This window comes from Aphelocoma coerulescens, chromosome 10 (assembly GCF_041296385.1).
Source record: "Aphelocoma coerulescens isolate FSJ_1873_10779 chromosome 10, UR_Acoe_1.0, whole genome shotgun sequence".
Lineage (NCBI taxonomy): Eukaryota > Metazoa > Chordata > Aves > Passeriformes > Corvidae > Aphelocoma > Aphelocoma coerulescens.
Window position 1 is genome coordinate 1,255,760 of NC_091024.1, and position 111,851 is coordinate 1,367,610.

At 44.2% G+C, this 111,851-nt stretch overlaps 4 protein-coding genes across 8 annotated transcripts in view; 2 read left to right on the top strand and 2 right to left on the bottom strand.

The window, feature by feature from the left end:
• Positions 1-13,408: 13,408 nt before the first annotated feature.
• On the bottom strand, positions 13,409-23,793 carry LEO1 (LEO1 homolog, Paf1/RNA polymerase II complex component). Of its 3 annotated transcripts, none has more exons than XM_069025614.1 (12): positions 23,713-23,793; positions 22,208-22,933; positions 21,862-21,966; positions 21,243-21,337; positions 20,430-20,575; positions 18,936-19,020; positions 18,512-18,606; positions 18,107-18,241; positions 17,289-17,424; positions 16,794-16,980; positions 16,421-16,518; positions 13,409-13,689 (listed from the first exon to the last, which is right to left on the bottom strand). In XM_069025614.1, exons 1-12 carry the CDS (start codon positions 23,768-23,770, stop codon positions 13,621-13,623), a joined length of 1,935 nt encoding a protein of 644 aa, XP_068881715.1. In that variant the 5' UTR covers positions 23,771-23,793; the 3' UTR covers positions 13,409-13,620. The 3 variants fall into 3 exon arrangements, with proteins under 3 accessions (XP_068881715.1, XP_068881713.1, XP_068881714.1); XM_069025612.1 differs by having other exon boundaries at positions 13,409-13,693; XM_069025613.1 differs by lacking the exon at positions 16,794-16,980 and having other exon boundaries at positions 13,409-13,693.
• Positions 23,794-24,239: 446 nt separating this feature from the next.
• LOC138116713 (tropomodulin-3) lies at positions 24,240-49,468 on the bottom strand. The gene is made up of 10 exons (XM_069026332.1): positions 49,385-49,468; positions 42,929-43,126; positions 41,378-41,534; positions 33,869-33,991; positions 33,179-33,268; positions 32,533-32,663; positions 31,483-31,590; positions 29,916-30,059; positions 29,420-29,564; positions 24,240-27,259 (listed from the first exon to the last, which is right to left on the bottom strand). The coding sequence occupies exons 2-10, from the start codon at positions 43,052-43,054 to the stop codon at positions 27,228-27,230; spliced, it is 1,056 nt and encodes a 351-aa protein (XP_068882433.1). The 5' UTR covers positions 43,055-43,126; positions 49,385-49,468; the 3' UTR covers positions 24,240-27,227.
• A 5,606-nt stretch (positions 49,469-55,074) lies between these two features.
• On the top strand, positions 55,075-90,193 carry LOC138116468 (tropomodulin-2). Of its 3 annotated transcripts, none has more exons than XM_069025824.1 (10): positions 55,075-55,139; positions 65,432-65,640; positions 67,384-67,540; positions 78,977-79,099; positions 80,175-80,261; positions 82,921-83,051; positions 83,640-83,747; positions 84,019-84,162; positions 84,478-84,622; positions 86,744-90,193. In XM_069025824.1, exons 2-10 carry the CDS (start codon positions 65,515-65,517, stop codon positions 86,776-86,778), a joined length of 1,056 nt encoding a protein of 351 aa, XP_068881925.1. In that variant the 5' UTR covers positions 55,075-55,139; positions 65,432-65,514; the 3' UTR covers positions 86,779-90,193. The 3 variants fall into 3 exon arrangements, with proteins under 3 accessions (XP_068881925.1, XP_068881924.1, XP_068881926.1); XM_069025823.1 differs by lacking the exon at positions 55,075-55,139 and adding an exon at positions 55,463-55,529; XM_069025825.1 differs by lacking the exon at positions 55,075-55,139 and adding an exon at positions 61,415-61,681.
• A 20,159-nt stretch (positions 90,194-110,352) lies between these two features.
• The window catches only part of LYSMD2 (LysM domain containing 2), a 10,869-nt gene continuing 9,370 nt past the window's right edge, over positions 110,353-111,851 (top strand). Inside the window, exon 1 of the mRNA XM_069025804.1 lies at positions 110,353-110,625. Within this exon, the coding sequence (XP_068881905.1) occupies positions 110,428-110,625 (198 nt within the window). The 5' untranslated portion in view covers positions 110,353-110,427. The remainder of the gene's footprint in view (positions 110,626-111,851) is intronic.

Sequence of the window (111,851 nt, forward strand, 5' to 3'; positions counted from 1 at the left end):
GGTTTCAGGGTGGAGACAGATTCCTCAGACACACACTTGCAAGGCCAGTGCTGTCTCTACTGCTTTACAAGTTTATCAGATGCTGAGGGTCCAAGCAGCTCACAAATGAAGGAGCTTAGTTCAGGAACAATTTTTCTCTGTTTAAAAGGATATTTTCTTAAACTTTGATAATTTCAGTACTCCCACCTACACTGTGGCCCCACAGGTAGGTCAGTGGCCAGAGGAGAAGCTCAGGCTGTCGGAGCAGGAATAGTTTTCTCAAGTGGCTTTGGCTTGTTTCGTCAGGAGGCTTTGTTGCTAAAGAAAACGTGGCACTGAGCTGCACCTCGAGTCACGTTTTGGTACACGAAATACTCCCACAGGCTGCAGTTCCCACTTGCTCTCCCTACACAGGCCAGTGCACGGAGAGCTGGCTGACTCCCACTCCGCCAGAGCCGGGAGGTGCGTGAGGGGTGGCGACTGCAGGCACTGAGGTGGCTTAGGAGACATTTGGCTTTTGTGATTTTAAATCCTTCCCTCTCCAGACAATTTGCTGAATTCTCAGTGCTCAAGGTGCTATGAGCAGCACAAATTGCCACAGGAACTCTCACTGTGAGTTCCACCTACCCTAGGGACGGTTGTTCTCCAAGGTGAAGTCCTGCCTGGTTCTGCAGCGAGGTGTGGTTAACCCCACCTGGGCAGCAGACGTGACTGGCACCTCCTTCTCACCTCACAGCTGGTGCTCCTTGAGCTGCCAGTCACTTTTTGTGGGGCTTCACTAACTCAGGAACAGATCTATGCCTTAAAATTAGTAATAAAAGCAAGTCACATAAAATCAGCCTTGTGTTTCCTTTAGAGGCAGACCTGCAGAGTCCCCGTGTGCACTTGTGTCACCACAAGGGGAGGTTCCCTCAGTGCCAGAACCCAGGACGAGAAGCCAAGGGTGGAGTGGGGGATATTGTCACCAAAGTTCCCACACAGTGAAACTGCAGCCACACCACCCCTCTGCCAGAAGAGCCCTGTCCCACGCTCCCACAGGCTCCGTGAAGCTGCACCGTGGCAGCAGCAGCAGCGCTGAGCAGGTGGGCAGGGAGGGAAGCAGAGCCCTCAGACCTCAGCACATCCCACTCCCCTTCAAGGCAGGGCCCCTCTCTCTCCCCCGTTGTTCCATGTGGGAAGGAGCAGCACTGCAGAGGTGATGCTGTGGATGGTGCCCCCGATCTCCGCACACCCACAGCATCCTGGAGTGCAGCCAGGATCACAGCTCCACAGGCTGCTTGCCACAACTTCCATGCATCTAAGGGGACCCACATCTCCTTAAGGGCTGTTTCAAACAGGACACAAGAGTGGATTTATCTAAAATACCACAGAAAACAACATTTCCACAAGGCACTATGTGAGAGGCATCTCAGCACCGAGGGAAGGGTGCTGGGCTGGCAGGGCAGGGGTTAATTGGCCGCTTTGGCCACTCATCACCCCAAAAAGCCCTGGGTTAAAATGCTGCAGAGGCTGCTGGAGAAGCCGCTTGAGGGACCAGGTAGTGCCCAACAGACGGGGATGGGTGTGGGATGCCTGCGGAGAACAGCCTGCCTTCCAGCCCCTGGCTTGTGAGGAAACCACATCTGCAATGCAAATGGACCATGCACGGGCAAGTTACAGCCCCAGGCAGGCTTGCAGGCCTGATCTTCTCTCACTTCTGAAAGGGAAACCGGGATTCTCACCGTTGATGTTCGTACTGTAAATGCACTGCCAAGGCTGAGGTAGAGGAGGGATCAGCCAACCATTTCAAACACAATTCAAAAATTTAAAAAAAAAAAAAATTAAAACCCCAAGATCTTGGGGGTCCCCATGCCACTCCCAACCTACCTGCCAACACCCTAAGAAGATAGTTTGATGCTGCATATCCACAGTAAGTAGACTCCAGCACTGTGGATGGGAAAAGGCTGCTCCTGTGGTGAGACCCAGTCAAATCAGGAACGTGACAGGGACAACCACAGGTGGAAGGTAGCAAAGGATCCTTCTTAGGTGCAGTTTTACACAGTGCCCTCAGCACTCGATACCTAAACCACGTATCTGTATCCTAGAAGGTTTACTCTCGTGTAACTAACCTAAGCATGAAGTGACTAACACACCTGGTCCAGAAAACAAAAAAATAACCAAACCCCACAATCCTGATATGAATATAAATGTGTCACATCAGACAGCAATGGCACTTTCTGTAGAAAAACACAGGACACGATCTCTCGAACCAAACAAAAAGACCTTAAAGCTGTTTGCTGCTGGCAGAGCTGTGTGCAGCCCCAACACCCAGTCCCTGAGCAGTCAGTGCCCTGCTGGCCTCTGCTGCAGGTTACCTGCCTCTCCCACAGCCCCAGCAGCCCCAAAGGTAGTGCAAGCCCAGCTCTGGGCACAGACAGCTGGGTTACCTGAGGTCACCACCCAGGGCACGTTCAATTATCCCTTTTTCTGACATAACTGTGGCAGTGTTGAACTCTGGGGCAGACATGAAGGATAACATCTTTAGCTCACAGAGTCAGCAGCTCTCAGAGGCTCTATCTGGCCTTGCTCCAACTGGGGAGTTGTTTGAAGAAGACTTCAAGCCTTTACCAGACCTTCCAGACTCTCACCTCCCTTCTTGTATCGCCCACAAGGAGCACAGGAAACCTTTGTACCTGCACCAGGGGTGAGTGAAGCAGAAAAGCCCCCTCAGCAAGCCTGTGCACCGGAGCACACCAACCTGCAAGTGGTCAAACACATTATGTGATAAGAAACACCAACAGCCGCTGAATGATTTACGTGATAAACGATTTCTGGAGCATTTCATCAGCTCTACTGGCTACCATTACTTTTGCTGAATCAACAGCCCCCACCAGAGCATATGCTCCCACGAAAACAAGCAGCTCTGTGGCAGGTTAGCAGAGACATTTGCTAAATGAAACGCTCGCTCCGCTGAGCCGGAGCGCGGCGCAGCCGTGGGGATCCAGGCGGCTGAACGCACACGCAGCCTGTCCCTGCAAGGCTCTCCATTAACGTAACCACGTGGGGAGCTATAAATCAAAATGAAGGAGAGCAGAGCAGGCTGGCAGAAGAGCAACAGAAAGAAAACACTTGCAGGCCATTTTGCAAAAGGTGGCGATTGACTATTGTCAGCTAAAAGCAGCTGCAGAGAGAACAACTCTGCGCCTCGGCGGCCTGGGGGAGTGGAAGGAGGCTGGGGAGAAACGAGGTGTTCAGTTGCTCTTGAAAATGGAAACAAACATGACAACAGTATTTTTTAAAGATACTAAAACCGTTGCTAAATACACAGTTCATTTCAGAATTTAGCACAAGCAGAATGAAGATACCAGTACTGAGTCCCACAGAGGAGTCAGAGGGCCAAAAGCGAAGGGGGGAATGCAGTAAGGAAGCACAGAAAGGACCCTGGGAAGAGGCCACTCTGCACAGCTGCCCTGGTACCTCCCTGAGGCCACTCAAAGAGCTGCTGTGGCACGAGGGCTGCCCACATCCACACAGGGTGGAATTTCCATGAGCCACCCCTCCACTTCAGGAAGTAGTGCCTGGGATTTGCTGACGGCAGAATGGTCAGGTTTTTACTACAAACATTCCCCAGGGACACCCCTGACTCCTACAAAATCTGAAATCCTTTCCTGCCACCACCTTTCTCTCCATGGCAGCTGGGAACCACCCTTCTGGTTGTAGAGTTGGCAGATTTTCAGAAAGAGAAACAGCCGTGAAGTGCTGCCCTTGGGCAGGTGACAACCTGATCAGCACTGGGGTTATGGGGCTTCTCCTGCAGGTGGAAGAGCACACGTGGCACACAAGCCCCCGTGCTTGCCCCCAGCTCCGTGGAAGCACCTGTGGCATCACCTCGGTAGATCTGGCAAGGAACAGCCACTGCTTGTTCCCCCAAAGGTGCGTGGCTTCGGAGCAGAGGACTCCCCGGTGTGCTGGGACCTGCAGCTCAGAGTGCCAATCCCCTTCAGAGCCGGTGTTAGCAATGCCCAGCACCGCAGAAGGGAACCTCCTTGTCTCCCCTTGGTCACGCTGAGACGCACGGGGCTCGCAAGAACACCCTGGCCCAGCAGGTTATTTTGGGGCGGTGAATCAGGCCAGGAGCGCCTGCCAGCGCGCATGACGAGGCAGGAGAGCTGCCAGCTGCCCTTCAGCTGCCGGAGCAGCTCCTCTCTGCACAAACACACTGGCACAACACCCACTCTCGACCTGGCAACAGTAGGTTTGACACTGCTCAGCGCTGTTAAGTGCAGGAATCATTTCAGAGCACAACAACAAAGTCACACGTAACAGGTTTAACCCAAGCTGCGTATTTTCCTGCTATGGAAACCGATCACAAGAACCAAAACGCTGCCCAATGACAAGAATTCTGTGTGCTGCTCTCTCCTAATCTGTCCTGTTCCCTTCTGAACCCCTAAAACTGACGAACAGCAACAGGAACTAGTTACAGCTGGCCCAAAGCAGCAATCTCAGCTTTTCACATCAAAGCTCTGCCAATGCATTATCAAGGTCAGACCAAAGCGCAAGGATAGTTCATCTCCCACCTCCAAATGACCTCATATCCATGAAGTCTTGCTTCATCTTCACAAAACAGACTCCCCACATACAAACAGACAACAGAACTTTCAGCTGCAAGGCCTAAAGGCACTTTTTTTGTTTTCCAGAAGCAGGAATAATCCAGGGGTCTGAGCAAATGGGAGCTGACAAGCGCTTGGTGTGAGTGAGAGAGATGCCACCACATCTCGGAATAGGCTCAAAAAGCAGCTGTGTAAATTGCAGCCCTCCCTTGTTTACAGAAAGCAGAAAATGTACTGACTGCAGCTGTAAGAAAAGGTGAGCTGAGACTCAGAAAACCTTTGGGAAACTGGAGACAGCTAAGCAGCACAATCAGCACTGTGAAATTACAGGTTAAAATCTGCCAGAAAGGCTTACATCAAGTTTATCCTGTCTCAGAGCACAGAGGTCCATGTGCAAACCTATTTTTCTATGAACTTAAACCCACTGGTGTTTCATGCCAAGCAACCCAAGGACCAAGGCACTCAGTACTCTGTACTGCAGAGTTTTGGCTTCAGGGATTTGCTACTCTCTACATCTCAGCAAACATTTTCCTGCTTTCCAAACCTTTAAAGGGTCTGTAAGCCATGCTGCCACGTAACACCAGTCCTGCCATGCCACACCACAGCCCCAAACTCACCACCTGAGCCTCAGAGAGGCTTCACACACAGGCTAAACCCCAGAACTGTTCACAGCTCACAGGGCCCTTCCCATAATCTCTCTTGGAGCAGAATAAAATTACACCTTGCCTGAGAAACACTGAACACACCATAACTCAGGCAACAGCCAAACACTTTGTACTGCAAACGCAGCCCTGCCGTGCAAGAGCAGCAGCACAGGGCGAGCACACTGCCTCGGGTGGCAGGATAAACCAGGGAGGGATGGCAGGATAAACCAGTGGGTGATGGCAGGATAAACCAGGGAGGGATGGCAGGATAAACCAGTGGGTGATGGCAGGATAAACCAGGGAGGGATGGCAGGATAAACCAGGGAGGGATGGCAGGATAAACCAGGGAGGGATGGCAGGATAAACCAGGGAGGGATGGCAGGGTAAACCAGGGAGGGATGGCAGGATAAACCAGGGAGGGATGGCAGGACAGACACGTGCTGGAGCTGCACGGGCCGGGCTCGGGAGCTCCTGGCCCACCCCGGGCTCCAGCCCCAGGGCTGCACCGCTCCCTGCGCTCCCCGAGCTGCCAGGGCACGGCACCAGGGCTGCGGGGATGGGCAAACAGCTCACGCCTTCGCTGCTGAATGCAGATTTTTTTTTCTTTTTCAGCCTAAATTGCATTAGTATGTTTTGGGGGTTTGTTTGTTGGTGGGGTTGTTGTTTTTTTGTTGTTGTTGTTGTTGGTTTTTTTGTGTGTGTGTGTGTGTGTTTTTGTTTTGTTTTGTTTTGGGGTTTTTTTTGGTTGTTGTTTTTGTTCGGTTTGGGTTTTGGGTTTTTGCTTTGTTTTTGTTTTTGTTTTTGTTTTTTTTTTTAAATGCAACTTTTCAGTTCATTTTACAGCCTTCTTCGTTGCCAGTTTTAAAACACATACATTTATATGGCTGGGAAAGAACCATCTGGAGCAACGATTTGGAAAACACATCCTTCTGGCAGACGACTTGTGTACTTCGGAGTAATTAGTGCGTTTATAGAAAGCCGGGGCATGCCGGGGTTGGTTTTTTTTTTTTTGTTTGTGAGCCCACTTTTCATTAATCGCCACATTTCCCGAAGAGCAAGAAACAGCGCTGTGCCTCCCGGAGCGCCCCGTGTGCGGGGCCGGGATGCAGCGCACAGGCAGGGACAGAGCCCGGGGCAGGGACAGAGCCCGGGGCAGGGACAGGGGCAGGGGCAGAGCCCGGGGCAGAGCCCGGGGCAGGGGCAGGGGCAGAGCCCGGGGCAGAGCCCGGGGCAGGGGCAGAGCCCGGGGCAGAGCCCGGGGCAGGGGCAGAGCCCGGGGCAGGGGCAGGGGCAGGGGCAGAGCCCGGGGCAGGGGCAGGGGCAGGGGCAGGGGCAGGGGCAGGGGCAGGGGCAGAGCCCGGGGCAGGGGCAGAGCCCGGGGCAGAGCCCGGGGCAGGAGCAGAGCCCGGGGCGGGGGCAGGGGCAGGGGCAGAGCCCGGGGCAGGAGCAGGGGCAGAGCCCGGGGCAGGGGCAGGGGCAGAGCCCGGGGCAGGAGCAGGGGCAGAGCCCGGGGCAGGGGCAGGGGCAGAGCCCGGGGCAGGGGCAGGGGCAGAGCCCGGGGCAGGAGCAGAGCCCGGGGCAGGGGCAGGGGCAGAGCCCGGGGCAGGGGCAGGGGCAGAGCCCGGGGCAGGGGCAGAGCCCGGGGCAGGAGCAGAGCCCGGGGCAGGGGCAGAGCCCGGGGCAGGGGCAGGGGCAGGGGCAGAGCCCGGAGCAGGGGCAGAGCCCGGGGCAGGAGCAGGGGCAGAGCCCGGGGCAGGGGCAGGGGCAGGGGCAGAGCCCGGGGCAGGGGCAGAGCCCGGGGCGGGGGCAGAGCCCGGGGCGGGGGCAGAGCCCGGGGCAGGGGCAGGGGCAGGGGCAGAGCCCGGGGCAGGAGCAGGGGCAGAGCCCGGGGCAGGGGCAGGGCCCGGGGCGGGGGCAGAGCCCGGGGCAGAGCCCGGGGCAGGGGCAGGGCCCGGGGCAGGAGCAGGGGCAGAGCCCGGGGCAGGGGCAGGGCCCGGGGCAGGAGCAGGGGCAGAGCCCGGGGCAGGGGCAGGGCCCGGGGCGGGGGCAGAGCCCGGGGCAGAGCCCGGGGCAGGGGCAGGGCCCGGGGCAGGGGCAGAGCCCGGGGCAGGAGCAGGGGCAGAGCCCGGGGCAGGGGCAGAGCCCGGGGCGGGGGCAGAGCCCGGGGCAGGGGCAGGGGCAGGGGCAGAGCCCGGGGCAGGGGCAGAGCCCGGGGCAGGGGCAGGGGCAGAGCCCGGGGCGGGGGCAGAGCCCGGGGCAGGGGCAGGGGCAGAGCCCGGGGCAGAGCCCGGGGCAGGGGCAGGGGCGGGGGCAGAGCCCGGGGCAGAGCCCGGGGCAGGAGCAGAGCCCGGGGCAGAGCCCGGGGCAGGGGCAGAGCCCGGGGCAGGGCCCGGGGCAGGGCCCGGGGCAGGGCCCGGGGCAGAGCCCGGGGCAGGAGCAGAGCCCGGGGCAGCTGCGCGCTCACACAGACCCGGCTCCGTCCAGAGAAGCCCCTCTGAGAGATCCAGCACCTGCCAGGGCTTCTGCCCCTCCCCTGCTCCCGAAACAACGAGACTTCCCCCCTCCGTTTAATTTCAGATTTCCTTTAATCTTAAAGCTTTTCAGGTTTTGGAAGCAACGCGGTGTAAGAAAAACCTAAAAGCAGGACTCGTTCAAGATCAAAGCCCTTCGAAAAGCCAATCTGCCTCAAATCTCTAACTTTGGAAAGGCTGTGTACTTTAAAAGAATTTTACAGTCACAATCTGCTGAAAAAAAGAAGTTTGCTCAGAGTTCAGCCCCACAGCACGCAGGACACCAGTCCTAAACCACCCCAGAGATCCCCTCACCAGCTCAAACGTGACACCTCCTTAGCTGTGTCAAAAAGCTGGAGATCTCATTTCTAGATCCCTGGCAATAGAGCTGATCTGCCAGCACACCTTGGATGATGATGTGTAACAACAGCAACCTGTTTGGCCCAGGAAAGTCTGAAGAGATTTAATAAATTGTGAAAGGAAGGCAAAAAGAAAAACAAAAACAGGGATAAAGAGAGGCTCAAGAGGAGTCCATGGAACTCAAAATAATTTCTTTCCCTAAAAAAGTTTCCTTCCACCTTACTGGGAATTGTTTTTCTGTGCAGGAAAGTGAGTGTTAGATGTAAACTGCTGTCATATCCAGTGCTGCATCCAAGCTATGAACTGTCCCAAGCATCCAGGTCAGCACTCTCAGCCTTTTCCAACCCCCAGGCTCCATTCTTAACACTAGCATGAGCTCCTCTGCAGATCTGACTGTTCCCAGCCTTCCAGCTCCTCTTAGTTACATGGCGTGGGCCTCTGGCAAGTAAGACAGAGACAGAAATCAGACTTAAAAGTGCTGCTCTGCACCGTGTGTGACTTACACAGAGGTGTCAGTATTTCTGAGGAGCACACTGCAATCACAGTGCTTTGCACATTTATGTAATTCCCATCATGTAAATCCAGAATGCCCTTAATAAATGTCACTGCACATGTATTAAGGACATTTAAAAGGCTTGAAAAATCTCAGATAATCCAGCTTACCCAAAAACTTTGCTGGGTAACTGAAGGGAAAGTTGTCCCAAGGAAAAACAGGGGCAGAGGCAGTAAATAGCTGAGGAGAACAGCAGCCCTGCAGTCCAGCAAAGTGCCAAATTACAAAGTGACTCAAGTCTTCAGACTGGCAGTGCAGCATTCAGAGATTTATTTTCCCCAGTATCTACCAACGTCGTGCTGTGGCAGGACTAAATCTTAGACAGACAACCACACACGTGGTGCTGCCTGCTACATGCCAGCAGCTACTCAAGTTCAGTGTTTGAGAAAGTCTGAGAGCCAGAATAATCCTATTTAGTTCCGAGAGATCAAACAGGAGCTGCAAAAGGGTAACATATCCACAGATTAGCAAAATGTTCTCAGTTTAAATGTGCTCACTTTGCAGTCGTGTCCAGTAAGTACTTTCATCATTTAAGGGAAATTTTTGACCATGAGAGACATGAGAATTACATGGAAAATATGCATTCATATATATGGATATACGTGAGAAAAACCTGGGAGTGGTACTCATAAAACACCAATCCCTCCTTATCTACCCCTGATTAATTTTGACTCACTCATACAGGAAGGTTCTTCCACTCTCAGCAAAGGGAACACACCAACAGAGCACAGCATCTGCTTAGCCCAGAAAGAGTCAACATTCTCTAGTAATTGACTTTTCTAAACAAGGGTTTCTTTGGAACTTCAGGATGCTATCAAAACAGCACTTGTTCAGAAAGTCCATTCTGGTATTATCTACAATTAATTCATAATGAATCTAAACTGATGCCCAGATGCAAGGGCCCCACAGCCAGCACAGCCGTGGAAGGCAGCCCCCATGGCAGCCTACAACTGCCTCGAGGGACAGAGGGGCTGATCTCTGGTGACCAGAGGAAACGGGGACAAGCTGTGTCAGGGAAGCTCAGCTTGGACATTAGGAAAAGGTTCTTCACCCAGAGGGTGTTTGGGCACTGGAACAGGCTCCCCAGGGAAGTGGGCACAGCACCAAGCCGGGCAGAGTTCAAGAAGTGTTTGAATGCTCTTAGTCCTATGGTTTAGTTTCAAGCAGCCTTGTGAGGAGCAGCGAGTTGGACTTGACAATCCCTGTGGCTCCCTTCCAGCCTGAGATACCCTGTGATTCCATGTGCCAAACCATACCTGCAGCTCACTGCTGACAAGGCTCCTAACAAGAGCTTAGGTGTGAAACCTCCACATCTTTTGCTCTTAATTCTTTGTGTGCTGACATTACTGAGAAGACAGCAGTATCAGTCACTCAGCCCACAACAGGAAAGCCTTCACCCAAGGCAACTGTGAACCCACTGCTTCCAAAAGAAAATGCAGCCCCCTCAGATCATGGGAAAATGCAGGGCAGTGCTGAGCTGTTTGCAGCATCAAACCCCTGACATGAACTGAAGGGCAGGAAGGAACCCTTCTGAAGGAGCTCTCTACAACACTCTTATTCCAAAAGCAAAGCCCAGCCATTTGCCAGTGGAGATCCTGGGAAAACATTACCTAACCTGTCAGAGCAGACACAAACCTAATTATCAACAGACAAGCACCATAAATAACCTAAATAGATGCACAGATGTTACCTCTCTGATAAGAACAGGGGCAGTAGGAGCTGCAGAAAACTCTGGAGCTCATTCAGTCACTACAGGACAACTCCTGCTATCTTTGAATATTCATTCCCCTGCCCTATAATTTTTTCATCCCACTGGAATGAAGGATATCTAAAATCAGATGTGGATATTTGAATACCCATCAAACACTTTTATTCACAGCAACATCCTATCCAGCATGTTTACAGTAAGGGCAGCCAGATCAAATTAGCTGCCTGTCAAGATAAAAGTCAATATATTCCCTACGCATTCCCACTATCCATGGCTGCAAGAGGAGGAAGTGCCCTTGGGTTTAGCTGAAGCTGTAATTCCATAATGGAATCCCTCGGGTCAGTGGGCAGCAATGCCCTCAGGGTGCTGTGCTCAGCCAGGCTGCTCTTCCCTGACCTGAAGGCTACACAAGCTCCCAGAACGTCCCGGGGCTCGCTCCCTGTGACATTCCTCACCCTGGGCTCTGACAGGCCCTATTCAAACCTGCCCCTGTGGCAGCTGTATCGCTGCTTCCTGGCTTGTTTGGAACCTTTTTGGAAAGGTTTCAGCTCAGACCTGAAATGAGCAGTGACAGCGAGCAGGCACAGCCTGTAACCCTGCACCGAGTGCTGACATGAAGACCAGCTTGTCCTGCTAACTTTAGAGAACATCCAGTAATAAACTCCTGTACTTTCCACTGAATGCTCCATTTGCACATCCTACTTAGGAAGAAGAAAACTTATTTCCTCAGGGAACCTGACCCCCCTCCTACCTGAAACAAGTGTTTTGCTTTCGCAGCAATGCCCACTCAGGCAGTGAGAGGTCAGGGCTGAGCTCTCTTGGCACTGTGCAACACACCTGAATCTTCTACCAGCCTCACCAGGCACTAGAACAGGCTTTAAACACCCTCATTCCATCAACAGACAGACTGGGAGGCTGGGAAAAGGGAGAGCAAAAACTGTCTTCAAGTTAAATAAAACCATACATTAGACCCACAACTAAAAAAATACCAGGGATAAGGCTAAGTTCATTCAAGTGACTTTAATTACAAGATGATTGTTTAACCAATTTAACAGAAAACACTTTCTAAAAGTCCACATTTAAATAAGTCTTTAAAAGAGCAATTTACAAAAGACGACAGTGTAAAAAATGACTTCTTTTCATCTTTGTAATCCACAAAAAGCCTCATTTTTGGAAGCTAAAGTGGACCACTTACTTAGTAAAGGCTTAGTCAGCATCAAACTTACGAAAGTGATTAGAACATTTTCACTCTTAGGAGTGTAGTAAAAATAAAAATAGCCAACATTTTCATTAAACTGATACAAAAGTGAACACATTACCAGTGAAATGGTGCTGTTTCCATATGCCAAATTTGTTGTTTGAGAGGTATCTGTGAGGCTTTTATGTGAAAGTACAGCATGTTACATCAATACAGAATGAGTCCCTGCCTAAACAGCTGGCTTCTTCCTGAGAAGGTTACCAGTGGAGGGCAGGTAACCTCATGTAAGGAACCCAGCAGAAGTCTAGACTAAGAGGATTACAGGGTCAAAATTCCAGCAGCTGGAGGACTTTATCTGCACATTAAAGAGGCACAGAAACTCTTAGATAACAATTTAATGATGAAAAAAAAGGAACAGTTTCTCAGGCCCTCAGACTTCCAAGCTGAAATCTTTCACTTTGTTTTCTTACTTGCACAGTCTCCACTGCAGTCAGCTGCTCAGCAGAATATATTAACACATGCAGAGCTCTGTGCTCTGCAGCCAGAACGCTCCCCATGCCTTCCAGGCAGGAGAAATGGAGGTAGAGCAGTGTGGCAAACACCTCTCCTAATTACAGATGACAAAAGCACCATGTCCAGGTTGAGAGCTCTAACTCAAAGAGCCAGGGAATATCACAAGCAGAACGCTCACTATGGGGCACTTTCCCCCTTCTGCTTTAGAAAAAAGCCAAATTCAGATGGGCAGGAGAGAGATGGGGACCAGTCCCCCTTCAGTAACTGCCAGCTAATTCCAGTTCATGTAACACAAATCCACATCCTAAACTCTGCACAGCATCACTCAGTGGTTTTGTTTAAAGGGGAGTTCAGCTACTTCTGCTTTCTCAACTTCAAGTCACATTCAGGCTCTGCAGGACCGTGTGAGAAGTCAGCCAAAAAAGCAGCACAGGTAACATAAGAATGCTCTCTCACCAGGGAGAGAGGCTGCACATGGGCATTTCCTCTCTGAAACAAAGTGTGGAAAAGTTCAGGTATTTCTTCTACTCCTTGACAGCTGGCATTGCATTGTCAAAGGTGTTTACAAGAAGTATAAACACAGCAACAGCTCTGTGCAGAACATTCTCCTCCAGTGACGTCCCAGCTCCACAAAGCCATTTATAAAACCTACCAGAAACAAAAGGAAATGGCACCATAAGAATTACATGAGATTCTGAGACACTGTTGTCATGTTGTATTTTTTGCACTGTGATTCATTTCACCTTTTAAAGGAGACTTTCAGCTCTGCTGGAAGAAATGTCTCCGTTTTGTTGAAGTAAGTGCTTTTACTCTGACATTGACATCACTAGCATGTGACTATATTATTATTATTATTATTATTATTATTATTATTATTATTACTGCTCAGGCAAGATGCACATATTCATTCTGGGCTTCAATGCATGAACAATAAATGCCTTATGTGATCAGTTAACTGTGAAGTTCATACAGTTAAAAGGATTTACTCAAACATGGCAAGAAATATTTCTAGTCAGCAAAATATACCAGCATAGTAATGTGCTGTCCAGTAAACAGGAAATTGGGAATATCTGGGGAAAAAGCAGAGTTGTACTGTACCACTACATTTTCCTCCAGCCCCCCCACACGGACAGCAAGCTCTGCCACCATACCCTTGTCAGGCAAACTCCTCATTTGAGCATTCCACAGGGATTAGCAGGGCTTCCCCATATGAACTCAGTAAAAGTTACTGACCAATTCACTTGGTAACCAGCTACTGCAGTTCTCAAAACTGAAATACACTGTGCAAGGTAAAAATCAGCATTGTGATGATCCCTGGTGCAACATTCGCTGCAACGAGACAAAACTCTTGGAGTCAAAGGAAGTCAAAAAAACTTTATTCACACCAGAAACGCAGACTTAGGAATTTTCCTTTATCAAAATAAGCCCCTTATGGTTACTTACATCTGTGCTCTAACAGAACTGTACAATATATATAAACATATATATAGAAAAAACAACAACAGAAAGACCCAACTGCTGCGCTTCCTTAATATTAATCATCATCTTCTTCCTCTTCATCACTGATCACATACTTCTTAGGCTTCTTACTTGCTTTGTCATCATCATCTGCTTTTCTCTTTCCAGAAGGTTCACCTTCCTAAAGGCAAAAAAAGGACAAAAATAAACCCCCATACTTCAAGCTAAAACAGGAAAAACACAGAACAACAACAAAAAGACCTCAAAGCCGTTCTTGTAAGAAAAGCAGAATTACTGGTTCTAGTTTTTCCATTCTGTGCTGCTGTGCAGCTGGACTGCTCCTGTGCCAGTCCTTAACCTCAGAGTGGCTGCAGTGCTTCAGTCACTGCTGCCAGTGCCACACCCCAGAGCAGGGGGGTCCATGCATCACCTCGCTGGCCCTGCACCCACATCTGCTCTGCCTGAGCACGGCGTGCTCAGAGGCTGCGTTATCTGCACCTGCAGCGTGTGCAGGGGCACTCTCACCCAGTCTCAGGAGCATGGATAACTCCTGGCATCTGCAGTGAATTCTCCAGCATGCAGGCACATTCCCTTCAGGCAGCCACTGCAGCTTTGCTAAGTTTTCAGACTCTTTATACCTGCATGCCCTGAATCAGAGCTCCTGAAGCAAAGAAGAAATTCAGGGAGTGGGTATTTTGTTCATTAGAAAAACAAAACTAAACTAACCACTCTCGGGCATAAAGAAAAAAAATGAGGAGAAACCACTGGCACTCAGAATCAACAGCAGTTTACAGCCCAAGAAATATAACATTTTATAGTTTATGAGGCTTCAAAGATCTCGTCAAAGGAACACAAATCACTGAGTTAATTACCTGCTTACAAGCAACACCATAATGACTTTTATAGGGTGGATGTTCAGTCTTTAGTTCATGAATATGGAGTCAACAGGTTGATTTTTGCTCCATGTACATTTCCACCAGTTCAGTTTGAATCATCCTTCCAAACAGCATTTTAGATCACGAGCTGTTCATGCAAAACTCATCAACTATGACATGAGGAACAAGCAGTAACTCAACTATTGTTGAAAAAGAAGAGTATCTTTTAAAATACTCTCAGGTCCAAGAAACCTCATCCCTTTTTCCACTTGTTGGTTTTGGAATGTGGGTTTGGGGTTTTTTTGTTTTTTGTTTTTTTTTTTCAAAGCAACTTGCTTGGATTTTAAGGAGGAAAGATTGGGTTCCAGAACTTTGGAGTTTCAGAACTCTGAATAATAATTATTTATCCAAAAGCATTTGCTTCTATATTAATGTATTCAGTAAGTACCGGGAGAATTTCAGTTAGGAAGGAATTTTAAGCATGGAAAACAGAAATTAGCAGGGGTGGGAATCTCAGTGATAGCTTCTTCCTCAGAACAAACATTCTCTTGTAATCTAGCTGGGCTATTGTTCAGTGAGTCACTTTCCTGTTCAGCAGAATATCCCCATTAACTGCAGCAACAGTGGAACGACTTGCTGTGTGGTGATTAATAACAGACTGACATTGCCAGTGATGGTAACAAACTGCTATCAGGACACAGATTTGTGCTGTGCTGTTGACTGACAGCAGGTGAAAGCAAGTGAGTGTACAAGAAGCCAGAGTCCCACATATGTGGGCATGCATTGAACACCACACCCCCCTGTGGGCACTGAGCACAAGAACTGGAGCCCCACTGGGGTTTTCTGTGACACTGCAGCACCACTCCATGGCCCTGAGAGGAGCCTCCCAGCCACTCCGTTTAAAATGGAGGCTGCTGCTCCTCAAGCAGCAGAGAAATGCTGCTGATTAGACCTTTTCTTCTGAGAGAAGGGAACTGCCAAGTCCTCACATTGCTGTATCGTGAGCTAACACACCTAACAGGGTCTTAAAAATAAACAATTCTGTTTCTACTAACAAACACAGGGCTCACAAAATTACAGTTTTGTCTACCTGACTCACTGTGGCTGTTACATTTTCTGAAATATTAAATTTTCCTAATGTATAATATAAAGCCACAATCTATGTCTTCAGAAGACAAAACTAATTTTTACTTCCACTTCACATTACAACGCCTGTTAGTGCAAATAACTCAGCTGACTCTGTAAGAGCACCAAGAACCTGCATTGAGCACACAGAAAACACCCAAGGGGCTGGGGAGTGAGGCCTCCCAGGGACTTTGCAGGAAACACAGCATAGAAATGAAAGTGAGAGCAGCTTACTCCTTGTGTAACACTGCAGTGCTGTACCAGCAGTGACATGACTTGAACTAAACCACAAATGCAATATTCACAAAGACTCATTTAATAATACCCAGCAGTCATAAATTTCAAACCAATAAAACACCATTTTAGATGAGGAAACAGCACCACTGCTGTAGCTAACAGTTAATTTGATCAGGGACCAATGTCTCAGATGATACTGGGGTGATGGAAAATGTATGTTTAGCAATGGACAGGAAGTCTTTTTAACTCACTTTTTAAACTCTTCTATTTAAAAAGAGCAGAAATATTATGTGAAAATGCTTCCACTGTTTCCATAAAAACAGGAGAGGACCATGTAACTTAGGTAACACTGCATTAGCATTCCAATATTAAGTCTTCTTATTCCTTGCCTAATTTTGGTAAAGTCATTTTACATAACTCTGCATAAATTTTTCCATCTTTAAATCAGCAATAACAATAGTGTCCTCCTTTGGGAAACACTCAGGTCTATGAACTAATGCAGTGCATAAGAAATTGGTGATTAATTACCACGGAAAGCATGCCAAGTCAAATAACACACTCACCACGGCATAAATGAAACCACAGAAGTCCCAGGTTTAAACACTAGGATTTAGTGAAGGAAATGTTCCTCATTAAAAATTAGCAGCTTAAGAACAAAGTCCTTTTCTTACCTCATCACTATTAAGTTTCTTTGCCTTGAGTAGTCTTTGGGTTTTATCTTCATCTGAGCCTTCATCACTGTCAGAAGAGTAGATTCTAGCACGTTCCTCTGCACATTCCAGAAAAAAATAAAGAGACAAATATTTATGTTTATCTGAAACTGGCAAGGAAGTGAGGACAGTAAAAATGTCTTACATCCAGCGCCACAAAACGTTTGCAGAATCTAAGTCCAGAGTAAACAAAATAAACTTACACAAACTGAATTAATGTCTCTTCGTGCATCAAATGAGCCGCCAAAATCCTATCCTACCAGGACCCTCCTGCGAAATGACCCTATCTGATTCACACAGGCCTTAATGGCACGCTGTTAAGGTTCCTGGTTACCTCTGATGCCCCCTTTGTATCTGTTTTTGATAGCTGCCAGACTGATGGCATCGTCCCCCTCATCCTCCTCGTCGTAGCGGTCGGGCTCCAGGTAACTGGCGCTCAGCCCCCGCTGGTGCTGCTTCTCCCGCATGCGGCGCTGCTGCGACTCCCTGCGAATGGAGGCCCTCAGCCTCTCCTCTTCTTTCTGCCCAAAGACACGAGCAACATGCAACATGCTCAGGGATAAAAACACCCCAAAGCATCTCAAGGGCACCTCGTGTTCCACGGCAGCTTTTGAGATCATTTCACAGCGCTGTAAAGGCTGCAAATATTCTCCTCGTTTTGTCATCTGCCAGGTTAAGCAAACCACACCCATGGCTTGTAAATCTCGCTTAAAACTCCAAAACATTACTGTTTTTCATAAATCACAGAATGTTCAAAAATGTCCAGCTATGTTACAGTTGTGATATCTTAGATTAAACCAGCAGATCAGAGAGTTCCATGCCACAATACCTTAATCATTTCTGTGCGCTGAGACTCTGGATCACGGCCTGCCATTGGCAAAATACGAATTTTCTGGGTCTTTGAACATCTGTCTGCCAGAGACAGGGTCATCTTCCTGTGGGTGGCACTGTCTGTAGAGTGTGGCCTGGTAAAAAATTGCTAGGGGTTAAGAACTTCTTTAAGGAACATCTCCATTTTCAAAAGACAATGGTAGGGCCAGCATACTTGAGATTTCAGAGACTTCATCTGCACAAAAGTAAAAGCATCAGCCCTTTCTACCAAGTATTTATGTGCAGTGTAACAGCTACTGGAGACATCAAGTCTCCTGTCACTAAAACCACCAGTCCAGCCTTTAACAGTTGGCCTCAAAGATCTCTGAGGGTTTTTCAACCTTAATGATTCTACAATCCTACAACCTTTGACCCTTATCAACCTAAACATCTATCCTCACAGTTCACATCAATATCTCAAGAAGCAGTTGCCATCTTGACAGCAACTGTGCATCAGACAAAAGATTAATTTCAGGGAACAGTGATATTTTTTCTGATTCAAATGAGGACTTGCATGTAAAAATGCGAATTAAAACATATACACAAGAAATCTATTTGTAGCCTACATAATGCAGGAAATGGCACATTAACCTTCTCAACTCAGACACCTAACGTAGCAAAAATCTTACTGAAAAACTGAGTTTGGAAAACAGCACATTCTTACTAACCAGTGAAGCTCTGATGCTTTACAGACTGCTGTACCCAATCTTTATATACTAGTTCCAACACCTAATTGCACAAATAGTATCAACATTTGATACAGAACAGCAGGTTTACCTGAAGGTTAACTTGGTCTTGAACACAGCCTGTCCTTGCAGACCTGTCCCTTGTCTGATGAACAAATGGTTGTGATCTCCTTGTAGCGGCGCCTTGTACACGTCAAAGACCTCATTCCCCAAGTGGAGGGACATGCTTAAAAGAGATTCCCACATCAGTTATTTGATAAAGCCACTGCAGTCTATTTTTTTTTACCTCATTTCTAAATGAAGAAAGCCTTCGTTTCCTTTTTATATCTAGCCAATAATTATATTTCAATCCAAACTAAGCAGAGCATAAACCTTTCAAAGCACTGAGACTAAAATAATCTGTACTGTGATGTCAAAGTTCGCTGACCTTCCAGTTTTGCATGTCACTGCAAGAACAACAACTGCACGACTTCAATAGCAAAGAGTCCACACTGACCTTCCATCTGACCATTTAACTATCCGGGCATTGCTTTCTCTGATCTCGTTCCCCTCCTCATCTCGTCGCATCCGCCACCGTATTGTGTTTTCTACCTGTGGGGAAAAGAAACAAACCAGCTTTTCTAGCTCACAGTAAGGAATGCTGTGGTAAAATATGCTCTATATAGGTCGAAAATTGCAGTTAGAAAGGCTTGATAATTTGTGGCATGATGCAAAGAAATAAAGGTGAACACTACTGCTTTTATTGGTGAAATGCAGCTGTCAAGCTTTTAAAAAATTATTGCTAAAATGGATCAACGTTCCTCAGTGCCCACACTTCCATAATCTGAAAACTCAAAACACCATTCCAAAAGACCTGAAATAGACTTTGAAGAAAAGTGCCTAGGTGAGTGTAAAAGACAGAAGGAAAATTAGTATTATACCTTGAGTTTTAACCTAGTTCTACCCTCTTCATCAAGCATCTCCTCATCTTCAAATTCATCTTCATAATACTGGGGATCAAAAGGTCTGCAACAAATTTTACAATACATTCTTTATTCTTCCAAGAAAATTAATCCAGATTATTCCAGAGTTGTGCAAGTTAACAGGAGTTTGAGAGGTTTAAATTATTCCCTGCCCACAACAGCAGGCACTGCAGTGTGGGACAGCCCCTTCTGCAGCCAGGAAATTCACTGCACTAATTCCACCCCGGGGCCGACCCAAGTGTCCTCTCTACCATCAGTTACAGGGTAACATTCACACCCTCTGAATGGTTCCAGCTGAAGAAAGCAAGTCTGCCTCAGAAAATACTGTTTCCTTAGTATCAGCATGATGAGGTCAGGGTTAAGAGCAGAACAGAAAATATACAAGATGGTACAGAGGAAATAAAACGAAAGAAATCTCTTATAAATGAGGTGAATTGGGGATTTTCTAAGAGCACAATCTTTGTTGGGTTTTTTTGTTTGTTTGTTTATATTTCAATCTCAAAACCAACCAAAGAGAAAGGAAGATGAGATGGTTTTTCCTCTTCCTTCAAAAATCCGATGAGTGTGATGGGAGTGAGTGGGGGGAACCCTTTCCCTAACCTCCTTCCTAATAGCTCCCAGGCTGCTGGAAGGGGAAAGTGATGAACAGACTCTGCTACTGTACAATTCTATTTTCAGTCCTGTCTGACCCCAGACATCACCAGGACTTCTCTCTGGTAGCAGCCACTACCCAGATTTTGAACAGTTCTCCCCTGAAACAGCCTGGAGCCCCAAGCCAGGGAGAACGACTGGGCTGAGGTGTGACACAGACAAGGCTGTGCTGCCAGCTGGGAGTGACCTTGGCAACAGTGCAAGAAAGTTGCTTAGCAAAACACTCAGATTTAACAGCATTGTGCTGCAAGTGCTGAAGGAGGCCTTTAGGGCCAAACCTAACATCACAAACAACTCCAATAATTTATTTTGCTGCTCCTTATGCATTCCAGTAAATGACTTCAGTTTGGGTTAGGTGAATAGGAAAAGAAGTAACCAGCCTCTTCATGGTTAAATAGTACATGCAACACACACAAATAAAACTGGCCTTATTCTGAAATTCAAAATGTTGTTTTTAATAGCTGGAAAATGCACAAAGGTCCTGTGCATTTGCCTTTCACATCTCTGAGAGCCTGAACTTATGCTTAAATTCAACTGATAGCATGTGCTTTCAATTAAATTGCACTTTTGTCTGGTTTTTACAGAAAATAAGTTATTAAATCAAGCTGAAACACAACTTCATAATAAAATTATCTGATTAGAAAACAACAGCCATTACTATTGACTAATCACAACCAAAAATATGCCTCTTAATGTCAACAACTTTAAATAGGCCAAACACATTTAACTGCATTACTAAACAAAAGCAACACAGGTAAACACTAAAATACCCTATCAATCCTGTATTTAACATGCAATTACCTGGGCTCCACACTGAGGAAGTTGGGCAGCTTCACAAAATACAAATCATTACCCAAGTCTGTGTTTACTTTTGGTATTTCTACCTCTATTCTGGTCTCTGGGATAGGCTCTTCTTCCTGCTGTTCTTGACTCAGTCCATTCTCATCCTAATGAAAACAAAGAATAGGAGTGCAAGTGAAAAGAGTCTATCTGGCTACTGCTGCTCTTATAATTACATTTTGCTTAAAGTCACCCACAGGCACAGACAGATCAGGAAGATTTGGGTAAAAGAATTCAGACATTTTCATTAAAAGCAATTCAATTCAGCATTTTTATGTGCCACTTAAAGTGATTTTAAACTCGGTGCAAACTCAAGAGATCAAAGACAGTAAAGAACAGCAAAGGAGCCAAGAGAGTTTTCAGCTGAGCACTGGAGACTCTGTGGGAGACACCTTCTACAAGATTAAAGAAGGTATTTTTCTCTATTATCAACAAAAGATGAAAAACTATCATCAAAATGAAAATATTTCTCAAACAGCTGCAATAAGGTACCAAAGACAGCTGTGGCTTTGTATTTTATTGGTAGCAATTGATATTATTCTTCCTATTTCTTCCAAGTACAAAAAGCGGAGCAGGGATGGGGGAAGGCAGATAAATGAATCCATCTGATATTGTTATGTACAAAACTTTCATAATTCTTTCAGCTGGGGTAAAATTATCTGTAGTGCTACTTAATGCCACTACTCTTTTTTCTCACTAAAATATTACCCAACTCAATTGTTCTGCATTTCAGAGTGGAATGGAGTGTTTATCTCAGAAGTCAGGTCCACTTACAATGGGCTGTCCTGGGGTTGGTGGCTTGTCTTCTCCATCGCTCCCTGAGGAAATGTCATCAGCACCTCCAAACAGATCCATGACATCTGCATGCTCTTTAGCAGAAAAATTACAATTTTAAACCACACATATATATGCACACACAGCCCTAACGCAAGATTTATTTATCAAATAAGGAAATCAAGTTGAGAAATGGCAACAGAAGAGTGTAAGATAATCTTTATTCAAGTAACTGAATAGAAGTAAAGAAATTTCATTGCACATTTTGGAGGTTTTACTTCTCAGAAAACAAACACCTCTTTCTCAGCCAGCTAAACCATCATAAAACACAGTACAGGTTCCCTGGGCTGCTCTGATTAAAGGAGCCCTTTTTTAACATCTTTCAGTAAAACGGCATGGGAGAACATCTGCAGGAGAGAAAACCTGACCGAGCTAACTGGAGAGGATCAGCAGGAACAGAGCGTGTGCCTCCCACACAGAACTCCTGATGGCTGTTCTGTTATTTCCATGGCACCCTACAGCAAACTCTACCCATTCTACCAAGCCCTGTAACTGATGAATGGCACACTAAGAAGAGGATTAAAGGAACCAAGACCCCACAAACCCCCCCACCATTTACCTTTCTGCCCTTCTGTGTCACTCTCTGCTTCCGAATCCGATGCAATTGGTTTCTTTCGCTTCATTCGCAGAACCTCATCCTCGCTATCGCTGCCCCTTGCAGACTCTAATAAGGAGCATAATTATTCTCAGAAATTAAAAATTTTGGTCCACAAATTTTAAAATTCCTCTGTATTAATAAGCTCTAAAAGCGCTGCATAAAAAAAAAATTACAAAGATGACTATAGTTAAAAGCTATGTAATTAATGCCTTTACATTGAAGTTTCAATCTTTTCAGGCCAATGTAAACAAAACAATAAAGAGAGACCAAACCAGCACCAAATCATTATTTCTGTATTGAGTCCTACCAGATTTGTGCTCTTGCTCCTCCTCATCAGAGTGCTGGGCCCTTTCCTCATCATCAGAGTTCTGAATCTTCTCCTCATCAGACCGCTGGGCCCTTTCATCATCATCAGAGTTCTGCATCTTCTCCTCATCCGAGGCCTGTGGCCTTTCCTCATCATCAGAGTTCTGCATTTTCTCTTCATCCGAGTTCTGGAGTCTTTCCTCATCATCAGACACCTGTGGCCTTTCATCTTCATCCGAGTTCTGCACCTTCTCCTCATCGTCAGAGTTCTGCTGTCTCTCCTCATCGTCAGAGTTCTGCTGCCTCTCCTCATCATCTGACTGATCACTTTTGTCCTCCTTGCCCCACTTCTCGTCCTCTGAGTGCGCCTTCTCAGAACCATCTCCCTCTGAGTGATGGCTGCCTTCATCTGAGCCGTGCTCGCGGTCGTCCTCGTCGTCGTCGTGGGCAGCCTCGGACGCGCTGTGCTGCTCCCCGTCCGACTGCTCGTTGTCCTCGTGCTCCGAGTGCCCCGAAGCCTCCGAGCGATTGTAGGATCGCTCAGAGTGGTTGTCGCTCCCCGAGCGATGGGATGCCCCCTCATCCTCGCTGTCATCTCCAAATAACTCCTTGTTACTGGGTTTTATTGCCTCCCTGTCATCGTCCTGGTCGCTGTCGCTCCCAGAAGCATTGCTCCCAGAGCCGGCGTTTTCCTGCTCGGAATCTGAATCAGATCCGGAATCGGAATCTGCAAAACAAGCACCGCCCTTTCAAGAGTCAGGATGCCCCGACGAGGATGCACATGACATGATGTGCATTGCTTTAACAAAAACCCCGGAAACACAACCCAACCCCCAGGGAGAACCTACAGAGAACTGTAAGCAGGACCAACAAAAGTTACTGAGAACAGTAAAATAAAATATCTGCTAATAACGGCACAGCCAAAGAAAGGCACAATGAGAAATGATGGATGCTACATAAAGTTTCAAACCACAAGATGCGATCTAAGATTCTTAAAACTGTAAAGAATAAGGAATAACACAAACGAAGATAACAATTGAAATAGCGAGGGCTTAAACAAGTAACTATATAGACGTGGCTTATAAGATCCTACAAATCGGAAACTGTCACTCTGTATTTAATCCAGGCCATCTACCCAGGGAGGTTTATGACAATGGAGCTACTCCTCAGTGCCGACGCTGGTGAATGCGGCTTCCAACCGGAAAATAAAAGAACACCTGCCTCGAAAACTGATTTACAGGAACGCAGAAAAGAATTTTGAAAACGCCAGGGACTGAAACCAGAAGGTGTTCCACCGTTTCCAGAACTCGGCTGCAGCCGAACAACCTCCCCTGCAGGCACCGACCCCCGGGACCGCGGCTCCGCGCCGCCCGTCCCGCTCCCTCCCTCCCTGCCGCCCGCGCCCGGGGACCGCGGCAGAGGCGGGGCGGGGCGGGCGGCGCGGTCCGCGGTGGGGACACCGCGGGCGAAGAGAGGCAGAGAGAGAGAGAGAGAAGCCGCGCAGACCTTTGTGCTCGGGCTCCGAGTCCGCGTCGCTGCCGAACAGATCCGCCATATCGGCCATGGCGGCAGCGCGGCCCCGCCGGCGCCGCGCAGTGACGTCACGCGGAGCGCCGGTAGCGCGAGGCGCGCGGCGGGGGCCGCGCTGAGAGGGGGCACAGCCTCTTAAAGGGGCCGCGGCCGTGACGGGACATGGCCCCGGCGGGAGCGGGACCGGGACCGAGACCGGGACCGGGACCGGGACCGGGACCGGGACCGAGACCGGGACCCAGAGCGGGGCCAGGGCCGCGGGTGCTCGGCTGCACCTCCGCACCCTCCCGGCGTGGCTGCCGCCCTCCGGTGGCGCTGCGCCCGCGCTCTGGCGCCCCTGAGCTGAGGGAAAGCCGCGCACAGCGCCGGCCCCGCGGCCCCTCAGCGCCAGCCGGGCCCTCGCTTCCCCACCGGAGAAGGAAAGGTGTGCTTCGGTATAAACACAAGGGTTTCAAGCAAGTCAGCGCACTGTTAAAAAAAGCAAACAAACGAAACCCCGAAGGCACAAGAAGAATACAGTACTTTAATCATCCAAAACTTAGTAACTGTTTTACAATCTGACAGCATATAGTGCTGATATGCTAAAATACTCAATACACGTTTCCCCAATGGAAATTTAAATTGAACACTTGCTCGTTTGTAGCTTACAAACGCAGGATTACTCAAGCTGTAGAGAGAACGAGGCTATTTCTTTAAAATACAAGAGTAAATAGGTAATTGCTCTGAAATACGGGTTATGTTTCCATGCTTAGCTTGGAACCAACAGAATCAACATACGTGGTCATCTGATTTCTGCATTAAGCCAGAAAAAGTATCAGTAAGAAAACAGCATCTCTTTTGGAAAGAAGCCCTTGTGTTTATGGTAAGTGGTTATCGAAGTGATAGCACTCCTGCAGTCACACAGGATCGCACCACACTCCATGGCAGTACAGCAGTGTTACTCTGTTGAGTGCTGAAGATTCCTGGCTACAGACTGAATGTCTTCACTTACTCCAGAAAGGATACGCACTGCAGGCACAAAAGTGATGCTGTTAACTGTCCCATCCACCAATGCCAAAGGTCTTGCAACAATTTGGATGATTAAAACCTTCTGATTGAAAAAAATAGTTTTCCATGCCCAGCCTGTCAGGAATCTGTCCTGAAAGTCAACAAGCAGTCAAAATTTTAGCTGCTGTCTACAGAGCTAAACCATTTATTAGGGTCCAATACTATAACCTGTGACAGGACACCTGTGAGCTGCAACTTAAAAGGCCCTGCCTTTGATTGGAATATAAATAATTAAGCCACCAAACTTGATTTAGTAAAAGTAAGAAAGAGATTTGGGCTATCATTTCCATAATCCAGCCTTTCCCTTTTCTCCTTCATTTTCAAGTAGGAGGTAACTGCCTAATCTTGTTAGGTAGTGATAAAATAACTCATCGTAGACTTCCCAATATGTGAACAGATTCTGTGAACATGCAGCCCTTCAACAAATGAAGGAAGACATTACAGCCTGGTTTTTTGACACAAAATGATTATGGTGCCTAGCAAATAGAAAGTAAAGTACAGCTTTAGGCAACTCAGCACAGGACATGCTTTGGCCATGTTTATACAAAAGACACTTAATTTGTGACTGTATGCATGTTGTATTAGAACTATTTTAAAGTTTATTTAAAAATCTAAAAAGTTCTTGAAAATTTACAAAAACCCAAACAAAAAAGCCCTTTTTTTTACTCATCAGAACACTTCTAGTGTTGTTTCGAGACTATGGTAAGCGTAGTCTTTGGTTTTAACTGAATTAATTCCAACTTGGTTTTCAGAGCACATATTTATTTGTAATTCTAATAAAAGGCCGATTTAGAAATAGGGGAAAGAATGTTCTTCCACAAGTATAAACCAGTTATATACATCCTCACTGAAGGCACTGTAGTTCAAAATTCTCTGTACAGTTGCAGTAAAATTTGAACCCACCTCTGGAATAGAGTCTGCCTTTAAAGATCCAAAACAAGATTTGCAGCAAATTACAATGTGGGCACAGTGCCAGAGGCTTGCTCTGTTAAGTTTTTATAGCATATACAACCTGATGCAAAAATCTCAGTCCAGTATGTTTTCTATACATAAATGCTCACCACATGATGATCTTTGGATGAAAACAGTTGTCAGTTGAATTCTCTGGTGCTGTAAATACAGCCAAGCAGGCCCGTAGAACATTTTTGTGATCTCAAAGCAAACCAGTACAAGAACAGTCCAAACAGACCTACACCAAAAAGCCTCTAGATTTTCATATTTCAAAGTGTACTGTGATTATGTGCAGAAGTTGAAGTGATTCTTGTTGCCTTATTAGTTTGTTTATAGAACTTTAAACACTTCCATGATGACTATGCCCTAGAGATTTGACACTACATATTGGTTAGTTTTTGCATGTCTTAGGTAGTGTTTCAACATCAAGACAGATATAGAATGGAAAAACCCTTTCTTAGAAGTATTACTTCATTATTAAAAACGGTTAGATTTGTATGAAGTACAAATAGCTTAATGTAATGCAACTTAGGTCAGTGGTCTTAGAGCTAAGGCTGCTTTTTTCTGTACAGTTATGCAGAATTTTAAACACAAATGTCACTACTTCTAGAGAAATTGATACTTATGAATGTAGACAGAATTTTTAAACAGAGAATATAAACTAAATAATGGTGATGAACATATGAAATCAGTCTAAAAACGTATCCAGTTTAGATACAGAGCAAGATACAATTATGGGATCTTTTGCAAAAGACTTTTAAGGAGTTAGGTGTAACAGAAAAACTCTCATTTTGCAAGGCTCCTAATTTCTTTTTTTCTTTTTTTTTTTGCAAGGCTTCCACTTTTGTATCAGTTCCTCTAATCTCTTGGGAGAAGTTCTTAACCAATTTATTTTTGTTTGGCTTAAAAGGATGTCTTTGAACTTGATCACAGTATCAAGAACTAATAAAAAATAAAACAGTAGAATTACAAATAACATTGCTGTGAAAGACTTCTCTTCAGTGCATATGAACAAAGCTGAACAGATCTACACAACGAATCCAGCTGTGGGGTGAAGAATCCCTTATCACTACGGCATTGTTTTCAGGAGCATACACACCCTCCACGTAAATACACACTCCACATTTTCTCACAAACATTTCAGTTGGGTCAGTATCTGCCCAAGGATCTTAGATGTCCCATTCTTTGACTGCAGACAATTATACCATTGATTTGCAATTACATTTTTAGTAGAAAGCACAGCCAAAGTCTTGAAATACAAAAAAAGTTCTTAAAAAAACCCCAGTCAAAAACTATGGTACAGAGACTGGCGCAGTTACTGTGTCTCCATCCATCCAAACTCCGTGCTGCATACCAGCAGATGATTATATTGCTTTGCTTTAAAAGGAATGAAGCTTCCAGTCTTTTCCCTTCTAACCCAGTCAATGTAGTCCAAGATTGCCAAAGCCCACGGTGCTGCCCGTGCTGACTCCACAGCTTTGCCATCAGCTTTGCTAATTGTCTCCTTCAACCCTTCTCTTGCGAACTGCAACGAGAGAGACAAAAAAAGAGATGTTTTGCTATATTAGCATTTTAACTATTTTTTTTATTTCTGTAACATGAACAGTTTTGCCACATGAACTACCACAAATTAAGGTAGCTAACACTTAGTACTAGATAGCATTTTAAGCAAATAAGCCAAGTTTATCGCCTTATCCACCAACAGTTGCAAATATTTGCAAGGAAGGACTTGTGGGAAACATTAATCATCTTATGTCTCGTAAGCAGATTTAGCCAGTATTCTTTTTTTACAGTTTTTTAGTGGTGAATTTAATTTACATGGCTTCAAAAGAAACACTGCAAGAGTTTCACAGTGTATCTAACACAATTTATACACACACAGAAGATGTCACAATCAACAGCCTAAAACCTTCCATTTATTAATAAAAACATTCAATTGTCAGAAAATGCAAGAGCAATAACAATTTGTGAATAAAATAACTAAAAGCTCACATGCTATTTAGACTTGAGAATATGTGAGATTGACTGAATGACTGGAGTTTTCCTCAACATTTGTATTCTTTTTGATGTTTTCTTATCACACTATCAAATTATGTCTTTTCTGTGCAGATAAAACAAATGACACTACAGATTTTAGAAATTTTATAAGGCATCTCCATTTTGTTTAAAAGAGTCAAGCAAGCACATCTATATAAGAAGAAAGCGATTTTGTTCTCAAATCCACTCAGTGGAAAGTAGGTGGCAAAAGTTACTCATACCTGCTTTCATCAAGCTGCAAGAACAGATGAAAAGAATTTCCAGCCCTAACTTCTCCAATCATGCAGTTAAAAGCAACATATACACAGACAAAGAACAGGGAAGTGGCACCACGCAGTGTGAGCAAGGAAAAAGGAGATGTGGACTGTTTTAGGAGACACGTACGAAGAGAGAAATGAGAGACTTCGAACATCTCGGTTTCAGTGCTCAGTACCCAAGAGGGCATTCAGAGTAACCTTCTCTGTAGCTTCAGGGCTGGAGAGATGAAAAGGTATTTGCAGAAACTTTTACTTGCATATTCCAGACTAAGAAAGCAAAGGAAAAAAGGCAAGATATGAATAGAAGCATAGATTTCCAACAGTCAAGCACTAAAAAGAGAACTAGTGAGAGGAGAAACCTTAGAAAGCCGTGAGACACCTGAAGCATTATGACAGAAAACCCAACTGGTTTAGAATCTATTTTGAGAAACAGATATGCAGTGCCTGAGTGCCTTTCTGATCTCTCTGTGCTCTATTCTAGTTACTCATCCATATCTTTCAGAGCTGTTCTCCTCCACTTTAACCTTTATTCAGAGGGGAGTCAGATCTTTAAACCAAATTCCATTTTCCTATGTCATTCCCTCTAATATATTCCCTAACTACTGCTACTACTGCGAAATAGCCTGGCCCATTTTCACACTGATGAGAGTCACCACAAAGCATATAAAACCAGAAGATTTAATTAAACAGAGTTTTAAAATGCAGTTCTATTTAAATAGATGAATATTATTTTGTAACTGAGTGCTTCAAGTACTTGACATTATTATACAAATGATTTCCTTTCATGTGCTATGTTATTAACCAGTTTTCTGCTGACCCACTTAATAAGGATTCTGACTGACGAGCTCCAACAAACCTGACTGCAGCAAATGAAGAAGCTGCTGCTATCAGCTACCTGCAAGAGGTACAGATGGCACTTGTGCATGAACAGAACCACCAGGGGAGAGATTACCCAGTCCCAGCCTCTGGAGGTGACAGTATGTTCAGTTTCCGTGCTCAAGCAATCCCAGTGACATTGGGATACTGGCACTGAGCAGGGCATCCTACACTGTTAATTTCAAGTACTGCTTTTAAAGAAGAAATGAATCTTATTTGAATACAACTGAATTATCAAAACTATTGTTTTCACTCCCTTTGCCACAACTCACATGAAATTGGAATGCTCTTGTTCTAGACTATGTTAAAACTCCTCAGCTCATGCACCTGAACACCCTGCAACAAAATAGGGAGTATCAAGCAGCAACAAAAAAGGAAGAGTAAAGCACAGGAGAAACCTGGAACTGATCTACTAACCTTGTGCTATCCTGATTTTGTCAAGGGAGAAGGAGAATAACCAGACACCTTTAAAGCCTGTGCCACACAGACATTCAGTTAATAATGACAAGTCTTACCCAGATCATTGTTTTTTGTGATAGCTGCAGCTGCCCTGGCTCGAGGTCCCTGTTGTGTGAAATGGTATCCAAATTTGAGGATCTTGGTGTTTTCTTCAAGCATCTTGGCAATTTCTACTTCTGCAGCTGTGCCCAGTTGCTGCCTCTGTTAAAATAAAAATTACACAAAGACAACAGAGCTTACGTGTGTTCACCCTGAAAGAGACCAGAACACCTTCCCCAGATGAGTCAATGAACACTCGGCTGCATTCTGGTTAATCGAATAGGCAGAAGGTCATTAAATATGTTTGTATATTTTAAAGCACAAGGAAGCACAGAATTGAGCAGGAATCAACCTCAGCTGGATGCCTCTGACAATCTTAAGGGCCATTATTGCTGGTGGTAAGATAATTAAACATAAAATATTTGAAGAGTTTATCACAAGCTGTCTTCTACAAATATCCAGGCAACTAGGATTGGCTGGGTTTAGCTGTGGTATCACCACCACCTCACTTACCTGATTATCAATTTTGATCTCTGTCAACGTTTTGTTGTCTTTCAGTGCATCAACCAGTGCCAGAATTCCAACTCCAGTGATGAAGTTTGATTCTATGTTTAAACTTTTTAATTTTGTGTTTACTCTCAGCATATCTGCAAGAGCCTTTGAATATAAGAAAGCATCATTAAACTTCTGGATTTTGAGGTAGTGCCTCATAGGACACAGCAATAACCACTTCCACTAACTAGTTCCATAGAAGCAGCAAGTTCAGAGATGCAAGGTGTAACTCTGCAAGCTTTCACTTACTGAGACTGAGTCTTCAGCCAGCCATTATCTACATTCCCTTTCTAAACAGCATTCAGTCAAGGGAAGGCCTGTCTTTCTCTTGTTACAAACTAAAAAGCTACACTGAATATAAATTGTCTGAAATTAGCATATTGGACCAATTCCACTTTCTAAGCCTTCACAGCCCACAATGAGTAATGCAGGCTGTAAGCAAAGGCCAAAGAAAGGGCGTTAGTCAACCGAGAGGAGAATTAGATATGGTTAATTTGTAAACAGATCTGACTTTCAAAGTGCTTTTGTCTACAGATTTGGTAGGAAGAGGTAAAATTCGAAGCTCTAACCACAGTACCAGCATGTAGCTAAAAGCACTTTTATACCTGATGTTATTTCTGAGAAAGGAAGAAAACAGGAATAGCTCACTGCTGAGTTTGTTGTCAGAAAAATCATACCCTTTGAATTTTTTTCTATCAGGTCACGATACAAAAAAACCTAACAAAACCATGCCTGAGAAAAGAAGCCACTACAGATTTTTAGTACACGTTTAATCCTGCTGAAAAGAAACTTTTTAATTGGCCCAAACCCAAAGTTTTCAAATGCTCATTTGTTTATTTAAAGGAGTCTTTCAAACTAGTTACTTTTTTTCTAATTTGAAATTAAAACAAGTGCAAAGGATTGTCCTGGCAACAATTACTTTTGTTTTCTTACCTCTTTATTTACAATTAAATAAGGTACTGCTTTAGTTCAATATAGAAAAAAATAAGACCTGACAATAAATTAGTTTCAATTGTATCAAGCTTTGACTAATATTATGCTTTATATACCAATGTTTTAAACCAATCTTTGGTAGCAGGGAGATAGAGAAACAGGTATTTTACAACTTCAACTAAAACTCTATTTAGTTGGAAAATATTATGGGTGTTTTTAAGTCCTCAAATGTACTTCTTGTAAATTAATTTTGAATAAACCACTGGCTACTGGAATGAACACCAGGAACTAAACAATTTGGAAAGAAAGAGAAAAAGGAAGGAAGCTAGCAAACTGAAAAATCAGGGAAAGGGACTGGAATAAAGAATTCTCACTCACATTTGAGGCACTGCTGCATATTAAGTTACTAGCAATCATTTACCAACTTTGATACAACAAAGGTTTATTCAAGAAAACCCACTTTAGAGTGTAGCGGAATGGAATAATTTTCATCCCTGAGTATTTAAACTGGATTAAATTCAATCCCTTACCATTGCCTTTCCATCCTAACTTCCCTTTAAGCACCCCACTTAAAGCCCTTATCACGAGTACTTACCACAGCAACAGGATCATTGCTTCGGGTGGCAGCCAGGCTAAAATTCTTCACATGTGTGTTGGTTTCTAAGGCTTTTGCAAATTCTTTCAGCGTTGGAATTGGTATGTTCTTGAATTAAAAATAGCATTTCACTCTCTTGAGATGCACAAGTTTGTCCCCTCCCCCCAACTTCTCCCATTATCTCTCTTTACAGCAAAATGCCCCACAACATTAACCACCACCGGTCTCCAGCGCTCTCACGGTGACGACCTACCCTAAGATGTGATGGCTATAGGAACCACCAATTCCATAAAGCAATCATTTTTACAGTGTAGTAGCAACCAAGTTTAAAAGGAATAATTTTAGGGAATTAATTAGGGTAGCAAATTTCTCAGTTTACTGTATCAGAAACTTTGATCTGTTGCCTTTTTAGGCAGTTATTTTGGCCAGCATTTACCTGTTATACGGTATTCTTAAACTATGGATTTTATTTTCCCCCTTTCCTAAGGGGAACAAGTAGCCTTGGCTGCTGGCAAGGCTGTCACTGCTCTCTGCACTGCAAGTCAGGGGTGCTGCAGTTCTGGTTTCTTTCAAGCAAATACACAAAAGCTTGTCACGTGTAAAAACACAACTGTTGCACTTAGGAGCAGACGCTGCCCTAACTTCCAACAGCCCTTTTGTTCAAGAATCAGAAGGATGTCAGGCACAAATATCCCTTTGCAAACTGAGAAACTGAGAGCCCATTGCTTCATCAAGGACAAAGGATTCAACACAGTAGTTGACTCCATGATAATGAACTGCTGGAACTGCTGCCAACTTGGCAGCAACTGAAATCTGGGCTGGCAGTGAGAAAGGCTAAGACTTTTTAAATACACATTTGGCAAAAGAAACCAAGATGGCTTATCAGTTTAGCTGCAGGTTCTGAGCTTATACACTCTACAGCATTTAACAGAAAGATTGCTGTACTTAGAATTAGAATAAGCCTGTTGTGATCTCTTAGAGAGTTCTGCAGCTTGGAGTGTCTTCTACTGAGAAAAAGCAGCATGTTTACAGCAGCCTTCAGGTAATTACCTTAATGTTATTTAGATTAACTTCAACGAGACGAGAATCATTATCTTTAATCCTTTGCAGTGTCTCCTCCACATTTGTGGGATTTGGTGGTTCATCAAAAACAGGCAACATTTTTTCACCTTTTACTATATCTGAAAAGTAAGGCATTTTAAATGTAATCAAACAGGTTGCATGCATACATTCATTGTGAATAAATGATACACATACTAAATATGTACAGTATTTAAAGATCATTTCATCAGTCTTTACATCTCTCTCCCACCAAAAAAGCAGAACATCCTCTCCTGACCGTATTTTCATAAAGCTCAGCTCAATTCTTCAAAAGTCCTCACAGCCTTTCTGCTTTATTTCAGAAAGAACATAGGAGTTACAAACACAAACAGAAAACCTAAAAACCAACACACACAATGCATGCTTATCCCTGCTTTTGTCACCAAAGTGACTTAACTGCAGAGGACATTTTAGTGTACATGTATTTTAATTCCATTCTTGCCAGAACTCACTTGGCAATGTTACAGGCATACACGTTTCCAGACTAAGACTTAAGAGTCTAAAAGGATGTTGGTGTAACAGAAGATAGTTAATGCTGCAGGAACTGTGTGCAGTAGAGAGAATTGATTTTTCTAGCACTTGAGTACACACTTACTTGAGAAGCTGTCTTTGTCAACCCCATTACTGCTTCCTACTACATCACAGAACTGATTGTTTGTTATCAAGTTGGACATTCCCAGTATTGCTGTAAAAGGAAAAAAAGAAAAAGCAAAAAATCATTTTTACTGTTCCTGACTAATTCAGCTCAGATGCAGGGTTCCTTTAAACAACAAAACCAGTTTGTACAACATCCCGTTATCAGTACAAAAGGCCATTCAGTACCTTAGTCAATTGAAAAAAGTAGAAAAAATAATTAATTATTGACATTTTAGTTTACTTTCACATCTTAGAAACTTCTGACCTCACGAGATTCAAGCATCAAGGTTAAAAAGTGCAGCTTAATCACAAAATGAAGCTTTAGGAATGCAGGCACATACCAACATATTGTTATACACAAGAAAAAGCAGTCAAATGCACATCAAAAACCAGCCAGTCTGAGGAATGGATTTAAAGGTTTTGAGCTGGAAAATCAGGTATCTTTTGCAGGCCAAAATAATCAACTTCCTCACACATTATCACAAATCAACAAAGGTGAAATGCTTCAAGCCAACTGGCAAACAACATAATCTAGTTTCTATCACAACTACAACATCCTGCAGTCAGATCAATACACTACCACATTAATTATAGATCTTTCTTGTCTAAATATGTAGCAGCCCACTCATACTTTTAAAAAAAAACTCACCTGCAAGGTCACCTAATTCTGTGTCTGTGGCACTGGTCAAGGCTTCCTCCAGTTCTGGATCAAGAGAGAATTTTTCTTCTGTGAAAGACTGTACAGGCTTTTGCTTGGGGATAAATATTTTCCCTGGAGTAAACAGAATAGAAAGTCTGATGTTACTTTGTCTTACATAGCAACTGATCTTTAAAATACTGTGTACTCAAAGAATACATATTGCATTTAGTGAATACCAGGAGAACCACAGACAACATAAAGGTTTCTTCTGTTGTTGCAAGTCAGAGATGAGGAAAGAGCATAAACAGGAATAAATTTTCAGGAGTCTGGATCATTATTCCAATCTTATTTGTTTCTCCTAATGATTAAAAGTAACATATAAACCTCCATTATACATTTTAAACAGTCTAGAAAGACTGTAAGAAAGATTTAGTATCACTAGAGAATGATGAGTTTCCTCTCAAGGGAGAAAGGGACCCAGGCAAAACTGTAATCTGAATGTCAGAGAGAGAAAAATCCCAGAATGATCTGAAATCACACACCTGACAATTCACTGCAGTTTTTACACCATACACAATATTTCTGATTTCAGATGTGCACCTCAGTTCTGAAGCAAAAAAACCAAAGCTGCTTGAAAAAACCATGTTTTGTGAACAGCACAAAACATGGTAACAGATTTCTCTGCCAGTGACACTGTTTGCTAAAATGGTCCTTAGAAAGGTCATTGAAGATTCAATGGCAAAAGAAGCAAGAATAATATTACATTCTGCACCAACTTTTTAGTTATTACAGGCAGGAAATAGGAAAACTTACTTTAGAACACATGCATTATAGGTAGAGGTCTGTGTAGGTACCAGAATTCCTGTATACACCTTCAGCTGGAAAGTTAGGGGAGGAAATCAGAATATGAGAAAGCCTTTCTAGCAGTCAGCTGTGAATGGGGTAGAACTGGCCCTTCAGAACAAGGAAGTCTTCCATTGGGTAAGAGCCAGGACAGGTAAGGGGTGCTTAGGTTCAGGACAAATTAACAGGGCAACCAAAAGCTCTTGTACTGTTGCATCCCAGAGAAACCATTCGCAACTGGGAATCAAATCTTAACAGCTATTTAAGGTGCCAGTTTTTCAAACTTTCCAAGTTGCCTGAGCTATCAGCAGAGCGAGCTATGGGAAAGGGGTTTCAACTTCCTTTTGTTATTTCCTGGGGTAGGAAATGGTGGTGATAATTGTCCTATGAAGTCTCAGTCCTAATTCAGGACCCCACCCTCTGCCATATCCATAGATACAAGAAGTATTTCCCCACAGGAATCATCCTCATCCCAATGTCCCAGTTACAGAGACAGTAGGTGGAGTCTAGCATTAGAGGTGACCCAAAACCATGTATTCCATATCTTCCCTAGATTACAGTAGTTTGTGGTTCACTTTCCTTCTAAAGCAAGTTAATGCATTCCCACTAGCACAGATTACTGAGAAGCACATCAGGTTTTCCTCTGACAACCCAGTCTGATGACCAAGATCTGTTGCTAGCAACACGGTATTTTTGTTCCTGGGTTGCTATCTCTTTGGAAACTTGTATAAATGGTCATTATCCATATTTAGAAGCAGAAAATAAACGTCCTTACATAACTGTATTGATTCCAAACAGTAGTTAAGTGAGCTGACATGCATTACCACCCATACCTCAGCTTTGGGCAAAAAAACTGTTGGTGGTGATTCAGGATTAAAAGAAAACCTTCATAAATTGAAGGGTTATGTAGCAAATGTTTCAGGTTGTTTTGATATAATTGATGCAGTATATGTTTCTATCAGTTTATTTTACCAGCATCACCTGCTGGGGAGAGATTAACCTTCAACTTAACCTGTAGTTTTTAGAAGAGATGCAAGAATGTTTGACAAGGTTTTCATTAATCCATGAAACACTCTGAGCAGCATGCACATGATCTAAAGCCTTTCAGCAGCTATGTTTGTGTTATTGTCCCTCAGTAATATGGTCTAGTAAAAAGGCGAGGATTTTGGAGTACAAGGAAGGAGGACAGTGGGATGTGAGCACCTGAGCCTTCATTCAGCTATCCTATTTGCAGCATCAGTGCAGCAGGAAGAGAACAGGAGAAAGAAATCAATCTCAATTAAAACCAACTTGGCAAAAAAGTATTTTAACCTAGTTCAGCCTTCTGTCTGGTTCATCCCACAGTGCTCACAAAAAAAGGACTACTTTTCCTGATGTTATTTTCAGTAATTCTTAAATTCATAGGTTGGAAACAGCTGGTTCAAATGTTTGCTTCCTAAGAGTAATACTAAACTTATCCATATGTGCCTGACTCTTTAGAAAACCTAGAGAGAGTGAAAAGTATATTCAGTTTTTAATAAAGCAAAAATGTTAAAAACCACTGCCCTACAGAAATGTTCGCTGCAGTCACATGAGCTGGGTCAGCAGCAGTCTTTGTTATAAAACAGGTCACACCCTTGTGTGCATAATTTCTCATTCATTGGCTTCATCTCATCCTAGACCAGAATTCAGAGGTTTACAATGCACGTACAAAAGCAGGTCCTTCCCCACTCCCCACTTCTAGTGATGAATTTACTTCCAGAAGGATAAGACCCCTGTGTCTCTGGGGACAATGATCTAACTCAAGGCCTGCTGCCAATACAGTTCAGCAAGTCCCTTCCCCCTTACTAATGCAAGCTTTAAATAAAACCAAAAACCACCACACATCTGTGCAGCCCACGAGATGTGCAGCTTGCCTGGCCTGCAAGTGGAACATTTCCAAACAGCAGGGATTTGATTACATGAAAGAACATGACATCTCCTTTTCAGCCAGCCAGGATTCTGCAAAGATTAAGCAATACAACATGAAGAGGCAAACTTCAGGGATGTTCACATCATTTTTATAATAATTATATAGGCACATGTTCCATGCCTTTAAGCTAACATGTTGGATGATGCACATCCAGGATTAAGTCACAGACCTCCTCTGCTAAAGAATGAACTTTCAGCTCCAAGTTCCACCCAATTGTATTGCTCCAAAGGCAGGAACACTGGCTGGTGTTTACTGAAGAGCCCTGGACATTTCCTACACAGATGCACAGTATTTCAGGTGGGACTCAGTATCCTGCAGAAACCAGGTCTGTTCAGTGAGGCCATGCAGTGCACATTGCTGGTACTATTCTCACATACCCACTCTAACAGGCAGCCACAATTTGCACAGCAGAAGAACGTCTAAAATCCACTTTGGGGTACTCCATTTCATTTAGGGAAGCAAATCAAGTGCTACCTGAGGACAAGTGAATACAAGCTTTTCCCATCAGTAATTTCATGAAGAAAAGTGAGCAACATCTCATGTATTCCTTAAATCTTCTGTTCCTTAAACCTTCCTTAGTTCAGAAATTTATATAATTCACACTTCATCAATCTCCAGTTCTTACCATGTAACAGACTTAGGTTCATCAATTCACTTGTAAGCACAATTTAATACTAATGTTTGTAATTCAACTTACGAGTTCCTCAATGTCTTAGTGCAGAAACAGAGCTGTTATCTGCTATCTGATTACAGGCCACGTAGCAGTGAATGAGAACACTGTTTTACATTAAGGCTGGAGTATCACACGTTATTTTGTTCTAGTGCTCTTGTATGGAGAATATCAATTTGACAAACTGTTTCTGCAAGGCTCCTACAGGATATTAGCTTCACTTCACAACATGTAACACACTTCCTTTAAAGACTTTAAAGTGATTCAATGGCAGAGAGCACAGCATCCCAAATCCTGCTGCAACAGAAGGCAGTGGTGATCTAGAGCAACAGCTGAGCAGGGTGCCAACAAAAGAGCTTCAGCCAGGTGGCTACAGTTCTAGTCTGTTTTCTGGGTGACAGAGAAGGGGAAAAACCAAACCAAACCAAGCCTAAAGCAGAAGTTTCATGAACTGCAAATCTACATAGAACAAACACACCCTGGCAGGAATGCAAAGGGAAGAGAACACCACAATTAGGAGAGGGCAAAGGCTGGAAATGCAAAGCTTCGTTTACCCAATACTTTGCTAATGCCTTGCACTATACAGCACAAGGTACATTACTATCAGATATGCTTTTATCTCAGCTGCAATAATTCTCTTCTTTTGCTGTTCCAAGAGAAGGGAAAAGGCAGAGGAGCATCAGTCAGATGAGTGGAACACACTTGAGGGCAACAGCCTTCAGTGCTGAAGCCTTGCTTTACTGTTTGGATGAGAGATCCTTCCCCTTGCAGTATGCCCTGTAAAATCTTTATGACATACTTCCATACACAGATTGAGACAAAGCTAGTTTTGTTGCAATTATTACCACATTGGTCTCATGAATCTCTTAACAATGGTCTACTGTATGGTTCAACACTTAATTGGAACAGAATGTGACTTAAATCATTAAATCATGTTTTAAAGCAAAGTAAGTTTTTAGGGATGCTTTTGGAAACAAAATCAAGGCACTGGGAAAATGGAATAGAGCATAATTTAGGGATTGTTAAACTCCACATTTCTTTAGCACTGTTCACTTCACTACAGCAGGACACTACATTATTTCAGATCTTCCATATGTTATAGACAAAACAAAGAAGAGGTTCCAAAGACCTGGAGAAATTACATCATCTATCACTGAATGAGAAGCAACATTGTTTTAATAACATGTTACCCCAAAATTAGGTACTTGGGACATCTGGAAGAGAGTATTTTCCTTTACACTCTAGCACAAAAACAAGGTTACCAGAATCAGTAGCAAGACAGGATATTTAAAATTAACCCAGGGTAAGCTTCTTTGATAAATCTGCAGACCAAATCGCCATGCAGGACTTCAGTTCTACTAAAATAGAAAAAGGAAAGAGAAGGATAGATTTTCCTCTTCTTGCTCCATTAAATGAATAATTGGAACAAGTTAGAGCAACGAGACCAGCCAGGGACACAGAAATATTTTAGCAAATTCTGACCCAAAAAAAGGCACCAAGAAAACAGCTGCAGCTCCAATCCATCTCTCTCCTCCCAAAACCTCTGGAACTGAAGGTTATATTTGCCACTTTTCTCCTGAATTAACAGGAGAATCAAGAAAGATTTTCACCTACCCTTATTCCACAACTTGCTGGTGTTTCTCCATAATACATTTTTTTAGATGAAGTGAAAAATCATAACCCTGCTTAGTTGTCTGTTGGTCTGTTTTAATATTAATGAAAAGCACATTAGGATACAAGCCCCCTCTAGATAAAAAACATCCTACACAAGTACTGAGTTGTGCCCCATGCCTTTTCCGAGTTCTACATCTAGATAAATACCATGATTTCTTGATTTAAAAGATTAAGTTATGTACATTTGCCATTTTTATGCAAAATGGCAACAAATGTGGCAGCAAGTCAAAGCTGAACCATAATATTTTCATAAGGGAAAAAGAAAAGGTTATCCTTCACCTACTACAACATGAGTTTGACCTTCTTGCCTCCTGCCCATTTAACAAAGCATCAATTTGGATACTAAACATTTGTTTGCACATTTTTAGTTTTAATGGAAGTAATCTACATTTCATTTTTCGTATTATTTTCTTTTCTCCTAGGGCATTAAAATAAATGATAGAAGAAGTTACTAGATAGTAGCTTTCTTTTTTTAAGAGATACAGGAAATTTTACTAACTACACTGGCATGACTCATTGCAACATGCAGACAGACTATTTAGTAATAGTTTATTACATAAAGGAAATGACATTTGATCTTTCTTAACCAAGCTCTGCGTTACAGCTGGACCCTTCTGTTTTTCTACATGATTCTCACAGATTTTATCTCCCCAAACAAATACTTGTGCTGTGTGCATGTAGACATAAGCTGACTTCAGAGAACCATCTATGTGAAAGAAGCCCTAGCACTCAGTAGAAAATGCAGTTTTAGAGCACATGCTGCCTGCCCAGCACCCCCTGACGGAGCAGTGCGTGGGATGCAAGGGACTCCCCGGTCACCTATGACCCCAAAGATGCTGAACTCAGTCACACTTAACCACCCACCTGCCTCCAACACACACTGGCAAACGTGCCAGGCGAGCAGCAGGAGGAGGGCACAGCCAGACACGGTGAGAACAGGCACTTGCCAGCAGCAGAGGTACCATGCAGGAACTGTGGCTGTGGGTACCTCTGCCTCCTACAGCCAATGCACTGCACTGTCCTTAACTTGCTTACTCCTACAGGTTCAGCCACCAAACCCCTGCTCTCCTGCCAGCAAAGGAGTGTCACAGTTCTCTCTCAACTCAAGTGCTGTTGAATTACACAATGAAACAAAAAACGCTCTCTGAAGGAAGTCCATCATACACAGTGCAGCACATTGTAAAGTCATGATCTCTCTATCACTTCAAGAAAAAAAGGGAGACACCAGCATTGTCAGGTAAAGCTATCTGGCACAGGCAGAGAAAATGCAAATACCCCCAACTAAATTTTCACCAAATAGACCCCACAATCATATACACAAACTCAGCAGATGAATGAAGACTCAATTCTGAAATAAGCAATAATTCACATCAGAGAATTAAGTAGAATTAAAGGGTGTCAAGCCCTTAAGAAAAGAGGAGCCTGTTCATCTTGAGCAGCTGGAATACAACTTAGCAAAACAATTTACTGAACTTTTAGTGCAGCAGATCTGTCCTGCTGCTGGGGAAGGTTCACATGAGCCAGGACTCACAAGCAGTGCTCAAACACCGTGGCAACAGCTAAAAGCCTGCTCCTATGCACAGGTGCCCTGCACAGGTCTGGGAGTTTCTGTGCCTACCAGCAGTGCTTTGTAAGGCACAACAGACTTGGGAACTCCTGGTTTTGGGGAAAAAAATAAAGTTATTCTTACAATATTTAAGAAGCACATTCTTTTAAAATTTTCTTCTGAGAAAAAAAAAAGCTTCCCATCAAGTCACTGAGAATACTAGAGCCAAAGCAAAAATTTAAAATCCCAGGCTTTAATAATGCATCCATGGTTTTCAGACCACAAACCACTGCCAGATTTCAAAACTTGTGATGTTAACTAATGTAATCTTATTAAACCTTTCAGTAGGATACTAGAAGAACACCATGACTGCATACACCACTTGTCTGGCCTTGTCAGCCTACATCATCTTTGAACATTACTGTCTGCCACAACATCATTCAACTGCTATTTTGCTAACCCAACACAGTGTTACAAGGTTGCTGTCTGTATTCAGCACAAGGCATAAGCCACAGGCACAGTGACAGCGTTTATTATTGACACAAATCAGAGTTAGCTCTTGAGGATTCCGTGCCCATCAGAATTTCGCAATCTATGATAAAATCTCTGAGTCTTATTTCCTTCCTGTGCTACACACAAAGAGCACACCAGCCCCAGGGGCACAAATGCCTGAACAGGAAGCCTCCTGGCCCTGCACAGTAGCAGCCATTTGGAAACACTGCAAGTTAAAAACATTACAGGTGCCAGTGCTTCAATCAAATTTGCTTCACGGTAGTTCTGGCTCGTCCACTTTAGAGATTTCATAAGCACTTCCACTGGAAAGGGTGGTGTTACCTTTCTTTTCTCTTGTAAAAGGCACATAGTCCTCCCTGTCCTTGTACTCCAGCGCCTGCTTCTCTAAATAGGCCAGGAGCCGCTCCCTGTCGAAGGGACCCGAGGCCTTCTTGGCAGTCTGGTCCTTCTGCCGGAAGCCCGCAGGCAGCAGCGCGTTCTGCAAAACAAGTGGAGCAAAGGAGAGCAGCTTAGGAAGTCTGGGTGAGCACCTGCTTAGTTTCATTTCCCTCTTCCTTCTCCCTCTCTGCAAGGTTCAGCCCTGATACATCTCTTCTGTAGGCAATCTTTGATCCCCTGCCAACTTCCTTTTTTTGGGGTAGGGAAGGACACAAAGTAATCTAGAAATGGAGAATATAATGAAAATATAGCACACTGTGCTCTCAGTAGGATTGAAGCAATTCTTTTAGTACAATAGCTCCCAGCACTCAATTTGCGTGTTACTTTGCATTTCTTTGCTAGAATCAGCACTGTTTAAATGAGCAGTAGTAAATAAAACTCAGCTATTTACAGTTTAGACATTCAGCAAGAGACTGCTTCCTCTGTCACTTACATCCATGTGTTTCTAAGTCTTTAAGACGACTGACTCGACTGTTATCTGGCATTTAACACAGAGTATTTATATTTTTGACCTGACTCAAGGTGGGTTGTTTCTTTGATATCATCAACATATTTCAATTAAAGAGAAAAATAAAAAGGATATTAGTACAGAAAGACCAGATGTATGGGAATTCCAACTGCCATGAAAGAGAACCACTCCCTTTTGCCAGTTCTCTGTTGAAATGTCCATAAAGTCAAAGGCATTTAAAATATCAGTAATATCTTGCAGTGCAACAAAATAGGTGATCATAATATTCTGAACCAATCCCTGAACATCAAGATTAAACTAATCCTGGTACTATTAAAGCAAAAACAGAGAACCACGAGGTGAAAACACAAGTCTTGGAGTCTGACATTAGCTCCAATATCTGTAGAGGACAACTCAGCTCTTTGTAGCAGAAAGCTGTAACATTCCTTATTCAGTACCCCATGCTGACATAATCATTCAAGAGTTTAGTAATTATTTGCCTTCCCTTTATGAAGTCAGCATGAGGACAGGAATAGATACAAGCTACCAGATACAGGACCAGGAATCATTAGAAGAGGTTGGTACCCTCCCACTCCCATCAAACTCCAACAGCAGAAATAATAAAACAAACATGGATGCAAAAGGGCTGTTTACCAGACAGCACTGGAAACAGGAAAGTTAAACAGGAAAGTTAAACAGGCCTTTCCAAATAAACTTTCTTTTCAAAACATGAACAACAGCAATGCTTATTTATAAATAAATCCCAGAAAGCTCCTCCCAACTATCCCTTCTTATGTTCTCCTTTACTGCAGTTGTGCCCACCTTGCAAACAGGAAATAAATGTTATATACACATCTATATCTGTGAGATCATCAGCAGTTGAGACAAAAACTCTGTTCAAAAGTATATTGTACAAAGTCTCAACTTATTTTAGACTAGTAATGGAACAAATGGAAAAAATAAAACTTCTCTTGGCTAATGCCTACCTCAGGGTCAAGATCATCCAAAACAGTTTCCAGTTGTTTCAGTTCTTCTTCCGAAAGTTTGCCAAGAATTTCATCCTCATCGAGATCTTTGTACTTGTCCAAGTCCTTTCGAAACGGGAGCGTCATGACTTGGCCAGTAGCAAGTTGCTCAAACACTTCAAAACCCAAGTCTTAATTCTTATCCAGATCTTTGAAAAGCTTTTGAAAAGAAATAAGCAGAGTTAAGGTAAATATCCCAACTACAAAGCACCTTCAACCTCCACATACATGTGTGAAAGGAAAGCTTTGTCACCCAGTACTGGTATCTGTTATTCTACAGCTCACAAAGAGCACCTGGAAGCTGTTTCTTCACTGATGACAATTCTGTCCCACCATGCCCTCTTCCATCAGTAATTAAGCTATATCTAATTAAGCTATATCTATTTTCAGATCAAAAATAGTCAGATCAAAAACCCAGTCTTGACAAGAACTCCAAGGCCATAATTCCCACAGAGCAGGGCAGGTTGTAGGGCAGGAGGGAGGAGATACCAACTCTACCTATTATCTATGAGTTCAGTTAACACCATTGTTTTTTACACATAATGCAGCCAGAAGAAGAGTTAAGATGCTCAACATTTATTGTTGTTACAGCAGTTCAAGGGCACAAGGATAACTCACTATAAATAAGGTAATTGGTTAATACTGACTCATATCCCTGCATATTACCTACAGAGGAAACAAAGGAAGTTTGCCTCCAAGTTAATTATAGCACTACCATTGAAGCAACATTCTGTTCTGTCCAAGGAAAATTACAATGCCTTGATGAAAAGCATAGGAAATACAGCTCCTAAGTGGCAGCACTCCAGTCAATCCTACTACCATTAAAAAAAAAAAAAAAAAATATATATATAAATTAAAAATAAAAAATGAACGATGTGGCTGCTCACTAAATATTATATTTAGAGGAAACCAGGGTCCTTCAAAAAATGTACAGTCTATATAGCACTGCTTACAGACAAAGACAGTGCAGGGAACCTTATTTCTAACACCCACAATTTTTGAGCATTTGTCTTGGAAAAAACAGTTAATCACAGCAGTGTTCCAGCAGACAAGTTATTTCCTCTCATTTTTCTGAAAGAAGTTCTACGATTCTCCTTTTGTTCAGCCAAATTCTTGCTTCAAGTTGACTACACAGACAAAAAAAAGGTAATTTTGATGACTCTCTGTAAGTAAGCAAGAGAGTCCATAAGGTATTTGGGGAGCAAAAGCTAAACATACACATTCCTGTTCATTACTCTCCCTAAATCCTTTCTTGGCTCTACAGAAATACTCAACACAGACCAGACACCCAGCAGAAGTCACTTTTTCTCCAGTAGCCCCTATTCAAGGACAGATGCTCACACCATAAATACAACTGCATTACTTCAAATCCACACTTACACTGTCCTTCAGAACCAGATCAATTTAGTCACTGCCTCTTAAGAAGCAGGAAAAGGCTGGCTGTGCACACATACAGGCTATACCATGGAATCCTGCACACAGGATTCCTCCACCTCAGCTGTTTACATCCAGAAACGTCTCCCTGGCTGCCACAGTTACATACAGCAACATTTTAATTCAGGGACACTAAACAGACATGAGCACACAGAGGTTCATCCACACCATTCAGTCACGTGTACCTGTGAAACTGATCTGGTTTGAACAATTGCCTTTGCAAGAACGGCATTTCTGTGTCCTACCAACATCCACACCTGAATGAGGAATGTATTTACAGCTGTTTTCAGGATGTCTGCTTTTAAAACAGTATTGCTGATATAAATATCAGAGCTTTATTGTGAACTACAGTTGACATTGATGGGACCAAAGCTGACCTTTGGGAAGTTCTCTGAAACATAAGGAGGAACTCTCACTTGGCTGGTAAGTTACATCAAAAGAACACTGTCTGTCTTCCTCTGAACTAAACCCAATCGTGCTGGAAGAGCCTGGACCTTTTGCAAGAGGCTACAGAGCTAGCAACATCCAAGTAATTGGCTGCAGAAAATGCAGAGGGTAGCACACCTATGTTTTCCTAAGTTCCAAAAGTAATTAAAGGAGTGACTCTGTGGCCTAGAGAGCCACCTCCCACAGTTTTCATAGTCTGGTACTATTTGTTTCTCCAGGTGCAAGCAGCTGATGGACAATTAGCTGATGCCACACAATCTGCATGTGAACTTCTCATTCTTGGAGCCTTAATGTTCTGCCCTTCCTTGCAGTTCAAGCCATTACACAGTATCACAAAACATTTCCTGCAGCTGCTTACACAGCGTTGTTTGTGACCAGGCTGAGCCCTACATCAAGACACTGCTACTTACCACATTTCTGCATGTCCATTTGCATTCAAATATTAAAAGGTGTAGTTTTAGCAGGTAATTATAAGGAGCAGAATGGTTAGCAAGCTGCAGAATAATGCTGCCCTTACTCTGAAAGAGAGTAGCACTGCATAACCATACATTACCTTCACATAAGGTGTATTTCCTCTCCATTAATTGCCACAAAATGCTGTCATCCAGAATTAATTACCTTTTATTTACTGCATTGGGGTGTTTCATATTGGTAAACTACTCACCCTTTGTAACACATTAATTAATTTTCAGGCCACAGCCCTTAGTCTCACTTCTTTGTGTAGGACCAAAGTAGTCATGTCAAATACCCAGGTACAGTGTTCACACACACACACACACACACACAAAAGTGAAAAATAAAGCAGCAGAACAAAAAAAACCTCCAGTTTCTGTAACTGAGGCTTTGCTTCAGCAAGAAGAGAATCATATATGGCCTGGCAAATACATATTTAAAGAGTTTTGGACTCATTTTTTAATACCTATCAAAGGTATTTTTTTAAAAATATGAAAGCATCCTTAATGTGAGACCCCTTTAAAATGCAGGATGGTAGCACTGGTTAGCACGTCTGCAGTACACCAAGATTGCTTGGCAACGACTCTTAGAAACATTCCCTACAAAAGAAAACACAGCATATACAACACTTGCACACAACATGCTAAAAATCAGGTTTTAAAACATGGTGTCATGAATTCTCATTGCCTAAAAAGGGCATAAAGGCCAGCTGGAGCCCTAATCTAATCAAACAAGCCCCTCACCTCCCATTAAACACACTTAGTACTCTATTTGCTTTCCATCACTGCTGTAGCAGTTCAGCATAGAGACACATGCATCACAAACTACAAGCTCTCAGCAGGAGCAGTTACTTGGCCTGTGAATATTTGCAGCACGTTATATTTTTATACATATGTATGTGTGATCTTACTGCAAAATCATAGGCAAAACTGTAACCATCAATTTTGGCTTTGCAAATACTTCGCCCTTTTTTCATGAGCAGAGCTAGTTTACTTCTAAGTATCCTTCTTAACTTTACCATGAAAACATTACATAGAAGTCTAAAGAGCTAGTATTCTTTTTCAGACATATGACTATAAGGTAAAGTTCTTCACTCCAGCAACTTCATAGTCACATAAACATTTAGAGAAATGGAAAGAAAGCCATCACTTTCAGTCCATCAAATGTCAATTCTCTGTTTGCTAAGCAGAAGAGAGGCTGAAAAATCAGAAATGAAGGAATTCTGCTGGACATCACAGAGAAGAAAATCCTGCCATTATTCCCTCACCTGGGAAATCAATGAAGAACTAAAGAAATGAGAAAACAGCAGTAACTTTATGCCATTTTATAATTACCTGCATCATCTCTTGAAAGACTGTCCAGCAACTTTCACACACCTCTTATCCACAAGTCAAAATATTTTCTCCCCTCCTCTCTGAAAGTATATTTTTAAAAACCAAAAGAGTCTAAAAATAGCAAGCTTCCAATTTTCTCTCAAGAACTCCACCCGTTGTCCCCCCCCCAAATTTCTCTTATACTTAAGAACACTGTTTCTTGGGACCCTAACAGGAGAAGCTCTTTAGATATAACTTGCCCACAGGAAACTACAGTGTTGTTAAAGTCCACTGTAAATGGCTTCCGTGACTTGGATTTTAAAATAGAAGCGACATCACGAAAAACAAACTGAGCTGGGTTTGGCCAGCACATTCGCAGAGTTCACTTTAATCTCATTTGTTCCTCGTGAGCCTCCTTCCCCCCAGCCTCTGGGTGAACCCGACCCGAGCAGGGGGGTCTGGAGCAGGGGGGTCTGCAGGGCTGTCAGCATTCCTGCACCACTCGGGGCCCCAGACCGTCCCAGCTGCTTGGAGGAGCCTAATCTGAGCATTTCCCCAGGGAACCCCTACGATGGCAACAATTCTATTTTCCAGTGTGCAACATTATACAGAACTGTTTATGAAGAATGTACTGCACTTGAAAGAGCTATCTTTACTTACCAAAGCAAGGAGAAAAATGAGTAAATATAAATATTACCATAATCCCAGCAGGTTCCTTAGGATATTTTTGTAACGCCTTATAAGTCTGCTGAACAGCCCAATGCTGCCTTTCTCAGCAGAAGGCTTATAGAAACCCACCTGAGCCTTCCAAACCCCCAGCCTGGGGTAGGGCACAGGATCCGGGCTGTCCTGCCCCGGGAACGAGCAGACATCCCCCAGCCCAGAGCCTTATGGAGCCAGCAGGTGGCAGCTCGTCTTTGCCTACACTTCTCGTCAGGGTAAATTGTCTTTTCAAGGCAGGAAGACACAAACAACTATTCTGGGCTATTTTCCTAGAAAAGCAAGCCCAAGGCTTCATTCTGTTCAAAGAGACAATTCACTAAGCTTTACACACTGCAAACTGAGCTTCCCTAACTTCACATTTATCCACACAGTGACCCAGGGAGTGGAGGGGGACAGGCAGCTACTGCAGAGTAACCACACAGACCATGAAGATGCTTCCATAATGAAGGAAATCTGAACACATCTGCGTTTCCAGTTCCTGCCAGCTCCTCCTCTGTATCAGAGGGCACCTGCACCCAAAGCCCATTTTGCTCTCTTATAAATCCTGTATACAACGACACAGAACTGGGACGCAGCTCTCCTGCACACACGGTGCTCCAAGTGATGGCTAAGCTGCCAAGCTGGCATTATCCCATAAAAGCTTACTCCTGAGTGCCTGTCCCTGAAGGCTAGTCACCACATCGCAGGGCTAAATGGACATGCCCAGCCAGCCCAGGCAATGGCAGGGGTGACAGGGCCAGGAGCCCCAGAGCCAGTACTTGGCAAGCTGCAGGGGCATGGAAGTGGCAGCAGTTCAGCACACCCATGGCACTTCCAGGCATGCTCACCAAACTTGCTGCAGGGCAGGTGTTATGATCCTAAATAAATACAAGGCTGAGATAAGATAAAAATCCCAGGTGCCCTGAGAAGTTCTTTGGTCAGAAATCACCACTCCAGCTGCCCATTCCCTCTCCCAACATGCAGGGCAGGGAGTTACTGCCTGGCCAGGATGAGGGATGTTTAGGCATCATTTTTTTCAGACAATACCGGGATGTTCTTCAATAGAGACCTGCTTGCTACCCATTAACACACAGTATCTGCTGTTAGAGGAACTGCCTTCTGGTGGTTTAGTCAAAAAGAAACGTCAGATGCAAGCTACCTGAACATTTACTGAAACATTCAGTTACATTTTTATCCATCGCGGAAAAGCGGCAAAACTTACAAGCCTTGAACAGGACAGCAGAAGAAATTTACTTCATTCCCATTCCATTACTTCAGGAAAACTCCTGAGTAGGAGCCAGTTTCAGGTCCTCCCTTACATCCCTGGCTGCCTTTCAAGCTCTCTACACCTGACATCATAGCCAAACCTCAGTTGTGAGGATTAATCCAACACATTACAGCAAATTTAAAGCACACGGCAGCCTCCCTAGAACATCGTTTATCTCAACACAACTTGCGGCTACCCACAGAGCCCAGGCTCTCAGAACAGGCCCGGGAAAGCTGCGGGGACAAGCCCTGTGCAGGGGCGAACGGGAGCTGCGGGAGCTCCCGGTGCGCGGAGCGCACCCCGCCCCAGAAAGGCATCCCTCCGTCACTGACTGCGGGGACCCGAGTGCTGGGTGAGCCGTGGAAAACACATGGAGCAAACTCAAAGAACTACGGGCACCAGCTCTACAGGCGAAGTTTCCCAAGTCTCCGTTTTCGGCATCCACAGCAGCGCGGGGCGCCGGCTGAACACCCAACGCAGCCCCGCAGCTGGGCGCGCTCCGCAGCCCCGGCACGGCCCCTGAGCCCCGCGCGCACCGCACGGGGGGCTGCCAGGGCAGGACCCCCAGCCCGACCTCCCCCTGCCCCGCACCAGCGGGCTCCGGGCCGCCCCGCGAGCCGCCGGGGTCCGGCCGGGCGGGCGCCAACCCAGCCCCGTCTTCCTCCTTCCGCCCCTCCCGCCGCGCCGTGGCAGCGGGCGGAGAGCCGTGCCCGCCCTAGCCCGGCCCGGCGCGGCTCCCCACGGCACAGCACAGCCCGGCCCCCGGTCCCGGCCCGGCGCCCCGCAGCCGCTCCCCCTCACCCGGGCGGCCGCCGGTCCCCGCTCGCCCAGCCCGACCAGCAGCGCCGCGCCTGCGCCTGCGCCCCGCGCACGCCGGGAGGACGCACCCGCCCGGGCGCAGGCGCGGACGCGGGCGGCGGCCCTGGGAGCGGCGGGGCCTGGGCGGGCGGGGGCTGGGCCCGGGACCGATCCCCGTCCGTGGGCTCCTGCCCCGGCCGTGGAGGTGCTCAAGGCCAGGTTGGACGGGGCTCTGAGCAGCCTGGGCTGTGCGAGGTGCCCCTGGCAGGGCGTTGGATCGGTCCGTCTGACCCTGCCTGAGGGGGCTGTGGCAGCCCCTCCCTGCGGGCGCACCGCGCCTGCTGCCGGCGCCGGCGCCGCCCAGCTCATGGGTGCCAGTTCGGCGCTCCACGGCCTTGCAGATCTCTCTTGTAGCTTCTTCCTTCCTTTGGCCCCTTCAGCCTCCTCGTCTTCACCGGTGCCCACATTTTGTTTCTTCTCTGTTGAGAACATGCAGCTTCCCCCTCTGGGCTGCCAGGCAGGCCACCGCGCAGGGGAGTCCAATGCCCTGTCACTCTCTGACACACAAGGGGGGCAATTTCAGGGACACGGCGGCTTCTCCTGGGAAGCTCTGGGCCAGAGCTCCTTCAGCGCTTCTGTTGGCACGCAGCAGGTGGAATCCAAGCACCAACGCGCCCTATGTGCTGGTGTGTGCTTAACCAACGTGATTTTTTGGGACGTTTCAGCTGCCTACTAAACACCACATGTCAGCGAACAATATTCTGTATACAATTTTTTTAAGGTTTATAATGTGAACAGAAGACCTGGACAGCAGTGGAAGTCCCACTGGTGCTGAAACAATGTGCATGCACAGCAAGAGCAGATGCAGCCTGGAGCTCCTCGCTGCTGGTCACTGAGCTGAGCACAGCAGGAAAGGAGCGTCCACAGCCTCCGACATAATCCTAAACTGATTAAAACAATTTATTTACTCTCTACAGTGCTGATGTGGTAAAAACAAAGAATGTTGGTTCAAAGTATATGGCTTGAGACAGAAATATCTTCCTGTCTGGGGAATTCACACAGGATATAGAAAGGAAGGATATTGTCAGTAAAGTAGATGGTGACAAAAAGTGATGCCTGACCCTCTATCCCATATTTTTTTTTTCTTTTTTTATGAGAGTGGCCAAATTCAGATTGAAACAAATTATGAGTAAGGAAATCGTATTTCCTCCCGTGGCAGCAAAGAGGGACATGGTTCAGTCCTGGTTCTTTTGAGACACAACACTAACAGTTTGAGAACTTTATGTTCTGATGCAAAGGGTTAAGCACATTCCCATGAGCTTACACAGCCTTTGGTAGGAGGCCACGGGGGTAGCTACCTACACGTGTTTGGGAATTTTTCCCTTTCCTTGTGGATGGCTGCCCTGCGGCCAGCCCAGGGCCCGCCTGCCGAGGCGTGTCTGGAGCCAAGTTCAAGCACCAACCATCACTCGCAGCGCTCTCAGCCCCATCGGCAGGAGCCCACACTGTCTGACATGCTCTGCCCAGCATCCAGGACCACCCCTCACAGGGCTTTGTTTCTCAAGTAGATCATTAGGACAGTTTAGACATATCCCAAACGACACAATTTCCTGGAAACTGGCTGTACGGAAGAAAAAAGTGGTACGAGAAACATGCCCAGTGCATACTGGTCAGCTCCAAAAGGCCTTTGTCTGGCCCTGGACCTCAGACTCTTTGGATAAAGAGAGAAATTCAATGCTGAAGAAGTTGTCCTGCGGATCCATTCATTGAGAAGGAAGTGGAACAGAAAGGTCCTCACCATTAGCAGACCCTGTAACGAGAGGAGCACAGTATCTCTTGGCTCCTGCTCCCATCTGAGGAGAAAACCACTTTAAATGTGACAACGTAAAAAAGGTGGGGATTTGGCCAAAGTCTTCTCATTCTCATCCCAAAACAGAGGGCAGAGCTGGGGCAGGTGGAGGAGGAGCCCCATCTCTGTGCATGGAGCAGAGTCATGTTGCCTTTACTCCAGGGAAGTGTGAACCAACCTAAGGTGCTTCTGAGCAGGCTTCCTGGAGCAGAGCAGGGGTGCAGAGCTCTGTAAGGGGGCACAGAGGATGGTGAGGTGCTGGGGTCTGGCCCCAGGGTCAGCAGTGGTCGTCTTGTGTCCTGTGGGCAATCCCTTCCACCTTTCAGCCTTCAGCCTGTTCCTGTCCCCAGTGGCAGGCCTGCCAAGTGAGCCCCAGACTTCAAATAGCCATCTGTTCTGTGCCTCACTTTCCACGCCTGCAAAGTGAAAATTGTGGTTCAATTTGAGATCTACTGCTGCGAATTAACTGGTACAGATAAGATATTTATTATTAGTGTTACTACCATGGCAAATACAGCATCTAAATCTAAATCGATTTCTTCAGGATTTAGAGTGCTGAGGATGTAGAAGGGTTCACAGGAATCAAGTTTGAGTGAAATAACAGAGGACTTGACATTAGTGTTATTTAATGCATTACTGTACTTCGTCTTAGAAAACAGTCCAAGAAAATCCTATTATCTGTCAAAACAATGCAATTTAAAAAATTCCAGTCTACATATAGTTGGGGATTGACCAGCTGAAATGCTGCTGGCCAACATTTTAAGGCCTGAACCATCAAGGTCTTATGAACTGAGGCTGATTACATGGATTGGTTTTCTTTCAAGGCCATTTCAGAATTATCTCCCCAATTCAGTAATTTTACATGTGAGCAAGTGTCGAATTTTTTCTCTACCTTAGGTCTGAAATTTGCTGATCAGGCATTGAACCAGGGGGTTTTATTTACCGGTCACTGAATTTGATCAACAGCTGGTCTTTAAGGGAAGAGATCAAAACATGCACAACACAGTAATCAAGTCCAGATGTTGTCTAAAAGACAAGCTCCAGTTCTAGCAGGAATTAATTAAGCCAAGTCTTACAAGCTGTGTCATAAGGAAACCAGATAAAAACAACAGTCCTTCCGCTTTTTTTATTTAAAAAAATGCAACAACATTTTGAAACAACTGACCACATTTTGGCTACAAATAGCTCCATGAAATAAAACTTGCTTTTGGGTGCCCCAGTTAATGATTTACTGGTACAACCTGCTGGCAGTAAGCCCAGCTTAGACATGTTGAAAAAATGCCAAACCTCTACACTGCATTCACCATAGAGCCTCTGAAACAAACTGTCACTGGGTGTAGGGAAGGCTGAGCCAGGAAATACATTGTTTTGGGATCCACAGGACCCCAGCTCTCAAAGGCATCCTGCAGAGTGGAGTGAATTTTTTTCTAGAGTAGTTGTCCCCTTATATGTTGTATCCTTAGGGTGTTTACTCTGCCACTGTGCTTCTTTCAACAGGTCAAACACGTAAATAAAAATAAAATTAAAAGCCTAGATGGGCAAAATGTTATGCAAAGGTTCTGCCAGGGAAAAAAAAAGGACTGCTTGGGAGCCTTAGCCTGCCCTCTCAGATGTGCCTTCAGGGTGCTAGCCTGGGAAATCCCACACATGGGAAGTACGGTCAGTGCAGGTGGCCACAGACATTTGATGTAAATGTATCACAGCAGGCATAGCCCATAAATGGGATTGTGTGTAGCCCAGAGACGGGATATAGCTCAGATTCGTGAATTGAATACATTTGTGGTTTTATGTTGCAGTTTGGGAAGAATGGAAGATTATCCAGTACATCTGCATTTAATCTATTTACCATGTATGTTTTTGTCAGTATGTCTCATGAATACAGGTGACCTCCACCTTTTCTTAAACAGAGACGGATCACATTTCTAATTTTTCGATTGCAAATTCCACGCATGAGGCATAAAGAAGAAAGGAACATGAAACCACAGCCAAAGAAGAGCAGAATCCTGCCTTCAGCTGAACTCTACACTCCTTGCACAGGATAGTTACATTTTTAACAGAAAGTAATATGAAGCAAATTTGTATCAGATATAAGGCATGCAGATGGGAAAGTCAGCATGGGAGGATTTCTTTCCTTTCATATCAGCTGAGAAAGAGTTTCAATTTAATAAATACATTTTAAGGCGTGACCAGAAAATTGGAGTGAAAAAACTTGCAGGGGTTTATCAGAAAACAAACACCCAAAGCTAACTTTCACTCTGTGTAGATAGCATACATTTCCCTTTCCCAGTATTTGTAGAATTACGAGTGACTCATTCAAGCCCTGCTCCTACAGACCAAGATTAAATCCCAAAAGAGGGTTTAATTCATGTCAATAATTAAATCCACATTTCTGTCTCATGGCTGAATGAGACCTGTTTGCAGGGAAGCTTCAACCCCACCACCAAACCAACAAATTGCTCTTCAGCCTGAGCCACCAAGTTACAGAGCAAGAAGATTTCCAAGCAGTTTGGTTCAGCTTCCCTGATGCTTCTGGGACCGAACAAACAAAACCACAGATGCAAACCCTGTTTTCTTTGAATGCTTCAAGGCAGGGAAGGAAAGGGAAAGGCGGTGGAATAAATGGATCTGATTATTTTCCAGTTCTGTTGATCTGAAAACATTTTAGATGTTTGGCAAAAGAATTGTTAACTTAAGGCAGGATATCCCATTTTATAAGAAGTTTGAGGCAAGGAGGTTCCAAGCAGGTAACTGCAGCTTTGGAGCAGTGGCCAAACAGCCATGGTAGCCTGTCGCTGTTGTACCAAGAACAGCGAAGACGACACGTGCCCAGTTTCAGGGTAAGTGGCTAAAAGGCCCGTATGTAATTATAGAAATCAGTTTATATAGCTTTGTTCACAAGGGTGGCATGGCCCCATTGGTCACTTGACCATCCGCCTCTCAGGGTGATTGGCGGAGGCTCTGACACCCATTTCAAAATATCTTCTTCAGTGTACCAAAACAAGACCAGCATAACAAGTTTGCACCTGTGAGATAAAGCCTTGGTTTACAAAAACCTCAAACTGTTTCTCAGCTAGCTTGCATGAGAAAGAAAAACTTCACAGGATGCTGCAGCAGCTGGAAAATTCCTCTGCTCCTAGCTTTTTAGTACCCACAGTAACCCTTCAGCCCCTCGTAGTAGTCTGAGATTTCTGCTGTAAGTCTTGCTACAAAGGCCTGAGGTGTTTGGCAGGGTAAGGCGTTTCCTAGTTGTATTTTTTTTCCATAGGAAAATTCAACTTAGTGCAGCATCTGCTTCTTAACAAGGCAATGTCATCTTTTCCTGCCAACGTGAAATGAAACGTAAAGATGTTCCAATCATTGGAACAGCTTTTCTGCTGCTTGTGACTCATCACTTAGTGCTCAGAACCAAGGGCCTCTGTTCAACTAAATCACAGCACTCAGTGAAAGCATTCAGATAAATTAAATTGCAGGTATGCTTAATTACAAGGGGTGCACTCAAATAATAGTACATGTAATTTCAACCAGTGGTTAACCTTACTATGGAATAATGGAACAAATATAAATTGAATTGCCAACATTATTTAACAGAAGAAAGGAAAAACATCGAAATGGTCTCAGAGGCCAGCACTCTCCACTCCAGATTTGGCTCCCTGCGGTGACACATCTTAGTTCAGGGTGAGGGCCGGCAGGTTTCTGCTGCAGGACCTGTTTGGCTGGCTCAGCTTGCAGCGGGTGTTGAGAGGAGCAAACCATGTTCTTTGGGATCAGCTGCCGACACGTGTGCCCAGAGCTGACCAGCACGGCTGCCGAGGAGCCCGGGCAGCACATGCGAGGAGTGCGGGCAGAGCTGTGCGTGGGGCCGGGGCGGTGCACAAACCACGGCGCAGTCTGTTCTCATGAGCCACACAGGTGAGGGAAGGCTGGGGCTGCATCACGGCAAGCCAAGGGCGCCGGCAGCGTGCGGGTTAGGCGGGACCTCACCTGCCGGCTTGGGGCAGACAGAAGCAGAGGGGGCTGAGGGGCAGCGGCACCGGGCGGGTGGCGCGGCCGGGGGCGGGAGGGCCGCTGCTGTCGGACCGGTGCCGGTGCCGGTGCCGGTGCCCGCGGCGGCCGCTGGCGGCTGCCGGACTACGAGTCCCAGCGTGCCCGGCAGGGCCGGGGCCGCGCTGCGCAGCCGCCGCGCCGGGCACCCACCTGCAGCCGCCGGGCTCGGGGCGCGGAGGGGCGCGCAGGCGGCGCCGGGCTCGGGGCGCGGAGCGGCGCGCAGGCGGCGGCGGCCAGGCCCGGCCCCGCGGCGGGGTAAGGGGCGGCCGGGCCGGGCGGGACGCGGGGCAGCATCGCCCGGGGGGGCTCGGCGGGGCTGCGCGCACCGCGGGGCGGGCGGTGCGGGGGCGCGGCGGGTGCGGCGGAGCATCCCCGCGCGGGGCGCGGACGCGGGGCGGCCCCGATCCGACCGCAGCCGCGCCCCGGGGTCGCCGGCAGGGACCGTGCGGGGCTCGGCCGGGCGGCCCCGCCACGCCCGGGCTCGGCGGAGAGCGCAGCGCCCGCCCCGGCCCCTCCGCGGCTCGGACAAGCGAGTGCGTGCGCGTTTATTGCGGAGCGCTCGCACCCGCCGGGTCACGCGTGGGAGGACAGAAATTAGATGGGGCAGTCTAATCAAATACGAAAAGAAGGTGTTGGTGTCAATGAAGATGAGCTGCCCCTCCTTGGAGATCTCCTGCCTTTTGTATGTCACAGATAGGGCAGGACCTGCGGAGGGTGGTTCTGCTCCGCCGCCGGGCAGCGGGTCAGAACAAACGAACCTATGACAGGTTCAGGAACAGAACCGATTTAGGAAATTTAGGAACGTTTCCAAGGTCTTGAGGAGCGAAGTGTGCCCTCAAAACCTGCACATTGGCATTAGATGTGACATACTCTCTGTTCTGTCATCTTCTAATTAAAAATTTATCGGGGTGCCCTAATTCAAGGGGATTTGCTTTGATGGAAACTTTGGGGGAATTTCTTCTGCCAGAGTAAAAATCCACAGTTGATCAATGACGAACATGTAGAGATAACTGAGGACTATAAACATCAAAAAATAAATGACAACTGGTTAGATTAACATAACCATCCTGAGCTTAGCAGTGACATAAACTTCTGAAAAAAATTCTAACATCAATACTAATGAGACAAATTCAGAAATTTATCAATATCAAATATCAATTTAAAAATAATTGGAAGAAGTAATTATATTTTTATACCATGAATGATACATTGTGTAGATCTATGCTTTTGAGAGCGTTCAGTAGAGGAAATCTTCAGCAAGCTGAGTTGCCTATTTGTAGTAAATAGATGCAGTCTTTCAATTTCTTATCATATACAAGCTTTTCTTTAACTGATTATTCTCAGAAATTGTCCTAGAACAACTTCTGTTCTGCCCTTCGCTCTTGGAGAGAGGAACATGTCATGGGAAAGAAACACCTGGGACCAGCTGGCCTAGTACTGTCAGCATCACATCCTCTAATTCTTTGCAAGGGACACAGTTACTAGAAAACTGAACTCAAACTCGGGGGTGCACAGTGATGTCTCACTGAATTATACTGACAATATTGCAGTCCTTTCCATGCTGTTCTGCACTCATTTGCTGTCTAACAGCCTGCCTGCCTTTGTGCTGGTGCCTATGCCGTGCACATCTGAACTGTCCATAGTCCACTATGGATATATTTAACTCTTTACCACTGTGTAAGAAAAAGGAAGACAGTTATGTGACTTGTTTTAGTGACTTCACCAACCTAAATTCATAATGTGTCTTTTTCCCCATTTATCCAGCTTGGTTGTATGTCTGAACTTAGCCAGTAACCTCTCTCATCTTGATAATCTAAATAATTTTGTTCAAAATGGTGTGCTTTGCTCTCTCATCACATATGTTTTCCTCTTCCCCACATTATTATTATTTCCAGTATTTCACAACTTCTGGCAAGCAATGTTTATGCATTTCTGCTGTTAGTAATCTGTTCTACAGAGTTTTTTTGGTAGCATTCCTAATTATTGAGCCTACTACTTTGATGGCTTCCTGTGATTGAGAGTCCTTTTGACTGAGGCTGAGGTGGCTGTGCAGGTTCTTGCACTGAAAGGGCCCAGGTAGCATCCTGTAGCCACAGGTATTTGCATGTGGTGGGTTAAGAGTGGGGTGAATGCCTGTGTTCTGTTTACTGACCGCAGCAGACGAGTGTAGTGGTGGCTTCTGTTTAACAAAGGGGTTTGGCCATCCTTATTTGGTGCCACAGAAATCTGTAAACTTAGTTTTAAAATCCTTCTTTCAAAGAGCAGCTGGGACTGAGTGTCCAGCTGCTGTGCTAAAATAGGGAAATCTGAGAACAGTGATGACAAAAAACTAGCACTTGATTCGTTATCTGTTGGCAGCACAGGTGGAACAGTGCTCGAGTCGATGTTACCCAGTGTCCCTTTTTCCTATTGATGTTTCCAACATGTGGAAAACAAACACTGTTGTTGTTGTTTCCAGGGCTGGTCTGATCTATTTCGTTGTAAAAATAAAAAGTCAATTTCCAGGTAATTCCTTCTCCTGTTTGTTGTTTCAGCTGTGGGGATGTGCACATCATGCATGGTTTCTGGCTTTGGTTTACAGATGAAATGCAAAAAATGTTGGTAGTTATGACTGCTCCTTACATTGAAAGGAGAAAAAGCAGCTTAGGAAAGATGCAAAAAGAGGCTTATTTAGAAGGTGGTCATTATTAAGGATCTCGGTTCTGCAGTCATTAGTACATGCTTGTACCCGGCCTTTGGGTCTCTCTGCTGTGTTTTCACTTGGTGTGTGTTGTTCATTTAAAAGATCCACTCAAATGTACAAGATGTCCATGGAAGAAGGGACCCACAGCCAAAGGAAAAGCTGTCCAATGCTTGACACTGGGAAGATGGTTCAATTCCTTATCTTGCCACAGACTTCCCATTTGACCTCGAGCAAGGCATTTCTTTCTCCTGGCAGAGGGTCTCATGTGGCTGATGGTGTTTAGGGCTCCACAGCAGTTGGTTCCCTGTAGATGTGATCAGTCAAGGAGGATACCAGAACCTGGCCTTTGGCTTCCCAAGTTTGCCTCTGTGCAGAGCTGCAGGTCCTTCACACCCAGAGTGTGCTTTGCTGTGTGCTCACGGTAGATGTGCTGATCGCAGGGACTACAGCACAACACAAAAGCTGGGACCCTGAGCTGGGTGAAGACACCCTGTAAACATCACAGCTGTACCTGTAATGTGCATGATCTGTGTTCTCTGGAGGCCACAGAGCCATGGGCTGCTGTGTCACAGGACTGGGAGATGTCAGCTCTGGGACAGTGCTGACCAGGGGGTACAGCTCTTTACCTGTTCCCAGTAAGTCAGCACCTGTCTGCTGCAAACCTGCATTCTGGTAGTTATCAAAGGAGGTTAAAATATCATTGGTGCCCCACAGAAGATAATGAAGCCATTTTCTTCTACTTGCCATCAAATGGGCACTTATGGTCTCATCCAAGGGACCATCAGTCAGCCACCACCGGTACAGCCCAGCAGCAGGGCGTTTCTGTTCATGTCACAGTGAATCTTACAGATGACAAATCGTGGGTGGAGCTGCCACCTCATAGTCTATTTTGCCTGTATAAAAAGACTCTGTCCTCCAGGATTCTCAGCCATGCACTTCACACCGCCCTCAGTTTCAGACAGTGACTGTTATGTTTTTATCTTAGAGAAGCTAATTAACATTGCACAGATTTTCAAATCATCACTAAGTTCTATAAAGGGAAGAACCCTATCTTCCAGTTCTACAAGGTTACCAGTTGCAATGAGCAGAAAGATTGTTCCACTCTTTTATAACTAAGCTTTACCCCTCTAAAAGCAAGGGGAGTGGTCATCTGCAGGGGACACAACAGACAAACAGGTCTCTGGTCTTCTTTTCCATTCCCTATACTTGATGCATCACTGAAATCTCACACCACCATAAGCAATTCCACCAATGTCTGCGGGGCTTAGGTTTGTTCTGTCATCCTCTTCTTGGAGGTAGGAATTGAGCGATTTAAAGGTTGGGTTTTTAAAATAAGACTTAAATCATTATATGGTCACTGTATAATTAGTCATCATATGTTTGTCTGGAAACAATCCTAATGGTTATGATCTAAAAATATCATGATACCCAGAAACAAGCTATAAATTCGTAAGGCATTGTAAAGAAATACTTCCTTTCCAGGACTCTGTTTCATGTCTTGAATGCTTATGAGTAATACCACTAATGTTATTTTAGAAACAATTAGAAATTGGTCATTATGTAACATTATTCTGCATCAGTGGGAGAAGCGTCAATGTTTCATCTTTCTTGAATCACCAGGGAAAAATCTTTCATGTTATCTGAATCAGAGGGAGTACATCCCTTTATGTCTTCTATAAATAACAGTGCTTTCATATGGATAATTTTGCAATATACATGGTGGTTATTTTTTTATAAAGGGCAAGACCAAAGTCCCATTACAGTGAATTAATGTCTCACATTTTATTTGCATGGAACTTATCAATCTCCATTTAAGCAGCCAAGTGTGATGTAAACTACAGAGTGTCATAAACATTACCAAGGTTCAGAATGCCACAACCAATTAGGAAGCGGAGTTTCTCATCATTGGATGATTATCCTAAAATTTCAGGCCTAGTCTAATATTAGGACAACATAATTGTTAATTATTCACTGCTCTCTATACAGGACTAAACCAGTTGCTGGGAACAGAACATGACGTAACCCTACATTAGCTCTGGAGAAAAACAGCATTTTAGATATACAGGGATTTTGAGGATTCTTTGCTGCAGTATGACAAAGGATGGCAGCTGGCCTGGGAGTAGAAGAGTCTGGCCACACTGTGACTGTCCCAGAGCCAGCCCTGAGGCAGTGCCAAGTGCAGCTGAGCTCTCGCCCCTGCCAGCCCCAGAGACACCCTCTGAAGGACCCAGCTCCACAGGGCCTCAAACAGGTGATTTGCTCTGCTCCACAAAGTGACCATGCTGTGTATGAAAGGAAAAGGGTTAGAAAAGGTGACTAAATTGGAGCAGTTCAGTACTCCTTATGTTCTGAAGTTCTTCTGAAGTATTTTTGGGGAAACAGGCAGAATGTTGGGGATTCTAGAAGAGGAAATACTTTTCTACAGATCTCTCTTCCATTTTCTACCTATGTGAATCCCTTTGACATGTCTGCTGCATCTACATCAGGACCTGTAGCTAGTATTATTCTCATCACACACACACAAATCCCAGTTTCATAATGCTGTGTTCCTACCACACTTGTGTTCTGTGCTGGCCCTAATGCATTCCTTCTAACTTTTCTGGGATTTCCGAACCTCCCACTGCAAAACATGATCTCCAGTATACATCCCCCATATGTTCATGGTTAGAAAGTACATTGGTACATTTGTCTTGCCTTTTAAGTATAAAAATTAAAAAGGAACCTTATTTATATGTCAGACAATGGAGTATTTCTAATTTTTTTTTTTTTTAAGTTTGAGCTTTAACCAGCTCAGCCTTATTTTTCATAGCCATTCCCAGACAGCAGAGATGTTCCTTGTCTGGCACTGGATTCAGTGTGTTGGTGGGGGCACTCCCTTGCCTGGACAGCATGGGACAATCATTCTCCTTCTACTGAGCATCTGCTTGTGTTGCACAAATACGGCTCTTAATCATAATGGCCCCAATCCTATTTATTTGGTCCAGTATCAGTTTAACTTGGGATTAATTCCACCTGTTTTTTATTTTCATGTTTAGCTACATGAGTCTATTTAAAGAAAGGGAAGATTTTTTTTCCATATTTACGGATTGGTTTCACAACTGTTTTTCAAAACACAAATATCCACCACTGTGGATACAGAGAGAGTTTAAAATAGGTCATGCATCAGGGTTTCCTTTCTAAAGACCACTTTCCATTATTTGCAAAAATAAGAACAATTTCTCAAACCCAATTATAAAAAAACCTTTTTTCCCCAATAAGAATGCAAAGAGCTCTATTCGATTATTTCCTGTTTGTCACGTTTCTCTGTACTTCATAATGCACATTGCCATGCAGCTTCATTCTTAGCTTGTACAGACTATCAAACCTGGAAATTCACATCCTCTATTCTCATCTCTACAGCAGATGTTTCTCCAAGTGTGTATCTGTGTTTTAGACAGCAGGAGTGACCTGAGGTGCCTTTGGAGCTGCTGGTCCATAGGAGATTCTACAGTTCAGGTTGTCCCAACACTTCCTAAGGGATCCAAGTGAATGTGAGTGAGACCCCTGTGACATTCAACACTAATTCAGCAGAGGAGAGATTCACTCTCAGAAAGAAACATCTGTATCAGCAGTAGAAGATTACCCCAGTGTTATGGGATCAGCAGAAACCACAGCTTGGCTCCTCTAGAAAGCCCTTTCAGAAGTGTGTGAGCGTAACAAACACGGACTCGTGGAACATGGCAAGGTATAGAGGGGTTGTATCACAGCAGCTGTTAACCATGCAGAGCAATAATGATTTTATGCAGGCTGACTAATGACACCCTTTTTCTCTTTGAAAACATATTTTGAATCCTGATGTTGACAGGAATAGGCGAAAAGCTGCCCCAAATAAAACCGTATGTATTTCTTTCTTTAGAAGGAATCAGAAATACAAATATAGCAAGGGGTTCTTTGAAGCTCACTGTGAAACCTCTGAGCTCCACAAAGGTTTAAAAGTAGCATGTGGGTAGCAGAAATGCCTCTTACAGTTCTGCCCCATCCAGAACGAGCACAGATCTCACCTGTTGGGCTTTGCTGATTATCAGTGGGGGCTTAGGCCCATGAGAAACTAAGATGCTTCATACTGAAACTCAGTGGAGAAAAACAAATGAGATATGTGCTCCCCCATTCCTTAATCTCTTTCACTCTTCCCTGTAAGTTTGAAGGGAAACTTCATCCATGGTCCCTCATCCTGCTTCCCTCAGTGTAATGCAGTGTAACATTCAGGAGTGTGTTGCCTCTGTGGTTAGATTGGACATCTTCCTTCTGCTGTGTGACACCTGATCTGCTTTGATGTGCTCAAAATAACAGCAGCAGGGAGCTCTTGGCTAGGACTGCTTTTTTAACTAATTAAAGTTTTCATACAGTAATTACAACAAAGCAAATCCAGTGGATGTAGTGTGCAAGAAGTAAATAGTTGTGCACACTCAGGAAGGGCGCAGTAAGGAGCTGCACAGAAAGCATATGGCTCTGTTTACATACACAAAATTAACAGTATGAAACCCAATTAGGAAGGTGGAGATCGTAATCATCACATTAGACAGCGGTTTCCAGAGTGTGTGAATCCAGAGTTCAGCCCTTCCTTCCCAGACTGCCTGATGCTGAGCTGGTGGATTTCTCTCCCTTGGTTTCTGCCGTGGTGCCTCTGGTGAAAGGTCGACAGAGAGCACAAACCCAGGCCCTGAGCAATGGGCGTTCCAGCCCAGCCTGTGCAGCACAGGGAAAGCTCCAGAAAAGCTTTACTGCTTGCAGGCATTGTGGACAAAGACATTCCCTAAGCGGTGTCTTCTGCCTTTGTTCAGCCACAAAAGAGTAGGATTCTGTTGTGAAAGGGAAAATATCAAGGGAATTTTTGTTGCAAATGTGCACAGGCAAGAAAAGCACAATTTCAGACTCTTCCATGCATTATCAATGTAATAAAGCTTATTCAACACAGTACTTCATGCCATGAGAGAAGTTAGGCTGATACATCTGTAGTATCTGGGTTTACATTTCTCTTTGGGATATCCCTGCTGCACATGGCCAAACGCCTTCTCTTCTTAATAATTAAAAGTTACAATATTGAGAGCTGTCACCTGTTCAGTGTCTCCTGGCACATCTTCCCTTTATGGCTGAGCACTTGGGCAATCCACAAGGAAATGGGGAGTGTCTGGTGCACAGATCATACCCAGCAGTGCCTCCCCAGAAGCACCCGGGCTCAGCTTTGCAGACCTCACAGAAGCTCTCAGATCCATGGCCTTGCTGGTCCCAGTGAAACAATTCCTCTCTGTACTCCTGCAGTGCTGTACATCCGAGGGAGAGCTCCTGGGACCAGGTGTCCTGCACAACTGGACTGCTGACCCTCAGCCAGGGAAACTGTCTTGGACTCTTACGAGTTGCTTTTCCTACAATATTTAATTACCCTAACCTTGGGATTACATTTCTGCCTTTTCCAGGGATGTGATTAAACTCTTAATAAAATAACCATTTAAACTTAAATAGTTTTAAAAAGCTGTAATCCCCTCAAAGAAATTTTTTAGCTCAGTTAATGACTGCTAGCTGAAATGTTATATTTGTAATGAGTTTATCCAAAGGAACTTAGAGAAGGCACCTGATGCCTTAGTGCAGAGTGTTGTACTGCAGCTCAAATTTTACAGTTTAAACAAATGTACTTACCATTTTTAAATAAAATGCTTTCATCATTTAACAAGTAATTTTGATAAAAAATTGCATGGATTAAACACATATCAAACTCATGTTCTTAATGAACAAGTACGCAAGAACGTTAGCTCTTTTGTCCTGTTTTTGGCCAAAATATCCCCCACACTCATCACATATGATGGAATTTTGGTATTGTAAGAAAATTTCACACCAGCTGTAACTTTGTGAAACATCAGATGCTGACTACCTTCCTGAAACAAACTCACAATTTAAAGAATGGTTGAATTCTGTCATGATGTTTGGAATGGCTTGATGATGATGTGCCAGGAAAACAGCAGCAACAAACACAGCAGGAATAAGGAATAGAGTTTGTAGGAAAAATAATGATTTTTCTTGGACTAGGATGTTTAAGTGCTTCAGGTCAAGGCTTATGGAGCCTTGCAGTAGTCATAGAATTCCAGATATTTCAAATTTGTAAATCCACTGATTATTCACTTCCCTTTCTATAGGTTGCTGAATTCTAGTCTTTTTGATAAATAGAAAAATGAGATATGTTTTAATATTTAGCATTTAAACAGTGAAACTCCTAATATTTTCATTTTGATTTGGAATAAAAGAAAAAAAAAAATCAGGCTTCCAGCTCACATGACAAGCAACAGAACCCACATGGATTTTATCAGCTTATGGCAACTAAAGACCTGGCCAAAGGAAATTAGAGTTGGGGTTGATACATAAGTCAGTGGTAGGTGCCAGTTGGCTGTTTTCCATATCAACCATAACTCTGAAATTTGTGGCTGCAAAAACTCAGCTGTAAAACTGCACAGCTAACTTTGTAATTTGGAGCAGCTGGTGCTGCTGTGGGAAACTGGGCAGACTTGGGAGGGCCTGGAGCACACTGAAAGTCCCCAGCTAATGCTGTTTCTGATCAGAAGTTAATTCTCTTTCACTCCATCCCTTAACAGGCTGTTTCTGGTTCTAGAATTTGTTCTGGACAAGAAAAAAAAGAGCAAGTAAAGACAGAGAGTCCTTTGTCATATTGTCATGTGACAGATAACATGACAATGACTGTTGTGGTCATGCAAATGAGATCTTGTTGCTGGTCAGTTGGGATCATCTAACAAGGAATCATATTCAACTTTTAAAACAAAATGCGTTTGTGAAATACTAAGTCCATTTTTTTTCCATGACTGTTTGAACTTCTGCAGATCCCCCATGTAGCAGACTGAATCACAGATAATATTTTGAGCTATAACTAGCATATCCTCATTCCAGTTTTAGTGATAAGTGCTATCATTTGTATCCAAACACACTGAAGTAAGGCTAACAACCAGTGTACCTGAGAGATGCCTAGGTAACCAGAACATGCCATAAAGTCAGCCAAGATGGTGTGGGTTAGCTTTCAGCCACCAGCAAAGCTGGGATAAGATAGAATACCTCAAGGCATAACATTCTGGTTTTTGTTTGTCAGTGCTGGACTGTTGTCTGTGACTACCACTTTCCTTTGCTTTTGGCCAAAAGAGCAAGCAGATGCTGTTTCCAAGAAAATGAAATAAACCAGCTATAATTCTATGAAAGAGGAAAAGTTGCTAATATTTTCCTTCTCTGTGTCTCGAAGCCTCTGTTTGCTGCTGTCCCCAAGTACACTGAACCCGTCCTTGCTATTCCTTGGCTGCCCAGGACGTCCCAAACCCCCTGTGCTGTGCCAGGACATCTTGCTGCTTTGTTTTCATTAATAAGTGTCAATGTGACCCTCAGCACGTGGGTTTCCCAGGACTCTCAGCTAATGGAGATCCTCATAATGCTTTATTGTTGACAGTGAGCGAGGCTGCGAGGAGCTCAGTGCCCCTGAATGGTTGAGATCTTGAGCAGCAGCAGCAGTGGAGCAGTGCAGCAGGAGCCATGTCTCTGCCCTTCCGAAAAGAGCTGGAGAAGTACAAGAATATCAATGAAGATGAAATACTCAGCAAGCTCTCAGAGGATGAACTGAAACAGCTAGAGCATGTTCTCGATGACCTTGATCCTGAGGTTAGTGATGGTAATTCCAGTGCTCCTGTTAGGAATGCCACACACTGCAGCATTTTACAGTTGTGTTCTGTTACAGCAGAGACAGCATACCCCAGAGTATGAGCAGCTCAGCTACAGACATTTTGGTTGTATTCCTGCTGTGATGTGCTGCTTGCTTTTGTACAAGTCACTGTGCTCTTTGTCTATCCCATGCCTATTTAGACCTGAGCTTGTCTGCAATCTAAATCTTTACTCATGTTGGCACACTGCAACACAATGAGAAGCTTTTTATGGCTGCTATTTCTGAGCACAGCAATAAACAAACATAACCTATGTTTATGGAGATCAGGTCTTTTGAACTTCTGAAATCTGCTGACCATGTCATTCAGCACATATTTTTTTTTTGCTGAAGAGAACATATTTGGGCATGATTAAGAAAAATAGGCTTCGGCTTCACAACTGTCATTTTCTAGAGAGTAAGGATAAATTGGATGTTTGAAGACATTCTCACAAAGAATTTAAAGATCTCTGGTCTGAGAACCACTTGGTCCTACAATAACGAGGTTACAGTCACAAGCATGCTGGGAATTCTGACTGTACCTACCCCAAACCATTCAAACTGATGTAGGAATTTGCAAACTGGCAGGTAAACTGGCAGATAAAATCTGTTCAGTCTGGAGGCAAAATGAATTTGGAGAAACACAGTAGATTTACAGCTTCTAGTTCTACAGCAATTTGCCTGGAAATTAAGGGGGGGGCTTTGCTGTTCTCTCCCTCCATGTTGCCACTTGCCACACTATTGCCACTTCTACATTTTCTGGTATTTTCAAGTATCTGGCATCTCAAACGGAGACACAGAAAAACATTAAAAAACAACACCAACCAACCAAATAAATCAGGCCACAGTGCATTTGTAGTCATGCTACATATGTGCAGTGAATTTGGAGCACTCTGGGCACATTTGTGCATGGATAGGTAGAATGACTAGTGACTTGAGTTCACTGGATGTGCTCAGAATTCCCTGGGTATTTGCCATGGGTCAGATTTACTGTGCATGTTCCGGCCAGTGATGAAGAGTTTCTGAAGTACTCTGGGGCACCTTCAACACGTTGGCTTTACTGCACGTGCACTGCAAGGTCCACCTACCTGTATTCCTGTCTGGGATTCCTGGACTGAAGCGTGGGGGCCCCATGCATATCCCTCTGTTACAGGATGCAGATGAAATCACATGATCCCCCAGCTACGTGTTGAAAGTGGGAATTATCTGCTTGCTTCCTCATACCCTGAATAGCTGAAATCTACCTCATTCATCCACCAGTCTCTTTGGTGCATGCCATTCATTTCTGAAGTCTGAGAGACATCTTCTTTAGAATGAAAGGAATCTTTTTTAAATGAGAGAGACAAAAATGGTGAGGAAAAAGAGTAAAGGAATAGAAGGAAATGCACAGAAAATGTATCCTGGTCTATATACCTGGACTGCAAACTCTGGTTATAATATGTGTTACAAAGGACTCTGACTGTACTTAGTTGTTTGGTGCTGTGATTGTAAATGTGGTTAATACAAATATTAATGGGTAGTAAAAGAAGAACACTGAATGATATACTGGGTCTTGTGGTTACATTTGGGCAATGTGTGTCACTGCTGTCACTGAAGAGCATTATGCAAAGAATGATTTCACTTAAAAACCAACAACACTGAGATGAGATTTGGAGCACTGTGTGAAGCTGCCTCCTCTCCTTTCTGTGCCCCCCTCTCTCTCACAGAACGCCCTGCTTCCAGCGGGATTTCGGCAAAAGGACCAGACCACTAAACCTGCCACGGGCCCCTTCGACAGAGAGCGCCTGCTCTCCTACCTGGAGAAGCAAGCGCTGGAGCACAAGGACAGAGAAGACTTCGTGCCATTTACAGGGGAGAAGAAAGGTACTGTCCCTCCTCGTGTTGGCATTGGGTAATGGACTGCCTGGATGTGGGCATCCACTGCTCCTGGCCTTCTGTGGAATACACTGGGACACAAGAAGTGTTGGCATTGGGTAATGGACTGCCTGGATGTGGGCATCCACTGCTCCTGGCCTTCTGTGGAATACACTGGGACACAAGAAGTGAGGGCTCTTACAGTGCAGGGTGAGGCTCAGGACTCAGATGCAGAGCTGCTGGAGCAGAAGATGAAGGGCTGGTTTATCTGCTGCTGTGTGTGTCTCGCTGCTCTGCAGTCCCAGTGGCAGCTCCGTGGCCTGTTGAGGGGTACAGGAACTCAGGAGCACCAGCCCAGCAAAGGGCTCAGTCAGCAGCTCCCTGGCCAGTGCCTCTGGGTGCACTCAAGTGCAAAGGTGCCCTCGCCAGCCCCACGGGGACTGTTCCCTGTTAGGCATTAGGCAGGGGAATTGCAGTGGGGGAGGCGTTCAGGAGGAAACACATAAATGCCTTTCTGAGTAAATCTTGCCTATGACTGCTGTAAGGGACAGCTCAGGGAATGCAGTTACAAAACATAAGTATTTTCCCACTTGTTTACTAGCACATCTGGCAATGCTGTTCACGCAGACAGTTTCCCTGCTACCCTTGTCCTACAGCTACAGGAAAAAAAGGGGGAAAACAGGAAAACCTAATTCTAATAATTTAAACACTGGTAGGATAACCTTAGGGCATGAACAGTCATAATTTAAGCAAACAATATTCCTCTAGCACCACCATCTCCTTTTCCTTGTTTATAAAAAGTGGACGAAAGGCCGGCCTCAGGCAACCCCTTCATTCAAGAAGAACTTCCTATGTCTGGGTCCATTTCTGGCCACGTAATGGATTTGCCATTATTTCAATGGGATCTGCTTAAGGGGAAGCAGATACTTCAAGAAAGTCAAGGGCAGCATTTTTTACATTTTTTACAATTACCAAAGATGTAAAATGTTATTTACATAACATTTCATAGGCCAGGAATTGTTACTACCATTACATTGTGTTCTCAGGATTTGAAACAATGATTTCAGACAAATGAGACATGTTTCAGCTAGATTGGATCGATGTGTTCTGTTACCACCCAGTTACCATGTTCTTTAACCTACTTTTCCCCCATCAAAGCGTCTGCATGCTGCTCTTCCCAGGGCTGATTCTGACCCACTGGCACATGGGGACAGGGCAGAGATCCTGCCAGTAGCAGGAGTGGTCAGGCACATACTGTGCAGGAAGGAAAGCACTTCAGTGAAGGATGGATTTATTACCAATTCTTTCCAGTCTCCTACATGCTGCTGTGTCAGAGCAGTACAAGTTACCACTTGCAGGTCTCTACGTTTTTACAGCAACACCTTCAATGAAGTCTCACCTTACTGATATTTACAGACTTAAGATTTTGCCTTTTTCACTGTAGTTATATCTGAGATCTCCAAATAAGCTTGAAACATAAATGCACAAACCCCAGCAGTGAGTGGAATTGCATAAACCCATAGGACTGGCCCAAAACAAGTCCCTGCATTGTCCCTGACAGTGATACTGTATGGACTGGCCTGTTTATTGCCTTTCAGTTTTCTTTTGATGAAGCTAAAGCAATATTATTCCTACATTTGCTTCCAGATGCCCTTTAAGTGCTTATTAGTGCTTCTTATTACTTCCTGATGTCTCTGGTGTGGAAATATCACTGCTTTGCAAACACAACCAACCACACATTTTGCTCCTCCCTGAGCACAGAGTGAATGCAGCCTCCTAGCATTTAAAGCTCTTCTTAATTTGGCTTTTGATTCACTGTGTTCATTTACTTCAAAATTACAATTTCAAGAATTATTACAATTATGAGGTAATGACAGCATTTTAGGCTAAAGGAATTATTCCCTTAATTTCCTCTGTTCTTTGTACAATGCAAATTCATGACAAAATCCTCAGTATCATCTTTAGCAGATTAAATCAAATGAAAACAGCCATGTGTTCTGTGATTTCTGCAGTCATTTTACCATTATAAACTAAACACACAGAATTATACTACATTTTCTTTCAAGTCAGGGGCCAAACACTATGAAAATACCCTTTGTTTCTTTGTTGGTCAGAAATAACTGAATTAATCCGAGATCTGATGAGGTCCAGTACCTTGACAATTGAGCACTGCTGGGCTGCACAGTGTCATTTTTGTGCTGCTTTAAGGGAACTGGCTTTGAGAACAAAGGTGTTTATTTTGAGCTTGGCGTATCCTGAATTGGTACTGGAGTGTCAGTGCTGCTGCCCCTCTGTGGCTTGGCAGAGGTGTCCTACAGAAACACCACCAGACTTCCAGCTCTGGCCCTCGCTGCCTCCTTGTCTTGTTCTCCTTCCCCCTTGCTCTGCCCTGCACAGACTTCCTGCAGAAGCTGAGCCTTATAAAACACACAACTGAAATCTCCCCATGGACTGTATGATAATCCTGCTAATTGGTTGAATCTGCTGCAACATGATGAATGTGTTACAAAGTCCACGTGTGGCTATTCCTGGATCTTGGAATCCACGCTTGTAACTGCAGTGTTACTTATTTTGACACTCAATTGAAAAAAAAACCACAACAGGATGGTTGTATTGAAATATAAATTACTTGATTTATATTTATGAGAAGATGTTTCTCATACAGGAAACAAAGCAATCCTGCAAAGACATTTTCAAGATCTGATACTACATGTTAGATTTAAAGTCGCTTTAATTAGAGAATAATTAGTATTCTTCTGAAGCTCAGTAAATAGTTCAGGATAAATAATTTAAATTTCTAAGATGTGTCCTCAGAAGAATCTAAAGACGGATATCTCTTAAAGGAAAATCTTATTTCTCACCTTCTGCACACTGATGGTCTCTAAGGTGTATTTAGAGATTGGTAAATATTTATATGATTGTATTTTATAGATTTCTGTTAAATTATTCCTTTACACTATGGGAGCACTGTAATGTAGCCATTCTGTAAATAACCCCAAATTAATTTGACACTATTTCTGCTTGTTAAAAATTAAATTCTCAAGCAGCTCTAAAATGCATCCAGTTGTGTATATTTGGGAGGTGTAGATGCCAATGTGCCATTTGGCACTATTTATGTGTCAGTAGGATTAGAGTATGTCAAGTGTTGTTTGAACTTTTGTCAGTGTTTTGTACTATGATATTTGTCTGCCACTGGGATCGTATTTATTTTTTCAAGTTTGGGAAGTGGGGTGCTTCTACTAAATGTTAAGTGACATTTCTACCAATTCCTACAGTTACCATGCAAAGCTAAAACTTGGAAATTCACTGTTGAGCTGAAAAGAAGGTGGCATTTAAAATATCCTCCTTCCAGAAGAGTCTGTGATACATTATGATTTCTTACCTACTGTGACTGCCTCTCTTTTTTTTTGTTGTTAATTAGAGAGTTAGATTAGACTGGTCAAGATTAGAGAGTTCTTGACCAGGAAGCAATACCAAGCAGCTGCTGAAGGACAAAACTCAGTTGCCTATGTTGGTCTCTTATATGCTGGGCAACCATAAGGTTTTGATTGTCCTAGAAAACAAGCCAAAACAAATTCCAGGGCTGAAAGGGATATCCAGAATGGTTAAAACACAGGAAGTGTTAAATATGAGCCCAAGACGGGGGGGGCTGGTTATGCAGGGAATTGCCTTGTTTTTGATTGTAATTGTGGTTTCAGGAGGTTGGAGGCATTTGGCAAAAACAATCAAACGTGTGGAATGCATTAGGGTTTTGGCCCTCTGCCATACTGCAGCTTGGTAACTTCAGTAACTGCTGTACAAAAAGCATTTAAGCCTGTATGGGAGAGATCTCAGATTTCAATTGAGACCCCGGGTTTGCCTGAACTGGGCCTGAAATGGTCACAGGTACACACCCAAAACTGGCCATTGAGAAATGTTTTCAGGCTGCTTTACCCACATCCTCCCTAACACAAGTCAGGGCTGGGTAGGTCATTTGAATGCCCCTTTGTGTGGTTTGAAATGATCTGGTGGCTTTCAGGAACAGATGTCTCTTAGTAATGAGCAGTGGAGGTGAAGAGTGAGGGCTGATAACTGGGGCCATGGAGATGGGCAGTTTGTAAGTGTTTATTTTGTGTATTTTGGATTTGTTCCTGCTTAGGATAGATGTGCTAGAAATCCTTACATAGAATCTGATGGTCTGTGGAAGTTACTTAGACCGACCCACTGCTGGTTATCAGACTTCCATCACTTCCATGGGAAGTGTCACTTTCAAGTTCATGAATGACCCAGGAGTAAAAAGAAAAGGAGCAGTGCAGGCACAAAGTGTGCCAGAGCACTGCCAGTGCTGCGTTTTCTGTGCAGTCCATACATCCGACCTCGGGTAAGAGCTGAGTCCTGCTGTGAAACAGGCACGGACTGGTAACAGCAGCTCTGTTTCTGCTTTGTTGCAGGGGTCTCTGAACTGTATGGTACTAGTGAAACATAATTCAAAAGGCTTCTTCTGTTGTGAAATGTCATTGGCTATGAAAGGTTGCTTTAAGGATTGCTGTTTCAACCCTTCACCACTGTCCCTGTTTTCTACAAGGTCTTCTGCCAAACCATTTCATTCTGGATCCGATCCAGTTCTCATCAAAGTCGTGGAAAAACTCCAGTGGATCGGGCTATTATTATTTGTGGCTGGAAAGGGAAGGGGAACATGCTTGTATGTGATTAAATACTAACCTTTTCAGCTGATTGATAAAAGGGAAAGGGAAGGAAGTACCAGAGAACTTCTGGCCAAACCCATGTTTTCAGTTGCTCTGTCAGAGACCATCTACGTTGCATGTGGTGCTGTGCCAAGGAGAGTATCAATACACAGCACCAGTAATAAGGACAGGCATTTTCAGAAGGTCAGAGTACTGGAGTAGATGCTAATGAGTTCCAATTCCACTGTGTCTAACAGGCTGCTTTCAAAAGTCAGGGTTTAGTATAGAGACACAGTACCTTTCCTGGATTGACGTGGCCGTTGTTTCACCCCCAGTGCTTAAATGGTTTGTTTAAATTTCTGCCACCTTTTTCCTATTCTTTAGGGCTTAAATTTAGAACTGATGTTTGTCTCTTAAGGCATTGGAAGTGTTGCAGTTGCTGACAGTAATGCCTCTAGCCAGTGCCTTTCACTGCTTGCTTTTTTAAGACTCTCTTTTAGTTCTTCATGACTTTGCCAAACTTGCACAGTTCACAGAGAAATTTCCCATGCTGAGAAGCTGCCTCGAGTTGAATTTTTGGAAAGTGTCAGCAAAAAGGACTTAGCTGCTTCCAAGAACAAGATTAGGAGAAAACACATTGTTTTATCCATCTAGAGAAAATTTTTCCAGCTGTTTTTTTTCATGACGTGCAGTGCCTCCATGCTTTGAAGAGAGGACTTGAAATGTATGCCCTTTGGAATCCCCAGGGAAATATACTCAAGTCTGGCATCTTCAAAATATTGTGCTTTCTTGTACATCCAGTTGATTACAGCGTTCTCCAGATGCTCCCTGTGCAGTGAGTGTCAGCCAGAGCTCCTGCCTGCCCGTGGCAGCACATGTGACAGCACAGCAGTGCCCAGAGGGACCCGGCGGGCTCCCGGCATGGTCCTAAAATTGCTCCTCTGGGAGGCCACTGTCACACCAGGACCAAGGGCAGGGAGACTCCCTCCTGCTCTGACCAGAGCTCCCCTGCCTTTGTGAGGGCACTGTAAAGGAAAAAAAAAAGAGTAAACAGCCAGCAGAGAGGCTGGGGCAGAGAGGTGGGGTGGGGGGGTTGAGGAGCTGTATGAATATTCCAGGATGAAGGACTAGATGTGGCAGCTCTAGGGAAAGGAGCAGTAGAGGACAGCAGTGGCAAGGAAAGGAGGGCAGAAGGAAAGGAGGTGGTGGGAAGGGTCAGGATTCAAAGATTTTTTTAAAACCAGGAGACACAGGGGATGGGGAAGGCACAGGGGGCCTTCCTGAGGAATGGAAAGAAGAGAAGAATGTGTTGGATGGAAGAGGCCAGAAAGGAACATAGCTAGTGTTGCATTCCACTCTGCCCGTGTTTCAAGGGTCTTTGATGTCCAGGAGGACCTGAAGTGCAGTGGCACAGTTTGAGTTTCTTCCTCCTCTGGCACCATTCCACACCAGATAGAAGAGCTTTCTGCTCGCTTGGTGGAGCAGATAATCCAGGAGGGAATCCAGGAGGGAATCCAGGAGGGAATTCAGGAGGGAATCCAGAGGACTGCCCTGCATCCTAACTTGTGATACTCCATGTGAGGGTCTGAAGAAATTCTGGGCTTCCTTCTGTTTTAAAAAATACAGTTTGGCCTTTGTTTATTTTTGTCTGAGCAAGCATGCTTTCCAGGAGAGCTCTTTGAAGGTGTTGCTGCAGTGGCAGAGTCACAGCATGCTGATCAAAGTCAAGGATACTGGTGCAACTTCAGTTCACTTTTTCTGTTTGTGCACAATAGATTTAGTAACTTTTGAATGCTTATCTTTGCAACCTTCCTATTCCATTGTCATAATTTTTAAAGCATAGAATATGCTGACACTAATCCAAGAGCAACAGAACAGCAGCAATTACAATACTGCATTTTTATTAGTACTGGCTTTCAGCTTCATGCTTACTCGAACTTGGCCTGTTTTCTTCTTCATAATACAAATTTGTCCTTGGTAAGAACTAATTTAGCTCCATTTTTATAGAATATTTGTAGGGAGGGGTCTAAGTAAGCCTCAACAGAAAAGAACAGTGTAAAATGGAAAAAGTGAATCAAGTGCCTGTGATTTATGCAAGGCAGATTTCCAGGATTATTGAATTTCACTCCCAAGGTCAGTGTAGCATTCTGTAATTGAGAACAAACAGGCACTCACTGTAGTCAGTGATTCATTGAGAAGTCAGCAGTAGTAAGTGTAACCAGGTATTTTCTTGAAAGTACAATAATCTGAGCTACAGTTTATAGGAAAAGAAAGTACATTACTGTTTTACAATTATGGCAGAAAATGCATTTATATTATAAAATTAAGTAAATATCCTTAAAAAAATTGATGTTAAATAAAAGGAGATTTTTTTACAGCTAATATAAATGGCCTTATTTCCTATTGCTCTGAGTTTTACTGAGTTTTGGCTTGTACAGTTTTGACTTGTACAAGATGGGAGTAAACACCAAGTATATACTAAATATAAATAAATACTAAAATAAAAATGGTGGCAATTTATATTCATTCATAAAAGTCTAATGACAGAAGAAGGAAGGAATAGAGGAGACATATCAGAAATGATGCTCCAAATGCTGCAAACTATGAACAAAGGTGAAACCCCCAAAATGTTTTTAGATTGGACTTGCTACTAAAATCCTACCAACTGCACTCTCCAAATTCCTTTTTCTCCCTCTCCTTATATAACAATAAATAAAAACCTCACTTCAGGAAAGTCCACTTGAAGTGGTTCCCTGCTCAGTTAATCAATCTGCCTACAGATGTGCATATGGCAGTTCACTGCTGCTGTGTAAGGGAGGGATCTCATTTCCTTGCATTACTCTGACAGTGCTTTAATGGGGGCGTTTGCATGATGCAGGAAAAGAGACCTGGCTGAACCAAGTGCCAGAATTACACCTGTGATTCATGACTGTTCCCAGTGAATTTCTTTTTTCATAGAGAATTTGCTTTCCTTTTACCTTGGTCCACATTTCTCTATCTCTCTGTAGTGCCTTTCTCTGAATCCTTCTTCCCTCTGCTTGTCAATGGATTTTGTTTCCCCAAGCCTCTTCTGAGGAAAACATGAACCATATCATATTTCAGTTTCAATGGAAGTTTTGTTTTTGCAGTGGGTGAACAGGAGTAGGTCTGCAGTTAAACTGAGCCAGGACAAAACTCTGCTCACTGCACTCACAGTCAGAAAGCCCTGGTTTGTAATAAGCTGCCTCAGTCATCATCCAGGTCACCCCAGACACTTAGCCCAGTTTGGCCAAAAGGAGGGGAGAATTGCAGTGATGCACACTTAAAATTTCACATTGAAAGAAAGCACTTGAGATTCCACACACTTTGGGTTTCTATGCTTGTGTAAAAACAAAATTGTATTTTACTGCAATTGAATTTTGGTCTGCAGTTAAACAAAGAATACATTATTTTTATACAGAAGTGTGGTTATTTTTGTCCTGTTAACACCAAAGCAGCTCAAGTTGTGTATAAACAGAACTTCTGTCACGTGTTTTTCATTGGTAGAAAGTTAAGGTATGGCTGTTAAGACTTAGCACAGAACATTAGCATATTCTGGAGGCAAAAGATGACACAGCCAATGTTAATTATACCACACAGAATAAGGTAATAATAAAGTACCTTCTAAAACACAGTGTGAGTATAAAGAACACCAAGAGCAGGAGCCTTTCTTCATAAATCTCACTTTAAAATAATAAAATGTCACTATTCCTCCAAGGCTTCTTCCAAATAATAAGTTTTAAGTTGGACCATTGAATCAAGGAAGCCATAATCCATATTTTATTTTGTCAGTGAATTCCATGATGCACTGGATAATGAATTTACAATGTACAGATGTGGGACTAGGAGAGACCTCCTGAATCTTCAAACTCTGTCCTTAAATAATGAAAGAAAGCTGTTTGACAGCTGTCTATAAACAGACACACAGTTTTGCAGTTGGTGAACAGGTAATAAATTCCTAATAACACACTAAAACATAAGCCTTTCTAGCCTCCATCTGCTGTGCTACAGAATCTCTTCACAGTGGAATGTTCTTGTCTAGATAGCAGTAAAAAGAATATTTTTAAAACACCACTGGATGCCAGCAAGGCCCACATACATTAAAGATATATATTACTATCTTTGACGTGACCTTGCCCCTTTAAATATTTCATATAACCAATAATAGAATTTTTTTCTAAAACATTTGCCAAGAATGCATTGAATGAAACTATCACTGGGAATCATATGCACATTTAACGAGAGCCAGGCTGTCAGCCAACAATTACGTATGCCTGAAACAAATGTTTGAAATGGTATTCCTATATATGTGAACTGCACAGAAAAGGTATGAGCCTCTACTGGTTTCCATTACCCCTTGATTTCTTGCTGTGCAAGGTACTTGGCCTGCACACATCCAAACTCCTTAGAGAAAGACCAACTATACCACATATGGTGTCCAGTTTAGTCCAAACTCAGGGTCCTGTGTCCCCTTACAGTGTTATGTGTGAAAGTACAGGCTGGCATCTGTGTTTGTTAAAAGTGGGGCTGGGGTTCAGCCCTGGGAAGGATCACCTACTGCCTGCTGGAGATGCTGTGTCTCCACACGCTGTGGCTGTGTGGAGATTGCTGTCACAGAACAGTATTACCAGGCAGGATAAGGATCAGCAGGACTCCCTCAGTGTCTCAAACAACCTACTGGGTACTTGAAACTCCTGTGGATCCACCAGTGATCTGAAAGGAGAACACCTTATGGACACTATTCCTCACTATTGATTGTTTACTCAGATATTCTGATTGATTTTGGTTTTCTAGCTTCCAGCACAGTAATGAATTTTTTTCCTTGTCAAGCTGGCATCAAGTTAAGTCTTGGTCAGTGGTGTCTGGAAAGTGTTATCCAACACTTCAGATTAGGTGGTAGCACAGAGGGAGTCTGAAGTCTTACCACCTGTGCTGCTATTAAATCTGGAGAGCATGACTGACCTGTCTTTGCAGAGTATTTCTCTCCTCAGATTTCCACTTGACTTTTGTTTGATGCTGCTGGGATGGCTGTCCCTGACTGCTGTGACCTAATGCAGTCACAGTTAAAGTGGTTCTTACCTTTCACCCACCAAAGGCTTTTATCTTCTTGAAGCCTTTTCTCAAAAGATTACTTACTTAAGGTATCACATGAAAAATAAATCATACCATGATACTACTTTGTCTTTCTACATAACTTTCTGTCCAGTTTTGTACTCAGAAGTTGTTTAGCCTTGGTAGAAATATCTCCAAGGTAAATAATTTGAATCGTGTATCAATAAACCTTACCGGAGTTTCAGGAATTTCCTTTAAATTTTTTTTCTGAGCTTATTCAGTGACTTGAGTCATGGAACTGACAGCAAAAAAAAGGCTGTAGACAAACTTGTATAAAAGATATAAATGAATTGGAAATTACTACATGAAAATGATACTTTGGAACATAATGGGGAAAAATGAAGCCACAAAAGGATGACAGTGTTGCAAAACCAGAGACAAAGCATTTGTAGTTCAACACTAAATACCAGAATTACCTTTATGAATGGTAACAATATCACTAATACAGTTAAACTACTTTAGAGACATTTCAAGAAGTCATGGGATATGCTTCAAGCATTACATCTGGAGTGTACAAAGCTGCACAAAAAGAAAATTTAAAGCTGACAGTAGGCCACAGCCACCTGCACCAAAGATCATCACAGCTTCATTACAACAGGATTAATTAAAGACTGCTTGAGAAGTAGCTGTTAGGGACCAGGTGAGGGGAACTATCCCACGGTGGACAGTAGCCCTTGGAATTCACCTCCTTACTGGAGCAGTGGCACTGTGTGTTGCATGTGGCATCATCCAGTGTGTCAGTGACTGCAGGGCTGTGGTCAGGAGGGTGCAGTGGAAGTGATGCCATGATGATGGCCCAGCAGTGCTGCTGACTCAAGTGCAGCTCCAGCTCTGATTTAAAGGGCCTCGCTCCAAGCATTCCCGGTTGCATCATCACACTGCTGAGGTTAACCATCATAGCAGCCCACAGCAGTAGTGGAACTTGTTGTGTTGCTCCTGGAGTTATCCTGCAGTTTCCTCATTTCAGCAGACAGGCCAATGACCTCAGTCTTGGGGGAATATTGCATGGAAACACATATCTGCTCACCCAAAGGTATCAGCAGGATACAGAGAGAGACAAATACATCAGGAGTCTTTCTTGGGCTACATGTGGTTCAGTTCAGACTGCTCAGGCCTGCACAAATGATCAGGATAAGGCTATTTATGTGAATGATCATCAGGAGACACAGAGGGGAAATACTCTGGAGGGACTGGGTATCAAACTGAGTTACTGGAAGAGAACAGGTTTGCTGAGCTTTCAGGATCGTGTATGGAAGTTCATGAACTGAAAGATTCTTGCAGTAGGATGGTTTTAACTGCTCCTTGTGCCTCATTTAAATAGAAGGATGAAATTTCTGCAAGCTTTTTGTATAGACCTGATTCTGCCTATTTAAGGACACAGGACCTTCAGAAAAATCCCAGCTGGGACTGTTCCTGAGAGCACATTCCCTCTAATAACAGTCAACAACACAGAGCAGAAATCTGCACCTTTTATTTTTAGATTTGCTAAGATTCTGGTGTGGAGGATAACATCAAGTAAGAAAGAGAAAAACATGCATGAGATAATATTTCCAAGCAGTTCCACTGTCACAGACCTATTCCCCTGCTGCCAGGAGGCAAAGCAGTTGTTCCAATAATTCATTGCTCACTCTGGTTTTTTTTATTCTCTTAGGAAAAATATTTATCCCTAAAGAAAAGCCTGTAGAAACCCGCACAGAAGAGAAAGTGACCCTGGATCCAGAACTAGAAGAGGCCCTGGCCAGTGCTTCAGATACTGAGCTCTATGACCTTGCAGGTTAGATAATATATAGATATGATCCTCCCAAATGTCCAGCTCTTCTCTGCCCAGACCTGCCACCAGCAGTGTCTCTGATGACCCCTCAGGCCCCTGGTGCTGGTCTGACAGGTGGCCAAGCTGTGGGCCACTCATTGCCCAGGATGACTGAAGTGTGACTCGACAGCTGCTGCGTTTCAGACTCCTCTACTTACAACTCATGTTGTAGGGGGGAAGATGAACCAGCTCATGGGATTTCGGGAAGGGAAGGGTGCACAGTGGACTGCAGGCTGGGGTGCTGGCACTCTAATGGGAGTGACTGACCTTACTGTGCTCACATTGTTTGTAGTGTACTGTTGCTACCTCCTCTCAACTCTGACATCCAAATAGCAGGATAAACTTGTCACAGAATGCCGTGGATAAAGATCCTGAATCCATGAGGAAATTTGGAATCTAACCCATTGAATGAGAAAATTGGTTGCCAGGTGATTAGACCTGGGTGTCTTCACCACTTCTTATTGTTTCCCAAGCATGTTAATATTGATGTGCTTCCATAAGAAGCCCTGGTGGGAATGCCAATGCATTAAGCTCATCACACGTACAGTGACATTTTCAAGTACACCAAACAATAGAACATAAGAGTAATAAGAAGTTCAGGTTTTATGTTAGGGAAGAAAAGTGATTAGGAGTGTGGCACTGAAACAAATTACCCAAAGAGATGGTGGGATTTCCATCCCTGGGTGTTTTCAGACTGCAGCTAGACAAAGCCATGGCTGACCTCATTAATGCTGGCAACACTCCTGCCTGCAGGAGAGGCTGGACAAGATGACCCTCAGTGGTTCCTTCCAGCTGGCACTTCTGTGATATGCATTCTACATTGACTCAATTGTTCAAAAATCTATATTGAAATGCCTGTATCTCCAGAATTTGGAGCCCAAAAGACTCTCCCTACAAGCAGGCATGATGCAGACAGTTAACATTCTGTAAAGGGGGTTTTGTTTGGGGAGCTAAAGTACAATTTGTAGCAGATCCTTTCCTGCAATCTGTGTTCCTGCCATTAACATTGTATCCTCTTGCTGGTATTTACACATTTCAGCTGTTCTTGGAGTGCACAACATGGTCAACAACCCAAAATTTGATGAAGCAGGGGCCCGCAGTAAAGATGGAAAAGGAATCGTGAGAAGTAAGTAAGCAGATTTCTCTTGTGGGCTGCATGTCATCTTTTGGCACTTCTATAGGTGGGCTCTATTGGTCTAATTTAGTGTAATGTGGCTGGGCCTAACTTTGATTGATCTAATTAATCATGAGAGGTGACTTTTTAAAAGTAAAAACAATCTTAAAATGCACGATAATGACAACAGTAGTATACAAACAGAACATTCCTAAGGAAATTTGTTTTCCTAGAAAGCAGTATCTGGCTCTGCAGAGGTGCTTGAGAGAGTGGGAGTATTTAAGAGGCAAAGACATACAAAGTTCCATTCCACTTCAGTTTAGATTTGCTAAGGCAGAAAACAGAGTCAGCTGCAGCTAAGAGCTCGCCACAGTTCAGGCCAGGCCATCTTGTCCCAAGTACCTACATTTACACAACCAAAAAATTACTTGTAACCACTGGGCTCAAATGTGGCAGAATCCCTGTCCTAGGCACATCTGTGACCAGAGTCACCTCAAGCTGCATCCATAGGGAGGCAGAGACTGCATGGATGCTCCTGCCCCAGCTCCTCCCTCTGATCCACCATGTCCTCCTGGCTCCCGTGGCAGTGTGTGTAAACTGTGCCTGTTCTGTGGTTCCCTAGGGACACAGGAAACAGCATTGTTCCAGAAATCCCCCAAGAGAAACAGCTGTAGAGACTAGGAACAAATCCAGAAATGTTTGCACTAAATAGACGGACCTTTGGTGAATCAGGTCTTAGCTCAGCAACCCACAGGAGGCTGGATGGAGGGAGAAATGGGTGCATCTGAATTCCAAGCTTTTCTTGAGAGCTGCCAAGCCTTGATCCAGAGCTTGTCACATCCAGGCCCTGGGATATCAAGTGGGCTAAACTTTGCTTTTTAAGACAAAACTGTGGAATGCCCTTTCCTGGGGAAACAGTACTAAAAAAATGTTTTCTTCTTCTAAGGCCATGAGAACAGCATCTGTCTTTAGCAAGGGCTTTCCTTTCCATCTTCCATTACTAAAGGGGAGGTGGGAAAGTAGACAGGACACCGTGTCACTTCATTTTTCTCAGGATTAAGCTGCTCTGCAAGCCTTCCCAGTGGGACCCTGTGTGAGCTGCCATCTATCTCATAACAGGCAACTGCATGCATTACTAATCCTCATAGATTTCAGAATATTTTTGTTGTACTGAGTCAAAAAGTCAGCTATGTGAGTCAGCTAAACTATGCTCCAATCATAGACCTACGAACCAGAAAATCTCTGTCACATCACTGTGTTCTTTGGTCCAAAAGCAATACCTTCCCTTAGCCAAGTGAAATGCTTCAGTAAAAATTTGCTCATCGATGTGGCAAAACAGCACCATGATTAAAGAAACAAGAAGAACTCATGGGAGGCAACAAGAAGTGGAAAATGGAAGTTGCTCCTAACTGTAGGCTGAGTACACTGTGCTGTCTAACCTGAGGACAGGGTGCTTGTGTCTCCCTGCTCCCAGTCTGGCCGGGTGTTGCCACAAGTGCAACAAATGCTTTGCTTTTTTTGTTTACTTTCTATCCTTGCATCCAAGGTGAATTCTCTAAATGTAGTTTTCAATTCCCAGCTCCCTAGGAAGGCTGAAGTGTTATTCAGGTATATGTGAGGTCTCTCAGGGAATTAGTAAAAAAAAAGTTTGGCATCAAAGAGAGCAGAGTGAAAGCCAGCTCAAGGTTTGTGTATGACCATCTCTACTATGAGTTCTAAAAAAAGATGTGGCTTTCTTTTGGCCCATGACATGGCATGAACTTTTACCCTTTGCAATGAACAGCAATGTGTGCTACACTGAGACTTGAGCACAAGTCTTCAAAATCTCTCCCTGTCCGCAGCATAAAATAAAAACATTTAAACATACTTGTGGTCAGCAACATATTCCTTTCTTGCTTCTAGTGGCTTGGGTGGTCAGGGTTAATAAATTAATCTCCACAACTATATGCATGGGAATTAGAAGTACTAATTGTGTTCTAAGTTATGATTTTTATGCATGTCTGAGAATATTTATAGCTCATAGCTTCCAGCACTAAATACCATAGTTCTTTGGAACATGACTACTCAAAGATTTCATAAATCTTGGTGCTGGCAGACAGACTTACTTTTCATGCTTTGATAGTTTTATTATTTAGAAAGTGCAGATGTTGCAATTTTACAAGAGCTAATTGAATTTATAGTAGGGCTGATAGTATCAGCTGAGAGGAGGAAACTGAGGGGCCTCCTCTCGTGTTGCTTTATGTGGCACAGTCTATTCATAGGTGCAGGGACATTTTCTTACGAATCTAACGGGCAAGTTCTGAGCACACCTTTCTTTACAGATATTAGACACAGTACAAAGCAGCCCTTGCAGTATATCACATCCCAAACAATAGTCTTCAAAGCTGCTTTGGCTCAAATTAGTTGTCCAGGGATTTTGTATATAAAGGAGGAATTTGCCCGTGACGATGCTGCCCAGCCTCCGTGACCACAGCCTCCAGTGACAGCTCTGGGTGCACAGTACGTGCAAAGGGCATGGCAGGGATAATGGGGATAATACTCCTGCTTGCAGGTTTTGTGGTTCTCATAAACCCTTCCTGGACTGCTGCAGTACAAACCTAAATGGGAGTTGAACAGCCAGAGTGATGATGCCTGTTCCTCGGTTGACATTTCGTGAGATCTTGTGTTGCAGATGTGGTGAAAGGTGAAAAGGTCAAGCCCATCTTTGAGGAGCCACCTAATCCAACCAATGTGGAAGCAAGTTTACAAAGGATAAAAGCAAATGATCCTAGTCTCACAGAAATTAATCTCAACAACATAAAGGTAGGTGCTGTGGTCTTGTTTATGCCATCATAGGAGGATTTATTCAAGTCTTTCCAAAGCCTGGGCCTTTTGTCTTCAAATTTTGTCTCTCTTTACTGTTCAGAAAAAGCAGGACACTCAGGGAAGGGATGGGGAAAGCTCAAGGCTCCAAGGTCATCAATTCCTGATACAGAATTAAATGCCAATTAACAGCCCAAGGGGTGACTCCCTTTGGCTGCCTTTCTTCAGCAGATGGTAAAGGAAGATATCTCATGGGTACTGTGTAATCATCACTGGCCAAATTCAATTAGCCCTCGTGGAGAGTGAACAGCTGGCAGCAGAAGAGGAAAGTAGCTCAGCCATGGCCACGTGCTGGCCTTGGCCTGGCCCAGTTCTGGGCAGCGCTGACATCGCAGCCTGGCACAGGCCCCACGAGCCTATGGGGGCCACTGCACCCACAGGGTGCTCTGTCCATGCTGACGCACTCTTAAAAGCATCAGGGATGTTTAACTTGCATAGACTGTGGTTGCTACTCCATCAGTTTGATAATAATTAAAATCAGCAGTGTGACTGGCTTTCCTAATTACCAGATTTGTCTTCTTACTGTAGAATATTCCTATTCCAACGCTGAAGGAATTTGCTAAAGCTCTGGAAACCAACACACATGTGAAGACATTCAGCCTTGCAGCTACTCGAAGCAATGACCCTGTAGCTATTGTAAGTTTTAACATTACTGGGAAAAAAAACCAAAACAACACAACAAATTTTAAATAGGTCCATGTCTGCTTTAGAATACATTCTTTATTTTCTCTTGCAGGAATTCCCTGTGGCTATACAAAGTAGAAATATAATCTCTTCTGATCTACCTCTCTGTTCTTCTAAGCATATTTTTGGTTTTTTTTCTTGTTGGTACTAAGCTATATTTTGCAGATTCCCTATTGTTCCCTGAAACTTCCACAATTCATGTTCCTTCTTTTTGACTGTTCAGGCATTTGCAGATATGTTGAAAGTGAACAAAACACTGAAGAGTCTGAATGTAGAATCCAACTTCATCACTGGAACAGGGATTTTGGCACTGATCGATGCACTGAAAAAGAATGAATCCCTAACAGAGATTAAAATTGACAACCAGGTAAAGAGAGATTATTGGGGAAGTCCACTTTTGTTTCCCTTCCATATAGACTCCCAGAGGGTTCTGCTAGGGAGCTCTGGCAGAGTCGAGGCAGCCTCTGTGGCTCCGTCATTCTGTAGCTCATGTCCCAAGTCAGTGGAACCAAAGAGTGGAAAACTTCTCAATAAAACAAGTCAAAGCCAAGTACAAAACCCAGGGACAAAATCTCCAGGGATTCCCTTTGTAGTTTGCAGGTTGTACTTAAATACAACCACTGACTTCTGTCTCATATGAAAACAAATGTTTCTTTTTCTTTTGGGGACACATCACCAACAGAGGCAGCAGCTTGGGACAGCTGTAGAGATGGAGATTGCCAAGATGCTGGAGGAGAACTCCAGGATTCTCAAGTTTGGATACCAGTTCACAAAACAAGGTCCAAGAACCAGGGTAGCAGCAGCTATCACTAAAAACAACGATCTGGGTAAGATACCACTACATCTACTCATCATTTATTTGTGTGAGCCAAGCCCTGACCTTCCCAGGCACAACTCCTCCTGTCTGTACATTCTGACTGAATCTTGACTACAGCATTCCAGCTGCTCTGTGTGAGGGGAGAGGCAAAGCTCCTCGGGCTCTAGGGGAGACAACAGCAAAAATCTTACTGTGATTAGGAGCTACTGTTCTACTCCTGCTCCTTCTGGGAATGGGAGTTATTTCAGCCTTTTCCATGGAGTGTCCTGGATTTCTCACTGCTCTATCAGCTGTTCTGGACAGTAAATGAGGAGTCAAACCCATCCTGTTTTTTCAGAGGACAGAGAAGTCCTGACTTTGTTGTCCAGCCCATGATGGACCAGGCCTGCCCAGCCCAGGGAGCAAACCAGACCCTCCTGCCTGTGTGACAAGTACAGGCAAAGACAGCAAAGCTGGGCAAGAGTCCCCTGAGCGTGACATGCTCTGCCCTGTGTGCTCAGTACACAGAATACAAAGAAGGTCACTGGGCAAGAGAAGTTTAGAGTGAGAAGGGGAAGAAAATAATTAAACTTTTTGTTTTCAATCAGTTCTGCTTCAGAGTGGGGTATCAAACCATGATGTCTTTGTGGGTTTCAGCTTGGGCTTCTCTCTGTGGGAACTAAGATAAAAGCTGAGCTAAAGCCTTTTTCTTTCACACATGCTTTTGGGGTTTTGAAATTTTAATTTTTAGCAGTACCTAAGCATTCCAACTGTATACCATTTTTTCTGAAACTATCAGTGTCCCAGAATGGTATTTGAAACATCCCATCTACAAAGAGAGAAAAACCCTTTTTCCCCATTATTTTGCCAGTTGCCATTAGACTTATGTACTAATCTTCATTTTCCTGTGTTTGTGTTGTATGGTTTTGTTCATGATTTTGTAGGACAGAATTCCCAAAGGAATTCGATAAAATAAAATAAATGAAGGAACAAAACACTGAAAGCAGACACAAATGACTGATGCTACACTGCAGGCTTTGGAATAATGCAGTCTGTTTGCCAAAAAGGCACGATGAAAAAACCTCCTCTCAGTAAAGTAATGGGATGTTTAGCAATATATTGTTATTGATCTTCTGTGGTGAAAAGCATTCATTCATCCAGTTCTACTGCTTTGTTATGTACTTCAGCCATTCAGTATCAGAAACAGGACATGACACTTTGACATAACACTAAATTTTGTATCACACAGACAGGAGAACCTCACAAATCTTACCTGGCCAGGTCAGAAAAGACTCGGTGCATTTTATTAGAATGTGGAGTAGCAAATGCTGCCCAACTAAACCTGCTCTATACCAGGTATAATGTATTTTAAGTGCTGCAAAAATTCACATGGGACTGCTTGTCAAAATAATCTTGCCCATAACACAACATTTACCACTCTGCTTTGCTAAATGGCAACTTCCATGTACGTGGTTTCCAGTGAGAAACCAGAGTTAATTAACTTACTGTCAGATGGTTGATGCAGTCAGTAGGTGTGAAGTTCAAACAGGTAACCAAAGGTGCAATATGATATCTTCCTTGTTGCCAATATTCCCTGATATTGGTACTTGAGAGTACTTCAAATTATTTTCTAAAAGAATATGATTATTGCTTACCCATAGTATACACTGTGCAATTACAGAAGTTATTAATTTTTGATGCCTAAAGCTTAAATAATCCAGAGCACTGCCATGCAGACTAGAGCAGACCAGTATGAATTTAGCTGGAACACAGTGGCTTTTAAAAGAACAATAAAACTGTAATAAAAATCTTAATGGAATCATTGGAAGGAAGTGAGGGAAATGGTGATTTCTTTATCATCTAAAACCTTTAGCTCAGAATCTGATTTTTGTGGAAAATGTATTGATATGAACACTTGGTGCGATTCTACAGTCTGTGATACAGAAAACTGCAGTTTAGGTACAATTGTTTTGTGGGGCATTATGATCTATTAATTATAGTATTTGTGGACATAATTCTTCTGAGCATTTCTCAGAAGCTCCTTCCTTCTGTGCTGGCTTCATGTTTGTGGGAAGGGGGAGTGTCTGTGAGAAGAGTCCTGGTGCTCTTGGGCAGGCAGTACTGACTCTCTCTCCTTGCTTTGTCGGTGCAGTTCGCAAGAAGCGGGTGGAAGGGGAGCGCCAGTAGCCCCAGCATCGAGGACACGAGGCACGACTGGAGGCCACCACCAGCTGCAGTCTCAGAGTGCTCCCTGCTCAGAAGGGAAGGCACTGGATTACAATGGGAGTTGCTGATTTCTGTTAATGTCTCCTTTTAACCTTGAAAACAGAGCCTGTTCATTTTCAATTTTCACGGTTAATTTAATTCCTATGAGACAGGTTCATAGTTGGTTTGATTTTAATGAAGAAAGTGGTTTGCAATATCTGAAGCCAATATGCAGCATCTTAACTGTGTTACTGAGCATAACATATAGTGACTCTGACCTTTATTTTAGACACTTTTTGATATGTTAAAGTATGACCTTGTATATGGATAAGGGATTCTCTGCTGAAAATAGAAATTTTAGGGCCAAGTTCTGCAATGCCTTATGTTTGTGAATAATCCTTACTTATGTGTATAGTCCTGCTGAACTGAATCCTGCAATGGGCTGCTCCCAGGAGTAGAACTAGTGATGCCAGTACAGGTTTGCAGGTTCACACCCTTGAGCCTCTCTCCTGCAGTGGGATCTGGGCAGCTGGAACCACCTTGGAACAGCACCCGTCGCCCTTGTTGGGTCTCCACCCGCCCAGCTCCCAGTGCAGGATCACGCCTAGACGTATAAACATTGTCAAAGCGTACTTGTTTACATAAGCTTAGCTTAGGTGGATCATTTTGTAATGTTACACTGATGTTTTTTATCCTTACTCCACATTCTAAAGTAATGTTAGTGCTGCCAATCCTATAGACATTGAATGTTTGGGGTTTTTTTCTAGGCCAACAAGTTTTTGTTTGCTACTAGAATGCACAGTTTACAGCTATTAATCTTAACCTAAACAAGTATTCTGAGTAATATTTGTTTTGCTTTGAGCCATGAGTTTGACTTTTTTTTAGTTCTGGTATTTATGTACATTTATTAGCATTATAGGACTGTTCTCAGGACCTTTTAGATGAAGAATAATTAAATACTTAATCCAGGAGAGCCACTGTGCTACCAGGAAAAGACATTAAAGGGGTAGTTTTGACAGCTACATAACTGACATTTATATGCTGCAGTTGAGGTTTGTCCCTGTATCACAAGGCACATGGGTATTCATGCCAGTGTTTATCTGAATAAGGGCAGATTTAAGCACATGCACAAATGCTTTGCTAAATCATGGCCTTAACTTAGATGCTGGACATGATCTTAACCCAGTGGAAAACACTCATGAAGCAGCAGCTAACCCCAGTGCTCAACAGAGTCAAAATTTTAGTAAGAATTAAGTCTGATGTTTCATTTTGTGTATTTTACAGTGTAAAACCACTCTCTACCACAGGTGTATCACTGCCAACAGTTGACTAACAGCCAGAGGTTCATTTTGGTTGCACGTGCACATGCTGTAAGAGCCAAGGGACACTCAGGGCAGGTGTGTCACACACCCCAAGCTTTCAGAAAGCTGCAGAAATGCTCCTGGGGCACACTGGCCTCTCCTCTGAGAGCAGGGAGGCAGCACTGCTTCCTCGGGGCAGTGCTGGACACCACAGGCACTGCAGGATGCCCCTGAGCCAGCAGGGACTGCTGTGAGTCCCTGTGCAGCTGGGAATCCGGGGATCAGAGCCCTGGGGAGCCCCAGAGCAGTCGGTAGATGCTGGGCACACTTCCCTGAGCGATGTTTCCATCTGGCTGGGGTGCAAGCTAACAGGATGAACCCTCCCTCTGTGCCTTTTATAATGGAAATGAGTCGGTCCAAGGCAACGCTCTTCCTGTTGGGTACTGGTCTTTGTAGTGGGGTCCAACGTGAGTAACACTCACTGAAATCCCACTTAAAACATTTGGCTAAAGTGGTCTGCTGAGTTGGGATATAAAGTGCAGTAGCCACAGTTCACTCCCCTGAGAGCTCCCAGTCTCTACAATTTCCACTTCTTCCCTTCCTAAGAATAAACTGAAACCTTTGCTTTGTAAGTAAGAAACATAACACACAGGGGAGTCTTGCTAAGGGTTTCCTTAGATCCATGCAGGATTTTCTGTGAAAAACTTTGATATCCCATTAAAAAAAACTACAAGTTCTGTAATACAGTCATAACTCTGCATGGGCTTAAATAGAATCCTTAAAAAACATTTGGATTACCAGGGGAATACTGGGCTTTGCACCATGAAGTTTCATGAGTGGGAAGAATCCTCATCCACAAAGCCTAAAGATTATGTTACTGATAACCTTCAGTGATAGGAATCACACTGCCCCTAATTTCTTGTTCTTTTCCTTTGATCCAACCAAGGGAATCCCAATTATTAATCAATTCTGTGAAGATTTTTTTTAATGGTATTTTTTTTTAAAGAGCGGTACGTATCTGTGTTTAAGGGAAACAAGTGCAATCCATTTCTAGTCTTAATTGCCATTGACAGTGTTGGTATTTGCATGCAGCAGTTTCACAAGGACGGGTTGGGGTGACTGCTTCATGGTGTCTGCAGCATGTCCTGTGTAGCTTTGCTCAGAGCCACACACGTGGTTACACAGTCAGGTGGCTCCATCCCGGTTTTGCAGCCCCAGTTTGCACCCTGGACCGAGGTACCTGGCTGGGGAAAGCCCTGTGGGCTCTCCACCCCTCCATCTGCCATGCCCCTTGCACAGCCAAGGTGAGGGATCATCTCAAGCACCAGCCCCAGCGTGCCAGCAGAGAGGGCTGGAGCCGTGCACCCCATGGCCAGGACCTGGGAGTCTGGCACCTTCCAGCCCGTGCGAGGAGAGCTCCCAGTCCCTGGAGTTTTCTCCAGGCAGCTGCTGCCAGCCCCTGCAGGGGGACCGGTGACCAGGGATGTCTTTGTCCTCCCTCTTCTGTGTGCTCCACACAAGGCCTTGGTTGTCACCAGCCTTGAGTATCACAGGTCAGACATTGCAACAATATAAAGATCTGTTGGATGCAACAACAGCACACAATGGTGATGCTTGAAGGCAGATTTTCATACTAATACAGGATTATTTAGCTGGTTAAAAATCTCTGCAACTACTATGAAGGAGGGCAGGATGTAACTAGCTTTCCTATCCTACTTTCAGACAACATCTGCCATTGTCAGTGCTGAATGGGGAAGAGGGACAGAAGAGTCCTTTTTTCTTAAGCAAACATTCAGGAGTAACTTTGTCTATTTTTGCACATTGCTTCTCGTGTTGACTGCTTCCGTTTGGTTTGTATTTTTTATACAGTTTTTTCATGGAAAAGCTCAGCTTTGTGCGTGTCCTAACACCCGTGTGAAGTGTAGTGTGTGCTGAGGACCATATGTGTACATGTGTAAAGGACGATGTTATCTCTGCAGCAAAGGAATTGCATGCGCACAGTGTGGTGCATATTACTCAAGAGGAAGAGAATTACCACGCTCTGTAACAGTGACTCCCCAGCATTGTGGTTTTTCTAAATAAACCTTCACAAAGGATTTGGGTTTTGCAATTTTTCATGGGTTTGTGCTTTGAATCGAGCCCCCCTTGGTGCTCTGACATCAGAATAAACAGCTTTCTCCACTGCGGCTCTCGCAGCTTTCACTCTCCTGGATTTCACCTTCTCAGGTGAAGAGATATGTATTTCCTGCCCTCTGTTCTCCACACAGTGTCTCAGTGTATTTCCTGCCCTCTGTTCTCCACACAGTGTCTCAGCAATTTCCATATGGTGCCTCCTTAGAACTTGACACCAAGACACACTAATTTCTTCCACATTATACACATTATCTAAGGTTCAAGGGGCTCGAGTGCATTGCAGAGTGCCTAAAGGCATGCACTGAGCTAATGACACGGTTAATGTGGTCCTTAGGACCTGTGCTGCATGATGAAAGAACTGCCAAGTACACATAACTGCACAGTGCTTAAGGACAATTGAAAAGGAGATGTCAGAACATCTCCCCACAGACAATTTTCTCTCCACAATCCCAGGGAAGTTCACAGTTAACCCACAAACAAAACATCTTCTCTACCTGTTTTAGGACTGCCTTTACTTATGTCAGTACTTTAACTGTGAAATCTCATAGTATCTTTCTTCTTTTCCTCTCCTCAATGTAAATAAGTGGACAAGACTCTTCAAGGAAATGAGGAAATCTCATATTGAAAGAAGAGGAGGTATCTGTATCCCAGTACGAGGTTCTGCTGGGATTTGCAGAGCGTAACTCAGAGGAGTGCCCATGGGAGCTATGCAGCACAATTCCCAGATCCTCAGTCATAAGGGGATCAGAGAATACAGCTGCAGAGAAGCTCATGAGGTCATGCACTCAACTTCCTATCTCCAAGATAGGGTTTTATTTCTACATGATTCATAGCTTTTACAAAAAGACCAGTTTTGGCCCTGCATCCCTTTCATTACAGGGGTTGTGTTCAATTCCCCTGGGAATTTGAATATAAAGGCAGTATATGCCAAAGAACACAGACACTGTATCCCACCTTATCACTCTGCACCTTTATTTTAGCAATCAGCTTCTTCCCTTGCACTCCTTTTTTTCAGAATGAAAGTTTCACACACAGTTGAAAAATAATGACTTTACAAAGAGAGACTTGATACTGTTCTTAGTCTCTGAGCATGAATGTTTATACCTTTCTTATTCCAATCAGCTCAATAGTCTCCCAAGCCTGAGCAACAACAGTGCAAACCCCAGTGCTTCATATTCTGCAAGGAATGCCAGGTCATTTTCCCCATGAATATGATATGGAGTGACAGCCTGAACTGCAGGAAGCTGCATTTCCCACTGCCCACCCGTCCCCTGCTGCTGCCATGCAGGAGGTCCCTTGCTGGTGTTCTTTTGATGCATCTACCCAAAACTAAAATCTCAACTTTTAATGAAACAGAGACTCTGGGGTGTTTTAATGCAACATCACAGAATGGGGTGCAAGCTGACTAAATCTTGTGCCCTACTGCAGTAGCTCGGATCTGCTGGCTGCTGTGTTTCTCCAGCCACAGCCAGGAGCTCTGCGCTCTCTGCCCAGCACAAGCTGCTGCCAAACCTGCAGCAGGCTGGCACCCAAATGCAGCTCAAGGAGAGCACAGAGAGGAACCACAGGGCAAGTGCTCTGCTGGGGATGAGGCTGTTGGACAGGAACCACGAAACCATGCAGTTCTCAAATCAACTTTTTGAATATTTTGATAGAGGACAGCATTTGCACATTAAACCCAACAACCTGTTTGGGCCATAGCAAATGTACTTCTCTCTGAATGGAGCAGAGTGGTCAATGGCCTTTGAGGCTCCCTTTTGGAGGAAGTGACAGAGGGGCAGAACACCAGCAGAATTGTGTTCAGCTGGTTCCCAGCCACAGCAAAGTGCTTTAAATATTCATGCTTTTCTTGTCCATTCCCATAAAGCAGATGAGCACAAACAAAAGCAGCACAAGGGGCCTCCCTTAATGAGGGTCTGTTTGCTTCTTACAGCCAGCTGCCTGACTTTATTGAGTCTGACATTAGGTAGACCCATTCAATGAGCAAGGGAGGAGAAAACAAGACAGAGAAAGCAATTTCATGTATTGTTTCACACTCAGTCTTTGTTGATAATGACTGCATTGGTAATAAATTGAAGAGAATCTGGAAGTAACATTTCCTAGTTGCAGAATTGTTTATTTCACAGCTGTCACCAAAGATGCACATCACCTAAAAGCTGCTTAGACCTCAATCTGTGTTGGTGAACACTGAAGAATTCCCCAGGCCTGAGAATCTTGCATTAATTCTGCCACTTGTCCATGAAAAGGTGGTAACATCTAAATGGGCTTTAAAAGCTTTCAGATGATGATGGTGGAGAAAGAGGTGACAGTGTACAACGTCTGGTGAACTGGGGCACTGGCATTCATGGTTAGTTTGTACTCAGCAATGCTGGCACCCTGCACACGCTGGTGTTCATCACCCACATTAACCAGATTGCTTAGAGATCCAATGTGTTTTTGTGTTATAACAGCTCACAGGACACTGCATTCAGGAGCAGGAGAAACAGAGGCTCCCCCCGCCCCGTGGCTGCTGGGCAGCACCAGGCAGCACAGTCACTCTATTCCATCCCTGTGCTTTTTCCTGCATGCTTTTAGGCTGCTTGGGAGGGGGAAAAAAGGAAGAAAAAGAAAAAAAAAAGAAGTGTCATTAAATTTGTCAACTCACTTGAAAATAAGAATAAACCCTCAAAAGAGTCTCCTTAAAATTTTGTTCTGCAGAACCAATTGCTCTGTGGCTCTCTCTGCCTTCACACTCCAAATGTGCTGGTTGATCCAGGTGAACCACAGGGACATCTGAAATGCACCACAAGGAAGTTCATGGCATCTCTTCTGAGCCTGGAATAAAGTCAAGAGCACTTTTACTGCAGCTGGACCTGGTTACCTCACATTTAAGTTGCCCTCCTTTTCTGCAGAGTATGGATCTGATATGAATTTGTGGAAAAAAGTGGAGTGCCTGACAGAAGGGAAATGGAAGTTTGATTGTCACGAGCGGACAGAAGCACTCAGCAGCTGTGACAAACCCAGCCAGCAGGAACATAAGTGGTTATGCCACCTGCCAAGAGCTGGGGTCCCTTCCAGCACTAGAGATTCATAGGGTTTGAAAGATCATTTCCATGATGAGAAAGACGGAAGGTTTAAACAAAGATATGTGATGACATTTAAATAAAAATGCATTTGCTTTCATTTCATATACATTTTTCATTAAAATGAGACAGCTGAACTTAATATTTTCTAGATATTTCCTATTCTATTTCTGTGCCAATGAGAAAATCCAATTAAAATATTATTTCCCTTCACTCTTTTGAAGCTTTCAAGCTGACTCCATAATTAAATGAACAAGTCATAACAAGTTACTTTTAATATTTGCACAATGGAAACCACTGTTTCCAAGGAGAAGCAGCATGATCCTGGATTCTGAGAAGTCAGCAGGGACTCCAACCTGCACACAGCCAATTCTGGAAGGGCAGCCATCTCCAGAGACACTGGCTGAGGCACCTCAGGCTGCTCCTGTGAAGGACTCACTGGGCTGTCTGGATAGCTTGGAGTCAGAATGAATCACTGCAAGAATGTCCAAGGAGATCTGGGCGCTCAGGAGGAGCCCTGCACAAGGTTTTGCTTATTGCCTGTGCACTGGTGCACGCAGTCATTGCAGCACCCAGCTGTGCCACTCACAGCCACGCACTTTGTCATGTAAGTCAAAGGCCAGGTAGGTCCTTAAATCACCTGGTGGAACAGCTCACAGCTTTGCCCATGAGTTGCTGTCAGTGCCTGCTGCTTTGAAACTGCTTGGTGCTTTGTAATGATTCCATTGTGTCTCATTTTTCCATGAGAGGGACTATGGGGCCACCTAGCCTGGCCTCTTGTGTATCTGACATCCTTAAACTGCATGCCAGTACCCAGCCTATGAGTTAATCAGGTCAAATACTTGCACCATATAGAATAAAACAAAAATGTTGACATAAGAACTGTGCTCCAGAGAGTAAGTGATGCAATGGCAGGAGTGAATTAGGTGTGACATACGCAAATATTTTCATGAGCTGAAGGTAAAAGCCACCTGCTACAGATGAAGTGAAAAGCCTGATGTCTCCATCAGCTCAGATGGGTGGAGAGAATCAGCTCAGAGCTGGTGATTAAGTTTACCTCTGGACACATGAGCAGTTTGGCACACGAGATCTGCCAGAGATACTAAAAAAGCATTGGCACCAACATTCTGCATCCTTTTCCGGATGTTCACATTGAGCCCAATCATTTGCTCTGCTTGGAACGTAACAAAGGAATCTCACCAGGCTAATTTACTTGAAAATGTTTAAACCCGTGCCAAGCTAATCAGCCCTCTGGATGACCCTTTGAATCTCCTTCTCCTGGATAAGGTGACCTGAATTAAAGAAAAATTTGCCCCCAAAAGGTTTAGATTCCACAAGGGTAGGTAGAAGGGCTGGCTATCAATGGTACTTGCCCTGTAACTGGCAGAGATGACATTTCAGTTTCTGCACCATTTTCAAGTCATTAATAAATCATAGTTTGCTGAATTTTGCCAAGCAGTTTTGGTGTAAACATTAAAAAATACTCAAACAGAGACTACTGCACATATCCTTCACACACTACAGGGGTGGAAACTGAGGCACAGATATGTTCAATGCTTCTTTTCTCATTCACCCAAAAAATGTTAAAAATGGATGTCCCCTTGACATTCGTTGTAGGAGTTCCTACAGATCCTGACTGATGCACTAGGGGCCTGTCAGTGAAGATTTATCTGCTGGCCATGCATTTGTTTTCCAGTGGAGCTCACTGGGCTGCAGTAATGCTTCTTGCCCTCTGCTCTGTGAGTCACCGGAGCCACTGGGGAGCAGTGTCACCCTCTCTGCTCAGGGACAGCCAGGCACCCCAGCACAGCAGGAGGGACCATGAGGAGCATGACTCAGGCTGCAGCATCCAGGGGCAGTGATGCCGTGGCAACTGTGCTTTAACCACTGGGCTGCTCAGACCAGGCAGCCTTTAATTAATGGCTTGATTCTCGCTCCCTCCTTTCTCCCACACTGGTAATATTTACTGCACTCCCTAGGTAAGGCACAGAAAGACTCCAAACAGACAGCAAAGAGCAGAGACTACAGCTGGTCCAAACAGGATCAGGAGAAAGCCCCAAGCTCCTTGATGAATCAAGGCTGGGTACAGCTGCTGGCTGCCTCAAGGAAGGGCAGTACCAAGGCAAGGGACACCAGCTGGATCTGCCTGGAGCCCATGTGCTCATCACTAGAAGAACTGAGATTCCCTGCCAGCACTTGTCAGCCTTAACACTGAGAAAGCCCCTTCAGCATCAGAGCAAGGAAGCAAAACATATCCTTGGAATTAGAAGCTCCCAAACATGCTCTCATGCTAGTCATGGGAAGAAGAGGTCAAGGTTTGTTCCCTCTCCTCAGAATGGCATGACTGAGACCTACCACAGATAGGTTTATGTCTCCTGGTAGATGGATAGTAGGCCAGTGACCTTTAAGAATCCAAAGCCCATAGGCTAGAAATCAGTTCAGAACTGAAGACAATGGAAATGTTGAGGGTTTTTGCTGTTTCAGTATTAGGTGAAAGTCTATACTAGCAGTCATTCAGGAAAAAGGTTCAAAATCAAAGACAATAGGAAGGTTAACATGCATGCTTGTAATTTTTAGCATCAACACTTTTGAACTGCTTCTCCCCCTACCCCACTCCTCAGATGCCACTGACTCTCAGAAGACACCCAGGGTTCAGGGTTCCTGATGAACTTGCCTTACAAGGGAAAAATGACTGAACTACCCAGAAAAAATTCCTGAGGATAAAAGGTTTAAAGAGCTGAGGACTTATTTTGGCTCAGGGAGAAGCAGGACACATTTTTTCTCTAGAACATCATTCTCTCTTTAATTAACTGTAGAGAAAAACCTGTTCAAGTACAGAGGAGATACATGACTAACAAAGCCTTCTCTCCAATTAGAGGAAAATTTCTTGTCCTGCACTTCATGCCTGAGACACAGAGGGGTTTGATGCTAACAAGGTAGAACTAACCTATTTAGAGGGATTGTTCCCGGGATGACACAGGGAAGAGCAAACCTGCATTTCAAAATGACCAGTCCAGTTGTAATAAAGACCATGGAGCTTTTGCTGTTTTGACCTAATCCCATTTACATATGCAACAGGGAGAAGAATAATGGTTTTAATTTGAACACACTTCAGACTGACTTGAAAGATTTATATGTCACACCAAAGACTAATCAGGGTTCATGCTCCTGTCAGGGGATGAAATAGTACAATAGGTATAAACTGATGCTGTTTGTGACCACAGACAGACCTGAGTCTCCTGAAACTCAGTGTGAAACAGTAATTGTCATCCAGGAGCATCTATGCTACTCAGAGTGATGGCACAGCTGAAATAACAGCAGCCTCACCCCCAAACCCCCAAAACAAACCCACATGCAGGGAAGACTGAGGTCTCTGTAAGGAAATGCTGCTACTCTGCCAAGATCTGGGTTTATGAGGAATAGAGAGCCTGAGAATACAGACAACACAAAAGACCAACATGGATATACTGATGTAACAGCTGATACCCTAAAATGAAACTTTACAGGCTGTCAGTGAAGCTAAGGCAGGTTTTGTGCTCAGATGATATGCTGGCAGTAGGGATGATGAGGAGAAATCCTAGCAAGCAAAAACATTTGCTAAGAGAATTCCCAATCAGTGATTGCAGCTAGGAAAGGGACTAAATCACCAGGATGGCACAACGTTGTCCACTGGAAATAGGTTTTGGTGTAATCAGTTATGGAAAAATAAGTTCACTCCTGAGCAAATCCTCATAGGCCTCACCTTTGAAATGTCATCTCTACACAATCTACTTGGCTTACCTGTGTGCTAGATTTAACATTCAACAACAGAAGCCTTCCTGTTTACAGAACCAGGTCAGGAGCTGGTCACAGGACTACAGGATGTTGCAAAAGGGACCTAGGGATATAATCCAAGTGAGGATGAGTAATGGTACCTGCTTCTTCAGATGTGCGTCAAAACCAACCATCATTAAGACATTTGGACTGTTAATCTTAAGATTTGCAATGCTGTTAGGTTTTAAGTTATTCAAGGACAGAGTTATGATTCATAAAAAGGCTTTTAAGGAGATGAGTCTAAGCCCTGCACCGGAACAGCTGATGTAGTGCTCTCACTCTGTAGCTTAGGTAATCACTTGGGTCAATTAAAAGCTACAAAACTAGCACTTAAAGATGCATGTGCATTTGTAACAGCTATTTGAAATTTACAGAGCTTAGCAGCCTCAGCTGAGTGGGAGGCCCCAGTGTGCCATGCACAGATCACACATTTAGCAAACACATAGCTACTACTGCAAAAAGATTAGAAACGAAACCAGCAGGATTATTATTTCTATTTTAGAGCTCAAAGTTACAAACACACATCTGGCTCCACTGCACCTAATGTCTAGAAGCCCAGCTGCATTTAACTTCATTTAACTTCATGTATTCTGGTCTCTCCAGTGACCTCAAGCCAAGGTCCCTCTGAAAGCCAGACGGGACCAGCCCAGGCTTGACTGAGTGCCCAGGGACCCCACTCAGACTCTGCAGCAGAGCAAGGACTCCTCACCTCCCAGGCCTCCACCCTCTGCTCTCCACAGAAACTCCTCTTTGTTTGTGTTTTCCCCACAGAAATCCCTTATAGGTGACCAGTACCACCAGCACAGCCACTGAACTACAACTCATAAGCAGCTGCAGTCCTACTGGGGAGAAAGATCTGCCCAAAAGAACTTGAGTTTCTTGTTTCCACTTTCAGATTGAATGTAAATAGCAAAGATTTACACAAAGTTTCCACTTTCAGATTTAATGTAAATAGCAAAACACCAAGTCCCTTTAATCAAGAAGAAAGAAAGTAGGTTTATGAGTTTTTAAACAAAAGCTGGAAACTGCTGTTTTTTCAGGACACTGGAGAACATTGTATGTATTCTTGGTGTGGATTATACAAAGAATTAAAAAATCAGTAACTAGAAATCAGCTTTTTTGGAGAAAAGTAGTTATTTTTTGGACAGACACATTTCAACCATTTCCAATAGGTCCACAACTAAAAGTGCTTTTTGACTCCTACTTTGAAACAAGTCTTATAGCTGCAAACAACCACAGATTTAAAAGGTCACTGCATAATCCAATCTCAGTGATTAACATTTTCCATTTCAGTTATGACTACACTAAAATAATGATCCCAATTCACAGGATGATTAAACACCCATTAATTTATTTCAGTAAAACAGGCTGAGGAATCTTTGTATCACCAAGCATGCTGAAGTGTAGTTCACACCACCTTATCATTCAAGGCGCCAGTTAAAAGAAAAAAAAAACAACCTAGTTCTTTTTCAAACTCAGATTTTTTCCTAATAAAACTGTGAAATAAGATTCCAATTTTAGTATCTACTTCAGAGCCAGCATCTCAGAAGTACTGCTGAACATTATCCTGCTAATTTCAAGCATTCATTATTGCCCTAGGAGGCAGATAATTGTTTACTATGAGAGTTCCCCTGCTGGTCGAGCCATTTGTACAAATATTCACTGTGATGAGCAACTGCACTTGATACATAAAAAGCCTGCAACTTCCCAAAAATTATGCCCTCAGAGCCCCTTGGTATCCACAGTTATATCTTTCTGTAACAAACATGGTTTTAGCAGACTTCTCTTGTTTCTTCTTAGATTTCATGTACTTCTCAGCACCAACTTGGACATGAACAGACAACTCCATCAAGCAAAAGAGCAATCAATATGTAATACCCTACTCCAAAGAAGTTCTTTCTTTCTTGCATATCTTTTACTTTACATTTCATTCTAAGGCATCGCATGAGTGAGCAGAAATATACTAATAGTATGAAATGCTACTTTTAATGGAGGAAAATTAATGTCTTACTTACCCTGACAGACAATTAAACCAGTAATTAATGAAAGCAGACAGCAAGTATGTCACACCACTTAAGAGAGTGATATTCAGTACTTCTCATTTCTCAATTCATGCATTAAATACTGCTGGTCAGCTTGCCGAGTTTAATCTGTACCACCAAATACATGGAAGTGGCGTGAGGAGGAAAGAGGCCTAGCCAGCTCTTTTTGCAGCTTCACATTATCTCACATGATGCTGAAGGGGACAGAGGCAACAAAAGGGTCTGAATACCCATCCCAGAGTGCCATCCTAATCCCTGTGCACCCATGCACAATGAGGCCCAAATCTTGACAATTTTTCTCTTTACAAAGTCATTGGAGAGGCACAGACATAGCTTCATGGCTTTTTTACAGAGCCCCTGGCTCCAGAGGGCTGCTCTGACTCTACTCCTGACGTGTGCCTGGAGTCCTTGAGGTTCTGTTCTCAGCTGTGGAGCTATGCAGGTGAGAGAGCTGCATGATTTGTACATACAAGGTCAGGACACAGCTCAGTACCTTTGCTCTTCTGATGGGATTTCTTTACCCCTTCTTTTGTGCCCTTCACCTTTTCTTTCCTTTTTTTATGTGTCATGCTTCTCTAGAAGCAAGGTACTGAGCAATATGTAATAAACAAAGGCATCACTTATTGGTGCCAGGCTGGTGATCACACTGCACTTTGTGATGGAGAAATGCACCTTGGCAGCTGTAACCAGTGTAACAAACAAACAAGCTTCAGGGTTTTATATGATTTTACAACATAGTCAACCTTGAAACTAAATGCTAATTAATTCTATGATTGCTTCCTAATGAAAAACCTACTTGGGATTCTCACCAGGAAGTAGCAGAAGATTGATCCTGAGAAACTGAAGATACCTTTTAAGGCTCTTCACATGCATGGAGTTAGGAAATGATTCAGAGCATCTTGAAAGAATTGCTTAAGAGCAAAGAAGATGTGAGGCAAGTTCTAGCAAATCTGTGTGACTAAGAACAGCACAGGTATTTGCATAAGATGTGTGGGCTCTTTCAGGTAACTGGCTCCCTTGCCACCTTGAAAATATTTGTTCAGCTGCTACAACTGACAGAACTCTCACAGGACAAGGGAGGTCTCACACACAGCTCTGTTCAGGTGAATTAGCTGATGGCAGCAGTTTGTTCTGCAATTCTTCCACTCCACCCGGTTGATGGCCAGCAGCAGAGTTCATCTCAGGAAAGTGAAAATCCTGGTGCCAAAGAATAAAGTGGCAGATTGGAACGGTCTATTTTAAAAAAGAGCTGCCATGTCTAGTTAGTATCATACAGAGATTCACTGCACAGTAACAAATGGATGCTGGACTGAGCTTGGAAACTAAAGCCAAAAGTGTATGGAGTATTTCAGCCAGAAAAAGGAAGAAAAAATGCTTTTCTGCACTGAATTGCAGGGAGCAAATTCCTATTTTACTGATGTTCTCCGTTTTCCTCCCTTAAATTTCTTTCATTATGTTTTTAAGGACACAAGACAAAATTTGAAATTCAAGGGAAGTAAAGAGGATTTGATGTACGCAGCAAACAAATCAATGGGTCCCTATTGAAACGGATTAAATGTATCAAAATGTATTCATGTCTATTGTAAAAAAATGTGAAATATAATGTAACCAGTACAGTCTGGGTGAAAGAGAGAGTCAGCCTCCTTATGCTGCAGCTCTGGCCAGTTAAATACTTTCAATGGCAAGTCCAGTGAAAAGTAATTACCAGCAACTACCATTGTCCAGACCTCTCTATACATACAGGCACTGACATTAGCATCTAACCTATCTCTGGTTTAATATTAGACATAACCACTGCTTCAAGCACTCCAAGTGACTGATTTCCACTCTAGAATTAGCTGCCTGCAACATTGGCTTGCAAGTCTGGAACTCGTGTTTGAAAATTCAGAGCATGAACTAGTATGTACCTGGTTTCTACTGGAATATTCTGGGCATTTCCTTTCTGTATTCTTCCCTGTGGTAATAATGCCCCAGACAGTCTTCCCATAATTTACTGTGTTTTGATGGGATTTAGAAGTGCTGGGTAAAAAAAGATGAGGTGCTAATATGATCATTTGAAAAAAACACATTTTATGGCTAGCACCAGCATCTTAATTACGGAGCTCTCAGCAACTAGAAATAGAAATGTAAATCATTTCTGAGAGAGCTTTTCAGTACAAGAAGTCTTTAACTGAGACAAATCATCAAGGAAATTATTTTACTGACAATATTTGACATAGATATATCACACAAAGCCTCTCAGAGGCCTTCCTATACTCATACATGCCATATATCCATCCACACATAGGCACAGCTATTGCCAAGAACAATCACCCAAAGGGTGGTGAGCAAGAATTAGCTGGTCATTGCAGCAAGCACCTAAATAACCAGTCCTGAAGGACTCCCTAGGAGGGACTCTGCATCTGAAATTATCTGACTTTATGTCTTCACTTTATCTGAGTCCACAAACCATAGTGATGCTTGAACAAACAAGCCTCCTCCTAATTAGGTGTGTTAATGCAGGAAGAAATTATGGTATTTGCATATTGTGCAGGATGATAGAAGTTTACAGTACATAAGAAAAGCACTATCTTCTGTCTTTATGAAAAGATGAGAACATGAGAATATTCCCAATAGGACACACTAGGTACTTGCCAGAAGAGTTAATTACACACAGGTAGGATTTTATATCCCTTTGGACAACTGGCTTCAGTGAAGCACAGAAACGTGGAGTGCTCTTCAAGCACCCCGGGAACGCTAAGAACAAAGTCCTCCCAAAAGACACTGCTCCCTTCACATAAAAACCTTGCCTCGTTTTTGTTTTTTACCTTGCAGGTAAAACAAGTCACATGCTGACACAGGTTTCAGTGGCCCAGAAAAACAACCATCTGAGTAAAACCAGTACACTAAGCCATGACTTACTGGCTGAGGAGCCAGCGTTCTCATGCTTCCAGCAACACTGCCACAAAGGCTGTAACCTCTGGCACAGAGACACAGAATAAAGCTCAAAGCAGTAATGCCTCAAGTTGCTTTACAACAAGCCACCTTTATCCTTTCATTAACTCCTCATGCTGTATTCCTCATGCTTGTATTCCAACAACACTGTTGGGGGGCTCTGGAGCTCATTCAGGACCTGCATACAGGACCTTTGCTACATGACATTCCCTCCTAAGACCTAGAGAGCACAGTGGAGATACTGCTTAGAAGAGCTCAGAGATCTTTACCCTGCCACAGAAAAACACTCTTCTACAAACAGTTTCTACATTAAAACCTTGAATTCATGTACAGAAACAGTAAAACAGATCGGAAGAAATAATCATATAAGTTAAATTTAGAGGGCTTGTGATCAGATAAACATATCAAAACATTACATTTCCTTCAGAACTACAGTTCTCCATCTTCTTGTAAAAGCTGAGGACACTGTTGGTGCCAGGGAGTTCAAGCTGCTGTGCCATAGCATTGCTTGGAAACTTCCAACCAGTTCCTGCACAGACCAGGCAGAGCAGCTGCTGCAGCTGGATGCTGACTCTGGAGCCCCGCTGTGCTCGGGAACATTTACGTCCCTAAGGGGCATCAGGGCACCGGCCAGGCAGGAGGAACAGCTCCATCTCCAGTTGGGATCAATAAGCTGGTCGCCACTCGAGGGCAGCATTTCAGTAAAATAAAAAAGACATAGGAACAAGAATGAAGGACACCAAACTGCTGGACTGTGTGAACTCACCACGAGGATTTTGTTTGCAGGCTGATCTCCAAGCTTTCTGTAGCTATTTAAACAGGGTGGCTATATGAGCAGAGTACTGAAGTGTAAGCAGTGAAGGAATATGAGGTCAATACCAGATAAATCTGAGCAGAGACTGTACAGGCACTTTAGTTTACATATGTCTTAGCTACCTAAAAGAAAAGTGGATGCACCCACATCCGAGTCTCCCACCCTCCTCCAACAGAAACAATTTATCTGAGAAAGGTAAAAAGGTTTTACTCAGAGCAGCTAACTCTCTTCTACCAGATCTCAGTTCTTGTACAACAGCAACTTTAAAAGCTAAGGAGCAGCACCCAGTAAGTTTCAGGACACAAAACAATGACCAACTGGGACCATCATCACCTTCTCACTTCAATAACATCATGGCACTTTGAAGGCTGCTGCCCAAAGTGAGAAGCCTGTAAAAAAAGGCATGAATGCTGCTGGTTTAGTGCTCTACTTACACCAGCTAAAAATAGTCACAGGCCAGAAACATCCTCCAGTTTTGGACATTGAGTGACAACATGGGCTACAAGGCCAATTAGGTCAAATCAAAATATACCAACAGAAAGAAAATAAACACTGGTAAACTTTGTCTGGAAAGCAAAGAGAACTCTTGGAATAGAAACTTGCTGCACAGCTTCAAGTGCACTCATGTCATTGTTTTGCCTTCTTATTCCAGAGAAGCTTTCCTTCCTACAAGGACAGGCTGCTCTCAGAGGAGTGTCACAAGGGCCACCACCCTCATGCTTAGGGTGCTGTAGTCTGAGGCATCCTCTGCACTCAATAAAGACAGGTGATTTCACAAGTGACTCACAGCACATCAATGAAGGTGCCATTAATATCCATATTACATCCAGATTTACTGTGTTCGTTGTTTTTTAATTAGAAGAGGCTAAAGTAGGGCTTAATTGCACTGAATTTTAATTCAGCAGGAAGAGGAAGATGCTATTGTTAACTTGGCACCAGCAGGCTCAGCAGTGATGGCAGAGTGGGATAATGGTGAGCATCCTGCACATCCAGCTGTAGCTGTGCTGTAGGTGCATGTGAACAGAGGAAGCTTATGGGAAGCAGCTGTCGGCATGGACAGCTCAGGCAATGTGAACAGAAACATACAGAAGCTAAATTAAAAACACGTTGAAACTCAGAAGTATTCTGCAATGGCTAATTGGCAATTTGACATTCATTTCACTCCAGAAACTGAAATCAAATATCCCATCATGGAGTCCAATGATAAAGGAATGACTCAGAAGGTTCACTGTTCCTCACACATACTTACCTCCATGTTTTCAGCACTATTTTTGCCCTCCTGCCCTTCCAAAATGAGCATGATGTGCTGCTATCATCCTGCAGCAGGGTTTACAGCAACAGATTAGTAACATAAGGCAATTCCCCCTGCAAATCTCTCAGCCAGCCTGGGAGGTAAAAGGTGCATTGCCCCTGTCTCCTGTCACTAACAGGCACTTTAGTTTACATATGTCTTAGCTAGGGACATTAGCTAGCTTATGTCACTAACGGGGACACAGTGCAAAAGGAAATGTGCTATTGAGGCATTATGAAGTTAGTCAACATCGAGCCATCTGCTACACACAATCTCAGGTTGCACGTCACCAGCGAGGCACGAATTTAAAGAAGGCTCTAGCCTGACATTTTAGTTCTAAATTGAGAACATTTAATCCAGTAGTCATTGAAGGAGAGCAGATACTGTCCCAGGGCACCTTCCTAACAATTGCTTCTTGATGTAGAACAGTGTTTTATGCAGTTTATGATGGTAAAGGATTAGATGATGATGATGATGATGATGATGCTCCACGTTACCTCCTTCTGTACTGTTGGCTTCACTGCCTGATAACTTATTAACCAGAAAAAGCTGTAAACAATCTGATTTCAAGGATTTTATGACCTAATGGAAAAAGTTGATAAACCATAAAGAGGGTAAAAACAAAATATGAGCAAAAAGAAAGCCTGAAGGCCAGAGACTGTCCCTGAAGAGCCTCTGGAGAGCCTGTCCCACACTCCTCCAAAGCACTGTCAGCAGAAACTCCTGCCTGCCAAGTCCCTCACGCTATACTGGGTGCTGCCTGCTGGCCCCATGTGCCAAGGGCTAATACAGCCATGGATGGTGTCCTCTTTCTTAGATGGAGATGTGCAGGACATGGTGATTCCATCTTACGTATTCAGCCCACCTATTTCCAGTGAAAACAACTATGACATTTACAAGAACTGCCTGCCCTTTCAACATGCACAGGTAAAAAACAAGTATTGGTCAAAAGAGGTAGTTAGGAAGGAGAGGCTGAGTGGTGTCATCACTCTCCAGGAGCTCACACCAAAAACCACACAGCTGGAAGAAACAGAACATACCTGTGATAGCAGAAGCCAGCCCTCACCATGGGACCCAAACTGGTTTCATCCTTTCCTGTGCAAGATTGCTCCTACCAGAGTGGGACTTGCAATGCTCACATTACCAAGCAGCAGGTGATGGACTAGTAAAGCTGGAGGCAATGAAGAATCAATAATCATGCACCACAATCCAGTATAGAAAAATATTCACCCCCTGCAAATGGTAAGGAAGGGGAATTAATAAAACTTCACTAGAACTTTATACAAAGCCAAAAAAGCTGAAAGAATGCAAACCCACAGCATATAATATTGCAACATTGTCTTGTAACCTTAATACAGAAACCCACAGTAACCCCTGCTAAGAGTGTTAAATATTAATAATGGCTCCCAGCTGCTACTGCTACATAATGGGCTTATTTTGATGAGGTAGATGTGCACAGCTTAAGTAATGTGCATCAGTTCAGATGATCCTACTTTCCTTTTGAAATTCATGCAAGACCCTCTCTCCTTGCTGCAATTAATTGAAGAACCCAGGGCTATTATTCTTAAAAGGCAGGATTTGTCTCTGATCTTTGTCCTACATTACATCTTTTTTTTTGTCAGAGGTTGCAACATGAGCAGAGGTGGATGGTTTAGCTTGATCCACGACTCATTACCAGAGGGCAGCCTTCATTTCCTCCGCACTGTCCTAATTAGTGCGAATCTGCCCACACAAACAGCCCACAAGGATAGGGGTTTTTATTGTCCTCTGTCCTACATCAGTGCAAACATTATAAATGGTAATGTCCCTGGCTTGCATCATCATAAACATCAAAGTTAGGAAATGCTCAGTTTCCTTTCATCCTTTACTAAGCAAGCTTGAGTTTCTTTATTGGCAAAGTAGGTGATGAATTGCTGACCACTAACAGAGTGAATGATTAATTAGCCAGAAGGCATTCTCTTCTCTGCTTACTTTGCCATTAAATTATATGGCAACCTTAACTAGACTGAGTTGATACTGATCTCTATTTTAGAAGATTGCTGACTGTAGTCTGCTGACCCATATAATATTTAAAATAAATCAAGATCATTGTGCAGTTACTGATCTAGATATGAATGGTTTTCAATGATAAAATGGCAGCTAGGTATCCAATACTAAGTGGAAGTAACATAGACTTAAATACTGTTGGTTATTTAGAAGATTCATCATGAAGCATTGCTAAAAAGAAAACCCTCATCCTCAGAAATTCAGAAAGACAGAAGAGGCAGCAAGAGTTCCTAGACTTAATGATTCACTACAATTACCATTAACTACTGCTGCATGAGTAAATATTGAAACATATCTTTACTGGCCTTAACCAATTCACATCCAAAGATTTTATGTAAGACTACAAAACCAGTATTAACTAGGTCTGAACACATCCCTGAGGAAAAAATGCTGAAAGGGACTTCATCTTTTTCAGACTCAGCTGTAAGTAGAGCCTTAGGTCAGGAAGACACTCCACTCATCTTGGCTGAGCTTTCTGAAATTAAAACTTTCATCTCTAAAAGTGTGTTTCTAGCTGTTCTAGGTGCAGCAATAACCTCCCAAAGGTGAAATGAGGAACAGATGTAACAATGTCTGCGGCCACCCTTGCGACAATGACTCTGAAGAGTGAACTCCTCTGTCCCAGGTTAGTCCGATGAGTGCCAAGACCAATCCTCAGAGATGTGACTTCAGGGAGCAAGAAGTGGGTTTGGACAAGTACAGCTCCTTGAAACTGGGAGCTGCTGCGGGGAAGGAGATCACAGATGCAGTAATAAGGAAACAGCAAAGACAGAATGGAACGAGGGAAAGGAACTGGAGTTGGTAGTGCCACGAGGCTCCCTCTGAACAGAGAAGGTCATGATCAGACACTAAACCAATAAATTCAAATTAATTGCCATGCAGTCCCTGCCCATCAGCAAATACCCATGGACATAAATAAGCTGCCAATTCAGAGATCAGGAGGGGGAACTGGAGAACTGAGAATCCCAAGGCTACAGCAGGGACTCTTCCTAATGTGGCAAGTTTGGTGTCCTGACACTGAATGCTCACACCTTGAGGAGCAGGTAAGCAGTGGAAACCCTTCCCTCTTTCTGCCTGCCAGAGGAGCTGCCCTTACCTGGAGTCAGACACAGGGTAAGCAACAGCCAGCAGTGCCAGCACAGAGCCAGTCTGCACGACAGGGCTGACTCAGCCATGGGCAGCAGGACGGTGTGGAGCAGGTGAGCTCCAGCTCCCACCGAGGTCACACTGGGGGCTGACAACTAACAGCTCTCAGGGCCCACACACCCTGGGGAAGCTAATATCTCCCTTTGCTTTCACAGGATCAAAGACCAACCCACAAAGATATTTCACTAGCCCAAACACCACATTTTCACTGCTAACATGATTTTTAAAAATGAAGTGTCATTAGCAAGACACTTCTAGTTTCTGCTGTAACTTGGTTTGAATGCAAATTAAAAGATACAGGTAAAAATGGGTTGCCTAATTGAAGCTCTTGCTCAAATTTCTAACTTAACTTTTGGTTTAGAGGCTATTCACTTCATGTAGAAAAAAAGGCAGTCAGATAATCAGATCAAGTATCTTGGCAACATGCCAGATTCAAATGTTCCTCTGGCTATAATACAGATTTTGAGATAAGAAACAAACATTTCCACAAATTGATGACACAAAGAAAGGACAGTCCAGCAAGTCCAGAAGAAAAAAACTAATCTATCCTTGAAATGGTTTATTACTAAAATAAAGCTTTCAATATTAAAATATCTGTGGTATCTTTATGCTACTGCAAGGGATGCTTCTGCTGTTCTCAGAGTCGTGACAGCTGATTTAAAGTGTATTGCACACATTTTCCATACAAATAGAGTTTAAGATAACATTAGAGGGAATAATACTGTCTAATATTAGTGTACCTGTCAAGCACATTTCCAAACTAATTGATATTGCATGTTCAGCTCATTGGAGCACTAATATTAAACATTTCCATTGTCTTGAACTGCAGCTCCCCTTTACTAAAAGCCATTTCAGCTGAAGTAACTGGTCTGAGTAATTCCAGCTCTAGGCAGGCATCCAGATGTTTGTAACTTCCATTAATCATCCTTAAGAGGCTGAAGCTGATCTATGGCTCCACAGTGCACACACAGTAGACATTTTTAATAAATGCTGACCTGCAGTTCAGCTCTTTTTCTAGGTGGGTCATGGCTGAAGTGCTGATGCAGCTCTGCAGATCAAATTGTTTCACAAAGAATTGAAAGCACTGAGATGTCACAATCTGGTGCTCACTTTCTATAGCTGGTATAAACTCAATTGGGCATCCCTAGGGGAGCCTCCAACTTCCCAAATATATTGTGTATATAGACTGCAGAAAAATTAAACTGAACCTTTTCTTGCCAACAATTTATAGTCTCTTGTACTGCTTTGGTCTGTCTGTGTACTGCCTCCAGTTCCTCTGCTCAGGATTGTCACACTGGACTCTCATGTGATGATGAGGTGCTGATGTGTCATTCCTCATCAGCAATTTGTACATCTTGCAGGGCAACTTTTCTATTTTCCTAACTTAGATCTGGAAACTTGTGGCCAGATTAACAATATTTGGGAGATCTACCTTGATTTTTGTACTGTACTCCTTAAAGAGACTCCATGATCACCACTGAACATAATCTGAAAACTACAGGTAGGTATTATGAATTTTTGCAAATACTTGTGTGAATACATACTGGGCTGAAGAATGTTGAGGTTATGATGTGCATGCTTTTTTTGCTTTGGTTTAAGATCAGATCTATCTTTTTAGGGCCTCCCAGGAAAAAAAAAATGCACTAGATGGGTGTTACACACACACACTTCCCAGAAGCCCAGCCGGTTGAGGTTGGAAGTGACCTTTGAGGGGCATCTTTTCCAACAGCCCTGCTCCAGCACAGGCACCTAAGGCAAGCTGCTCTGTTCACTTCTTGGTATTTTGGTACGTATCGTGTCTGTACAGGATGTACGCATGTGCACCATCTGTATGTGACGTACAGTTTTTGTTAGAAAGCTCCAGTCCAGCAATCATGGATCAGTTTTCCAAGCCCATAGACAGATTTCTTGGTGAGAAGTACTCACTTAGAATGCTGTCACTACAATTAATTTTAATATAACATGGTATTCCAGTACCTGAAGGGAACTTACAGGGAAGATGGGGCAAGACTACCTGCAAGAGCATGGAGTGACAGGACAATGGGGAATGGGTTGGGGAATGGGTTCAAGCTCTAAGACAGAAGGTTTAGATTCGATATTAGAGAAGATTTTTTTCACTGTAAGGGTAGTGAGGAATTGGAACAGATTCTCAGGTAAGTTCTGGATGCTCCATCCCTGGAGGTGTTCAAGGCCAGGTTGGATGGGGCTTTGATCAACGTGGTCTAGTGGAAAGTGTCCCTGCCCACGGCAGAGGTTGGAACTAGACGATCTTCGAGGTCCTCTCCAACCCAAACCAGTCTAGGGATTCTGTGATTCTAAGACACAAGTTATTTTCCTCGAATGAATCTCCCAACGTGTTACTGTTTCAATAAATCTGGCATAATGACACTTCCACATTTGTGCACTTAAGCCCGAAGTCACCCCTTTTTACACTCTCTTCGACGGACCGCACTCCCGAGCCTCCAGCCGGCAAACGGGCTGCAGTCCCAGAGGCCAGGGCGCTGCTCTGGGCCGGCTCCCTCAGCAGCGGTTACCGGGCAGCGCTGCGGCCGGCCCGGGGCACCGCACAGCCCCGGGGCACCGCACAGCCCCGTCCCACCGCACAGCCCCGGGGCACCGCACAGCCCCGTCCCACCGCACAGCCCCGTCCCACCGCACAGCCCCGGGGCACCGCACAGCCCCGGGGCACCGCACAGCCCCGTCCCACCGCACAGCCCCGTCCCAGCCCCGGGGCACCGCACAGCCCCGTCCCACCGCACAGCCCCGTCCCAGCCCCGGGGCACCGCACAGCCCCGTCCCTCCGCACAGCCCCGTCCCACCGCACAGCCCCGTCCCAGGCCCGGCCGGCCGCCGGCGGGGCGGGCGCTCCCCGCGCATGCGGCCTCTCCGCGCGGGCGGGGCTGCCGGGCCGAGCCGGGGCTTCCGCCGGGGCCGGGCCCGTGTCCGGCGCGCCGGGGGCGGCGCGGGGCCGGAGCCGGGGCCGGGGCGATGCCCGGAGCGGGGCCCGGGGCGGCGGCGCGGGGCCGCGGGCGCTGAGCGCGGCGGGAGCATGGCCGAGGCGCTGCGCCAGGAGCCGCCGGGCGGGCCCGAGTCGGAGGCCGAGCTGTCGCAGCGGCTCGCCCGCACCAAGGCCCGCTCGTACGGCAGCACGGCGAGCGTGGCCGCGCCGCTGGCCGAGCGCTACGTGGAGCACCGGCTGAGCGCCGGGGACACGCTGCAGGGCATCGCCCTCAAGTACGGCGTCACGGTAAGGGAGCACCGCCGGCGGGGCCGGGAGCGGCGCTTAGAGCCGGAGAATGGCCTGGGTTGGAAGAGACCTTAAAGATCATCCCGTTCCAAACCCCCTGCCGTGGGCAGGGACGCCGTGCACTAGACCAGGGTGCTCAGAGCTCCATCTAGCCTGGCCTCGGACACCTCCAGGGATGGGGGAGCCACAGCTTCCGTGGGCAGGCAGCGCCTGCAGGGCCCGGCTCCCCGGACAGCGGGGCCGTTGTTGGGCCCAGAGCCGAGAGATGACAGCAACAAGTTGTCCCATAGAGCATTTCCTAAACACAGCGGGCAGAAAACGGTGTGGGTACGGCGCTAGTTTTAGTTTCAGTATTTAAAAAGCTGACAGCAGAAGTTAGGGCCTGGCGGAGGGGTCAGCACGCTGGGGCCTGGCGGGAGGACACCCGCCTGCTCCCGCCCGGTGAACCCGTGCGGCTGCTCACCGCGACACGCACTTCAGGTTAAAAAAGAAAACCGGTGTGATTAAACTTACCCTGTAAAAAAAGCATTATTTTGAGCTTGACGCACAGGCCGTGACAAGAAGAAGGAATTTCTTCCTGTAGCTTCAGGGCTAAACATTCTTCCGTTGTCATCTGCCTGCTGCCCAGAGGCGAGGCACACACACCGCTGATTGGAAAGTGTGGCTGCTTTTCTGGTCACTTTCTACGGAAAAAGAAAGTTTATTTCTGTGAAAAATGCTGAAAGTTTATGCCAGCTTAGGACATGCAGAGTCCAATAAAGTCTACCAGCAGGCACTTCTACTGCCATTCCAGACAGAGCAGAACTCAGCTACCCTGCCTCATTCCCACTTATTTGGGGCCCATATTCTGATATGCAGCTTCAGCAGTCCCAACACACAAAATTGCTCGGGGCCAAGCAGCTGATGAGCGTGGCACTGGTAGGGTCGGTGTCACTTTGACATCAGCTGCAAACAGCACCTTCCAGTTGGGCTCTTTCTAGAAGAGCTACAGTGTAGTCCCAAACTATTAGGTTCTAACTGGGGTCTTTTGCTTCTCTTGGTGTGCAAGATCTAATAAAGCCTTCCATCACCTTCAACAGCATTCTGCTTTTATTGTGGAAAGGGTTGAAAGTCTGTTTCTCTTCTCTTTTGAAAGATTACACCACTTTTGACTGATTCTTGTTGGCAGCAGGGTTAATGACACTGGTCCACATTAAAGTAGACTTTTGCTCACTAAGAGGGCAAAG

Coding starts and splice junctions, on each gene's coding strand:
- LOC138116713 (XM_069026332.1), bottom strand. CDS start 43,054: ATGACGCTCCCGTTTCGAAAGGACTTGGACAAGTACAAAGATCTCGAT. Junction 29,565..29,915: donor AGATCAAAATTGATAATCAG/GTAAGTGAGGTG, acceptor TTATTTTAACAG/AGGCAGCAACTGGGCACAGC. Junction 27,260..29,419: donor CACAAAAAACAATGATCTGG/GTAAGACTTGTC, acceptor CTCTCGTTGCAG/TTCGCAAGAGAAGGGTTGAA.
- LOC138116468 (XM_069025824.1), top strand. CDS start 65,515: ATGTCTCTGCCCTTCCGAAAAGAGCTGGAGAAGTACAAGAATATCAAT. Junction 83,052..83,639: donor TTAATCTCAACAACATAAAG/GTAGGTGCTGTG, acceptor TTCTTACTGTAG/AATATTCCTATTCCAACGCT. Junction 84,163..84,477: donor AGATTAAAATTGACAACCAG/GTAAAGAGAGAT, acceptor CATCACCAACAG/AGGCAGCAGCTTGGGACAGC.
- LEO1 (XM_069025612.1), bottom strand. CDS start 23,770: ATGGCCGATATGGCGGATCTGTTCGGCAGCGACGCGGACTCGGAGCCC. Junction 20,576..21,242: donor CAACCCCAGGACAGCCCATT/GTAAGTGGACCT, acceptor TGTTTTCATTAG/GATGAGAATGGACTGAGTCA. Junction 16,981..17,288: donor AGCGCACAGAAATGATTAAG/GTATTGTGGCAT, acceptor GTCTTTGGGCAG/AAAGAAGAGGAGAGGCTGAG.